The 132537-nt window shown below is 39.9% G+C and overlaps 3 protein-coding genes across 10 annotated transcripts; 2 read left to right on the forward strand and 1 right to left on the reverse strand.

Moving 5' to 3' along the window:
• Window positions 1–2354: 2354 nt before the first annotated feature.
• On the forward strand, window positions 2355–37509 carry METTL14 (methyltransferase 14, N6-adenosine-methyltransferase non-catalytic subunit). Of its 4 annotated transcripts, XM_068682150.1 has the most exons (13): window positions 2355–2602; window positions 12098–12241; window positions 12754–12956; window positions 13151–13239; window positions 14571–14658; window positions 21337–21417; window positions 21738–21825; window positions 24081–24171; window positions 25753–25894; window positions 28316–28408; window positions 29786–29902; window positions 32537–32747; window positions 35919–36801. In XM_068682150.1, the coding sequence occupies exons 3-13, from the start codon at window positions 12891–12893 to the stop codon at window positions 36230–36232; spliced, it is 1380 nt and encodes a 459-aa protein (XP_068538251.1). In that variant the 5' UTR covers window positions 2355–2602; window positions 12098–12241; window positions 12754–12890; the 3' UTR covers window positions 36233–36801. The 4 variants fall into 4 exon arrangements, with proteins under 4 accessions (XP_068538251.1, XP_068538253.1, XP_068538252.1 ...); XM_068682152.1 differs by lacking the exon at window positions 2355–2602 and having other exon boundaries at window positions 35919–37509; XM_068682151.1 differs by lacking the exons at window positions 2355–2602; window positions 12098–12241 and adding an exon at window positions 12345–12546.
• A 4111-nt stretch (window positions 37510–41620) lies between these two features.
• LOC137856557 (protein transport protein Sec24D-like) lies at window positions 41621–92402 on the reverse strand. Of its 4 annotated transcripts, none has more exons than XM_068682135.1 (23): window positions 92243–92402; window positions 88750–88935; window positions 86743–86869; window positions 82034–82182; window positions 79696–79965; window positions 76537–76658; window positions 73064–73175; window positions 71588–71715; window positions 62052–62190; window positions 60260–60375; window positions 58011–58135; window positions 53876–54067; window positions 53154–53247; window positions 50960–51076; window positions 50318–50488; window positions 49428–49524; window positions 48652–48797; window positions 47045–47183; window positions 46503–46621; window positions 45058–45237; window positions 44349–44540; window positions 43744–43833; window positions 41621–43326 (listed from the first exon to the last, which is right to left on the reverse strand). In XM_068682135.1, exons 2-23 carry the CDS (start codon window positions 88889–88891, stop codon window positions 43186–43188), a joined length of 3108 nt encoding a protein of 1035 aa, XP_068538236.1. In that variant the 5' UTR covers window positions 88892–88935; window positions 92243–92402; the 3' UTR covers window positions 41621–43185. The 4 variants fall into 4 exon arrangements, with proteins under 4 accessions (XP_068538236.1, XP_068538235.1, XP_068538238.1 ...); XM_068682134.1 differs by having other exon boundaries at window positions 86743–86902; XM_068682137.1 differs by lacking the exons at window positions 82034–82182; window positions 92243–92402 and having other exon boundaries at window positions 86743–86902; window positions 88750–88889.
• A 13248-nt stretch (window positions 92403–105650) lies between these two features.
• Window positions 105651–125781, forward strand: LOC137856561 (glycerol-3-phosphate acyltransferase 3-like). Of its 2 annotated transcripts, XM_068682154.1 has the most exons (13): window positions 105651–106205; window positions 106324–106378; window positions 114578–114650; window positions 116200–116470; window positions 117013–117087; window positions 117768–117857; window positions 118780–118873; window positions 119161–119276; window positions 122275–122330; window positions 122655–122740; window positions 123206–123334; window positions 124481–124560; window positions 125019–125781. In XM_068682154.1, exons 1-13 carry the CDS (start codon window positions 106177–106179, stop codon window positions 125131–125133), a joined length of 1269 nt encoding a protein of 422 aa, XP_068538255.1. In that variant the 5' UTR covers window positions 105651–106176; the 3' UTR covers window positions 125134–125781. The 2 variants fall into 2 exon arrangements, with proteins under 2 accessions (XP_068538255.1, XP_068538254.1); XM_068682153.1 differs by having other exon boundaries at window positions 105651–106378.
• The last annotated feature ends 6756 nt before the right edge of the window (window positions 125782–132537 follow it).

A 132537-nucleotide genomic window follows, 5' to 3' on the forward strand; every position in this document is an offset into this window, starting at 1 on the left:
TTTTTTGAAATTGTGCTAGTTCTATGCCCTCAGCAACATTGTGAGATTTAAAGATAGTAAACTGTATTTGACAAGACCCACATTTTTATATGGAAAGGCTTGCTTTTTTCATTTTACACTGGTAGAGAAAATAATCCATTAAAATGACATTACACTGGATGAACTGGCTCCATCTGAAACCCATAGCAATTCTGCCCTTTACAAAACATTTCCAGCATTTAAGCTTAGTATTTGGATTGCAGCTCCTATGCATGGAGTTAGTACTTATTGATAGCAGTCCCATGGAAGCCCATCAAACAATGATTAGGACCAAAGTTAACAAATCTGTGCTACATACCTAAAAACTTCCATGAGAGCGATTGTAGGAAATCATCTACTAGAATAGGTCTTAATTTGTGTGCAATGCCACAGGGTTGGCTGCTTTTTGACAGTCCAAATACCAAACTGTTGATAAAACAAGGAATAATAAATAATTCATAGGTATGAACTGTATAATCTGAGTACTTAAAAAAAAAAAAAGCCCCAAACACCTGCTGTATTTCCATGCATAGGTTCATCATATTCATCAGATACCCGAGAAATGCAAATAACAGAAATACTCCCATAATACAGGAGCAGCATGGGTTATTCACATCTGCAAAGCTTAAAAGGAAACTTACAGAAAAGCTTCCTTTTCCCTAATAGAGACTAATTTTCAATAAATTGTTCTTGTGAACAGGTGAAGATATCTGATGTGTGGGTTACACTTGCAAAAATACCATAGTCCTGCATTTGGAAAGCATTTCATACTGAGCGTTTAAAACTCAGCTGGAGAATCAGCCTAATTCTGCTCCCATACAAATCAATAGTAAAATTCATTGATTAGCCTCTTCCTGTGTGCAGTAAAGCTATTTACCTTTATCTTAGAGTGGCTCATACAGTGTGTTTTCAGCATAGATTTTAGAAAAGCTGGGCATTTCCAGCTGTTGGTGGAATTCAGTTAAAATACTACCGAAAAATGAAGTCCTGAGTCAGACCTATTTTACTGCCACGGATTCCCCTAAGCCATGGTATTCCCTCCTGTAGTCCCTCTTAAGCAGATTAGAGTCGAAGAGCAATGTAGATGTGAAAGATCAGAGCAAGGGCTGACCTAAGGCAGTGCAGAGGAAAATTCAGTCCCTATATAGGAGAAGTTCTCCCAGGAAATAATTACAAGTACAAAGCAGAGAATGTAGCCAAACAGCCAGGCATAACACAGAACTGAAATGATTTTCAGAATATCAACCTAGTAATTTCTTGCTGTTGTTTCTTCTCACTTTCAAGAGTGCTGGGGCCAATAGATCAGCTGCTGGAATCAATGGAAAAAATTATGCACTGAGTGAGATCAAACAGCAGCAGACAGGCTCTGAAGTCAGGATTAGGAGAGGAAGCAAGGCTTCACATAAAGATTTCCATGTTGAAAGTGGGCCACAGAATGGGTGCTGTAATGAGTCAACATTTTTAGGGTATAAATCAGCGCTCGTATAGAATATTTTTATTCAGTAATCTCATTCTTTTTAACAAACACAGGCAGCAGAAATTTGAAGTCCTGCCAAGTGTGAGTCAAAAGTAATTTGGGTTCATGCTTATGTGGAAGAGAATAGGCCTTTTGTCTGTAATTGTATATAAGGTCCATAGGGTGACCCCGCATTAGAGAGGATGTAACTGAACAGCCTGTAATTGATGAGGTTTCCATTACCACATAACACAGTGTGCACAGGAATGAGGTCACAGCAAAACCTTTTTTTTAAAGTGTTAAGTATTTTCTTGTACAACAGGATAAATTCATATTATAACGTAGTAAGTACTTCAGTTTCCTGGAACAATTCAATACATAGGTATGAATGTACATGCCTGGGTTATTCAGACATCCATGAAGTGCATTTAAAACTGAAAAGTAAATTGAATCTTGCAAAAGGATGAACACTTTTTGTTTAATAGAGTGAGCGAAAAAAATGCTGAGATAACTGAGATAATTTTGATACATCCAACATAACTGGATGTAATTTTAAAAGTATCATAGTTTTCCACAGGAAAAAAAAGGTTATTTGGGTAGCAATAAAAATATAGAGATATTTGTTTAAATTAAAAATAAAAATACTGCGGTCAGTAGAATAGAGGCTCTAATTCTGCAAATAAGTAACCTCGTTCTTAGTAAGTTAACATCTGCATACTGTAATGTGTCCATGTGCAAAGTAGGCTACACGAGTATGATGTGTAAAACTTTGGATGGCTGAAGAAATAATTCGTCCATGCTGTCGCTCCTATTTCAGTCACACAGAGGAGTATACAAGAGGTCCAACATACAGTCTTGTTTGGGCAGTCGCAGTGTGATGGTGTTTGCAGCAGGAGCAAGCCCCAGGCACACCTTTGTGTTCCTCTCCCCTCTGGGCTGTTTGGCAGACCCCAGGTGTGCTGTGCCATGGAGACACTGCAGCTGAGTGGGGAGCGAGACTCAAGTGCAAGATTCGGTGTACACCAGCACAGCTGTATAAATGCTGCAGAGGTGGTGCTTTATTTCCTGGTGTTTAGAGGAGGAGGTCAATATTACATCGCGTGCTGCAGGCTGTTAACTAGGCGAAAGGTGAGTTTGTGAGGCCGTTCTATAAATAAGCACACGTAAAGAGGAAAGGATATGCTAACAGAGTATTTGGAATGGAAAATGGCATTTGTTAACAGTCTTAAGGATTTGCTAAACAACAGAACTTTAGATGGAACTTTAGTTTCTAATGTGACTACCTTGGATACATATGATTTGGGGCACTTGATTCAGTCAGTCTGTCCTTTAAGGAAGCTCTGTGATACATTCTGTGCTCATACTGGAGAAACAACCCACTTCAAAAGAAAAAAGGATCAGTAGGCAGGCTGCACCTTTGTTAAAATACTTAAAATTTGTTGTTGAAATGTTTAACATCTTGGCTTAGATCTAAGAGAGAGAAGTTGAGAATAAAAAGAGGTTTTTGTTTGTTTGTTTTCATGCTTTCATCATCATACAACATGCATTTCAGATTCTTTTTTCATGTAGAAAGTGGCCTGTATGTTAGTCAACCTACCATGGATGTTGGTCAGCCTACCATGGAACTGGGTGAAGCTTTATGTATGCAAAACACCCCCTGTCAGTGAAGACAACTGTTTCACAGAGCTGAGATACATGACCTTCTACAATTTCCTCTGACATTCGTGCTGTAGAAGGTAGCCTGGTGTAAACAATCATTTATAAATGCAGTTTCTTAAATAAGTTCTTCTCTCATTTGGAATCCAGGTAGTCCTATCACAGTTATTTATGTCTGGAATGGTAGCAGGTACCTTCTCTTTGTTTGGAATGAAAACATTTCCTAGTAATATATCTCAGAATATTGCACTTCATTGTTGTGCAATGAAAAGTGCCTATGAAATGAAAGTCACATAGCACAGAAAGAGAAGTCAACCAGGGCTGGATTGTGCTTTCATCTCTAACCTAACCCTAGTGTCAACTTCCCACTAGCAGCAATGGAACGAGGCATTTCTCGTTTTTCCTGCAAGGATTTCTCTGTTCTGCATGAAATCTTACAGCAATGTGTGTATAATGCATAAACAATTTTTTTTTTCCATCATTTCAAAGGGACGCAAGAATAACTTATGTGCTGAGCTAGAGTTAGATATATGAAATGACCTGTCAAGTATTATTTATCTTAATTAACTTAAGATTCTGTTACTGGGAATGAGAGAGGATAGAGTGAGTCAGAGCCTTATTTTAACAGTTATGCATAAACGTACGTAATGCAAGCATGATACATCCATAATGCAAGTATGGATCTGTAATACATTATCACTAATACACAAATAAAATATAACTAGCTTATTAAAACATATGAAACAAGTATAAAAAGGGGTGGAAAAGATAAATACTTACTGAAGCAGGAATAGTTTTGTCCATGAAGCCATATTTAGCCTATTATAGAGCTTGAATTTCCAAATGTTTTTGATCTTGAAAAGCTGCCAGCACTTCAGATTAGCATAAGCCTTACCATAAGGGCATTTGGTCTACAAATTGAAGTACAAAGCAAGATGTTCCTTTTTGCATCATTCCCGTCCTCTGTATGTATGCAGCTATAATCTGGTCCATATGGTTTATTTATTTATCAGAAAAATATTTTGGGAGGTACCCATTTTTAAAATAAAAATCTGGTTTATACATCCGTAATTTTTATATACACTTCTTCAATGTGATCTTAACTCAACGGATTTGACTTTTAAGACTCTGTAAAATGTCCTGTTAACATAAAAATATTGCTTTTTTTTTTTTTAAAAAAATGAGGTGTTAACATGTTTCAGTACACATTTTCCCGAAGGGACACAGAAGTATCAAACATAATTCCCTAGACATTTACTGTTATATAGGTTTGCTCTCTTGTCCAGCTCCACGTGCTGAAATATAGTTGAAAATGTGAGAAATTTCACATTTGTCCAAAAGTCGTGGTTTTCATCTGTAATTTTTGATCAGAGCACTGAAAGACTTTTTAAAAGATTTCGCTACTGTATATAATTTGAGTTCATTGTATATTAACTTGAAAACAATTAGTCTCACAAAGTTGAAACAAAAAGCAGGATTTTGCCAGTCCTTATTTTCATACACAACTATTTTTTCTATCAAGATTATAAAGACACCTGACCTATCATGGAGGCATTGGTGTCTCTTCTGCTAAGCGTTGCATATTCTTGACTCCCCACTGAAACAGGTGTTTGGTCAATACCGCTCAACTCTAGTCCTTCCTATTTTTAGTGGTTTTGTTTGTTTGGTTTTTAAAGTAACAACTTGATTTTTCTGGATAATGCAATTAAAATTCCATTTCTTGGTTGTTGTTGTTGAGGAAAATTCTGACAGCTGCATTCTCCTATCCTTGGTAGCAGTTCACAACATATGTTCCTGTTTCCCTTATCTAATGAAGGGAAAGCTAAGTAAACCATTTGTACTTACTTGATTCAGGGAGGTTGTGATTTGTAATTAAAAAATTAATCTTGTGCTACCAAGAAGAAATTCTAGAAATTTTAATTCTTCCCTCACACAGGTACTGAAAGCACTTGGAAATAACCAGCACATGTTCATAATACATTTGTTACATATTCTCTTTCGGGTTTGTGTTGGAAACGGTAGGGCTAATTTTAAAATATTTTTTTCTTTCACTTGCGATTTCAATTAGTTGCCAAGTTTCACAGTTAAGAAGTAGAGTGTATTTTATAAGTGTTTATGAACCATGTCCAGTTTGCCATATTAGTTAAGAATTTCTTCAAAATCAGTGAATCTTCTCATGGTAGTGAATAGTTTTTGTATGTTACGAAGACAATCATTAGGTTGCCCACATTCTTTACAATGTTTTAAAATATAAATCTCCATAGCTCCTAGCTTGCTTTCACAAATATACACATATTTTGCTTGAGCAACCATTGCACATTGAACAGTATTTTAAAGTGATACCCAAAGGTGTATTTGCTATTTGTGCCTCCTTTCAACATTTTAGTTGAAATTTTCAAATACAACTACCTAAGTTTTGAAATACATAAGATGAGGATACTGTCTACCAAGTGGGAGGAGATCGTGTATAAAGTGGGACTGACTTTGCACTACTGAACTATGACTTTTGGAGTTGGAACAATGCTGGCATTGTGCAGATCTGTTGTGTGCATTTACGCTTAGATTGTCTTCATTGCTGCAGAATGTGGAAAATGTCTGTCAGGAGCTTTGGGAAGGGCATGGAAGGAAGGTGATGAAGGAAGTGGAAAGAGAAGCCACAATCCACTGCTGATGTTTTGCTGTTGGCAAAACAAACTGCTGTTTTATAGTCCGCATTGTTGACTTTATCATCCCTCATTTTTCCTGAGTTCTGACCGGTGTCCCTTCCTATCTCTCCTGATCCGTCTTGTCCCATCATGATTTCCTCATTGCTATTTTTGATAATGTATTGGCAATGTGGAATTACACATTCCAATTTAATAATTTCATGTTTAGTCATCTTGATTGGGATAATGATTTTTCATTAGGCAAAAAATGAAAATTAAACCCACTGAATTATGAAAACCCAAGGATTTTTGCTATGGATATAGTTATACAAAAGATACGTAGTGACTTCTTAGGTTTTTATGTTGATCTTCTTAGCACACTTTTTTTTTTTTTTTTTGTAAATAAAATAAACACTGTGTACACATTACTTTTTGGATATTAGACTTTTTTTTTCTTTTTTTTTTTTTATATTTTGTCCAATGCATCCTGGTGTGTAACTAAATCCTGCTAGACTAAATACACAGGTTTTATTAAGTAGAAATACTAAGTTTTTAATTGTAAGTTCCCAAAACCTCTTGTTTTTATTATTATTCTTGTCCTGTTTTGGAAACAAGTCTGAGTTTTGCTATTAGTTTCAACAGAATCTTTGTTTGGCCATTAGACATCAAACAAGTAACTCCTGTTCGGAGCTGTAGGAGATGGAGTTGCAGCTCAGATCATGAGTAGTTCATGTTTGCACCTTCTTTTTTCTGTACACGTAGATTTTTCTTCCCGAAGCTTCCTTCCAAATTTCCTAGAACCCAGGAAAAGTAAAAAGCAGCAGAATAACTTACTTCTGTAAGATTTAACTACAAGCCATCTTCTGGAGTAACAGTGTCATTGTTCAGATTTCTTTACTGCCCTCTGTCTGTACATGTGGTTGCACATTTGCTGGGAAAAAAAAAAAGGCACCACTAACAACAACAACAAAAAAAGCTAAGTCAAACAAACATATTGTTTATCCAGATCTTTTTCCTGATCTGGTGCACTGCACAGCCACACAAAAACCAGAACGGGTAGAGAGCTGTCATGAATGTGGAAATAGGGGGCTGTTAGCATGCTGTAAACTTAAATAAGAAAGTATTAACATGTAGATAATGAAAAATGCAGGATTCATAGAAGCAATTAATTGATGATGCTGTAAATGCTCTGAAAAACATGTAAGGAAATGAGAGACTAGAAAAAAAGATAAACAATAAGTTCAGGAATATGTTTGCATATAACCTGTTTATTTTAACTATATTATGCTGATGCAAACTACTCCAGCCTAATTAGCTATGGAGATATGCAGGAAGGCATTAAATAATACTAAAAACAAATGTAAAATGGTAAAGTACTGAGTGTCTGTAACAGATAAGAATGGAATACAAAGACTTCAGACATGAGATTTTCAGTATGCAAAGCTTATACTGTAATGTTCTGTAAATAGCATCATCTGCTCACCTTTATTTTAATTTAGGAACATCAAAACATCTCTGAGACAAAGTAAGGGTAGTATAATCAAATAAAATATGCACCAGTACTTTATTGAAACATAAACTTGTATAGGATTGTTTTATAAGTATTACAGGACACATTTCTGTTTGTAAGATAAAACTGGTAGTATAATTTTAATGTCTTGTGTGAGAAACAAAGGGAAAGAGGAAAAATGATACATAGTATTTTCTCATCTCAGCGCTGATAGATTTAAGTCTGTAAGTTCATATTGACATGTATAGAAAGAAGTTTCTTTGTCATTCAAAGCATAACACTTCTTCACACTTCTTTAACACTTCAAATTATAATAATAAAGACAGCAGATGTCATGTAATTAGATTTATACTGCCCTTGAGGGGAGTGGATCAAATTCTGCTCAGTGTTAGAACGTGTAACATTGCAGTTCTGGCATTTACCAGAGATTTTGCAGCACTGGAGTCCTGCTGCACTCACTGAGGGCTAATTTTTGGGCAGTTTTAAAATGGGAAGGAGGAAATACATATCTAAGTGTAATACAACGTCTATGTGTTTGCAACATAAACCTGCATTCCCTGCGCTCTTCACATTCAATTTTTTTGAGGCATATACACAGACATTTTAGTTAAAAATCCAGTTGTATCTTGACACACTCTCTGAAGGTGTTGGGAAGCCAGTAATGCATGACCTCTCCAAGCAAATTTGGTCTTGGGGGCTCAGGGGACTGATTTGGCTAAAATTCTTTCTAATTTCAAAGGAGGATTGTGATTAGTTTCATGGTTTGTTGAATCTGTGTAGAGACCGTGTTAATCTATTTGATTAAAAACATGGATGTAACTGTATAGTGTGCAAGGTAGCATCTTTGAAATTAGCACCTAAATCCTTACAGTGAAAGGTACCAAGGCACACACCATTATAGCTCCATAAGGAAAACAAACAAACAAAAACACACACACACACAACAACATGCTACAGTGAGGAAGATGAGTTTGGGTCATATTGTGCCAACCTGATTCACATTTAATAGTACTGTATGGTCTATTCTCACTGTATGGTCTATTCTCACTGAAGTCCCAGTGAAACTGGGTGAAACTCAGTGAAACTTCAGTGGAACTCTTAATGGCAGAAGGGATTGTGTGAGCTGCGATGGTGCAGTACAACTGTTTTGTGGCCTCATGAGTGCTGAAATGTCCCAAATGCCCAGATTACACAGGAATTACGGAGCAAATTCACAGTTCTGAGGTCCACGGCTGTATGTGGTTTACCTTAAAGCATATGGACAAGTGGGTACTTAGTTTCTGCAGTAGGTAACCAAAAAAATGAAGTTAGCAAAAGAGAAAAAATGTAAAACAGCTTGCTTTCTCAGCTTTCTCACTTCCCAGCCTCTGCCCTCTCCCTCCCCACCCCCCACCCCCAACTAAATCTTACCTTTTGGTGTAGAAATGAACACAAAGGAAAGAAAGAATGAAGGAGTTTATTTCTGTCACACTAGAAGCTTACAAAAAAAAAAGCTATTGCATGAGCAGAAGCATTTTACAAATGTTAGCATATACAGCTTTGGTGATACAATGGTAAGATTACATATAGTTAACATTAAAAATTCAGTCAGTGGAAGTTCATACGATAGAAGGTATCATAGAACAGCTCAGGTTGGAAGGGGCTCAGGTCTTAAAGCCCATCCAGTTCCCCCCCCCCCTCCCGCCATGGGCAGGGACACCACCCACTAGATCAGGTTGCCCAGAGCCTTGTCCAGCCCAGCCTTGAACACCTCCAGGGATGGGGCATCCACAGCTTCTCTGGGCAACCTGTGCCAGTGCCTCACCACCCTCACAGTGAGGAATTTCCTTCAAGTTGTTAGATGGAAATTTGCTGTACTCCTGTGCAGAGAAGGAACAATATTTGTTCCACTGAGCTGCTTTCAGAGTAGCTGATTTTTCATTTTAATTGTAGCGCTAAAAATGAAACAGGGAGGCTTTTGCTTTTAACTAAAAAATAAAATTAGTAATTTTAAGTGAAACAATTTAATCTTCAAAGTACAATCAAGTAAATAAAAAGCTATACTAATAATCTGAAATGAATTTCTAAATAGGACATCTTGAATTAAAAATATATTCTATGTTTTTCTTAATTTGAAGATTTTGGGGAAAAAATGTTGATTGGAGAAACTTTAAAAAGTGAGGATCATTTTAATTCCCAACAATTTAGCAAATTCAGTGCAAGTTCTTAAAATGTTCTCTTGACCCATCCACATTTTTCAGCAAAAGAAAATTCAGATCAAAAAGCTTCTCCAACTCTACTCCAATGCTGCAGCCCTCCTGGCAATGCTGAACACAGCTTGAAGAAAAGAGAACAATGTTTTGCTCTGAACTTTAAAAAAACTAAATGAGTTTATTCTGTGTATTTTTAAAATATTTCTCTATAAGCTACTCATTCTTGCTGACAAAGTAGGATGAAATATGACACCATGCAAAAGCAAAGAAATGAAATTACCTCTTTCAAACTTCCTTCCTGTAGCCTCTTCCAGCTTTGTAAGAAGGCTGTGATGAGCTGGTCCAGTGGTGCCTGCTCTCATGCAGTGCGCAACATGCAACACCAAGGCTTCATGTTGATTACAAAGGACATATACAATGCTGGATCGAATGGCAATGAAATTTGATCTAGATGAAGTGTGAAATCACAGCACATGTCTGTCAAAATATCCAAACAGCATGGCATAGTGTTTATGAAGGCTCTATTTAGGCTGTGTGTTGCCTTACTGAGGGCAAGTAGTACTGGGCCTAATAAAAACCTCTGTCGGGCTAAGAGATTTTTAAACAAAATGTGAACTACCCTAGGGAGTTTGTCTAGATGCATGGCTGTAGTGCATTTGCAATATGCTCTTAAGGTCAGGTTTGCCATTTTGTAGAGACACAGCTTAAGGCACAGCCACAGTCACAGCTGTTATGGATATACTTGCTTATTCAAAATGGACCCCAAAATTGAAGATGCCAACTTTCAAAGATGTTTTTAAGGAGATAGATCCAGGTACTTGACTAGAAACATGGGAAAAGGGGCATGCGATAGGAAGAGCCTATGATTATTCCATGCTAACAATTTCCTGTTTGTCTGATCTAAGATGGAACATTCTCTTTTATTTAATTTATTTGGACCATTAACTGCTTTTAATTAAGTAATTTATAGCGCATTTAGTTGGGCATTATTTTGAGGTTTGAAATGTGAAGAATTATTAAGGTGAGAATAGTGATAAAATAAGCAACTTGGGCCTACTTCTCTTCAATTTTTATAACCATTTGTACTGGCGCAAAATAAACAAGATTTTTTTTTTTTTTTTGCTAAATTGAATAGATTAGGCTTGAATAGATGTCAATAAAACACAAATCCCAAATTGCTTTGAAATTCTACCATTATTTGGTAGTGTTCTATAAATAATTTATAGTGCTATAAATGGTTAAACAAAGTAGCATAGAAAGTCTGCTAGAAGCTGGAACTAGATACCAGTGTGATGGAAGACAGGATTAGAATTGTATCAACAATAGAAATAATTAAAAACATAGGATACAGTTCAGTAGAGAGAAGTGAAGGATAAGATAATCAGGAATAACCAGATAAACAAAAAGAGGATTAGAAAACAATTGGTTTCTTAAATCTGAAGGAGCAAATCTGGGTAATGGATCAGAGCTGAATGAACTTTAACAAAACCATTTGCTGCAAAAATGAGGAAACCTGCACTGATATTCCTGAACAGGTCTGGAGCCTACAGTGCATACTACACCAGGTCTGTATTTCCTACAGCATTGCAGCTGAATGCCTCATTTTGTAAATAGCCATTTGAGAAAGAGTTGACTCGATCAGATGAGACTGCAGGAGGGAAAGAGATCAGAAGTCTCTGTCCACAAAACAGTAGAGTGACAAGAAATACAGCAGCAGTCTTCCCAGACAGCATAGACTGTTGGAGAAGAGAAACAAATTCTGAATGCTCGTGGTGAGCAGAATGAAGTATATTTCTCTTGTAGTCTGTATAAAAAGTAGCAGTTATAAATTCCAGCAACAAATATTCAGACTGCAGAGGAGGCAAAAAAAAATCTAACTGTAAGTACCATGAAGTCTGGCATGGATTGCCCAGGTATGTTGATGCATCTCTAGCACTGCATGTTTGTAGGTTTGACACAATGTTAGGGATGGCATTAGACAATTTGATTAGTTCTTTTTGATGATTCCATGGTAAGGTTCAAGGCCATAGGAAAAAAAAAAAAAAAAAAAGACCACAGATTGAAGTTCAGAGGCCCAAAAGTGTGGTGTGCACAGAAAATAAAGGCAAGGAACATCCTGCAAAAATATAGGCTTTTAATTTGGAAGCAGTGTATGTATATAGCACAACATTTTCTATAGCTATTAGTGTTTGTAAAGATTAGCTTGTCTTAGCAACCAGTTCTAAAAATGGAATGCAAGCTCACACTACCTTCATCATATCACATCCAGGAGGAAGTGATTTTGTTACTGTGCAGGCACTTCCACTGTATTCATTACAGCCAACTGTATCAAATAAGCGTGCAATAGTATGGGATGGCATTTCCTTTTCCATAACATTTCCATAGATAGGAGAGCGTAGCTAGTAATGTATTCTCTAAGGAGATAATAAATCACCTCTTGGGATTTTTTTAACAGTTAAGATCTCCATCATTTTCCTATGATATGCAATCACTGGGAAACGTGGATGTTAGAAGTGTTGCTTCTGCATTAGTCCGCAGTGTTCTAATTTCCTTTTCCTCATGTATCTGTCTCTGTTTCACGTGCGATCTGCATAATGTCATTGGTGTGGATACTATCCAGGAAGGAGAGTGACCGGCTTGTAGCGTGGAACTGGGATGGCTCCTGGCACCAAGGTACCTGGCGAGGAACACCACGCGCTGTGTAACAGAGCTGAGGGTCACTGTGCAGCCGTGGTGCCCACATCTTTTGGTCCAACAATTCCAGGTAAAAATGGTCCATATCATCGAGGCCCTGGGGCGCGTCCAGAGCCGGGCACCGAAGCTGGTGAGGGGTCTGCAGCACAAGGCCTGTGAGGAGCAGCTGAGGGAGCTGGGGGTGCTCGGGCTGGAGGAGAGGAGGCTCAGGGGCGACCTCATTGCTCTCTGCAACTGCCTGGAAGGAAAGGGTGGGGAGCTGGGGGCGGCCTCTGCTCACAGGGAGCTGTGCCAGGAGCAGAGGGAACGGCCTCGAGCTGTGCCAGGGGAGGGCCAGGCTGGCAATGAGGAGCCATTTCTGCCCAGAAGGAGCAGGCAGGCCTTGGGGCGGATTGCCCAGGGAGGTGGGGGAGTCACCGCCCCTGGGGGTGTTCAGGGAGAGGCTGGACGCGGTGCTTGGGGACACGGTGCTGGGGGACACGGTGCTGGGGGACACGGTGCTGGGGGACACGGTGCTTGGGGCGGCGCTGGTGGCAGGAGGCGGCTTCTCCCGCCCGCCTCGCCCTGCCTCTCTGCTTCCAGGCCCCGCTGCCCTCAACCGACATGGCCGCGGCCGCTCCTCCGCCACGGCGCTGCCCCATTGGCAGAGGGGGTGGAAGTGACGCGCGGTGGGGATCCCGGCGGCGCGGCGCGGCGCGGCACAGGGCGGCCCGGCGGGGATGAACAGCCGCCTGCAGGAGATCCGCGAGCGGCAGAAGCTGCGCCGGCAGCTCCTGGCCCAGCAGGTACCGACGGGCACTGCCCGCCCCGCCCCGCCCCTTCCCTGCCCCGCACTCCCCCCACGCGCAGCGCCAGGTGCGGCCGTGCCGTTAACGGTCGGCGGCGGCCGTTGGCGCTGGGAGCGGGGCGCGGGGCGGCGGGGACCGGCAGGGCCTCGGGGCGGTGACCCGGGAGTCAGCTTGTGCCACCTCTCCTCCAGCTGGGAGCCGAAAGCGCGGACAGCATCGGCGCCGTGCTGAACAGTAAGGATGACCAGCGGGAGATCGCCGAGACCAGGGAGACGTGCCGGTCAGTATGGGCCTGCCCCCGCCGGCAGCAGGCAGCGCGCGGTGCTCTGTAACGCTGGCAAACGGCTGGGGGGGTCGCTCTGCGGGCAGCAAAGTGGGAGCATGCCGCTCACGGATAAACATGGAAGTCGGGGTGAAAGGCAGCGCGTTAATATTTCCTGGGGTGCATCAAGCACGGCATCGCTAGTAGGTCGAGGGAGGTGATTGTCCCGCTCTACTCTGCGCTGGTGCGGCCTCACCTCGAGTACTGTGTGCAGTTCTGGGCACCACAGTATAAAAAGGACATGAAACTGTTGGAGAGTGTCCAGAGGAGGGCTACGAAGATGGTGAAAGGCCTGGAGGGGAAGACGTACGAGGAACGGCTGAGGGCACTGGGCCTGTTCAGCCTGGAGAAGAGGAGGCTGAGGGGAGACCTCATCGCAGTCTACAACTTCCTCGTAAGGGGGTGTCGAGAGGCAGGAGACTTTTCTCCATTAACACCAGCGACAGGACCCGCGGGAACAGGGTTAAGCTGAGGCAGGGGAAGTTTAGGCTTGACATCAGGAGGGGGTTCTTCACAGAGAGGGTGGTTGCACACTGGAACAGGCTCCCCAGGAAAGTGGTCACTGCACCGAGCCTGACTGAATTTAAGAAGAGATTGGACTGTGCACTTAGTCACATGGTCTGAACTTTTGGGTAGACCTGTGCGGTGTCAAGAGTTGGACTTGATGATCCTTAAGGGTCCCTTCCAACTCAGGATATTCTATGATTCTATGATTCTAATCACTCGCATCCGAACTCTTAATGAGATGTGTGTTTGTTTAGTCAAAACCTCTAACATCAGTTCACAAATCAAGGCTCTTCTTGTGTTAGAAAGTTACTGTGAAGCTGAACTGAGGTGTTATTTTAGGCTATGCTGCCTGTGCTGTCCCACAGCTCTCACTAAGAGCAGTTACAGTGCAGTTTAGTTTAAAAGTTCTTACGGTTTGAGAGACGGGTTCAGTTAAAAACCAGGATGGAGTAGCTGGTGCTTATTGATTCTCACATGTAAGTAATGCAGATTTTTGTGTGTGAGCAGGCCCAATTTGTGATAGGTACTGCCTCAGCATAAGCTGTACCTGTTAGAACAGGAGAACAAGGAGACGAGGTAGCTGTTGTCAGGAGTCCTATCACTAGGAAGTTGTACTTGTGTCAAGTATTCTGAGAGGGGAACAACTTCCCCTATGTGAAGTTTCAGAAGCACTTCAAACTAATGGAAGCAGGCAGCTAAGACAGATCTTCAGCGATATCAGAAATGTTCTCTCTGTAGTGTCAGAAGCTATTTTATATGAGGATTTTTATGCATGTTTTTAGGGCTTCTTATGATACCTCTGCTCCAAACGCAAAACGCAAATATCCAGATGAGGGAGAAGCTGATGAAGAAGAGATTGAAGAGTATAAGGTAAGACAAAAAGGAAAAAGTGACTTTTTTTTCTCTGGTGCTCATGCTTCCCTGAGAGGCTCAAGAAAGTGTGTGTATGTGTACACGTATAAATACAAATAAATGGGATATGTATAGGTTCTTTAAATACTCATGAGGGCTGAAGTAGTTGCTAAGCCATTCTCCATCATATTAGAAAAGTCATGGTGGTAGGGTGAAGACCCCAGCAACTGGAGAAAAGGGAATATTACACCAATTTTTAAGAAGGGTTATAAGGAGAACTTGGGAACTACTGAGCAGTCAGCATCACCTCCGTGCCTGGTGAGATCATGGAACAGATCCTCCTGGACGTTACAATAAAACGTGTGGAAGACAGGGAGGTGACCAATCTAGCAGCCTTTTGCAGTGGAGTGACTGCATCAATGGACAAGAGAAGAGGTACTGATGTCATCTACCTGCATTTCTGTAAAGCTTTTGATACAGTTTTCCACAGTATTGTTGCAACTAAATTGGGGTGATGTGGGTTTGATAGATGGGCTGCTAAAGAGTATATGATTGTCTGCATGGCCGTGTCTGGAGAATTATAGTCCAACGGGAAGCCACTAATTAGAGTGGTGCCCCCCAAGGGTCTGTGCTGGGGCCAGCGCTACTGAATACTTTTATCAGTGATGTAGATGGTAGGATTGAATGTACCTGCAGCAGGTTTGTGGGTCATAGCAAGCTGAGTGGCGCAGTTGATACGTGAGAGGGAAGGGATGCCATCCAGAGGGACCTCGTGGACTTCCCGAAGTTCACCGTGGCCAAGTGTAAGGTCCTGCACCCGGGCTAGGGCAATTCCCGATGTCAGTGTAGAGATTGAGAGCAGCCCTGCAGAGAAGGACTTGGGTTACTGGTGGAAGAAAAGTTAGATATGAGCCAGCACTGTGCGCTTGCAGCCCCAAAAGCCAACCATACCAGGGGCTGCACAAAAAGCAGCCTGGCCAGCAGGGCAAGGGAGACAATTCTTATCCTCTGCGCTGTTCTTGTAAAACCCTACCTGGAACAATGCATCCAGTTCAAGATGCATCCACAGTACAAGAAGAACGTGGATGTGCTAAAGTGGGACCAGAGGAATGCCACAAAAGTGATCAGAGGGTTGGAGCACCTCTCTTAAAAAGGGTTGAGAGAATGGGAGTCGTTCAGCATGGACAAGGCCTCTGGGGAGACCTTGTAGCAGCCTTTCAATATATAAAGGTGGCTTTTAAGAAGGTGGGAGAAAAACTTTGTAGCAGAGTATGTGGTGATGGGACAAGGGGCAGCAGTTCTAAACTGAAAGAGGGTAGACGTAGGTTAGTTGTGAGGAAGAAATTTTTTCGTGATGAAGATAGTGAGGCACTGGAACAGGTTCCACAGAGAAGCTGGCAATGCCCTATCCTTGGAAGTGTTCAAAGTCAGGTTGGGTGAGGCTGTGAGCAACCTGGTCTAGCAGGTGTCCCTGTCCATGGCATGGCATTAGACTAGATGATCTTCAAGGTCCCTTTCAACCGAAACCGTTGTATGACTTCTGTGATACGTCCTTCAGTAACATCTTCCTTGGTATTTTCCACTGCAAAGACCTTAGCCAGCATGTTTCTCTCCAGATGTGCTTTAGGTACGTTGCATTGGATGCTCACCAGAACCTGCTGTTTGGAAGTTCATTTAGCACTGCTCCTTGGAGAAGGTGGGTTCAGGTGGTAGTGCCCACAGGGAATGACAGAGTGCCACTGCTGGTTGTCTTGTGTGGGAAGGAGTGGTAAAATGTGCATGGCTACACAAAAAAATCTCGAGCAAAATTTGTGTCAGAAGAAAAGCCTGCACGGGTCATTAGATGAGGTATGGGGAAGCTGAGGGTGTCTTCCAGCCTCCCTGCCAAGTGCAAAATAATGCTGTGTTGTATGAAAGGACGAATGAAGGGATCTTAAGGGAGGGCTAGTATGAGGCTTGGTTCAGGGTATACCTTAAGTGTCAAAAATAACCAGGAAAAGTTCAGTTGGGGTGGAAAAAAAAGCCTCCATGGTCATTGAAAAATGAGTGGTTGTCAAACTCTCATGCCCTTCATTTTTCAAATAATCTTCCAAGTGCTGTTTGATAGCTCTCTTGTTTCATATCTAATGTAGTACTTTGGCTAACATAGCAGAGGAAGGAGGTTAAACAAAAGAACAATTATGATACAGCTGTCTTTCTAATTTGCTTTGTATCTTGTTGCAGCAAGTGTCTTCCCTCTCCTTTTTTTTTTTTTTCTTGTCCTCATAATCTTGCTTCTGTGATTATGTAGAATCAAGCTCAGTTTATTTACGAGATATATAATGTCTGTTGTTCCCCTGGACACCTAAAAATAGATACATTTATTTTTTTAAAGTAAGGTTACATTTGTCTTCAGTTTTATTAAGCTTTCAATAGTACTGTCTTATTAAAACCAGAAGTAGATGTATGACAGGACATTTTGGATGGCTAAGTGTTGAGGTCTATCTGTAAGTAGAAAGACATTTCTTTTTTAATGTGCTAAGTGGTAGTCTGTAGATCATGTTTAGCAAACCAATTAAATCACTGTCTCGAAAGGATTTTCAGAGTGCACGCAATATTTGTGAAGTGCTCATGAGCACATGGTCACATGTGATCGGTTCATATTTCTTTATACCTTATCCATTTTTCACCAAGTATGTGGTTAAACAATTTTTTGTGTGTAGGTGTGATATATGTGGCTAAGTCACTTCAGTTGTGTTTAGCATATGAATCTTGTCATTAACATGGAGAAACTTACCCTGAGGTGGGCTGTAACCACTTACGGGGGGGTCAAGCTCTTGCTATATTGTTGGAATTGGAAAAATAGTAATGCTATCTCAGATCAACTTCAATCTGGCCGATGAATAGATTTATGGAACATGAAATGCACAAGTTGAAAATCTATAATGGAGCCAACAACTGCTTTTTGCAGACACTGTTAATTCCATTTTGGCAAGGAGATAAGAACATGGTAAAATCCTGTGTGTTTATATAACCTTTTTGTTAGTACTTTGAGCAAGTTTAAATCTAGTCTTGTAATATGAACTAGTCTAAAAATCTAAATACTTAGGTTATCAGGCCTGATTGGATTGAACTTAATGAATGTTAGAAGAAGCAATAGTAGCCTTAGCTACCAGCATTACAGACAAATTTTACAAAAGTATCCATTTTGTTAGTAAAATTAGAGGTAAATATTTCTGACGGAAAGTGACTGGTACATCTGTACAACCCTGACTTGCTGAATTGTTGGGTTCTGCATGAGGCAGCCAGTCAGTCCTTTGTAGGCTTTTTGATTATTGGGGGGAAGTCTAAGAGCAGGATTTGTTGTGAAATTTGTTTGTTGAAGAAAATCTGTTTGTTGAAGTGTGTTAATCTCAGCCAGTTAGGAACTTCTGAAGCAAAGAAATGGGTTTTTGTTTGTTTGTGGTAGAATAAATGTTAAGTTATGGTGGTGGTTTTTAATAAGCTTTTGTCTCGTGAAAATAAAGGGCTATGTAGTGAAAAAGCAGATGGGATGTTTTTCTTGGTAAAATGCCAGGATTTCTTTTTATGGATGAAAGAGTCAAAAACTTGTCTACTACAAGTAGAGGGGAAAAAAAGAAAAAGAAAATGACCACGGACCCAGAGACGAGGCTGTGTTGAGTCCTGTCCATAGGTCTGAGACATTTCCATTCTTGATTCTTTTGATTATTTGGAAAAAACAAAACTCAAATGTAAGGAGTTTTTGCTCTTATATCAGTATTTTGTAAATTGTTGCATCTGAAGTATTATGTTTGTTTAATTTAATGTCTCCCGATTAAATGTTAGTCTGCATGAAAAGTTCTTTTTGAAATTTGTTAAAATCCCAAATTTATAATCAACTTTTTATGTCACAAGAATGTTGTGAACTGGAAGGAGATGGAGCAGTTAAATGAGGCGGGATCTTCATTGATTGGTAGTCTGTGGTGTTAAGACAACTCCTTTGCATCTCAGTTTTATCATGTCCTCAATTTGACACTCGTATATTTTTAGCAGTGCTAGCTGTCTGACAGTGTAAAATACAGTATTCTTTTCATAAAGAAGAAAGGGAAGGCAGAAGGGGGTATTCTTCACAAAACTAGAAGAAATCTATTGTAGAGCCTAAAAGAAAACAGATCCTTCTGTCTGATCCACAAAGCTGACTTTACAAGTACCAGAATCACAGTAGGATAGAGAAATAGAGCATGCAAAAAGAATAAAAGTTTAGTGGAGACGAAATCAAAGTAAAAGACTATTTTCTATTAAACCTTTGTAGGTCTTTCAAGCTGCCACAGTAGCATCCAGCTGCATGTGAAGCTCCTCACTGTCTTAGTTGCATGTCATGGAGCAGTCTGCTTGTCCAGCTGCCCGCTGGCAGATTGACTTCTGCCTGGGAGCTGGGCTCTGCACTGCACACCACAGAGACGGGGGATGTGGGACAAATGCTTCACTAGCAAAAACGAATAGTGGAGATTTTAAGGTCAGAGGGTTCAGCTGTGGTTCTGAAGAACTTGTACAGTACTTGTGTTTTTGTCAAACCATAACAGTTGTGCCAGGATTAGTTTGAGCTCCCTAGCCTGTAACTGAAAGTGGTGGGTACTAAGACTAGGCTATCTGCTGCCCCTCCCAGCGTGGCTGCAGGCTTCTGGGAGCTGTGATGCTCCATCTCTCCCCTTCCCCAGATGTAAACTTCATCAGTTTTGCTTGTACCTGTATAAATGTCTGCTGTCAACAGTGTCCTGTGGCAAAGAGGCCCAGAGTTTTACCTTTTTGCTAAGTACAGTATTACACATCCTTCGAATTTGCTGTCTGCAAGCCTGATTTGATACTTTTTTTTTCACTTGGTTTCTGCAAGCAGTGGTCTGTGAGCTTGGAATGCCTCCTTGTCATTGTTCGGGATGCCGAAATAATCTTACTCTGTTGAATCTTCCTAATTGCATAATGTATCTTTAGTCATCTGAAAAAACTGCATTTAAAAATTGTGGTTAGCTTTTGTTTCCCCAACTTAGCAACAATAAAATTTGTAAATCCAGTACAAGAACGTCCTATCTTGGACTGTTGTTAATATCATTCTGTATCTGTTTATATTGTGCTTTGCCATTGGAAAGTTGATATGTTTTTTCTTTGCAGCTGCAAGATTATGTTTTTATTTATTATAAAGGCATAAAGAGGGCTGGCATGACTCAGAAGTAGGTATCTAACAAGTGCTTACCACCAGAAGGCTAAGATTTAGAGGAAAATGGGAGAGGGAAAACAGGTGTTATCTTAGGATCACACAAGCAGAATTTAGTAAAACTTGAGCTTTCTGCTTTTTTTGTTTTTCCCCTGAATAGCACTTGCTGATGTTTGCTGTTCGTTCAATTTACTTGTAAATACTACTGCTATTTCTGATAATAATATTTTTTGGGGGAAGGCATCTGGTTAAGGAAGACAAAAAAAAAAAAGTCTGTCGCCCTAAGTTACTCTTTTTATCTAACAAAGTAACTGGGGAGATGGGGAAGAGAGGGAAAAGTCTCTGACCTGTTAATTTTGTGAGGCGTTTCAGAAGTTGGTTCTAAGCTCCAGCTTGGAAAGAACACAGAACTTACATGTATTTCACAATTTTAACAGCTGGAGGGATCAAAACAGGGAGAACAACTTCTTGTTTTGTTTTTTTTTTTGACAAACAGCTTATTTACTATAGGGTAAATGCAAAGATAGTAAGAGCCTCTTCTATGCATCTTTTGAATTAACGTGTGGTGGTGGGGGGGAGTTGTTTTCTAAGAGAAATCTGTCTTTCTTAAGAAATTAAATGTCTATCTTAAAACGTCTTTTCTTTGTATTTCAGCCTTGACACAGCTTTTCTCATACAAAGCAGTATATTAACTGATTAAGTTTTCTGTTGTAATCAGCAGTGTATGAAAGAGTATGTGAATCCTACTCAAATATGATAGATGATGTTATTCACTGGTTCTCCATTTTTATTTACATATAATGGACTCTTTCAGAATGAACAGAAAAAACAAAGTGACATGGAGAGTCTCTTTTGTTTCTGTACTCTATGAATACTGCATTGGAAGTTCAGAGTGTGTCAGTGTGACAGATCTCCGAACTCAAGAAATCTGTTGAATGGACAATTGGTGACATTAACTAGGGAAGAAATTGTGATAAAATTCCTCCTTCCTGCTCATTGTGAGACTGACAAGTAGGAAGTTGAAAGTTACTTTTCAAAAAAGTCCAAATGAAATGTGATTTTGTACCATGTAGTGTTTCTTCATGGTGTGGACTATAACAGATCTATACACGTATAGCGAGATGGTTTCAGCTGCTAAGGTGAAAAAGATTGTACTAATGAAGAACTTCAAAAAAATCTATACCTCACTTTAGTTCAATGAGTGAAAAAATGTTGGGACAAAAACTGAAGTTCTACACCTTGGTGTCTAGAAATGAGTGGTTTCTTATTTTAGTCACCTGACCCCTTTTCAGTAACCCTGTCATCAGTGGTGAGAGGCAGAGCTTTTTGGCAACAGGTTATTTCCTCCTTCACCCCCGATACAAAACTGTTCTTGAACCATTCATGATGCACTGTTACAAGAGACTTATGTTTGTAAACAGCTCGCTCAATTCATTAAGAAGCAGAATCATAACAAGGAGAGATACAGCATGATCTTATGCACCTCTAAAATCTGCTTTGTTTCCCAGGATGAAGTAGAGCTGCAGCAAGATGAAGAGAACCTGCCCTACGAAGAAGAGATTTACAAAGATTCCAGTACCTTTCTGAAGGTGAGCAGTTTGTGCAATTAGAACTCTAGTCAAAGACGGTGTAGCTGTGTTAGACTGTTTCAGCAATTTATTATATTTGAAACACAGCCTTAAAGGTTGAAGTAATAAACTGAAATTCAGAGTGACAGTGAGCAGTAGTAATGGGGAGTCTGATTTGGGAGGAAGAATGCGACAGTCTCCAATACAGAGACTTTGTCTTGGCTTACAAAGGCATGTTGAAAAAAAAAACACGTTACTTTCTCTTTTATCAGACTAATGCATGCAGTGTCTGTGTTTAGTTATATCACTGTAGTTCTCACTGAAATCCTTTTGTTCTCTAGGGTACTCAGAGCTTAAATCCCCACAATGATTACTGCCAGCATTTTGTGGATACAGGACACAGACCCCAGAACTTCATCAGAGATGTTGGTATGTCATACTAACTGATTGATATTACTTCATTTTCTTCACTAGCACTTTGTTTTTTTTCCTTTCTTGATTTCTCACGGTTACTGGAAAATGTAGATATGCATGTATGTACTTCATTGTTTTGTCCCTCTGTGCATACATATCAATGTATAAATTCATGTGAATGATTTTTTTTTAATCGTTTAGGAGAATATTAACCAGTCTATCTTGGGATTTTATTTGAAAGTATTTAACCAAGAAAATATTCTTAAAACTAAGCTTGATGAGGTAGATGAGTTTAATGAGCAGATTTTGAAGCCTTTGGAAATGTAACTGACTGACTTGTAGTTCAGCTGTTCCTGGGATGTATTGTCTCCAAGAACGCATGTAGAGTACAGATAATACTGAAGTATTCAAAGCAGTAAGCAATATGGATAATATTTACCAGCTAAAGTTTGTAACTTCTGACAACTCATTAGAAGTCCCAATACATTACTGCGTTTAGAGGATGTAATTTTTTAAGTTCATGTTTATCGGACCATTTAAGGACTTGTTCTTGAATTCTTAATTTATTAAGCCCAAATTTAATAGTTCCAAAATCGAGGGTCCTGTTTGGTCCTGTTTCTCAGAATGGGTGCATAGTGGTTACGTGCTTTAAAACAAGGCAGGACACTTCCCTGTTTACAGCTGTATGCAACATTTTATTCAGCCCGTATTTTATCATGATTACAATTGTCAGGGAAAGAATGGTGTGTATATAGGTGCCAGCCTAAAAAGGGGTTGTTTGCCTATCGACGCAGTTGGTATTAGTTTTTCTTCTCTCTATTTTGTGAATGCTTCTGTAAAGCACATCAGGTTATTTAGTATTAAAACTGTTTTGACTCAGTTATTTAAAAAATATCTTAATTTAAAAAATACCTGGGCCTCACAGTTACACACTTGAGGTAGTTGTACATTATTATTGGAACTGAATATGTAAAGAGTGGATACCAGCCCATGTTATTTACTCTAATTTCTGTGCTGCATAAAGAATGGCATATTGGTTAGCGTAAGTCTTCTGCGTGAATGCTGAGACTGCTTGGGTGCTAGTTCAAAATTGGATGCTCTGCCATAAAAAGCTCTAGGGGAGGTAGTGGTCCCGTAATACCGGGGAGAGACACTTAGCATCCTAGAGAATGCTTTTGTTTTGTGTTGTTTTGTTTTAAACAATTAAAGTTATCTTGATTGAAAATTCTTTTTTATCTGTTGCCTAGCTGCTGGTAACCAGCTTCCATTTCCACTGGTCAGGAGTATTTGACTTCCACTGGAAGGAACACAGTAGTGGATGTCAGAACAACATGGTGGTGTTAGGGATTTGAGGGAAGAGATGAAAATAATTTGTGATTTCTTATACATAAGTAACTATGGAGACAGCAGGGATGCATACTAACAAATTCTTTTACCACTGTAATGCCTAGAGTTTGGAGTTCAGAAGTTTGAATTAAAGGAGAGGAGTCTGTTTTTGTTTTTCTCACTCCACTGAAGTAGTAAATGTGAATGATCATGAGACTTTGTAAATAACTCTAAAGCTGCTTGGGGACTGGGATGGTTACCTTTTCAGCTTCTGCTGATACTATTGTTAACAATAACAGAAATATACTCTTTCTGGCCACTTTTTTGGAGGGGAACTGTAGTATACTGATTTATTTTTATTTTTTTTAGAAACATTTACTGCAGAAAACCTAATTAGGCTTCTCCCTTGTGAGTTCAATACATGTAAAAAGTTTGAAAATTAGCAATCATAAAGCTAAGTCTTGAAATCCAATAAATAAATATACCCATGTTCAAGTCTCCACAACTTAGCTAAGTACTAGATCTCTGTATAAGGGGCTGAAGGGAATCAGCTACAACCCAATTGTTTCTGTAGAGATAGTCCTCAAAGATCAACTAAAACAATGGTGGAAATTAGTGTTAATTATATCTTAATATGAATTTATGGATGGGGGAACAACAAAATAACTTTCTCTCATCATTCTTCCACTATTCATTTAAATGAAAGATATTCCTTCTTATAAAAGGAGTTGTGAACTCTTGATCAGTGTGGTGCTTTAGAGAAGACTAGAACATGGACACTGAATTCATTAATATCCAGCTGCATTAACCGTAACTAACTGGGTAAAGGCAGAAAACTTTTAAGTACTGAACAAAAATCTGCTTTGAATGGTGTGGTTTGTTTTAACAAAAAATAAAATAAGGCTAAGTATTAACATGTTGACTTCATGTTTTCTTCTTCTTAGGCTTAGCAGATAGGTTTGAAGAATATCCAAAACTTAGAGAGCTCATCAGATTGAAGGACGAGCTGATATCTAAATCTAACACTCCTCCCATGTAAGTGTTCTTGTGGAAAATACCTTTATTCTCCAGACTGGTTTGAAGTTAGCTGTCTGCTTTGTAAATTTCTATCTTTAGCACCTGTTCAGAATTTACATTTTCTATTTCTGTTTGTGCATACAAATTAATTGAAACTTCAGAAGAATAAAATCAGTTTGTTTTCATTAATCTATGCGTTTAATGCAGTATATAAATGTCCTTCCAACGTGTGATTATTTACAGCATGTGAAGCTTTATTTTTTTAAGACTGAGCTGCCAAGTGATTGAGCTGCAGGTTTTTATTTGGGAACTGAAAGGAATGTAACGTATGATCATTAATCTCTTTGTATTGTGTAGTCTATGCTAACAAGAAAACCTTCTAAAAATTGGCCTCAGTGTAACTTTAATTGTTCTTTTAGAAGTGATTTTATATAATATTCAGCTTAGTGTCTATTCATTCTTAGTGTCTATTAATCAGATGTTACTCTGCAGTTTAAGACCAAAAAAGTTTAGGTTGGCTGGAAATAATTTGTCCTATTAACTTCAAATTACCTCCCAGTTTTTTGCTGAGAGCTAGATGCAGTATAAGCATGCAGCAAGTTACTCCCAGGAGTTTGAACCTATCTGAATGTGAACCTTATGCTTTTAAAATGCAGTCCTAATCTGTACTCAGAAAAACAGCATTATTTCATAAATGATATGAAAAAACTTGAAGGGGTTGTCTAAGCAATTGAGACACAAACTGTGTAACCCAACTTGCTATTTTGAAATTAGATGCATTTTTGCATGCTTAGCCTGAAAACAAAAAAAAGGGAAAACTTGTAATCAAATGCTACATACTGATAGGAGTGAATACATTCACAGAATAATCATCTCTTCCAGATATATTTTTGGGAGGAAGGGTGGTGGTGGTCTGCTAATCAGACGTTTTGAAACTAAAGGTATTGGGGGAACAGGGTATCATTGTTTTGGATAGTGATACAACGGTACCTAGTGGGCCGGTGTAGATGCCAGGCATAAGGGTGAGTTTGAGCTTATTTAAGTAAACAAACTTGTTAGGGAATTATGCTTTTACTACGTGGATAGAGAAATAAATTTATATTATGTGAAAAGTAACCATGTTTCCAGTATTCAGAATCTTTTCAACATAATATAAAACAAATGCCAATTCTAAAAATATGCCACTTTTCTGAAGTGAAGCAAACCAGAAGTCTGTTAGCCTGTTAGTGAGTTGATGTTTAACTCAAATGTTGATGTTTTCTCCTATATCGTCCATGGAATGTACGAAATGTTCGGTGATTCTTTAGAAGATATTGCTGTACAGTCTATCTAGGCATCTGTTTACTGCATGTGAAGTAGAACCCTAAAAATGTTTATTGAGAGAAAGACTACTTTTAAAAAAGTGTAACGTAACAGCATCCAGTCTAGGTTAAGCAAGAATGCTTTATGCATCTTCCTTGTGTTTAGTGTGTTTAAGCTTTCGTGAACTAAATGGGAGTCTCTGCTCTTAACTTGCTATGCAGAAGTGCTATGTGGAGTCTGAGTTTCAAAGCACTGTTGTAACTTCTCCAAGCAATTGATCATCTTTTGTTTAAATAGGTACTTACAAGCAGACTTGGAAGCTTTTGATATTAGGGAACTGAAGTCCAAATTTGATGTGATTCTCTTGGAACCACCACTGGAAGAATACTACAGAGAGACTGGCATTACTGCCAATGAAAAGTGCTGGACCTGGGATGATGTAAGTGTTTTTCTTGCTATGGAAAGGATTTCATACATGTACTTAAGGATTAGTTTGAGGACTTAAGTTGGTAGCAGAATGTTTTAGAGATGTGTTTAAACTAAAATGGGATGTGTTTCAAAACCAAAAGTCTAGATTCTTATAAAAAATAATTTTTATATCATACGTATGCCTACAGTGTTTGTGTTAAAAGACATTTCTTTCCCCGAGGAGTTTAAGGAATTAGAAATACCATTTTATTTTACCTGAGCCTGACGGAAAACTTAAATGTACTAAGTGGATTTTCTGTCTACTCCCAAATTCAGAGTTTCCTTTTCTCTTTGATTTTTGCTGTTGAAATTCACAATATCTCCACTGTAAATAATCCCTTGTTTCTTTAAATTCTTGAAGAGGTTTCTAAAGTATGCTTTTTAACACATTAATCTTTCATCAAAAGAGTAGATGAGTATATGTCACTGACATACCTTCTTTCTCTGAAGTATTGGTTAGGTATGAAATTTTAACAATCCAATTGTAATCTTGAGAAGCCTGACAAAATAGATCAATCGATTATGATTTTTGTCTTGTATTTGCATATTCCTTTACTACTTAGTCACCTCAAAGGCTTTTTGAATAAGGAGAAATCTCAGCGTGTAAGATGTGATCTTTCTCAAGATCAGTGTAGGTATTTTTGTTTTATTGAACTTCAGAGAATTGAGTTGCAGAAAAAATTTAAAAATTGTTCTAGTAGTAACGCATGTGGATGTAAAGAAGAAAACAGTCAAGACTTAGTGATACATAACTGTTTTATATATGTACCTTTTCTATAAAGTCAGCTCTAGAAATGTAGGGTGAGGCCTAGAGGCCTTGAAGTACTGAATCTCATTAAGCACAGCAATTTGATGACACAAAGCATGCTGACAAGCTTAAGTATTCCTTCACTTGGGCATAGAACAAAAAATCTTGTAATGCTAACGTTGAATACCAGTAAAGTGGTCCTAGTCTATATACATGTATATACATTTTACCCATTTATATACAAAGAAACCATAAGAAAACAGAGCATTTCTAGTAGTAGAGCAGAATAGCTGATTAAAAACTGTTCGAGTAACCATGTTAGGAATCCTTAGATTCAGGCACGTTGGTTGGAATATACAGTTAATAAATACATATTATTCAGAGACCCTGTTTGAAACGTATGCAGACTGTGTCTGTGTTAGCAGTTGATTTGTCACAATACAAGTGAATCATTGGATTAAAGCAGCTGTAGTGGAGATTTTTCTCATCTGTCTTCTATGTAGTTTGGAGGGAGGGTTATGTGGGGGACAGCTTCCTTGTAGATTAGATTGAGTTTGTCTCCTAAAGCCAAAACCTGTGAGTATGTAACTTCACAAGTGAATCGGTCAAACTAATCAATCAAGTGAACAAAATAAAACACAGTCCGCCTTAAAGGAATGAATTTGAAAACAAAGGTATTCATACCTGTAATAATAGGTTAGGTGTTAAGGAATGTTAAGGACGTGTTAAGGAACAGGTAGCTTCTGTGTTAGCCATCCCGTTATGTCAGGAAAAAAATGATGCCTGGCAGTGTTGTCTGACGGAAAAAATATTTTGTCCTTACAGAAAATCTAGAAGTTTTCTTTCTTTTTTTTTTTTTTGAGTAAGGAGTCATCCTCTTAGTCATGAGTTGTATCGTCTTAGACTGCCTTCTACTGCATTATTTTTCTTAACAGTGATGCTTAATGAAGCTATGAAGCTTGATCTGATGTGTTGGCAAGTTACAGATGAATCTCTTCAATTTGTACTGAGAAACAGCTGCTTTGCATCTGAAGTTATTTCATCCTGCATGTTTCTCATTTGTTATTGGTGATCCACTGTCCTGATAAATTCTTACTTTTTCTTTTTCTGAAAGTGAAAATGGAGAGAATGTCTTTTCTATATGATAATAGGAATAAGGCTGTGTGTATTTTTTTTTATTATTTTTTATTTTAAACATGTTTTCATAAGCTTCATACAAGTGACTTCAGGGCTCAAAAGAATCAGAGTACCCCTGTTCTGTTACTAAATCTTTTTACTACCAAAGAATGATGCAATTAAGCAGTGGCTTAGGAATAAAGTCACATGGATTGTACTAGTCTTTTAAGAATGGAATTTTATGTGCAGATAAAATTTATGCTAAAAATAACGATCAAGCTGATCATCAACTACACTGAAAATATATGCGTACTGATAAGTTAACTTGAACACCATGCTTTCTGGAAAACTATTTTAAGAAGATGGCCATAAAGATAATGCTATCTGAACTAACATCTTTAATTAAAAGTGCTTTCTGATGGTTTCTGTGATAATGCTTCAACACTTGTTAGCTATTTATCCTGATATAATTAGGGATTATATACCCAAAAAAAGTAAATATTTAATTCAAAAACATTTTATTATTAGATCATGAAATTGGAAATTGAAGAAATTGCTGCCCCAAGGTCATTTGTGTTTCTATGGTGTGGATCAGGAGAGGGTCTGGATCTTGGCCGAGTGGTAAGACAATGTTTTAATTCAATTTATCAGGGACATGCTTAAAAGTTTATTTTTATCTTTGACTTTCTCTGTATAGAATTCTCAGCTGCAAAGGCTCAGAGATATTTTCTTACTCTGGTAGAGGATATGTAATTTTAAGTGGATTAAATACATTTAAGTGGATCTGGCATTAACTGTTTTGATACTAAAATTTTCCAGATGAGTTGCTGTGACTGTGCAGAAGCACAATTCTTTCATGACTAGAAAGCTGTACTGCTGTCTTGGTTTTTGGTGCATGCATGTTGCCACAGGAACAGGTTGCCATGTTTAATGCATTTAAATCAATGGTTTTTAACAAGTCTTAAATTTTCTTATAGAAATGTTCTTTCTAGTAGAAATGTGCTGCTGTTTCATCAAGTGGGACAGAATTGTGTGTGTGGCACTGTTAAGCAGATCTTCTCTGCTGTAGTAAGCTGTGAGGTTTTATTACCCTGGAAGATCTTAGATTACTCTAAAGAGTAATCTTTGTGTATGCCAGGGTAGCACTGCTTCTTGTTGGGGCTGGTGGACTAAGAATTTCTAGTATGCTCTTATGTTGAAACATTCTTTTCTTAGTTTGAGCAGTTTTATTAAAAAACAATACAATGATTGTTAAAAGACAGTGTGGTTAGTAATCTGTTGGCTTTATCACCTATTTTTCATTCTGAGGTTGGTTAAAGTAGCTTTTATACATATGTATGATTTTGGTCATGGACTTGCTTATAGTAGCTGGGCAGTTCTTGACCACAGCCGTATCTGAAGGAGCTTAGATCTCTAATGCTGGTTATAAATAGGTATAAGATTATAAATTATAAATGTAATTATAAATCATTATTATTATAAATTATTATAATGCTAATTATAAATAGGCTTATGATTTCTTTGTTTGTTTTTAAATATAGAAAAAAAGGACACAAAGTAATAGTAAAGAATCTTTATAGAATTTTATTTGGATGTAAAACACTACCTGATTGCAGGTATAGTGGAGACAGGGCCAAGGCAGATGTTGTTTTGACTAGTTCTGATTAAATTTTTAAGCGTCACGAGGTTAACAAAAAAAAATAAAATATGTGTGCCCAGTTCAGTAGGGAGTCTGTGCAGTAGTTAGATATTAAAAAAAAAAAAAAAAAAAAGAAAAAGGTGGTATGCAGACAAATCTGTGTGTGTATAAATTTTTTGTTTTGTTTTGACAGCTTGACAAAGCATAGTACAGTCATGCCAGTGAAGTCGTTCATTCATCTGTGACATATTTCTCTTCCAGATACCTTTTAAGAAAAGTCAAGTATCCGTATTAGATTTCAGTTTAGGTTACTTTAGTTTTTGGTGTACTATGAACTGTTTTGTGTCCGTAACATGTAGTGTCTACGCAAATGGGGTTACAGAAGATGTGAGGACATCTGTTGGATTAAAACAAATAAGAACAATCCTGGAAAGACGAAGACACTAGACCCTAAGGCTGTTTTCCAAAGAACCAAGGTAAAGGTTTGGCTCCATTACTCTGTTCCCATCCTGTCCCTTCATGCTCATCGAACACCTGGTGCTCCACAGCAGTTGGTGACCCGTTTTCAGGGAAGTGGATACCAAGGCTTCTTGGCAAGAGTTCTTTTCCACAAAGTGCATTATGTGAAAATATTCACATACAACATATTCACAGAATGCATGATGAACTTCTTTCCCCTTCTTGACTTCACTCAGCATGAAGTATAGAAGTTAAGTATAGAAGTTTCATCTACGTTTAATAATGCATTGTAGATTTCTGTTAGAATATTCTAAATGTGATAATTTTGATTCTCATTGAAATGCAGATGGCTGAAGACGGTTTGTAGATTGAGGGAACAGGAATGAAATCCTGAGAGTGAGAATGGAAAAATGTATAGAAAATTCTACTGTACATTGTAGTGTTTTTGTCTTCTGGGTCATTTCAGTCATGGGTGAATAGTAAATGAGCACTATTAGTAAAACCTCTTGTATAACACACAAGCTTCTTTCCATACAAGAGGGGAGAAGAACATCTTTTGGCTGGAATTAAACTTGGCAGAAGATCTTGGCTGAATTTGATGTCTGAATCTTTAAAAATGTAGATTATAAATTGATGTAGTCAATTTATGATGAAAAATCACTCTGGAAGATTGGCTAATGGTTCTAAACACATATATTCAGGTATGTGCCCTGAACTTGAACCAGATGGAAGACTGTCAGGGACCATAGTTTAGTCAGCATCTTCCTGAAGATGACTATCATGCACAAGTGACAGAATCAGTCAGCTTGGTTTAAATTAAGGAGTTTCATAGGCATGTGTTGTAGATGATGTGTATTGCAAGAGATGCAGAGGACAAAAAAAAATATTCTGATTTAAAAGACTCAAATGTATATTATTCAAGACCTTAGAAAAAAGTTAATAGGATTAATGAATTATTTTGTGTATGCTGTAATATAACTGTGGCAGTTTTACTGAATGCAGAAAGTTGGCTGATAGTTTAGTGTCTTTAACCTCTGGACTCCTTCTACATTCATTAATCATTCATTAGTGTCAAGCATCCTCTGCCCTGTCTCAGATTTGCAAGCTTTAAGAAGTATAAACTTCCCTTTAAAATCTTTCTTTGACTTGCATTTACATTAATCTGAAGTTTGTTTGAAAGTGTGTTGTATTAGCTATAAATATTTGTAAGTATATATACTGTATGTTTATTGTATACAATATTGCAACTATGTGCAGCTTGCTCATGAGGGAGAGGCTAAAACAGGAGGATTTGGGGGGCACTTCCATGTCTTAATGGAGGAGAATAGTTTCTTGTATTAGGGAATTTCTCTGTTTATTGAACAAGGGTTGGGTTGAGGTCACTACTTATGTACTAAACATGGAAAATTCAGCTAGATTATTTTGACTAAATAGCTCTGTTGTGCAAAATATATTTACCAGTGATTACAGTAGCAAATACTGTCCATCTGTGTTTAGTTCGGGCGTCTCTCCAGATGTAGGCTTTGTGCTGTGCTACCTGTTGTAGAATCTGCAGTGCTAATGAGTGACGTTCCATTTATTATGAAAATAAGGTGTTTTGGATAGTTCTTCTAAAGACTAGAATCATGAAGCTTTGATTGATGGGTAATTTATTTAGCAGTGTTCTAGCTTTTTATTTAGATAAATATTATGTCCAAAAACCATGTAGCTTCCATGCAGTTGATCAACTGCATACATTTGATAGGTCACCTATTCTGCCTTTCGTATTTATTCACTAACTCTTAAAACCCTTGCCAAAAGTCTGGAAATGATTACATACATCTTCTACATCTTCTTTAGAGCTATCTGGTGACGGTTAGTAAATCAGGGTTTTATGGTATCAGGGAAAATAGCTCATTTGAGGTTTAGTATTCCCAGAAACAGAACTCTGAAATTAATATGTAGAGCCTGCATTTCATCCTGTTAGGGTGATTTCCTATTCATAGATCCTACGTACTAGTGAGTTCCAGAGATCTATAATGTTCTAGAGGAAAGGAAAGCAATGCTTGTTACACTTAAAGTACATTTTTAATGCTCACAGAATTGACTGAGATTGTACTGATAGCTTCATAGTGGTTTTACTTTTTGATGCAGCGATATCTTTTGGAAAGGAATCTGAGGATAAAAGCTATTTTCATAACAGATATGATATTAAAAAAAATAGATCTGGCTTTCACAGCTTTGTGACTGAGAACTTTGGGAATTGTTTGTATGAAAAAAAGGTAGGATCAGAATGCTGATACAATAAACTGTTCTCTTGCTCTTACCTTTACCTTGCGCTTTCTTTTCTTTTGGTGATTTCTCAGCTTTTCCAGCTTAAAGCAGTTCTAACTTTGCTGTAATTGAAGAAATTCAAATATCCTACCTCATCCTCTGAGTTCTAGCACTTCATAGAATGTATTTCACCAAGCCAGGTAACTGGTGCTCTCTCAGCTTTATTTTCAAACAGCCTTTTTGGTAGCTTCTGCTCATTCTGTTTTTCTAGTTCATGCTTTGGACACTTTCTGTATGGCAGTGAGATGTACTCTGCCTAGAATTTACTTCCCTTAACCCATGGGTGTCTGTGCTTTGGCAGCATGTGACGGGTGCTCTTCTGTGTTGTGTGTGTGTAGGAGCACTGCCTCATGGGCATTAAAGGAACCGTGCGTCGCAGCACAGACGGTGACTTCATCCATGCTAATGTAGACATTGACCTGATCATCACAGAAGAGCCTGAAATTGGCAACATAGAAAAGCCTGTAGAGATTTTCCACATTATTGAGCATTTCTGCCTCGGACGACGACGTCTTCATCTTTTCGGAAGGGACAGTACAATTCGACCAGGTACCTGTGATGTTTATTTTGTCAACTAGTTAAATTTTAGTTTACTTCAGTAGCCCTCTTCTGTTATCTAAGACCACTTGATAGGTTCTGGTGGAAGCTGAGACAGTAATATTTATTCCTTCTGCACTAGCTGCAACTTCAGACAGTGCAGTATAGATTTCAGTAAACCTTTTGAACAAGTTGTGGCATGAGCTAAAGTGTTTGTCCATCCTGGTGACTTTTCTGTAGGTACAATCATTAGGAAGTGAGAAGCCTGCTAGATGGAGAAATTCCCAGGTTTCCCTACCCTTCTGTTCCCAGACAACTAACCAGCCTGATGTTCTTCAACAGAGAAGGACTGAGGTGTCACTGTGACAGTATCAATGGGACTTTTCCACTAGTGGCAGTAGCATTGTATGGAACTGTACCAAGTGATATTATGGTTATAATTTCTGCTCTTAGTATTATGTTTAGGAACAAGTCCGAGTCACAGATTCGGGTACCACTATTTTCTGTTTTGTTTTATAAATACTCGTTTTTAGAACTAAATACTTACTTAAACAATAAAAACGATCTTCATGCTTTTGTGCTCTCCATATCCTAATTGAAGGTAAATGCTGAAATTGTGCAGTATTCCACTGGAATACCGAAATGTGGGTTTTTTGTCTTTCAAAGTCAGATTCTGTATATGTCATTCCTACTAAACTTCAATTTTTTGGACTTAATAGTGAAGTAAATATCACAGCAGCTGTAAAAATTGAGATGTCTTTATCATGTGCAAGACAGCAACAGAACTCTCTGCTTGTAAAAATCATACCAGTGTCCTACAGAGGTTTCCAGAGGTATGTCATAGGTCAGAGAATAGATTTCAAGGAGGTGTGTGTTAATTTATGTGAAGATCTGTCAGTCATGAATCTGTGTTGTTTGGAAACTGTGACAACTATATTTTTTTCAGAAATAGCTTATTTTTTAACCAATGTTTTTTCACCTGTTCATGTGTTTAATTCATCAGTGAGTATAACAAAATTCAGCTGAGATTTTTTTCCCCACATGGCATGTATTTACACCTCAGGAGTGTGATTTCTTTTTCTAAACTGATTTTTAAATCCCTCTGAGCTTGGTGCTAGACCTGTTGTCGGTATCTCAAGAGCTAGTGTCTTACACTGGGTCCTTCATTTAGTATGACAGATAACGTGGAAATACATGGATTGGATTGAAGTGTACTGCATTTTATTTGTTTAGATGGTCAGGCTTTCCAATTTGTCATGCATGATGAAGTAATTTGCTGCAGGAGAGTACAGGCTACAATAATAAGATATATCTGGACACAGGTTTTGGCTTTTATATCAGTTGTCAGTGCCACTAGTCCAACGTGAAGTAAACACAATGGATCTGGTTCTTTCAGTTATCAGTGGTACTGGAATAGGGTCCCCGGGACAGTGCACACAGCACCAAGGCTGCTGGAGTTCAGACACAGGGATTGATTTTTGGGTGGTACTGTGTGAAGCCAGGAGTTGGACTTGATGATCCCTGAGGGTCCCTTCCAGCTCTGGATATTCTGTGGTTCTGTGGGTGCTTGAGGTGACTTTGTACCTGATGTCATGGTAGTGTAGTCGTGCTTTACACGCTGACAGGTGCTGTGAGCGTTGGTCTCTGAACAATGAATAGTAACAGCATGCCCATTTCAAAAATAAAGGAGATTGGAGGATGGAGAGGTAAAAATGCTGTGGTTTCACTTGATTTAGGTTCTTCTAGCAGTTCTGTATAACAGTGTTTTCTACCAAGTAGAGATGAATGGTTTGGATAGCAGAAGGGAAATGGATACGAGTCCAGCCATGGTCTGTTTTACAGAACGTGAATGTTAATACCTATGATAGAAAAAATACTGCTTTTTCTTTTACTGTGATTGGAAAAAGTGTTGTATCAGTAGAGGAACCGTAGGCAATATTACTTAAGTACATATCACAGTACTGTTTTGGTTTTGCTCACACGTCTGTAGATCAGTGAGAGTAGTGGTTATTGGCTTTTCCTATTCTTTGGCTTGCCTTTGCTTTGAATTTTCATGGTGATGTCTCAATGTGGTTTGTGTCTTTTTTTGTTTTGTTTTTGTTTGGTAGAAATGCATTGTTTAGACATTACTTCAATGCTGTTGTAGGTGAATTCTCATAAGTTAGTGTCACAATGTCCTGTCTGTCTGGTTCAACATTTGTATTTTTAAATTTAGTGGTTATCCTGCTATTAGATTGTGTACTTTAAATCCCTTTATTCTTTGGGAAGTTGGCAGAGCATGGTGTTTTTTTTATTGATTAACACTTTGAGTATAGGACTATTCAATTTTGAATTTGTGAATCTCCATAGTGATCTATGAAGTATGAAAACCTAAGCAAATAGATCTTTTTTCTTTTATTCTTGTTTTCCATCTTAGCATGTTGTGAGATTGCTGAGCCACATTTTTCTTCATTAAAATGATGCAAATGAAAATTAAATTTCCTGTGACATTTTCAAGTAGTCAAGCCTTATTTTAGGTCCAAACCCAATTTCAGTTTATATTCTGAGGAGATAGGCATTTAAATCAAGTATGTTCCTTCCTCCTTGGTTCACTTGGTGAAGCTGAAGTGCTCACTGAACGTTATGTTTGTACATAAACAGGTTGGCTTAACTCTTTAAACTCTGTTTTCATCTCATGGGATTCAGCAGCATTAATATTTTGCTGTGTTTTCAAATGTGTGCTTACTGAATGCTGTGCTCCTGGCTGCAATGTCACAGTTGGTTCTTGGAGACAAAGTTAAACACCTTTTACAAAGGGGGGAAGAAGAAGAAGAGGAGATTATCTTTAAACTAGATGAATTTACTGGTCTGGTTTACAGTGCAGTCCCAGAGGGGCTGGAAAATGTAATGTAAGAACAAGTGAAAAGAACCAGGAAAGTGGTATTGTAAAACCACAGCCTGAATGTTCTCATATCAATATGTAACCAGAGGGGGGAAAAAAAAAAAAGCAACAAACCCAATCCAAAAAGCCTGTATAAATGTCAAAGTAAAATATTAACTTTTCAACAACTGTGGTTTTTCAAGAGGTGACCTCTTCAACCTGTCCAGTACAGATGACATGTAGATAACAGTCTGTCCCCATCACTTGTGGTGGCCTTGAAGCACGAAGTTAGTGCTTTGGTTGATTTTTCTTTTATTCCTTAGGCTGGCTGACTGTCGGACCCACCCTCACAAACAGCAATTTCAACGCAGAAACATATTCTTCATACTTCACTACTCCAAATTCCCACCTGACCGGCTGCACTGAAGAGATTGAGAGACTTCGGCCCAAGTCACCACCACCCAAGTCCAAGTCCGACCGGGGTGGTGGCGCTCCAAGGGGAGGAGGGAGAGGCGGCACCTCAGCAGGCCGAGGAGAGAGGGGCAGAGAGAGGAACAGAACTAACTTTCGGGGTGAGAGGGGAGGCTTCAGAGGGGGTCGTGGAGGTACCCACAGGGGAGGCTTCCCCACACGCTGACGCCTGCTAGGAAATCACTTCTTCCCGCAGTCCCTTGCCTCATCTCCAAACCTTTTTCTTAGTCTTGTTTTTGCTAAAGTGAATTATTTTGAGGACTCAAGCTAGATGACTTTTTAAATTGTTTTTGGTGCAAGCAATTCCGAATACTCTGCCTTTTAGTGACTGGCCTGGCACATCACCTCACTTTGCAGGCAGGATCCTGCACCTGACGGCACTAAGCTCAGCCTCCCAATGGCTTCTGTTGTCAAAGCAGGGAGCACCATCTCTTCAAGCCATGCACAGGACTGAAGCGAAGATACTTGCTGTTCCCTTATGAAACTTGCAAGCTGTGTTTGTTTTTTTTGACTGTCACTTTCTCAAAAACATGGATTCCTTTTCCTTCCTTGTAGGTCCAGGTTGGGGCTGATGTGCATTAATAGGATGGAATGGGCATAAAATGCAGTTCTGAATTGCATGGCAATAGCAGACTTATTCTCTTATTCACGGAAGAAAAAGTACTGTGTCTATACTGTTTTAACTTCTTTTAAACCAAGGAGCAAACTGAATAAATAGAATTCTATTTTTTCTTATTTGGTCTATTTTTCCCAAATTATTCCTGGGAATAGGGAACAAGTTTTAATTTTTCCTTTGTGAAGTACATGCACTCGCTTTTGATGTCAGTTGTGGGGAGAGTGGTGATTCTGTGCAGTCACATGTTGTACTTTGTGAAAGCAAGAAGTTGTGCGTTTATATCCAGTCCAGAACTTGTACAGGTCTGGATCGTTTCTTGAGTAGGGATTTTCACTCAGCCTCTGGCAGTAATGGCCTTGTTCTTTGGTAGGGAAAACCAGTCCCACTGCAGACCAATTGCAATGTTTGTAGTAGAAAGACCTTGTTAGAGGCCATACTGGAAGTTGAGGTGATGTGAGGTGAGTGAGTGCTTCCTGAGCATAAGCAGCTGAACAAAGAAGGTGCAGTCATCAGACTGAGCACTTTGCTTTGGTTGTGGACCCCACCTGCATTGGGAATGGACTGTTGGTGATTAGCACTGGAGAGCAGCATGACAAGAAAGTGCTTCACTGCCATATGTACACTACTTGTTTTCAGCAGAGTTGCAACTCTGAGCTTCCTGGACAGTACTTGGTAGAGTGAATGAACCTGACTGTTGGCATCTCAAAATCTTAGGTATGGATTTTGGAAAATTGGTTCTTAAGTCCCAGTGTTTATCTGTTGAAGCCAAGCTTTTAAGTAACTGTCCTGTAAAGCAGCAAATTATTAAACTTGTTTATCAAAGCCAGTGTTGAAATAATTTTGTAAATATTTTGTGGGTTTACTTTCTTCTTAAGGTTTTTGAATAAGTAAGTTTTATTGTGGTTTCCTACCATTGTGGTTGTCTGCTGTTCAAAAAAGAAAAGGGGGGGGGGGCAGTTACTGAAGTGTTCTTTCAGGGCATGAAATCTTAGAAGGGAGGATCTGGTCAATGTCACTGCCTTGGTGTTGTATGTATTAAGGGGCTGTTAAAGGGTGAATGAAACTCACCTGTAGCTTACATTTTGTTTCTTCCTGTTAGATCCAGAAAGCTGAAGAAGGACTGGAAGGGGGAGGGAGGAAGGGGGCTGGTTAAGCACTGTGTTCACTTGGCTGTCAGCAAGGTCTGCCGAACACTACTGAGAACAGCACTTAGTAGTTGTGTTATGCCACAATAAAAAAACATTTTCTTCTTGATTTTTGCCCTAATCATGTTCTTACTCAAAAAGTAAATACTGGGGACACTTAATCTTAAGAAGGTAGCCTGTGGCATATTATTTTTTTTTTCCTTGGTTAGCAGAAAATATTAATTTTCATTTCCTTCTTTTAATTCTATGTCCTTAGCTGGTAGTTTGGTTCTTAGACTGCACTTAACATAGAAAAGTGGGCTGCACAGAAGATGAGACCTAAAAAAGAACCAAAAGAGCCCTGTGTCTGTATTGGATTTGCAGAAGCAGGGATGTTGCTTGAGACTTGTGGCAAGAAATTAATTACACATGGTCTTGTAAACAATTCTAGGAAATCCCTCTTGAATATGTGAAGTTGAGTTTCTGTGGTTTTCCTTCAAAGCTGAAATAGCTGAAGTAGTGTAAGAGGGGAAAAAAAGAAAAGTCTGCTGTTCCAGAGGGTGTTAGATCCCATTTGGATGGGCCAGCTACACCAAGGAATTGTAATGTTTACATTGGTAACAAGCAACTTGCCTTACTTTTCTAATAGAGGTTAACTGGCAAGGAAATAAAGCTTCCTGCTTGTCACCTGTGAAGGAAAGACGCCTTCTGGTCATATTCTGAAGGTGCTGTTTCAACAGTGGTGGCGTGCCTCTAAAGGTAAGACAGTAATGCATGGATGTAACATACTTGTGGTTGTGGAATGATACTTAGAAAATACAGCACTGTTTTTTACTCCACTCTAAAAAAAAAAAAGATGTTTTTACTGTTTAATCACTGATGATTTGAGCTACATATAAAGTGATGACTAGAGATGAAAAGCTTTGAATTTTATTACCAGTTGTCATTTAACTTCTCAGTTTTAACACTTTAACAGAAGTAGGATAACGCTCATAATTGAAGTGATGAATATTTCACTTACTGTAAGCAACTTAATTTGAGCATGTTTTTCTTGAAGATTAAAAAGTCCAACAAGTTTCGTTTCCAGTTTCAATAAATGCCATTTGCCGAGGCGATCGGCTCCGGGGCAGACGCGTTCTGCAGCGGAGCGGGGGATCGGGCCAGGCAGGGCTAATTTTCCGGCATCGAGCCGACTTCAGGGAGCCGCCAGGAGCCGGCAGCCCTCGTGAGGGAGGCTGACGAGGCGAAGGCGGAGCCAGCAGCGCCCCCTCCCCGGCCGTTCAAAAGCAGCCCCTAGGGAGCGCAGCGACCAGGATGGGCAAACAGGGAGGGGTGCGTCAGAAGGGAGTGGCGTGGCAGTTCGCGCAGGCAGGGCGAGCAGGAAGGGCGGAGCGCTCCCCCCCGCCCACACGAACAACTCTTAACGTTAACGACAGCCGTCAGCTAGGTGACAATGGTCTCCACCAGGCACGGTGCGCTCTCCAGGAAGTCGGTGGAGTCACCATCCCTGGAAGTCTTCAAAAGACGTTTAGATGTAGAGCTTAGGGATATGGTTTAGTGGGGACTGTTAGTGTTAGGTCAGAGGTTGGACTCGATGATCTTGAGGTCTCTTCCAACCTAGAAATTCTGTGATTCTGTGATAATGCCACCAGTCTGATTTGGGATGCCTGTCTGGATCTTGTCATGCCTCTCCATTCTAGAAGAGGCTTGTAGTACTTTGAATATCTTATACACCCTCTGTGAATTAGGTGCAGGCTTTGACAATTGCACTGACAAGATACTCGGGCTGTTTTAGCATTTTTTGTCAAAGGGATTTCGAAACATCAGTCAACTGTAAAGCATTGTGTGTAAATCCAGCCATCAGCCTAAGAATTGTTTCTGCCTTGGATATAGCCAGTTGTGGTATGTTGGTTGAAATGTGAGAGACGCAGTGCTCTTGGGGATTTCTGAGGTTTTTCTCCAATGCAGTATCATGAACATGGGCTCAGTGTTTATGTTCAGTCACTGAACACTTTGTTTAGTGGAGTTTAGGCTGCAAATAATTTTGATCTGAAAATGGGAGTTTAATGGCAGAAAGTCAAAGGATAAGTAGCAGGGGTGGTACAGAAAAGGTACGTGGGTGTACGTAATGGTTCTGCAGTCTCATTACATTCTTACTAGATTTGTGTGTCAAACAGAAGGAGTAAAATGTCACACTGCTTGTGATGGATCTCTTCTTTTGGTTTCTACTCAAATCTTTAGTAGGCCGTAGATGTTTGAAGGCTGTAGATGTTTTCCTATTGTGCAAGGACATAAACCTGAACACAGCTTGTTAAACACCCACCGCTGTGAGAGGACAATTGGAAACAAAAAAATTCCTCCCCTCCTTCATTGTTTATGCTCTGTTACACTGATCTAAGGAAAAAAAAAGATACAAGAAATGAGGATGGAAGTATCTGAATAAGTAGTAACTGCTGTTATTTTTGTTCTTTCAAGTATAATTTTGACAGCTGCTTTTCTTTCCTCGTGCCTGAAACCAAAAAAGCAGGGGGTAGTATAATTACATAGATGCTGTTGTGAGTCCATCAGTTAGCAAAACAAATGGCTCAGTTGTTGCTTCTTCCAAATTCATGGAAGATGTCAGAGGTTTTTTTTTGTGTGTGTGAAGGACAGTGTAAAAATTGGCTTTAATACGTAATACTGACTTGCCAGGCCACTAGTTTTTAGTGTCTATTTGAGCTTATTAAATGAAAAGAGTCTATTAAATACTTTTTAGTAATTTGTCAAATTATGTATCACATCTCATTATTATAGCTGTAAAACAATTGGCTTAGCCAACAATGAAGTCTATAAAAATAGGAACTGATAATCAGTAAGAGCAGTGCAAGGTGGAGCTCAAAGTCCTGGTGCTCGTCCAGAAGAAGGGTGTCTCAGTGCAGTTGGTTGGTAGTCCTGCCTAGCAGAACAGATGCAAAGAAAGGTTTGTCAGATATAGGTGCATGACTTCAGTGTTCAGCGTGGCTGATTGCCTCCCCTTTTGCTGCAGTGATGCTGAGGCTGCACAACACAGTGTGGTTTGGGAATGTCTGTAGTTAGAGGTGGCTCAAACAGGACACCAGCGGTGCCAATGGGTATGGTCACACCGCCTTTCTGCAGCGCTCTCTTTCCATTGTGACCCAGCTGCTGCAAGCAAGTAGAGAAGTGCTGTTGTTGTCTGACTTCTGTGCTACCACAACCAGATGTCCCTTTCCTTAAAGGCATGTTGAGGCAGACTAAGCCTTTACCTTCTAGCCCTGTGACAGGGTGTGTTGGTTTTTTTTGTTTGTTTGTTTTTCTAGAACAGTTTACTTGTCCTGTTTTTCATTTGTTTTTCACCAGGCTATTTTGGCACATTTTGCCCCTTCCAGTGAATGTCTGTATCATAAATAGGGCTTGATGCTAATAGGATCCAAATACGGAAAGTCTGCAATCCCAAATAAGCTTGCCTGTCCTTAAAATTTAAGTAGGAGAAGGTGACCTCCAGTAGCCAAAGCCTCTTTGCTTTTGGACACGTATCAAAAATATTTGTGCTGTATAGGAATTAATTCTTGTTGCTAATTTAACTTTGCCATTTTTCCTGGCCTCTGACGTTTCTTTATGATCTTTTTATGTTGTTTTGCTGTGTGGGAGTTGTGTGAACCCTGAGGCCAGTTTCCATTGCTAGTTCTTTAAAAGAATCCCTGTACAGTGTCCCAGGGTACTAGTTCTAGATGCTGCTGTTTAAGAGGTACTGTGTAGCTTTTGACGAAGGCTAAGAGCATTAAAAAAAAAAAAAAGGCCTTAGTCTATGACAGAATAAATGTACATAGTAATTACATTTAATAATTGCTTATGTCTTTACACTTAGAGTTGCTGGTGTCATTTTTACAAAGTACACTGATGGGGGAAAGGCAACAAATACTTTTTACAAGGTAACATCTTCGGCCACAAAGTACTCGGTTTGACAGTTGAATTCAGTCTGAGTATCCTTTTGTAATACATCCCTTTGTTGTAAGAGTTCTTACTCAATGCACAAGGACACAACTGTTCTGATAAGCTGTCAAACCAAAAATATGCATTGACCTGCTTATCTTATACATGAAAATCATTAATACTACTTAGTGACACTAGCATGGTCAAAGGCACTTCTTTTTTAATTGAGACCCAAGTCTGATTCTTTCTTTTGAGGCAGTTTTCTGTTTGTCTGTGAAACACTGGTATTTTTAACAACAGCTTTTCAAGCTTGCAGAAGTTCAGACTTCACCTGCGGAGGCATTGGTCCTACAGCTACAACCAGCCTGAAGAAATGTCTGAGGTAAACAGCTCATCCTTACACAAGGATTTTGGCTTTCTAAATTCTACCTTAAATATTGATATTTGCAGAAGTTTATTTTTCAAAGCACTGACTGATGAATAAATCAGTTGCTTGAGAGGAGGTCACTGTAATAGGACTGGTATTAAACACAAGGCTTACTTTTTATAGCACCAGAACTAACCTTTGGTTAATATGTCAACTGTCTTATGGTTGACCTGCCACTGTAATTTTGAGGGAAGCAGATGTTTACTATTAGGAGTATTCCAGTTAACATAAAGCTCAATTTTCAAAATTGAGCATAAATAGCATTTTAAAATAACTGCTGCCCTTAAGACTGGGAAATTGTACTATAACAGTGTGGCATTAACTGCGCAACTCAGAATAAGCATTGTTCAATTACCATTTGTCCTGTGGTCCATTGTCAAGTCCAATTTTATACAAACCGAGGCATTTTTGTGTTGTGAGTAACCATGGGTGTAGAAGGTTACCCAGAACTCTTTCTGTAGAAGTTAATAATCCCCCTTTTCCTGGAAAGGACAAGTTATTGTTTAGAAAATTTACATGCAGGACATTGAAGTACTCAAATCAAACTACAGGATTGCCATAAAACTTATTCACCTGTATGCCCTAGAAAAAGCAGCGTCTTATAACTTCTTCCTCTTCTATGTAAAATTTTTTAGCATCTTTCCTGGCTCTTAGAACACTTCATGACTAGCAAAAGGAATAATTAGTTTTCTAAATTGCATTTTGATACTTGAAAATGCATATCATATGCTTTTAAGCATTGACAGTTTGAAATCTGGCAATTCAACTTAGAGAAAAAGTTGAGACTTCTGAAAGATTAATACCTGAGTGCAGAACTTCCTATTCTACAGCTGAGTAAGTAAACTAAATATTCAGTGAGAGTTGTGTGAAATGAAACTGTACAAAAAGAGCACAGAAAAGGTTCAGTAAAGCACAGCAGAATGCCTGGGTACAGTGAGGTTGTGGGCCACCCTTCAGGCACCAATTACTGTCCCTCTTGCAAAATCAAAAAGCAACTGACAAATTATGTACTCAAGGTTTCCTTAATTGAGCAGCTGGCAGATCTCTCTGTGAACGCAGCATAAGAAATCCACATAAGAAGCTCCTCCATAAATACTCTTGTCTTCTACCAGGAACTGTCGGAAAAGGATCTCTGGCTGTTCCCGCTGTTTCACTATCATCAGCTGAAAAGAGGTAAATAAATATATTTAGGATACAGTCACGCTAAATGCTAGTACCACTTTTCTGTATCTATTATGCCCTACCAAGGCCGGGGGGGGGGGGAAAACACATTAATAAATCCCCACAATTCAGTAGCTGTGTTTAAGAACACAGAAGCAAGACTTGCATGCAGTCAACAGCTAGTGCAAAGTAAGGTTTGCACAGTGAAAATGGTGACCTTCAGACTGCCTATCTCTGAAAATTGCCTTGGATGGAGAACTAGGTACATTTGAGGTACTTGGCCCTAGAAAGCATGCTGGAACTCCCTGGCGTACAGGGCCATTCCTGGTATGTAAAGCCTTGTACAGAGAAGTTTCGTCAAAGCTTGTCCTGTTCTGTTCAGCAGCTGTGAGGAACCAGTTGAGGCAGACAAGTCTTACCTTCATGGTGTAGGGCTTTTGGCTCTGGATGTGCTCCATTATTGACTTAACCTTCTTAGAGTATGGATTGTCCAGGTCAGGCAGTAATGTCTGTTAGAAGTGAAGCAGTGCAGGTTGTTATATTCCAGTTGCATCTCTTACAAATTCATACAAGACCAGTTGCTAATATTTATGATGTGACTTACTGTGCATTTCGTTCTAAACTGGGAAGTGCCACCTCTTCCACAAAACCTTGTAGAGTAATTCATCTGTCTATAACGCATTTTTCAGTTTGAAGTAACCACAGTGTTAAAATTCATTATCAGGAGACACTTTAGCTATTACCAAGTGCTTTGTTCCTGTCTGAGCAATACATATCAATAGGATTTTAGTATCTGTCATAGTAAAAGTTTAAGATACTTTGAAAGCTTCTCTTTTGTAATTACTCAAAGGGTAAAAGCTTACTACAGTTTTTTGTATTGCTTTTGGTGTCTTAATACCTTCTGCTGGTCACCTGTTTCTGCTTTTAGCTGAATGATGAATGCTGAAAATCCCTGTCACTGGTCTCTGAGTAGCATAAATCATAAAGTCTGAAAAATTTGACTGGTTTCTCTTCATATACTCACAGCTTCTGTGCTGATGTGTGCAAAGGATGGCACATTGAAAAGCCCCTGTATGAGCTCTGGGGGTGTGCTGACCCCCAGCCACAGGAACATGCTCAGACCATTGGCCAGAATGAAGGCACCTCCTTCTGAGAGACGTTCCTCAGAGCAGCGGACAGCAGCTGGGACAGCATCACTCTTCAGATCTAGGCTGTGCTGTGGGACAAAAGTCAGAGTTGCAAACCTGGTGATTTTAAGGTAACTGATGCTTCAACTAGACACTAAAAAAAAGTAAAGATAAAAAGTTTATCACGCCTTAGTGGTTCCCTTCCAGATGAGAGGAATAGAGTCACACTTTTGTCAGTTTACACATTGCATGCTAAGGAAGACTTCCCCACAGTATAAAGATGCTTGCATACCAGTGCTGAGCTTTAATAAAGCAGGCACCTTTCCTTAAGCCTGGGCAAAAATCTTGTTAAAAGTACAGTGAGAGGATGCTGCTGTCAAGCTGCTTACCCATTTACTTTAAACTAGAGTTTCTGCCCTCCCTCCTCAATTTAGTTCAGCTATTTTTATTCAGCTAGCAACTCCATCACTGTACAAATACAGTCCAGCTTGGTCATATAACACTTGCCTAGCACAAAGAAAATCTGCATCTGTACAATTTAAAACATCACAGCACACTGAAAGCCATCTCACTGAAAATGAACAGATGTGCAGGCAGCACACTTACAATTGGCAGAAGCTGGGGGTAGAAGAAGAGCTGGGTGTCAGCCACTCCCATGGCCATGACCAGCTGCTGATGGTAAGCTCTCTCATCAGTTGGAATTTCTGGTCTGCTAACGAGCACGCAGCTCTTGAGCAGGCAGTTCATGTACACTGGCAGCACCTTCATCGCGTCTGGAAGGATGAGCTGAGGGGCAGGGAAGATGTGTTGTTTAGTGTATCTCATGTGCTGGGGAACAACAGCTGGGCTTTCAAACATACAACTGCTTAATTCTTTTCTTTGATTTTAAAAAAATAGGAGGGGAAATATAGGTCTAGATATCTCACAGGTATTGTTTCTAACATTTGGTCTTCACTGAGACTAAATGATTTATTGCCCAGACTTGGGATTCTTAGAAGCACATTACATGGTATGTAAAAGCCTAATTGGAAAATACAGCTTAGAGAAGACCAAAGGAAAATAATAACCTCTAAACAGAATGCCTCCAAGATTGGTGGGAGTGCTGCAGCCTCGCTATCAACTTCAGCATGTATATAGAAAATAGCCAATCGTTACTCAGAAAAGTAGGAAAAATGCCACCTCTTCCAGCAATCTTTTGAAGTGCCTCAAAAGCTGGAAAATATGTGGTGATATCTTGGGAGTTGTAAGAAAAATTCAGGTTTAAAGGTTTATAGGATTGGAGTTTAGTCCATCCAACTTTGGATCTTTTTTTGAACTGGGAAAGTACTTTTTTTTCCAGAAACAGTTGCTGAAATAATTTGAAAGCACCTTATTCAGTAAACTTCCCGCCCAGTACTCTGTATATATAAAAAGAGGGAACTGATGATTACTACATTTGAAAGAATTTTCAACTAGCATGGAATAAAAGTAACCATGTTTACAGAGCTTCTTACTACTGTTTGGTAACAGTAAAAAAAAAAAGGGGGGGGGCTGGGGGGGGAGTTGTTGAATTGTATTTTAATCACCGTGGATTTTTTTCCCTAGGAGTATGGTCCCATCTAGACATCATGTATTTATCCCTCCAGCAGTCTTTGAGAGCGCTACACATAAATTCAGATTGTTTACTGAGTTACAAAGCTATTTTCAACTTTGACAACAGTCTTAATTGTCAAAAATCAAAATGCCTTTTTTTTTTTTTAAACAGCATAAGAAGAAAAATAAAAACTTTTGTTGTGAACTAGCATATGATTTCAGCAGGAAGAAAACCAGCTGTCTCATCTGTCTGGTATGAGCATGGTAATCAGCTTCCTCACTGGCACTGCCATTTGTCCCAGAACAGCCTCCATATGCTGCAATTGCTACCATTGAATCAAACCTGCCATTAATTAGACTTGAAAGAAGATGCAAAAAGGAGAAGTATGTCCTGAAGTTTCCCTTTCTGGCACTGCTGACATTGCAGGGGTGGTTGTTCCTCTGCTGCAATAGCCTAACTTAGGCAGGGGCATCCTCACCTGGCTTACTGCTGATGGGCTGGCACAGTTCTTGCGGTAACACGCCAGCATGTGAGCTGTCTGATTGACCAGGATCTCTCTGACTGTCTTCAGGGGTTGGCTTAGAATAGCTTTAAAAGCTACAAATACAGAAGAACAAAAGAGTATGTTAATAACAGACACGCTTTTAGAGTATCTACATTTTGCTAGGTTTTAATTAGTTTTTAATATAGTAAAACTTACCTCTATGAGTGCCTTTTCAATCTTCCCTGTATCATTTTAGAGGATGCTTATTAATCTTCACAAAGAAAGGCCTATACACTTTCGTGCATTACCTGTTTCTAGCTACCTTCCCCAGAATTATTTTTATGGCATGTATATCTGAATACATAATGTACTTCTCTTTTCTACTTTGTAACAGAGTTGCAAGTTGCTGAGGCTTGGAATAGCAAGTTACAAAACACAATTTCCCACTAGGCAATCACTTCATCTCTCCTACCTTCCTCTTCTTCCACCCCTAGAGAAAGCAAAAACAAAACAAAACTGATCTGCTATAACTTTACCTGACTTAGCAAAGAAGTTGATCAGTGCGTCAGTCTCGCAAGTCTTGTAGACATCAGCTAACTGGGAGCTACAGTTTAAACCAATATTGTGGATGCGCAGTCTTCTTTGTCCACTTATTGATGTGTAAAGGACAGCACACTGCAACAGATGAGCCAATTACCATTCATTTTAAGTTTAAAACAAAAAGTCAGTCCTCAAAGTGTCCATTGTGTAAGAGCCACCACCTTGTGCATCAAAGGCATGTAATTACTCCCAAGGACAGCCCAGCCTAGTAGTGCTGCTTCAGCATTGATTAACTAGAAAAACACCATACCTGTACATTTTGTGGAAGTAGATTAGACATGTAAATGCATTATAAAAATTATTAGCCTTAAAAGTATGTGTGTCATAAAAGTATACAAATACATGACTGATTGAAAGGCTTATTACTCTCTCATTTGCTACATACTGATGGTATCATCTGAAAATAATAGACCACTGATTGAAAATTTGTAAAGCACGTTATCAGCAACAGCAACACAAAAACTTAGTGATCTTGAAAAGTGAAAGGGGTCTTCTTACATGAATAAATTGCTTGTGAAGTGACATGAAGTCCTTCTAACCCCACCCCTGTATCTCATCCCTTCCATTGACTTAGATATTAAAATTGGAGGGATAATTTATGAATTTGCTTATGACGCCAATTCTGCTTTAATGTAACATTAGCATTTCGGGAAACCCTTTTCCAAGTATGAAAAGTAAAGGAACTGAGCTCAGGCTTTCCTGACTACTAACATTTTGCTGGCACACGCTCATTTCCTAGCACCTCAATCAAAAAAGAATCTCATCATCATCTACAGCTACAAACTGAAGTCTGCAAGGCAAATACCAACTGCAGTTGACTGCAGTCAGACATGCACTGGATCTACTGCATGTCTCTGTCACACAGAAGCCAGGTAAACACAACATCTACATGGCACGCACTCTTCCTGTCAATGCTGCAGCACTGCTTCAGGAAGTGATGACAGACATACCAAAGTGGATGTTCCACGGTACTGTATTTGTGCAAGGATTAACTGCTAGCCTATGAAGGGTATTTATAGGGGCAAGATAAAAGCTAAGCAGAGCAGAAATGAACACTCAGATAATTCCATGGCTTAAGTAAGTTCAAAACCTTGCAAGCTGTAACATTTTCTGCTGTTAATAAAAGAAAAATGTCATGACAAAATACCTAGAACAGTAAGTGGCAATGTTGCATTATCTGCTGATGGTTGGGGCACATCTTTTCTTAGGCACAGGCATATCACAAGTGTTGGCAAGTAAGCAGAGAAATGCCAGTTTTAATTATTGCCTAATCTGCATTTCCAGGAACTATTACTGAGGCATGCCCTATTGCAGAATAAGAAGGGAAGCACGGATCTCTTGAGTTTCGGAACAGCAAGTTATGGCATTGCAAGTTCGCAATCTTTGGCTTACCTTATTAGTGGTACTATGACATCAGAGTCTGTGCAAGCTCTACCTTCCTCCCCTCAGTGCCTCGGCATAACGTCTTTTTTATTATTATGGCTGCAGAAGTTCTTACTCTCAATTTCAAGACATGGTATGTCATTAAGTTTTTTTTTTTTACCTGAATTAAGGCGCCACTGTCTTCATTCAGTTTGTCATCATGTTTGAACTCTACCGTCACTGCCTTGTCACAGTCAACTGCTGCCATTTCTACATCTGTGGTGTTGTTCATGTAAATGGCACCAAAGAAGTCAGTAGCCCTGAAGCCTGTAGCCAGATAAAAACAACAAAAAAATATATTATTTTATTTAAAAATCACAAGTGCCATTATTTTGTGACTTCTTTTTTGGTCATTCAATTTTGCTTACTAACTAAAATGTGAACCATTTCCCCTCATGCATGTGCAACCTCAGTCAACACCTTCTGTGAGGACAAGCAAAACTGTTCACTGTTCTGATGGGCCATGAAGAGGTGCTGTGGCTCAGAGACACCCAGAACCTTTTGCACTGTTCACTTGGCTGTTTTGTGTGTCTGTATTTCTCAAATACTTGCATTTGAGGCAAGAATAATTGGTTGAGAAGTAAGAACATTAATTTGAAGTAACGAAAGAACATGCAAGTGTCCAGCAACAACACCCTCTTTTGTACAACTTATTTGCATTTCAGGATGCATGCATAGTGATCAGAAACCTTAATCGTATTTGCAGATTTAAGTAGGTATATACAGTAAGGGCACGCTCATTTTACCAGTCTATACTGTTCAAAAGGTACATAATGAAGTTAAAACAGGAAGCTTGACGTTACAAGTGATCTGTAGAGCACTTCAGCACTGTGTTATTTACAGTTATATATTCTCACATGCATTCATGTTTATTTTCATTCCCAACGGTACTGTTACCTGTACTTGTCCGAACCCTCATTATTGCATCAAAGCCGGTCTTTTTTTCTATGTCCTTCCTGAGGTCGGTGAGGAACTGGGGGCTATCAGAACTGAGCTGAAAGTGTAAAGCACAAGTTGCAGTTCACCAAGGGGTGGCAGCAAACCAGCAGAAATCCAGCACTCCCTCAGCCTGCTGTGAACTCTGCCCCTGCCCTCCCCCCCCCCTCAAATCTTTTCACAAGTAACATCTCTTCTCTTAAAAATGGCAAGAAATGCCAGTTGCTGTTTTATTAACAGAAACAAAGATGCGCAAGTATCTACCGTTAATTCATCTCTAAGCTTGGTCAAGCAGGATTCCTTTCAATCAGACCTGTTTCCAGTAACATCCATCCTTGCACCTACCCTTGACAGGCTAGCTGGGATTTTGTGGTACAGCTTTAATAATTATTCTTGTTCACTTAGCAAAAACTGGTTTTGCAGATCAGCTGATGACACGGAGAGAATCCCCTATTCCACATGAAAATTCCCATGAAATTTTAAACAAGTGTTGTTTACAATTTTTTTGGCTTTTTTTTTTTTTTTTTTTGGGGGGGGGGGAGTAGTGTCTTTATCATAAGCATTTTGAACTGTAAATGCAGGAGTAATTAACTACCCTGCTCAGATGTCACCATACGTAGGTAAGCAGGTTTAATTTTAAGATACCAACCAACTTATGCAGAAGTAAAATTACAGTCTCAAGATATTTGCGCCTGATCTGCTGTTTCTACATTTTGAATTTTACCCCCTGGGGTCTATAAATAATTTTTCTAGAGTTGCTCTACTTTTACGCTGTCAAAGCATGCTTTGAAATAAAAGCAACCAGTCCCCAGGTGTTACTATCTGATTGGTAGGAAACTCGCATCACTTACCTGGAAATTGTTGTACTTGTACAATGTTCCTCCAGTGTACATTGTGACAAGACCCAGGGAGGCTATGTCCACGTACTGATTTGGGAAGAGGAACAAATTCACGCAGCAGCCGTTAGCCACGCAATCTCTGGCTAAAGTCTCATAATAATTTACTTGAGGCTGGAAGAGTGTCTGCACAGAATTAAAAAAATACAAATGTGATAACATTAGATACTGTTGGTAGCCAATCACAATCCAAATACCCGAACGAAAAATAAAAACGAGACATGGATTTGATTGTAATGATGTTGCCCCTGCTCATACATTCTATCACCACATATATGCATTGAAAACTCAGACTGTTCTTGTAGAACTAAATCACACCTTGCAGGTAGCAAAGGCTCTTGGAAGGTGGAATTATTTGCAGCTGGTTGATTTCCTTTACTGATGGGTGTTGCTGCCTGGCCCATACTTTAGCCTCATAGTTCTTGTAGGGCCAATCCCTTATGTTTATACCTAAATCATCAGGGCACAGTGTAATATGGGAATATTATGTATTTAAACAACAATTCTTTGTAAAAGAAAAGAAGTGAAAAAGACCAAGGCTCTACTAGAGGAATTTAGTGTAATAGCAGTCCCCTGTGAACTCCAAGTAGAAAATACCTTTTCTTTATCTGTATTGAGTAGTTTTTTGTCATCTCTGTTTCTCAGCTTCCCTGGTGCTTCCGCAGTTGGCAATGAAGAATGGAAGATAAACAATTTTCCAGCACATTCTGCAGCCTGTTGCAAAGACACCATATTGACATTTATTCTATTACTCAGATAAACAAGCCTAATTTTCATTCATATGCTGTGGTATCTCTAAGAACAGTGCAAACTGTCTGCAAAAGTTCTTCAGAGCCAAACCATTCATTTAGTCTTTACACTTGATGGAAGTGAAATCCCAAAACAAATTGGGAATTTTGTGTCAGTAAATAACTTAGTCTAACACAGATCCTTTGGATGATGCACCGGTACAGGAATTCCTACATGGGACACTAAAATCTTGGTGGGCAAAACTAGAAGTACCTAGAGACATTTTAGTTAGATACAAGCATTATGCAGCAAGCAACAAGGATAAAAGGTTAAAAAAATACTGCTTCTTCAGTTTGGGTGCACTGTTATCCACTGTATTTTTAGAGAAGAACAACAATTACATTCCTGGACTAGATTCCACATTTAAACTACACTAAAATGTAGAGCAACAAAACTTGTGATTAACTCTTCTCACTAAGAAATAAAGTAAAAGCTGGTTTTACTCAAGTTTTCAATTGTTATCTAGAACTCTAATGAGGCCATAGGATTTGCAAACTGGGACGGCAAACTGCTGACAAAAACCCTTCAATTCCAAAGAAGGGAATAGCAACGGTAGCCATACCACAAGCATCTTTGTACTGCTAACAAGCTCTTCCACCAAAATTTACAAAATCCAGTTTTTCACTTGATATTGAGACAGTTAATAGGAATGAAAACTGGTTAGTCTTCAGAATTCTAAATCCTTAAGCACTGAAGAAGTTGGGTGAAGGTGAAAGGAAGGAAGGAGGCATTTACCCTTTTCCTGCTCCAGGCTTAACCACACATCTAGTTTAAAAATGTAATACCCGAGAGTACTGACACAAATGGGCTTTGGTACTCTTTCCCCTCCAGATCTTAATATATCCACAAGATACTCCACATTTCAAAATAAGCCATGGCATTCTTCTGGGAAAACTAGGAATTTGCTAACTATGGCAGAAATGCAATCAAAGACAGTATCTTGCTTTTAACAGCTGAATCTCACCCGTAATAGCACGGTTACCTTTAATCATGAATGCCAATTTCAGTTACTCTTAAAAAGTAGTCTCTAAAGAATGCAAGATTGAGTTACCACCATACGCATCAAGAATTACTAACACTACTTTTGACAATGTGTCTAAAATGCATATACGATTTCTAAAGATTTATGTATCTCAAAGAATATATTTTATTCTTCTCAGATTAGTTATTTTCTTGAACACATGTATACGCATATTAATGATTCCCAGGGAGCATCCTTGCAACTTATAACTTTAAAATACTAGTTAAATAAGAAGTTTATTTGAGAAGTGTTTTTATAGGAACAACATCAAAAGGAAATTTACATTTATGGGTGTTAAGTTTGTTTTGTAGAAGTCAAATACTGGGAAAGAACATTTTGATAGAAGTGGTAACCAAATGTATAAGTATTTTGCACACATACATTCTACTACGAGTAAGAAGAAAACGAGTATCAGTTACATATTTAAGAAATGGGATTTGAGAGATGCTGTACAATTTTGGCTCAATATATCTACTCAGAGTTTGAGCTCACAGATAAATCAATCTGTGCCATTCTTTTAATTGGCAACGCTCCACAGAAATGCCAGCATTTCAAGGGATATCCCTGACACACAGCAAGTTACTTAGATGCATCTAGAAGTCTGTACAAACATCCCGAGTTATCTATTAGTTATATTGATTATACTGTAGTGACTAAACACCTTATCTCTTAAATGCTGAATAAGAAACCAAACTGGTCTTTTCCAACTTAAGTGACTCTATGACTGGTTTCCCTCAATAAGGAGAATCTGGAAATAGATGTTACACTTGTCAGTTCTTTCTAAACAAAAGGAATTCAAAGGTGCTGTTACAATAATGGGACATCAGTGCTGGAAACGATCAGTGATTATTATTATTTTTTTTTTTTTCTAATTTCCCATTATGATTTGTAGAAGGATTTGGCACTGGTCTTTAGCAAGCTATAGGTTATCATGCCTTGTTCTAATTAAAGAACTACTTTGACAGAGAGGAACATTGTAACCTTTAGTGCCTCCATGCCAGCCTGGATAACAGGAGCAAAGATGGTCTCACTCTCATTAGTGTCTGCAAACATCTCTGGAATCTGGTCCAACAAGCTATGAAAGAAGAAAGGTTCAGTGTCTGAACTGGTTAGCATATTTGGGATAATCCCCAAAAATGTGACATACCAAGTCTTCATAGAGGAATTTCTTTTCCATGCAAGTTTATACTTAAAAATCTTGATTTCTTAGGATTCCAGCCGGAATAAAATTAAACATGAATTTTAGAATTCTATTGAAATGCATTATTTCAAAGCTGGTAACATAAAGGAACATGCATTAAATCAAAAATAGCTAAAAATAAAGGGGTTCAGGTATGGATAAAGACTTAATAGTCTTTAGATCATACCTAGGCATGCATCATATATATAGAAGGAAAACCAGGAAAAACATTCAACATGGCACAAAGCTACAACTTGCCCTCCCACTTCAGACAAAGCAGAACTGAAGATGCCTGGCTCACAGCTCGTCTAAACAGGCTTTCAAATTCAGCACTGCAAGTTGCTACTACCACTTTTGTTTCCCCTCAAATGCGGAAATGCAGGACTTGGTGCATCTGCTGAATTGTAAAGCATTTCAACAAATTCATGCATCCTCCAAAGCCCTGTAACACACCTGACTAAAAGGGAAAACGTCTATTCTAAGCATTCAGCTCTTATTCAGATATGGAATTGTTGTACTTTACTTGTTAACAACAGATCGTGATTCCTGAAAGTCAACAAGGAAACCATCCAGCAAAGGAACAAAAACTTCTCCGACATCCGAGACCACCATCATCTGAGGCTGAGCTAAGTTGCTTTTTACATTAAAGAAGTGGAGGACCTTGTTATAAGTGACAAAACCAACTCGAATTGCTGAGGATTCTTCTTGCTCTTCTCTGTGAGAAAAACAAAAAAAAAAGTGGTTAAAATTCTGAAACTCTGGCCTTGCAATAAGAGCATTACTTTGAAATGCGGGGCTGCTTTCAGATCATTATCTGTACTGGGAGCAACAAAGCAAACAACCAACCAGATGTAATTGCCCCAGTCTTCGCCTCCAGTCAAATTAAAACAACCTGATTAAATAAACTCTTGTAATTTTATTTTATTTTTTAATATATATCTTAAAGTCACCCCTATCAACTGTGCATCCCATTCAAGCAGGCTAGAGTATGTAAGATAAAGAATAGACTATATCTGCAAAACATGGAAAAGAGGTAACAGGACAATCCTTTACAAAACACAATCAGAAAATCAGCTTTATTTAGAATACACTGTAATTCAGTGACACTAATGATTAGTGCCTGGAGAGAGCAGTTACCAGGCTTGAATAATGTCTGAGGCACTGAAGCCTGAAAGTCACCAATCTTCTGCTTTGGCAGGACTGCTTTTAAGCAGCAACAGGTCTTGGATCCCTCATAACTGTGCATCATACAGGAAGTGTACTGTGGAAATTTTTTGTTATTCGTGCTGTGTTCCCAGGCTAGCTAAAGCTCACAAACTGCTGCTGCGAGCTACACCTCACAAGAACACTGTGAGCAGTGAGCTCAGGAGCTCTTTTGCAGGAGGTAACTCCCCTAAGCACTAGCTACTGTGTCATTAGTAGCAGCATCATTAATAAAACTAGTGAGACCAGGTTTGCAGCCCTAAGTTTATTAAGTCAAATTCCAAAAATCAGTCTTAATTACTTCTAAAATAGCACATTCTTTTGGTTTTACAAGCTTCACCTAAAACCTTGAGCTTGGGAGGGAAATGATTTTTCACGTCTACGATCTTTAACACGCATGTCAATAAAGAACGCTAAGCCACCATTCCTGTTTTGTGGAAACCGCTGGATGAGAAAGGAGCTACTTTTGATTTAAAACAAACCAATATTCTATATGAACACATTCTGTAAAGAAGCATTTTAAATAATCTCTCTGAGATCCTCTAACTCACATAGATGCATCCTTTCTGAATGCAAGTCTCTAATCACTCCTAGCAATCAGACACTACTATTTTCTAAGTAACGTGATTAACAGGGAGCATTCAGGACAAGTTATTCCCAACTTCAGGCACATACAGCACTTTCCTACTTCAATATTTCCTACTACAATAGCCGCATCATCCTACTGGTTCCAACGCTTTTACACAGCAGGTTACACAGCAGGTATGTGGGACAATTTCATCAGACACTGCTCCTTACAGTGTGGCAGTGTACACTATACAATGTGATTTCTTCTATCATTGTTTCAAAGGTCACTTGTCAAACACAGCAGCTGACTGCCTGTGTGGCTAACACACTTAGTTCTTTTTAGTGCCTCAGAATGAGATGTCTGAATCAAATGCACTCAAATGTTTTTAAGTTATATGTCTAAAAAATCATACTGGTACAAATGAGGTCAAGAGCAGAATTTCTGTAAACACATTTCTCTATTTATCTAAACAGAGAATTAGTGTTCTGGTTTAGAACATCTAAATTTGAAAATGCCTGCCCTAAAACTTCTAGCAAGCAAATAATATGTTTGCTGCTGTGCTGCAAATCTGCAGAAGCATAAAGCCCTTTTAACACAAAGTCGCTAGACACCTAACTTAATCTATTATTTGCTAGCTTTAATTTCTCAGCCATTCTCACAGGCTTACCTGCCACAAGCCGCTACACCAGTGGCCTTTTTGTTACACACATTGCTCTGTTAACCAGAAGTCTTTCCTCTTAAAGAATTTGGGCTCCCGGAAATCTGAGCACAGGGTTTTCACCTCATGTGATAACAGCAGAATATTTTTGCAGGTGTCTTTCTTCAGCAACAGAAAATGAACACACAGTGAAGTTCACGTCTTAGCACCAAAATAGAAGTTTCACCACAAATGCTGGTGGAGTGAGTGCCTGATTATTATTATTTTTCAATTCATATTGTTTAAAGGCAACATATCACTCTGAAGAAACCAATGGGCCTGCCCTTTATTTATCTATCTTGCTTTTTTCAGTGGACGTGAAAACTTTGTCCATGCAAACAGGGTATTTAGCAGTAGATATCTACAGAGTGTTTCTGAGGAAGCGTATGTTACTTCTTGTGATGTAGATACGCTTGCTTTCATTTTTCCTTTACTTTCTCTATTCAAGACCAGGTGTTCCTAAACTGCCAATTGTTTTTTGCTACTATACCCATGGCCTTTTATTATCTTCAGAGTCATGACCAATCCTGATAGAAAGCTCTGAGATACATGTATGTGCAGGACAGTATCAAACACTCGTGTCTCCAGTGTAATCTTCAACGACAAAGTGCTCAAGGGATGGTCTTACACGGGCATCTGACAAACTCCCCACCCTGAACTGGAATCTCTTTCATGCACAGAGATCACATATGTGAAATGTGACAAGCACATATGATAAAAAGATTAACATATCCCTGTTCATCTCAAGGGTCTTGTCTCCCACTCTTCCTCACTTTGCTCCCTCTGTTTCTTAAGCATGTTCTCCCTCTATAAACACTGTTATTCAGAATGCATTTTCTTTCTGTATGCTCTTCAATCCTTTTGTACGCCTCAACTAAGAAACACCTCGTCTACTTAATTTTTTCAGTCTGACTGCCACTGCTTTCATTTAACTGTCAGCATTATTCATTAATGAAAACTACACTAAACATATACTGAAAACTACATGAAACTATACTAAAGCAATATACTGTGATTAATACAGATCAGTAGTAATAGTACTACTACACGTTTAATGCTGTGTCATGGTTTAACCTGTCCGGCAGCTAAACACCACGCAGCCGTTCACTCACCCTCCCCCTCCGGGACGGGGGAGAGAAATGGAAAGTGAAGCCCGTGAGTTGAGATAAAGACAGTTTAATAAGACAGGAAAATAATAATAATAATACAATGATAATAATAGTACTACTAATAATAATGTGTACAAACAAGTGATGCACAATGCAATTGCTCACCACCCGCTGACCGATGCCCAGCCTAACCCCGAGCAGTCCGGCCCCCTCCCCCCGGCTAGCCACCCCTATATATTGTTCAGCATGACCCCAGATGGTATGGAATACCCCTTTGGCCAGTTTGGGTCACCTGTCCTGGGTCTGTCCCCTCCCAGCTCTTACTGCACCCCCAGCCTGCCTGTTGGCAGGACAGAGCAAGAAGCTGAGATGTCCTTGGCTTGGTATAAGCACTGCTCTGCAACAATTAAAACATCGGGGTGTTATCAGTGCTCTTCTCATCCCAAGCCAAAACACAGCATTCCACCAGCAACTAGGAAGAAAATCAACTCTGTTCTAATTGAAACCAGGACATGCTGACATAGCAAACATGCCATACGTAACAGAATGTCAGTTGCCTACAAGATTTGCTCACCTCTCAGATACATACCAGGGCAGAAAAATCTCACAACAAAGCAAACTAAGTTCTGCTGATTAAAAAAAAAGAAAAGAGCTAAAGATACAACCTACCAACACTGGCTTTAGAGAGACTTTACTTTCTTGAGATTCTGGTTTGTGGTATTTCTCTGCTTAATCTAACGAGAACAGCAGCACTGCAGTAAACAGAACCACAGCACATAAAGTCAAAACTACAAGCTGGGACTTAGCTGATAATACCACTAGAGTTCAGTACAGGAAAAGAAAAGAAAGTGCTACATGTTCAGTCAGTACAACGTTCATATCGTAAATCCAGATATCAATCTTAATTTTTCAAAAACTGCCAGCAATTTTTAAATTACCATTTAGTCAGTACCACCTCAAAAATACCTGTATTGTAAGTTCTGTCATTTTTTGTACTTTCTTGGTTTTACTTCTCAACATGCAGAGCTTCTTGTAAACTGCGGTATGGTATATTAAGCAAAACACATGTATGTTTCTTTACCTTGGAAGCTTATCTAGCAGTGTCTTCAGTTCCTCACATATGAGTTTAACTAGACCACTGTTTATATTTCGGTATGATACATCAATCATGAAGATATAAGCTGGTGGATTTGGAGGCTTGTTATTCTATGGAAAAAATATTCACAGAGAAAATTAGACAGTGTCCTGTTATGTCAAAAAGATTTACAAAAAGGTACCATAGGGCAATCTAAATACTGTGTTTAGTCATTTGAAAAATGCTATGAATTAGAAAGAGTAATTATTACAGAAAGATGGCATGTCCTGGGTAAGCACCATCCTTGGAATAAACTGTACTACTGGAAAATAGATCCTAATAGAATAAAATACGTAAAGGATAAAAGTTTATTAGATAAGACGAAATACTAGCATTTTCTATTGGAATTCAAGTGTTTAAACAAATTTGTTTCTGTATTCCATATATGCTTACACAATACCATTTTGTTTACAGAAATGCTTAAATTCAGTTTTTGTTAACATTTGCCTCTAAAAACTGTTAAGCAATTTCTAACCAATCTGGAAACAGAAAATGTGACTTAGGTACTGAACCAGAATTAAAATACTGCAATCTCTATCACCACTAAGTGTTCATCTGCATCCTCTCTGTCTTGCTTTCTCATGCCCCAGTACACTCTGGACAGATAAGAAAACTGTACTTTCAGGAATAAGCTGATTTTCTGTAAGATAATTAAAGCACTAGAGTGCAATGCTCGATGTATGCAACTGCTACATACAGAGCAGTGACTCAGACTGGTACAGATTCCTTTTGGCACAGCTTCTTAGCCACAGTCGTACATAAGAGACATTTAAGTAGCATACATATTGTCATATACACTACTGACCAAGCTTCTGTAACTAACAAGATGATGATTGTTTTATTTTTGTTTATAAACAAAGCAATGTAATGCTTACTGATGTGCCCAGGAAGATCATATAGAGTGCACATAGCAACAGTAATCATCATGGGCCTAGCCGTATGCCTAAATTCAGTTTTTCTAATTCTCATTAAGATGAGTAGTGGTCATTACCTGGTGTCAAGTTCAGGACAACTTTTGCATTATAGTTACATATGCTACTTCACTGCCTTCATATAAAGACTTCTGACCACTTACCAAATTTTACTCATTACAAATAATCTGCAGAAAACTCCATATAACAAAAAAATCATCTAATCCTTGAAATATGACTTATCCATAGTCATATCCTCAGAACACATAAAATTGAACATTATACCCTTGATCTCACTTCATCTGAATCACGTAAATCAAGATTAACTCTCGTCAACTAAAACCAGACAGTAATTTTAAAACCTGTTCTGTTTTTTGCATTTGGATTCTAGTTTCAAAAAACATATCAAACGCTACTTTCTGAACTCTCGTAGCACATCGCTATTTATAAAGAATTCCTACATAATTTCTGACAAATATATGGCAGAAATGAGAATTTGTGCTCTTGCCACATCCACTGAGCAGGAGCACAATAAGGCAAAACAGCTGTTATTAACTTTTTTTAGCCATTCATCCTTGTCATTTGATAAGCACAAAAGGAAATGGCTTTTCAGTTTTGGTCTTAAACTGATTTATAAAAGAACTAAACTTTTCTAACTTGGAGCAAAATGAGAAAATAACGTTAACTTCTCTAAAATTTAATGACTTAACATTGCCAGTGTGAGTGCTGATTTTATCAGATTTATTTTTTGTAACATTCTGCTGAGTCTATGGAACAAGAAGACAAACCATGCTGGATGGCTTATCACAGAAGCTCCCTCATTTAAACTATATGGCACATTCGCTGCACTGAAAGCAAGACTGTGATGATGAACATCGGTTACTCAATAGGGAAAACTGAAAATCGCATGGAGCTATTCAGGTGCATGTTGGTCTGCAAAATTAGTAAGTCATGCAGCTAAAATGCAACACTGCATCAGAATTTGAACCATAGCCTCTGAACATCCTCTAAATGCTTCCAAGGACCAAACCAGCATCTCAGTTGAAGACTTGTGACCCACGACTTTGAGACACGATTTATTACTGTTAGTTGCTAGTCTCCATCCAGCACAAAAGAGCAAAACATTATTGTAAGCTTAAATCCTCCACATCTGTACATTTTCTAAAATGTTCTTGGACTCTGATATTCAGCTTGTAAGTGCATTTACTCCAACACAGGTACTTAAAGGATTTTCTTTGTGTTGACATCAAATCATAAATAATTTCGCGTATTGGAAATACTCACTCGGCAATAATCCAAAGTAGCAACATATTCATATGATCCCAGAGATAGCTCAGGTCTTTCATAATGGTCTACCCGTCGGCCAATGTGGTCCAGATGTTGAAAGAAGAACGGCGGGACTAAAAACCAATACAAGAGCAGGAAAAAAAAACGTTTACAGTGTGGAGAGGAACAACCCAACAACTCTTTTCAATAGTTATCATGTAGTAACATAGGCTCCTCTGTTATTGATCAAAGAGGTGTGTAAACTTTTAGCCAGGTTATGTTTTTTTCTTCAAACTGATTTAAGAAAACAAACAAACCTCACAACATCCTGGTAATGTGAGCTTCTCTTGTATTAGGAGAATACAGCATATTCCCCTGTGAATGTCAATTTTCTCTTATCTCTACCCTGTCAAGCTTGAGTAGGTAAAACTGACCCAGGTTATTTCCACAGGTCTGCTATCCTCAGGCTACAGGCTAAATGATGGCTATTTTGTTAGAAAGATACCATCTACTCAAAGCTCAATTCAGAGTTAAAAACAGCACTTTTCCTAAAGACTGTGGTGCTTTATGCAACATTACCATGCACTGGAAATAACTCTGCAACATTCACAAACCTGGCCTACTGTACAGCAAGCTGCCTTCAGTCCATCAAATTGTGAACATTCTGTGGCTTCACATAAAGGATGTAGAACTCCAAAGCAAGCATTAAGAAACCATGTTGTTTTGCTACCACCAATTTACAGGCAGCTAGTCTAATGGCTAGCCACACTGGGAAGAGTCACGTCTGGATTTTAGCTCTTTTTTCCTCAATCAATCCACATTTAGAGTATTATTTTTTACATTTTTGCCTGTTAAAAGCAGGAGATGCAGAATATCTACCTAGTTTTGGGGGCATTTCTAGGTCTCATTCATGTTTTTAAATGCTTTCCAGTTTGGATAAAAGACACTACCAATACAAAGCATGATTGAAAATTATACTGCAACTGAAATGTCTTTATTAAAATGTTCATAATGCATTCAAATTTCTCTTTATGAGAGTTTAAACTGCTAACAAACTAGGAAATTTGCTATCTGCCGTGATTGCACAAACATCTGAGCCTCAGGCAGAAAAGAAGTTGGAATGAGCCTGTCAAGGTTCACATTTCAGAGATGAAAAGATTACTGTATTAGGGAAAGCACTATACCACTGTGATCCAGCTGAGGAAATCCAACTTGATACAAATGTCTATAAAGGCTACTTCTGGCAAAGATCTGGGATATATCCAAGAGCACAAGAACAGTTATAAGTCACATGCAGCACACTTGAACAAATATGGCATGGTATCTTCTGTGAAAACCAACACTTGTCACAGGAAGATTAATAGGCTATTTAACCACTGCATCCACAGCCATGGCTAAGACTAGTCTAACATGGACCTAAATAATTCTTTGCTGAACATTTAGATTTCTTTAAGAAATTAATTTCTCTACACAAAAGTTGCTCTTGGTTAGCAATACAAGCAGCTTTTTATCCTATGTTGACATAATATTTTAAAATAAACTTTTGATCATAACAGACTGGACTTGGACTTCATGGTTTAGCATTACTTTTTCTTACATTTATTTTTAAATACCGGACTGAAGAAGTGTTTTAAGTATTTTTAGTAGGTAGTATTTTTTGTTGTTGTTTTAATTTGTGAATTAGCCCTTGCTACTTCATCTCACTAAACGATTTTCAAGTCAGCTAGTCAAGAAAATCATTTCAGGGATACAATTCCTTTTTAGTTTTATGGAATTTGTACGAATCACTGATCAGAGAAATATCACTTACCATCATTTATACAATTGCAAAATCCACACTGATACCTTCTTCCACCTTCAATAAACTGCATGAAGGGACACATGTAAGCTTTGCACCTGTTACATCGGATTGGTCCAGTCTCACCATGGTTTACAACATAAAGAGGTGTCTAAATGAAGAGGTACATGAAGTTATAAAAAGCACTGCAAATTTGAAACCAAATAAAGTGAGCTAGAAAGCTGCTACTCAGCCTTAACACTTGTTAGATTTCACCTGACCAAGAAATTATTGTTCAGCATTTATCTAAATTCTCCAGTACAGCTGGCTCAACCTTGTAGGTCCCCTAAAGAACTTAATTTTCAAGCTCACAAGCTCCCTATTTTGGTATTTATCAGAAAGAAATAAAGGATCCACACAAAGAGCCTACAACACTTTGAAAGCATCGGAAGTTCAGGGCTCTAGGCTGACTTTCTCCAGCAAAGGATTTTTATAGCTCACAAGGGAGAAATCTGCTGGGATCAGGTATTTCGCCTTCTCTATCAGATTGAGCTTTTCTCAAAGAAATTTGATACTCATTGACTGCATGCAGCTATCCCAAACAGGTAGTTACTAAGAAAGCTTCTAATATTTTCAGTTAAGTGCCCTTCCCCCTAATGCTGCTGTTACATGCTATAGTAAGGTTTAATGCTGCCAGGGTCACCAGCTAGAGTAGAAGATTTAGAAGAAATACTAATACTTACTGAAGGAAAGAATATACAGTAAATAAATACAGTATAACAAACACTTGCCAGCTTAATTACACTGACCATGCTTGCTTATAGCCTCTGCCAAAAAACACAGTTCATGGAAGACATTTTCCAGATGCCTCTTACAGTAATAACTGTGCAGCAATTGAAAGATTCCTGTAATTGTAATTTATGTTAGAAAAGTCACACTTGAAACCACTGCACAAATGGAAGTTTGTTCAATTATTTGTGAAAATCTATAGAGCACAAACAAATGTGGTTTTTCTTTTTTTTTTTTTCTTACTCCCTTCAACCCTAACTAAAAATCTCTGACTGTAAAAGTAAGAAAATAAATCCAGAGTTGAGTCCCATGATAGATCTCCACAAGAGGAAGAATGTTGACAACTCTTGAATGCTAAAACTTTTCCACTAGCATATTCACTTATTTAAAATTACTGTCTCTTATAGAATGGACACATTTAATCTATTATACATTTTTATCTTTTATTGGAGAATAAGAGTCTTTGTATACCTAGAGAATCATACATGTCTTTCTAGCATTCACTGCTTACATATATTTTATTGTTTGTTTATATTTTACAGAGACAATTATTTTACTTATTTATTTCTCCAAAGGATTTGATGCTTTTTGCCAAGATCTTTGTAGAAACAAGTAGATTTTACTATATAGGTTTTAAGTGATCTGTCCCGCTTCATTGAGATAACACATTGCTTCGTGTTCTTTCTTCAACAAAAATTGAGTTTAACACAAATTAGCACAATGTCAGCTGGAAAACGATCAGGGTCATTTTTCAGACACAAGAGCCTTGGCTATAAAACCCAATCACTACCCACAATAACTTAAAGTTTTAGAACTTCTGGGTTTTGTTCATTACTTGACAATTTTCTGATTATCATTCTGCTGTATTAATTTAATGAGGCCTGGATCTGGTTTGCCATTAATAATATAGTATCTGAACAGGTAGGGAAAAAAGACCTTACACAACACCCAATGCACTTATATACATTCTTAGTGATTTTAAACCCTATTCTAATACATTTAATGTTATTCAAGAGCAAAGAAAAATTACTCTCAAATGATCATATTTTGAAATACCTTATTAAAATTAAGATCTTTACCTATAAAGCATAAATAAGAAAAATCATAAAAATAAATGCCATAAAGTTCAGAGCCTAGGTATCAACATTCTTATACTTAATAAATTACCTTTTTAATGACAGCAGAAATAAAAAATAGTATTTTTTTCCTTGTCTTTCTATTTCTGGAGTGGAAATGTTTATCTTTCATCTCCCTCTAGCTTCATTAAAAAATTTACTTATTATAAAGTCGTTTTGTAATGTGGTTTTAAAGCCCTAGTAGCTTAAGTGTTACTAAGATCTGCATGTATCTTATGTAACTTTCTGCATCAAATGGTCTTCTTGAAGTCACTGAGACTATGGGTAGTGCATGAAGTTAAAATGTGCTGTCATGTTTTACAAAAATGTTATTCCAATCTTATGTAGAGAAATAAAACATAAAATAACAATGAAATCATACTGCAGAGGCAGGCTATATTTAGTTTCTAATAAACTTGCAAAAACTTTAAAACAAAACAAAAAACCCCAAATCAATAAAGTTAAGCCTAACCAAGAAATGCATGCAATAGATTTTGTGTAACAGAAAAATCTTGAAAAAAGGCCTGTTTTTTGATTTCTTAACATGAAATGTTCATTTACCATTCAGTATTTCCTTAAAATAATTTAATCCATTACAACACTAATGAATATATCTAATAATAAAGCAATTTATATGGTAATTTATATGGTAATTTCTGAATAAAGACTCAGACTGAAATAATCCAAACCCACTTCTTCACAACACAGTTGTTACAACAAACTCATTTCTGTTTGGTTGTGAAAACTGCTATTACATTTCCAACTGTCAAAATAATTTCCATTGGAGTCCAAAAAACTTTTTTTCTTTTTAATACCTAGATCTTACAAGAATTTACAAAGATAAATAATATACAAGCATTTTAAAATCATTTTAAAAGAATAAAAATTCTACTTAAAAAGTCTATTTAGTAATACATAAAACAAAAACTGTTGCCATCCATAGTCCAAAAGAAATGGTGCCAAATGGGAAAGCCCTGCTTTCTACGCTCCACACCTGTACTTCACTCTCTGTAGATGTCACTGTACAACAGAAGATAAAGAGATCTGTTTACAGTCCCATGGAAGTCAGTGGCAAACTTTCAGGGAAGGAGGGGATTAAAATAAAAAAAAAATCTCAGATTTTTTTTTTTGAAATCAATGCAGTACTCCTTTTTCTTTTGCTTCTCCAACTATAACTGTCAGCATTTTCCTTCTCTTCTCCTGTAATTTTCTACAAATAATAAATGAATCAATTTAGGTATCTACAATAACTATTTGAACATTTGCTGTATTTGTGTGTTTTGTTCTTGCACCTCTCCTACTCCTGTATCTCCTCAAAATCCTTCCCCCAGTTTACCCATTTGGATCACCTGACTGAGAACAGAGACAGCCCTCACAAAACTGGACATGTAGGCATCGATTGTCAGTTTGCCAGCACTATCAAATTGTAAATATTTATCAAAACCAATGACTAAAACTACTACTCAGTAGCATAAATCTGACCTCGTAAAATAGATTCCTTTTATGTAAGCTGAAGGACTGGAGAGGCAGAAAGAATCAGCTGCACTGGGAGGGCTTTATGTTAAAGGGAATTGGGCAGAAGAGATAGGAAATGCTGTGGAAGACCTGCATAAACATTCCCTTCTCTGAAGCCTCAGGGCCCCGCCACAGTGCAAGCCCTAAAAGCTAATCTGATAAACTATGACTTATTTCACTATTAGTCCAAATATAGTTGGGATAGCAAGAGGTATTTTGGAAATATTTCAGCCAGAATATTGCTCTGTAATACAGTTCCGACTCCAGAGAGGAGGCATTGGTGGCACCGCTCCAAGATGAAATACATCCATAAAAATTTCCAGACGGACTATAACTTGTGCTTTAAAGTCTCAGAGAGCTGAATTACTATTGCTTGCTATAAAAATGGAGACCTGATCCACTCCTGAGGGTTCCCTGTGATGCCTGCAGAGTATCACTGTATTCATATTGCAGGATCAGGGCCACAGCCGGAAATTATAAATGTAGGAAAAAGGACTGCAGTGAAGCTCAAGTTCATCACGGCACATCTCTGAAAAAGCATTCTGAAGAGAAAATCAGTCTGGAGAATGAAAAAGAAGCATATGCAGATGGTGAACAGAACTAGCTATTTATCACACAACAAACTGAAAAATGCACATCATCTGTTTTCATTGCCAGACTCATATACATAGACTGGGCTACAAGAAAACCTTTTGTAGCTGTACTGCAAGTTGAATCTCCACATGCAATGTAAGGCAAAACACCTTTGCCTCACAGCCAACGTGGACTCCTAGCCCCCCACAACATACACCCTATTAGCACCTGATGAATCTGCATTAGGAGCAATATTTTTGCCCAGAGTTTGACTCCATCATCATTCGAATGCATTTAACACCCCAGCACTAAAATGACAGTGTATTGAAATGAGACCCACACAACTTGCAAATCTGGCTACATCCAAGAGGAACACGAAAACTCGTACCAGGAGTGCAATTTTCAATTACATCAGTATCTCCATCACAATCCCTTCCCCCTCTTCCCTGCAAGATGAGTAATTTGCCACCAGTTTCTCCATATACTTTTGGATAACTTTACCAGCTTATACAGAGAGCTGCTCTATGCAATGTTACACTGTACACTATATATGACAAATTGCCTGTTCAACTGCAAAATCAACAGAAAGCTGGTCATTGATAACAGTGAATCATAAGTCAGACTATCCACAAAAAAATTATTCAGTCAGCATTCCCTTTTTAAGGGGAACGTTGCAACTTACTGAATAGAGCTAGCAACATGAAGAGTGCAAATGTAGGCTGCTCTCACCAAAATTAGGAGGATTTAATAGAAGTTTGAGCATGGGGAAAACAAGAAACACTGATAAAATTTTGACACCAAGAAACCCCAGGAGTAGGTAGCTTACTTCTTTAGAACTTCCATATCATAGAGGTGGCAGAAGAAGGTGAAAAAAAAGTTTAATATCCAGGCTTAATAGAAACACATTTTTTTCTGGTCATGATGCCAGGTTGGGAATACCAACTGTTAACAAGTCAGCTCTCTCCAGCACTTCTCAGCTTTGTCTCAGCTTTGAAGTAGTGACTGTTATTTGGATGTACTGACATGCTGCATCTCAAGTGAAGGTCAGCAGCCAGGATTAACTGATGATATAAGCAGGAGTGTGAAATTGGATAATCAAGAAACTGTGCTGAACAACAGACTTTAAAAATGTTAACACTTCATAGAAGCAGATCTCAAGCAGGAGGTCTCTCAATCTAGAGAGATATACCCATACTCATCAGCAAAAGCGCAAGCTGGTGCAGAGGCATGCATACAAAGTGAGAATGGAAGGCGTAGAATACAAAGCTACCCTAGGGCAGCTTAGCCCCCTCTTGGGGCTGCTGAGGGTGACACACACGTGTTAGATCAGATGAAATGATACTGGTTCATGCCTGGACTAATCCACAGCTCCATTTCCAACGCATCAATATCACAGATGGTCCAGCACTGCAGTCCTTGTCTGAGATTTTATTTTGTCATTGTCACATTAGTTGTAAAACCATAGAAAAAATAAGTTTAAGGTACCTTTTCTACAGAAATGTTAATAGTTACAGAAGAGTTAATCTAGCTTTATTGATCACAGAAGTTTCACAATAAAATCAGGAGTTTGATTTTCCATGAGAAGGCATTCTGAATTAAGATGTCTGGCTTGACATTCATTCAGCACAAAATGAAATAAAAGATAGTGACATATTTTAGAGAAGCAAATGGAATTAGCAAAGCATTTTGTTTTTTGTTTTTGTTTTTCCAGATCTCTTTAATATCTTCATCAGTGATCTGGACGAGGGCATTGAGTGCACCCTCAGTAAGTTTGCAGATGACACCAAGTTAGGTGCGTGTGTCAATCTGCTCGAGGGTAGGAAGGCTCTGCAGGAGGGTCTGGATAGGCTGCACCGATGGGCTGAGGCCAACTGCATGAAGTTCAACAAGGCCAAGTGCCGGGTCCTGCACCTGGGATGCAATAACCCCAAGCAGAGCTACAGGCTGGGAGATGAGTGGTTGGAGAGCTGCCAGGCAGAGAAGGACCTGGGAGTGATGGTTGATAGTCAGCTGAATATGAGCCAGCAGTGTGCTCAGGTGGCCAAGAAGGCCAGCAGCATCCTGGCTTGTATCAGAAACAGTGTGGCCAGCAGGGCTAGGGAGGTGATCGTCCCCCTGTACTCGGCTCTGGTGAGGCCGCACCTCGAGTACTGTGTTCAGTTTTGGGCCCCTCGCTACAAGAAGGACATGGAGGTGCTTGAGCGGGTCCAGAGAAGGGCAACGAAGCTGGTGAGGGGCCTGGAGAACAAGTCCTACGAGGAGCGGCTGAAGGAGCTGGGCTTGTTCAGCCTGGAGAAAAGGAGGCTCAGGGGCGACCTTATTGCTCTCTACAGGTACCTTAAAGGAGGCTGTAGCGAGGTGGGGGTTGGTCTGTTCTCCCACGTGCCTGGTGACAGGACGAGGGGGAATGGGCTTAAGTTGCGCCAGGGGAGTTTTAGGTTGGATCCTAGGAAGAACTTCTTTACTGAAAGGGTTGTTAGACATTGGAACGGGCTGCCCAGGGAGGTGGTGGAGTCACCATCCCTGGAAGTCTTTAAAAGACGTTTAGATGTAGAGCTTAGGGATATGGTTTAGTGGGGACTGTTAGCGTTAGGTCAGAGGTTGGACTCGATGATCTTGAGGTCTCTTCCAACCTAGAAATTCTGTGATTCTGTGATTTCCTCCCTTGATCTGAGGACTGATATCGCAGCCTACTGGTATGTTTTTATGCCTTTCTTTGTATTCACTTATGTTGGTCTTGTGTCCTCTCTACTCAGAATTTCCGAATTTCTAGGTATTATGGAACTTCTCAGACACACCACCATTCCACAGAGCCTCAATTGCATGGGGCTTTTTTAGCAGTATATAAAGCCACATTTGCCTTCTCATTGCATTACATTTCTGTAATTTTTCAAGGTTCCTTCTCTTTTAAGGAAGAAATCCTGTATTTTTTTTTCCTGAAACACTGCACTGATTCAAAGGCATGCATGGGTTGTTTTCACTTAACAACCTTACCTAGCACTGTGTTGATTTTACTTTGTGTTCTTATTATAGAATATATATAGAATATATAGAATATATAGAATAGAATATATAGAATATAATATATAGAATGGGATACAAGCTAACGCTTGTATCCCATTCTTTACTGGACATACGGATATTTTTTGCACAAAAAATACCTGCATCTTCCAAAAATGCCCCTGTTCAAGTTTGTGCATTTCTTGTCTCCTATTTCTTTCCTCAGACCCTATTTTTTTTCCTTCCCAAAATCTTATTCCCTTATTCCCATTTGTACATGTGTGCTAGCATTCCCAAATGACTTTTGGAGACAGAACACCAGTCTGTATGTGTAGACACTCCACTTTCATCAAAAGAACCCATGGTGACTGAAAAAAATTAAATCTACCTTTCAGATATGCTCAAACACTGAATTATTCTTGTCCAGGCCGGGCCTCCAGACTGGAAGGAATATTTCTGAGAAATACTACTGAACTTCCAAATAAAAAGTTTAATAAAAAAGATCCCTGGATCTTTTACCTCCACCACTTGTGTCAAAGGAAACAAATCTTCAAAGATCAAATTCCAGTTGACTCAAAGTGATGACTTGACTACACTTGCACCTCTAGGACCCCAATTACCTTTTCCTACACCCTCATGTTCATTTCCCATAGGTGAAGAATCTCTCAGGCATTCCCTCCTACTGCCTGCACAGGCAAGAACAGTTCAACAAATTGCTCTGTTGGTTAAAATGTAAAGCCAGCAGGAGAGTCTAAGCCAAGTGCACAACCCACCAACATGTACCAACACATAACACCACTGCTTACAAGTCATCCACCAAAACGGTGAATGTGTTAGTTTTAGAAAGAAAATAAGTAAACGAGCTAACAACAGCCCTCAGTAAATCAAAACCCACAATCAAGAACGGAGAAAGGAAGAACAAGACAGCTGAAGACCATGCTGTATACTCAAATTATCTGGAAGCACGGTAAGTTTTTCCTATTGTTTCTAACTGACCTAGTACACTAATGGCATAGAAAGAGAGTCACATACATTCTATGGCAACAAACCACTGAACATGCAAATATACCTATGAACTATTTCAAATTCATATTCAACTATAAGCAGTGATGAGAGCAAAATGCCAGTCAAGTAAGTCTTATGAGTATTCCATAAATATAATTCTATCAGTCACTTGAATGATCGTGGAAGCCCGTGGCTTTTCAAATACAGCTTTACTAGTGCAGAAAGACATGCATCATAATAGATTTTGTATAGTGTGTGGGTTTGCTAAAGTCCTTACAGTTCACTTGAGATGTGTCTGTTTCTCAGCTGTTCCTAATCATATTACCAGCTGCACAAAGCATTTGCGGGCATTTCACAGCCATGTAGTTATCTTCCCTGCTAAAATAAAAATCTTAGTTCAAACTACAAAAGTCCGTTGGATCAGAAGTTATCCATCCAGATAAACAATATCTGCTTTTTTCCAACTTATTTTTCAAAAAAAAAAAAAAAAAAAGAATTTACAAGCAATAAAACAAAGTTAAAGAAAATCAAAGACTGCAAAAAAAACAAACAAAAAAAAACACTGAAAATCTGTGCAATTTTAATTAGGCTTTTCTGTGCATGTTTTATGATGGAGTTTCTGAATACACAATCACAACCAGGACAATAACTTACAAGAGATCCCCACTGTTTTTTTGCAGCAAACAATGCTCTGAAAGTAAATTAGCATTGCATGTGAAAAGGTGATCTGAAAGTAAATTAGCATTGCATGTGAAAAGGAAATGCTGCCTACAGCCCTTTGTTGCAGAATTTAGAAGCTGCACAATGAAGATGGCAGGAAGTTACGGACAAGAAAGGACAGCCCTACAGATGACGCAGTTACAAGCTGCACTTGCAAACTGGTTTTATCCCTACTACTGATGCAACCCACTGGGGATGCCAGGAAACTGCATACCTGTGTAACAACTACCCTGAGATCATAGGACACTGCCAATCTGCAGAATTATTTTGCACATGAATTAGAGCTATGCTTGGAATAGGAGGGGCTGTCATAGATGGTAATGTGAGGAAAAAAAATGATTAGGTTAGTGTCTCCAAATAACTGCCAAAAATGGATAGTTACATTTGTCTGCTTTCTATGACTCAGTTCATCCCGCTAGAAAATACCCTAATCTTCTTATTTATTTTGTAAAGAATAGAAAAAGAGATTTTTTGAATGTAACTACTCATGTAGTAAAATGAATTTGGTCTCTGTTGATACTGTTCAGGGCTATCCTCTTTTAATGTCTTTGCCTATAGCTATGTAATTCTGGCAGCTGCCAGTCATGGCATAAAGCAGAGATAGTTGGGGCAACACCAGGAACCTGCTGGCTCAAATTACATAGTTACCACTCTTGTACCTTTTCAAAGATTTTTATCCCTTGAAGTTGCATTATGACCCAAGTGCAACTCATAGCCTTCTGCAGCTACCTCTCTACTGTAGCTCTTTCACAATCCCAGATAAGACACCCTCCCACCCCACCCAACCAGAGAAAAAGTTATTAGCATTTAGGAGACAAAACCACATGGGACTAATATTCCGTTAGTCCTCACCTCATTTTGTGGAACAATAGCAAAAGGCTGGATGACAGCTGCCAGTGGGATGTGAGTCTGTTTGGCCATATCTGAAGATGTTGGGAAGCAGTAGGTAGTACATCGGATATAACGAGGGCTGGCATGGCCTAGAACACCCAACAAAGCATGCATAGTTAAAGACTGATAAAAGGAATCCGCCTGTCCTAAACACATACAAGAAAAACAACAACAAAACAACAAGAGCATATGCTAAGTTAAATGCATGCTTTTTGTTCTCCCATGGAAGCTTCTGCCCATCTCATATATCAACCCACTGCCTCCCCCTGTAGGCAAACCTTTTCTTGCTGTTCAAGTTTAATGCAGAGATTTAAAAGTATAAAGAAAAAAAAAGCACAATTATTTGCAATGAGAATCTCAATAGAGATTTATTTGAAAATATCCATATCTGAGGTGTTAAAAGGAAATGATATGGATGAAATCCCCAGTGAGAATGTCAACATTGTACATAACAAAATGCAGCAAACTGATACTTACTGCCAAGACCATGCTAATGAGCTAGCTCTAATTCAGAAGGTAGGATACCAGTGGTAACATGACCAGGCTCATATATCCTGCAAGATACAGTGTGCTACAATCACTACCCCATTTCTTGTAGCACACTTAGCTCAGTTCCCTCAATGAGGGACTGCGTTCTGCAAGGCAGACAAGTGCACTGGAAGTCCAAGGCAGTTCAGAAACTGCCTTCTTCTGTTCTTTTTTTTTTTTTTTTTAAGCAAACAAACTCAGTTTCTTGAGAGGAATTTCTTTGTTCATTAGAACTGCATAACTGCATTATCCCATTCTCAGATAATGTCCAAAAATCTTGATGTGTTTGTATGTTTTGTATAGCTTATCCAAGCACTGATCAATTAATGCTGGACTAAATGATACCGTCAGTTTTATCTATATTAAAGTATCAAGTCTGCTGTCAAGAGCACGGAATATGGTACTTACAGGGTCTAGGCTGAAGCAATTGGAGGTCCACTAGTCAAATGAAAACACTAAGCCAACTAGACAGGCCCATACTATGTCCCTATGGTTTGAATAGCATTTTCCAAAATTCTTATCTTAAAACACAACAATGATAGAGTCGGTGCTTTTTATAGTGTCCATCTTTTAAAATTTCAGAAGAATCTGAAGAGGGCCTTTTAGTTGAAAATGTTGAAAAAAATTACGTTAAGAGAAGTTCTGTCAATTATGCATATCACTTTAAATTTCAGCAAGGATAAGAAAGATAAGGGCAAAGTGATCTCACGACTTCCATTGGAATTAACCAAAAGTTTAAGAATTCAGTTCTCCCCCCGATGCTCCCCCTCTCACACACACCTGGAAGCAATTTTCCCATTTTATGTCCAATTTAGAGTAAGCAACACCATTTTTAGGTGATAAATGTGAGAATTTAGTCATACATACACATTATTTCATTTCCCCCAAAGCAGTAACAAGGACAGTTACCTTGATCTTGGATTATGCAGTCTGTAGTGACGAGAGGAGGAACCTGTCCTCTTGTGTTTGTAGCATATATCTGTCCTCCCCTAGAAGCTTTGTCATTTTCAATTACTTGAATCTGATGAATAAGAAGCAAGAACAGTGTAAGAAAGATTGGCCATGCACTCAGTTACATCCACAAAGAGTTATACCTTATATAGAGGTGCCATAAACCCATCACATACAAACTTCTAGGATAGTTAAGAACTTTAAAACTATTCAGACACAGCTGAGCAGTGTAACTCACAGCTACAGTTGCCTGTTGGATCTCTACAGAGGTAACACTACACATAGGGGTTGACCAGACCTATGTAGAGTGAACAAGGGAGTTCTTCAAAGCATGTTGACTGCTGGAGACAGACATTTTCAGGAGAGTCTAGCCAGCAAACTGAATAGAGCAGTTGTGTAAATAAGCCTTGTTACTGAATCTGACCTTCCAAGCTCTGAGATCAAACTTAAGTGCAAACAGGTTGCATCACTTTACTCTGATGTCACATATACCAGGTTATCTTTTGTATGGCCATAATTGTGCCAGATGCTGTTCTTCATAAATGAATGTGTGGGTAATTTATCTGATTGCAATAGTGGGAAGGGTTGGCCCTCAATTCCCCCTCACTAGGCTCTGTGCACAGGATGGTTAAAAAGTGAATGACAACCTACGGAGAGTACCACCTTCCTAGCTGAGCTACATTTCAGCACTGCAATTTAGAAGGTAGCAATTTCAATCCTCAAGAAAAGCCTATCTGGCCATGAGGTAGTATGCCAACCCTGGAACTCAGTGTTTTAATTCCCTGAGTCATACTACCATGTTGTGAGCTTCCTCCTAGGAAAAAAAAAGTGAAGGAGAACAATCACAGAAAACTTCTGGTGTAGCAGCTCTAATCATGTGCAGGTTTATTCTGGTTGAAGACTAGTGAATTATTTTCATGAAATGCTCATGAAGCTGGCTTTACTACTTAATAAATTACCTTTGTGTACACTGTCTATACTGTCGCTTCTACAGTCCCTCATGCTTAAGTTTGATACTTTTCAGGGTGCAACTGAAGTTATATAAAAGGGTATACTGGTCCACAGCATAAACTGGATCACTGAGATGATACCACTATTCCTTCTCATCCTCAAAGGAGTTATATTTTCAGTGTGTAGTCTAACAGCTGTGAGGAAGAGGAAGGAGGCAGGGATTTTTTGAAACTGCCTTTGCCACTGCTGCTGGTATCCCATGCAACTGTATCTTTACACTGCACGTGAATTTCTAATAATAGCTGTGGAACTTCAGAAGCCTCTGCTGAAAAGCAAACAGAAGAAAACCAAAATTAGTCAGCATGGAGTCTATTGATCATTGTCCAAGACGTATTTCCTAACACACTGGAATTCATCTATGGCCTGTAACACCTTCATTCTCCTTCAAGTTTTTTTATTGCAATTTAAAAACAGAATACATTCCTCGGAGTTTGTTATACCTTCTGCTTGATTACTTTTCCCTGCCTACTTGGCTTGTATACTTATCACTAACTCTTGGATTAGAAGGGAAAAAGGCTTTGTTCTACAAAGGTTTGCTGGCTGAAGGAAGCAAACCACTTTTAAGACTTAGCTCTGCAAAGGATCAATACACCGTGGTATTCCACAGTTCACTGACCTAAATATATCATTGTTCTTGGAAATAATTGTTGACAAAGCCCAGATGCTAGTTTTTATAGATGTTGTCAACCTCTAACATATGTAAGAAAATATATATCAACAATGGCTACAGATAAATTTACTTCTTATCTGGCAACACTACTGTAATTGTATAGTGTCAATATAACAAGAGAAATACACATGATCATACTTACTCCTCATTCTGAGTTAGCTTTTTGCCCTCTGCAGACATTGACCAGATCATGTTTCTTTTAAACATGTTGTTTTGATCCTCTCTGTACTGCTAAAACAAACCTTTTAACTTATTTTAACATCACTGTCATAGTCAAGGCTGTTTATTCTACATATGTAATTTAAACAAGACGTCAGTCCATGCTTTTGTGCCAGTCCTCCCGCTCCCCTGATGCCTTTTTTTTCCCCCCTAAGTGTATTATACAAGATGATTTTGTACTTCCTACATAAAAAGCACCATACTGAGACACTAAGAATGGTCAGCCTATTCAGGGCACTATTACCTACATTTGCTAATTATACAGAAATTCACTTCAGGTGTTTTTTTTGTGTGTGTGTTGTGTTGTTTTTTTTTTTTTTTTTTTAAACCACAATGGTGGCAATTGCAGTTGTTACATTAACTTCTAAATGGTTACCAAAAAAGCATTTTTCCAATATATTTTCAGTAAAAACATCACTGGATAAAACAAAGGAAAATCCCAATATAAGGAAGTAAAGCTACACCCAACTGAACAGGATCAGGATTTTACACAAGTGATTTTCTTCCCTCCCAGTAAAACACACTTTCCTGCACAGTAGTACTGCTTCAGCAGAGGAATTGGAGATTCCTTCCTCCAGACAAGCTTACAGTGTGGTAGTTAATGCATGTAAGTAGAGAGTCCTGTGTCAAAGCTACAACATAGCCTGCTTCAACAATCCTGACTCTGCAAAGACCTTTTCATGTGTTTGGCTGATCGCCAAAACCTGCATCAGTGTGCTTTCCCCATGAGCACATTTCCCCCCCCCCCTTCATTGATCAGCTGTTTCCAATAAAAAAACACAAGTTAAATAGTGCCTGCATCTGACAAGGAATTCCTTTGGGTAATAATTAGACTACTTCATTCACGAAAGACTGACAATCCATATCTTGTTTTATTTTTCCTCTAACACAACTCTAAGAAGAATAGGCTTTTTCTACCAGTGCACATTCAGGCAGGCTTTAACAACTGAGCCTTCTGAATCTGTAGGAAGCTTAAGCATTACGTATACCCTGAGCTACTGAAATCCTTACAAGGATGGAAAGATGCTCAAGCAAATAGTTCTGGTTGCCTGAGGAACTCCTGCAAACAGTGACATGGCTTTTGAGCATGGGTCTTCTCAGCTTTTCCGTGTTTGCAATTTTAGAGTTCACATACCTGTGCTCTGCACCAGTCCTACTTTTTTAACAGTCTGTTACTAAGTTTAAGCCTTGGATCTTTCTGGAGTGGAAAGGAAAGGTGACCAGCTGCACAGAATGCAAGTAATCCCTCAGTACTCCTTACTGTCATAATGAGAACCATGTTGAGAATTCCTATTAATGTACTCTGAGTCATGCGTACGTCCCATGTCAGCTAACATTATAAAGCCTCTTCAGTTCTAAACCCAGTACTGTACTCAGTTATTCCAAACTGACAACACAAAGTAAAAAGCCCATGTAGTTAAAAGACCATAAGAAAATTGCAACATAACCTGTAAAACAAGCCATGTAAATGCAATGGCATTAAATAGAGCAGAAATTTACTTTCATAAAACATTAGTGCCATGTTACTTACTGGACTTGGAATAGAGTCAGGATCAAGTTTCTTCTGTTGTAGGCCAGAGAACTGTGCTGGACCTCCAGGAAAGGCACCAGGATAAGACAGCTGAGATCCTGCCATCTGAGGTCCATAGTTTGCTGTACAGTTACAAATGACCATTGATATAAAGTATTTAAGCTCTGTTATCAATTTTAACATCAGTTTTTGCCATACAAATCATTCTTCTCCTAAATGCAACTTCTCCTTCCTTTCTGTTTTCAGCAAGTACAAGAAATGGGTTATTTTAGCTCATGCAGTCTGTATTTTAAAGGTAAACTTAAAACTAGGCATGACAACTCCAGTTCCAAAACTTTTCCATTATATTTTTTGAGCATAATTAAAGTTTTTGCTATTATATAGCATAGTAGGATTGCTGGTAAAGGTTATTACAGCTACTCAAACCAGGCCTTTCACAGAATGGCTGTTGGAATGGACCTTAAAGTTCCAACCCCTCTGCCATAGGCAGGGACTCCACCCACTAGATCAGGGTGCCCAGGTCCTCATCCAGCCTAGCCTTAGACACCTCCAGGGAAGGAGCATCCACAGATTCTCTGGGTAATCTGTTCCAGTGCCTCACCACCTACAGAGTGAAGAATTTCCTTTTAATCTATATCTTAGCTCTTTTAGTTCAAAATCATTCCTCTTTGTCCTATCACTATCTTCCTTTATAAGAAGTTGCTCCCCATCTTTTTGTAAGCCCCCCTTTAAATACTGAAAGGCCACAACGTGGTCTCCCTGGAGCCTTCTCCAGGCTCCAGACCCAGCTCTCTCAGCCTTTCTTCACAGCAGAGGTGCTGCTCCAGCCCTCTGATCATCCTCACGGCCCTCCTCTGGACCAGCTGTAACAGATCCACATTAATCCACTCTTGTGCTGGGGGCCCAGACCTGGATGCAGCACCCAAGCTGCATGAGGGCAGAGCAGAGGGGGACAATTCCTTCCCTTAATCTGCTTGCCTCACCTCTGTTGATGTGGCCCAGGATGCAGTTGCCATTCTGGGCTGCAAGTGCATACTGAAGGTTCATGTTGAGCTTTTCATCCACCAGAAACCCCAAGCCCTCCACAGGGCTGCTCTCAGTTAGTTCTTACCCCAGTCTGTGCTCATGTCTGAAATTGCCCCAACCCAGGTGCAGCACCTTGCACTTAGACTTGTTGAACCTCATTAGGTTTATGTGGGCCAACTTCTCAAGTTTGTCTAGGTCCTTTTGGATTGCATCCCTTCCTTCTGGTGTATCAACTGCACCACTCAGGTTGGTGTCATCTGCAAACTTGCTGTGGGTGCACTGAATCCCATTATGTCACTGATAAAGACAATAAATAGCACCGGTCCCAAGATGGACCCCTGAGGGACGCCACTTGTCAACGACCTCCATCTGGACCATGTAGCCACTGACTGCCACTCTCTGGGTGTGACTTCCAAGCCAACTCCTTATCCACTGAATGGTTCACCCTTCAAATGCATCTCTCGCCAATTCAGAGATCAGGATGTCATGTGAGACTGTGTCAAAGGCCTTACAGAAGTCCAGTTAAATGACATTGGTCAGTCTTCCCTTGTCAGCTCATGAAATCACACCATCACAGAAGGCCATCAGATTGGTCAGGCAGGATTTGCCCTTGGTGAAGCTGTGCTGGCTGTCTCAGACAGCTCCTTGTCTTGCATGTGCCTCGACACTGCTTCCAGGAGGATCTGTTCCATAAACTTTGTCCCAAATACAGAGTCGAGGCTCCGTAAGTGAGGCATGTAATTCCCTGAGTCCTCCTTTCTGTCCTTTTTTTACAAAGGAGAGTGATGGTTCCCTTTCTCCAGTCACCAGGAACTTCACCTGACTGCCAGGACTTTTCACACATGACAGGACTTTTCACACATGGCTTGGCAATGACATCAGCCAGTTCCCTCAGGACCCTGGGATGCACAGCACCGGGCCCCATAGACTCGTACCTGTTCAGTTCCATCAGGTGGTCTTGAACCTGCTCTTTGCTTACAGTGGAAGGGACTCTGCTCCCCCAGCCTCTGCCTAGAGGTTCAGGAATTCAAGAGATGCATGTGGGAAACCTGACTAGCAGTGAAAACTGAAGCAAAATTTTTGTTGAATACCTCAGCCTTCTCCATGTCCCTTGTTATCAGTTCTCCCTTCTCATTTATCAGGGTGTTACGCTCTTCTTGGCCTTTCTTTTCTGGCCAGTGTACCTTCAGAATCCCTTAGTATCTACGTTAATTTATTAATAATCCCTTTAACATCTTTAATAGGTTCATCTGCAGTGGTGAGCACCATGCCCAGTAACACTTCTCAGGTTGGGTTGCCTAATACCTGGACAAGTAAGTTATCCTCAGTCTCCTGGATCACTTACAGCCTGCTGTGTGGCTTTTCCAGCAGAATTCTGGGTGGTTGAAGCAGCCACCCATCAGGACAGGTGCCTGTGTGCATGATGCAGCTGAAGCAGGAAGGCCTCATCAACAGGCTCTCCTTGATCAGCAGCCTGTGGGAGACCCCAACCACAAGGTGTCCTTTATGGATCTGGTCCTTCACCTTTACCCACATGCTTTCAGCCTGTCTGTGGCTGTTTCTCAGAGCTAGCTCTGTGCAATCTATCCATTTCTCAACATCCTTTCCCCTCCTTCCCTGCCTGTCTCTTCGGTAAAACTTGTAGCTCTTGATTCCAGTGTTCCAGTTGCATCAGTGAGAACCTCCTTACTAACAACAGTCGCTGCAAACCAGCCTAGTTAGTTTGACAATTAAAAAGCCAGCTAACTGTTTTACTTACTTGTAACAGGTAAGAAAGCACATTCTTTGTATTCAATTACAAATCTTTATTGCTATAGTAAAGAGGAGTATCTAAAAAGGAGTACCACTCCTTTCTATAATGTTATGCCTTTACCCAATACTAAACAAATATTGTTTCTGACATAAATTAATCTCCTTTTTCTTGTTAAGTTCTCAATAGAACAATGAACTTTTGAGCAAAACGATATCCTGCCTTGAATGTACTGACAGGCAATAACAACTTCCATTCTACAAAAAGGCAATTAAATTTTCATTTTTCCAAGGCAACAGAACATCACCCGTGAGTGGTCACAGTTCCACCAGTGATTCTCAATATATTTGTTTTTCAATTAGATACCAAACATCATTCTTTACCTTGCTGAGGATGATATCCAGGCCCTGGAGGCTGTCCTGGAAGCTGTTGCAGGTTAGGATTCAGAGGGCCACATCCAGGGATCCCATCTTGCCTGGCCATAGTTGGCAACGAAGGTTGAGCACAAAGGCCACTGAAATTATTTGCTGGTGGAGGAACCCGTGATCCAGGTGGCAAAGCCGTTTGCTGCTGTGTCGGAGGTGTTGGCTGTGGAAGCTGAAAAGATGCTGGATGCCCAGAAGATGTGTGAGAGCTCGGAGTAGCGCCAGGACCTGAGCAAGAAGTTATTTATCAAATGAGTCAAAAATGACAACCTACTATGAAAGACATTCTATTTTTACTTCATATATTTGTAACATACAGGGAATATTGAGTTACATAACGACATGCTTCATAAAGCAGATTCTAAATGTCTGTTCATAAAACAAGTCAGACCTCACAGTTTAAGTATGAACTGGTTCAGATGTTCAATTTTATTTCTTTCAGCTCTATTTTCAATAAAACCCTACAGCTGGGGTGGGTGGGGAAAGGGAGAAGGAGGCCAGCCTTCAGCAATTCTTGATTAGAGTTCACATATCAAAAGCTAATAGTGATTTATAATATTTAAATTCTTAATGTGAAACAACATTCCTTTTGGCTTAATAATCAATTTCTCTTATGTATTTTTTTTTTTGTTAGTTAGATCTTCCCATTTTACTATGACAAACTAAACGGAAGTTAAACCCACTCACTTCAAAACCAGAAGATGGTTGTAAAACAGATGATGTTGAAAGATGAAATGTGGAGTTATTTAGCACACACTGGTGAGGGATAGTTTGTTCCGTGTAAAATCCAGATTCCAATTAAAATTCAGAGGACCCTGAAAGTGGTTTTCTTTTTGAGACTTAAAATCTGCAAATGCTCTTTACTTTACAAAACCTGAATTTTTAGTCAATCATCCCCCAGTAGACCTACGGAAAATTAATTTTCAAGAATGCTAAAAAAAATAGCAAATTGGGTTTGGAGCAAAAGGACTAATGCTAATAAACAAATACTAAAATATATCTTCTGTCAGACTTGTGAACTAAAAGAAGTGTTACATGCAAAATCATGCTCAGGTTCTCTACTGGTACACACTAACATTGCTCCAGCAGAATAATAAGCCATGAATTTGAGGGCTCGGTCAAGTTACACCAACTTTGCCTTACCTCTAAGCAAAAATCAGAAGAATAAAACCCAACACAGGGGCATAACTGTAAAGACACCCTTCAGACCACTGAAGACATGGTATCTCAACATTCCCGCATGTAACAAGATAAGCAAGAACATTATATAATTGTTGCTGGAGGCAATATAATGAAGGCAGGAAGAAAAGCAATACTTTTTGCTCTAAATAATATGAGTTGCTGCATATGAAGTGCTGAAATTGCTGAATATGAAGGGCTGCCATAGAGGTGCTGGGCCACAGTTCATCCCGTAAAGAACTATCTGACTTAATTGTGTACTTGCAGTTCAGTACACCAAGGCTGAATTCAAGTCAAAATTATTTTTTCTAAGGTGAAGAAGCAAGTTTCACAAGCCGTTGTGCAAATGGAAGGTCAGACCCCTGGCAGTTACACAACTTTCATTAAACTCAAGTTAGTAACTTGTCAAGTCAGAGAAGGAACAATGATACAACATCAGTGCAGCCTGAACTGAAACGTTCATCTTTTCACATATCTTATGATGATATCAGCCACTAAAGTGATCTTAGTTTAGCAAACTTGTCCTCATAAAAGCCCTGCCACAGAGAAACAAGGTGCTAACTAAATTCTACTGCTTTCCAGTCAAATGGTAAATTTGACCAAGAAATACTCAGAAAAAGCAGATATAGCCAGACAGAAAATTACTCATGTGAAGCAATTTGTGTGGAAGAATCACATGATCACATCTTTGCCTCATGTTTCAGTTTTAATCCCAAATTAAATGCAAATAAAATTTAGATGAAAAACTAAACTATAAGTTCTGGGCAAAAAAAGAATAAGATAAGAGAGAAACTATAAAAATGCTAAGAAAAACAAGACAATGTCTGTATATTACTGATCATGTCTTGGCTGTCACTGGCAGCATGAACAAACAATGAGGAATGACAGATAAGATAACCAACACATATGGAAGGCTCAGCAAATTTTGATTCAGAACTAGCTCTAGAACACTGATGTAAAAAACTGGATGAGAATAAAAATGTAAGAACTTGAGCAAATGATAGCACGCAAGAATTTATCTGCTTATATACAAGTTCAGTAAGTTTCTAATTACTATAGTCTTAATAGCTTTAAATCAGGAAAAAGTCAAACAGACAAACCAGATAAAAATGATTACCATAGCTATTTATTTGCATGCTGTTGAGCTGGTTAGCAAGTTGTGTTGTAGATGAAGTGGATGCAGTATTTGGGTAGGCTGGCTGTGACTGATGACTGTAGGGAGGATAGGAAGGTCCTGTATTGTTTGGAGGTGGAGGGCCTTGAAACCTGAAGGGAAAAATGAGTGCAGTTATGCAAGGAACTACATCAACCAGTCATAATCCCAGAAGGTCCAATACCTTCTCAAGGGTGGTGCTGAAACAAGTAGGTCGATCAAACTTTCCAGAGAATTCTCATGTTCTGCTCAGAAGTATATTTTTGTTAAAATAGTCATGAAGCACAAAGAGAGATCACATTTTTTCAAACGTGTTTGTTTGTATACTTACTAGAAACAAAGAAGCTGGAGTATTCCATGGAGGAGACAGAATAACTATATGAAAGCTCAAAGATTAAGAAAGTGAAGCTTCTGAATTTAGCAAATCCCTCCACCCCCTTTACATGCTAATGAAGGAAGCTCCCCTATCAGGGATGAATGAGAAGTATTCAGAGAATATCTGCAAAGAGAGGGCAATGGACAGAGAAACTGTTAAGAAGTTCTCAGTTATAGAGCGAAGAGGAGGATGAAGGTGGGGAAAAACTGCTGCATGGTTACCAGACAGAGGAAAGCATAAAGGCAAGAGAAAGAACTGAAGTAAAGGAAGAGGTAACACGCGGCACTATTTCATTCTGATCAAATGAGATGTCAGGCTATCTACATCTCTCCCAGCTGTCTACATTGTTTTATCACAGAATCACAGAATTTCTAGGTTGGAAGAGACCTCAAGATCATCGAGTCCAACCTCTGACCTAACACTAACAGTCCCCACTAAACCATATCCCTAAGCTCTACATCTAAACGTCTTTTAAAAGACTTCCAGGGATGGTGACTCCACCACTTCCCTGGGCAGCCTGTTCCAGTGCCTAACAACCCTTTCGGTAAAGAAGTTCTTCCTAACATCCAACCTAAACCTCCCCTGGTGCAACTTAAGCCCATTCCCCCTCCTCCTGTCACCAGGCACGTGGGAGAACAGGCCAGCCCCCACCTCACTACAGCCTCCTTTAAGGTACCTGTAGAGAGCAATAAGGTCGTCCCTGAGCCTCCTTTTCTCCAGGCTGAACAAGCCCAGCTCCCTCAGCCACTCCTCGTAGGACTTGTTCTCCAGGCCCCTCACCAGCTTCGTCGCCCTTCTCTGGACCCGCTCAAGCACCTCGATGTCCTTCTTGTAGCGAGGGGCCCAAAACTGAACACAGTACTCGAGGTGCAGCCTTACCAGAGCCGAGTACAGGGGGATGATCACCTCCCTAGCCCTGCTGGTCACACTGTTTCTGATACAAGCCAGGATGCTGCTGGCCTTCTTGGCCACCTGAGCACACTGCTGGCTCATATTCAGCCGACTATCCACCATCACTCCCAGGTCCTTCCCTGCCTGGCGGCTCTCCAACCACTCATCTCCCAGCCTTTAGCTCTGCTTGGGGTTATTGCATCCCAGGTGCAGGACCCGGCAGTTGGCCTTGTTGAACTTCATGCAGTTGACCTCAGCCCATCGGTGCAGCCTATCCAGATCCTCCTGCAGAGCCTTCCTACCCTCGAGCAGATCGACACACGCACCTAGCTTGGTGTCATCTGCAAACTTACTGAGGGTGCACTCAATGCCCTCGTCCGGATCATTGATGAAGATATTAAAGAGGACCGGCCCCAGCACCGAGCCCTGGGGGACGCCACTAGTGACTGGCCTCCAACTGGACTTGACTCCATTCACCACGACTCTTTGGGCCCGGCTATCCAGCCAGTTTCTAACCCAACGAAGCGTGCGCCAGTCCAAGCCAAGAGCAGCCAGTTTCTTGAGGAGAATGCTGTGGGAGACGGTGTCAAAAGCCTTGCTGACGTCAAGGTAGACCACATCCACAGCCTTTCCCTCGTCCACCCAGCGCGTCACTTTGTCATAGAAGGAGATCAGGTTCGTCAAGCAGGACCTGCCTTTCATAAACCCATGCTGACTGGGCCCAATCGCCTGCTTGCCCTGCAAGTGCCGCATGATGATTCTCAAGAGGATCTGCTCCATGAGCTTCCCTGGTACTGAGGTCAAACTGACAGGCCTGTAGTTTCCCGGGTCTGCCCTCCGGCCCTTCTTGTAGATGGGTGTCACATTTGCTAGCCGCCAGTCAACTGGTACCTCCCCCGATAGCCAGGACTGTTGATAAATGATGGATAGGGGCTTGGCCAGCTCCTCTGCCAGTTCTCTCAGTACCCTTGGGTGGATCCCATCCGGCCCCATCGATTTGTGCAAATCCAAGTGCCACAGTAGGTCGCCAACCAATTCCTCATGGATAGTGAGGGCCACATCCTGCTCCCCATCCCCTTCCACCAGCTCAGGGTACTGGGTGTCCAGAGAACAACCGGTATTGCCGCTAAAGACTGAGGCAAAGAAGGCATTAAGCACCTCCGCCTTTTCCTCATCTCTTGTAACTAAGTTTCCCCCCGCATCCAGTAAAGGATGGAGATTCTCCCTAGTCCTCCTTTTTGTGTTGATGTATTTATAAAAACTTTTTTTTTTTTTTTTATCTTTAACAGCAGTAGCCGGATTGAGCTCCAGATGAGCTTTGGCCTTTCTAATTTTGTCCCTGCACAGCCTTGCTACATCCTTATAGTCCTGCCTCGTGGCCTGCCCACTTTTCCAAAGATTATAAACCCTCTTTTTTCTCCTAAGCTCAAGCCACAGTTCTCTGTTGAGCCAGGCTGGTCTTCTTCCCCGCTGGCTCGTCTTTGGCCACATGAGGACAGACCGCTCCTGCACCATTAAGATTTCCCTCTTGAAGAGTGCCCAGCCTTCCTGGACCCCTCTGCCCTTCAGAACCGCCTCCCAAGCGACTCTACCAACAGTGTCCTGAGCATCTCAAAGTCAGCCCTCCAAAAGTCCAATACAGCGGTTTTACTGGTCCCCTTCCTGGCCTCGCCAAGAATAGTGAACTCCACCATTTCGTGGTCACTCTGCCCAAGACTGCTCCCGACAATCACATCCTCCACCAGTCCTTCTCTGTTTGTGAAGAGAAGGTCTAGCGGGGCACCACCCCTGGTAGGTTCACTAACCAGCTGCGTCAGGAAGCTATCTTCCACGCTCTCCAGAAACCTCCTAGACTGCTTTCTCTGGGCTGTGTTGTGCTTCCAGGATATGTCAGGGAAGTTGAAGTCCCCCACGAGTACAAGCACTGAAGATTTCGCAACTTCTGTCAGCTGCCTGTAGAACTCCTCATCCGTCTCCTCATCCTGGTTCGGCGGTCTATAGCAGACCCCGACCAGGACACATCTACAACCACCATTTTTAAAACTGGGGACAGTCCTAGGTATATCAAGAGAAGAATTCACTTTCCTTGAAATTTTGATATGGAGATTTCATTTCCTGGAACAGCAGCTCGGGAATAAAACAAGATCAGGTAAAAACAATAGGTGTGTAGCTGTCAGGACAGTGACCAAAACCTAGGGAAGAGAATCAGTATTTTGCTGTGCTGGTCATGTCACTTAGACTTTCATTTTCCTTGTTTTCAGGTCTCCAGGACAACCCCTACTTCTCCCCGTCCATTTGTACACCTTTTTTTTTTTCCCCCCCTCAACAGATGACCAGGGTGTGGGTCCTCTTTACATAGTTGTAACACACAGGCAACAGGCTTTCCTATTCTGATGCCTCATAAAACATACGCATGGCTTTACTTGAACACAAATAACTTCACCACAACCAAACAATTACAGAAGCAGAGCAAGGCTTTAATCAACTGAAACAATAATGTTGTTACATGAAATTAAGCTCGCTAAAGCTAAAATAACTATAGGTATACAAACTCTGATTCTGTCACTCATGGGAGGTCAGCAAAATAATAATTGACAGAATTAAGAGTTAAGTGCATTTACCCACTTACAACCCAGCCTGCAATACAACCACTCTGTAATCAAGCTTGTCCACCATATCCTTTTACCCCCTCATACCGTAATTTTTCCAAGATTCATTTTTACAGCTTCAACCTGTCCCTAGTTTTCTCCCTTCCCCACTCCCATCTCCTTCACTTCTTCCTGTAAGTTCTGGAGGCAGGATAACACCACTTAAATTCTTTACAATTACTCTCAGCTAACTGACTGAGCAAAAGAGCAGCAGCCATCCATCTGAAAAATTATATCAAACCTATATTATAAAAATGTCTTTAAAGTACCCTAAAGATCCTTGGCTGTGATCCCACAGCAACAAAGCAAAGATGAGAGGGGGGGAAAAAAGCTACAGCTATATAGACACATACCAGCTTCTAGTCAAAACTCACCAACAACTATTAATTTTTAAATAACTTCTTGGTACCTCACAACAAAGTAGAATTAAGACATCAGAAAATAACTTTAAAAAAAAAAGCAACTTATAAGTGCTCTCTGAAGAGAGCATATATAAAACACCTTACTGCTGCTTTTAAGCAAGGAGTCTAAGGTTCAAGCAGAAATAATACTATAATTATCTGGTTCAAACAGAAATATACTGTATGATCTAGCAGCTTAACATCACAGAGAAATTAACTAGAAGATCTAGTTCAGAATTGGAGTAAGTCAGAACTGCTGAAAATAAAAGGGAAGCCATACTTATTGCCAGTGAAACAGCCAAAGAGATGAAAGAGGTCAAATAACTTAGATCTCATGTATTAATTCTTGAAAGTCACCTGTGCATTGGCTGTCCTGCTGCACTGGGCCCATTCTGGAAGTTGGTCTGGCTCAACTGATGTGTACCAGGTGGTGGAGGCCCAACAGGAGCTGAAGATCCAAGAGGCAAAGTTGATTTTGACATACCTGCCAAACAGGAAGTACTTTTATGTAAGAATCCTTAAAAAAAAAAACAAAAAAAACGCACAAGATCATAAAAAATCACAAGGATACAGCCCTGCTTTATGATGACCCCCAAAGGTCTCTTCTAACCTCAGCCTTTCTGTAAGAAAGGAAAGATTCTTGGTCAGCTATAGAAGCATATATGAAAAAGACAGCAAAAAAGGAACCAACCAGTAGTTGTTAACCTTCCAGCAAAAGAACCCAAGAGGGACATAAAGAAAGAATCAAGAATGGAGAAACAGACCCTCCAAACCAATTTGGGATACTGGAAGTTCCCTATCATCTGGCTACTTTTGTAGTGAGAAGCATGAGATCCCTTTGCTTTCAGAGACCTTGTCAGAAAGAAAATTTGGAACAATATTAAAAAAAAAAAAAGCCACAAAAACCCCCACCAATGCTGCTTCCATATGTAGGCCCAATAAATCTATGCTAAGAAGGGTTAATTCAGATTTAGAACATCATAGAACATCAACTATAAAGGGATTATAATTTATGTAAGAACCACTGTTGAATAAACAGTTTTTTCAATTTTTATTTCTTGAATTATATCAATTTAAATTACTCTAACATCAAAAATTTGTTTGGCACCTAAACTGGTATTTTTTCTAGCACTGTAATATGCCAATTACCAGAAGTAATTCTGACTACATTTAGCATTGGGTTAAAGTAACAGAACTCCTGATGTTTTTACAAAGAATATTTTATATATAAAACAAGCAAACAGTTGAATATTTGGTTCTGTTATTACCCTACCAAATGACAAACACTGAGTTTAATGTAAATTACCATAATCTGACTGGTATTAAAAAAATAATTCAGTCATCTTTATTATTTTAACTGTCATTTTCCTCTGTGAAATCATATTGAGATGATCCCTCTCTTTCCTCCCTACTTTGCCTAGGTGTGTTAATAGATTTAATGAAGGAAGGGGGGATTCTTACTTTTGGGATATTCCCCACAGTCCCAATTCACAAGTTTAGTATGCCTAGCGTTAGCTGAAATCAGACCACTATGACTTACAGCAAAACGGGCTTAAGTTCTGTACTCTCAAATTTCTTTTGTTGATGTTTTGTTTTTAAGACCTCAGCCACTATATTCTCACTTATTAAACTTGTTGAAAAATCTGAAGCCGCATACCAAGTTAAAATGAATGAAATGGAAAGGAGAGACGGTAACAGTCAGGTTTATCTTTTGGATGTCAAATTACATTATCTGTAGCATGATTTCATTTGTAAACAGCAAACAAGCCATCTGCATGTAAAAGCTACCCAATTTCCCTTTTCTCATGGAAAGTAACTGTCTCCTAAGCATTCAGAAAGCAGATGGGCTCCAATTACCGAGCATTATCCAAACACATCACCCAGCAAGCAAGCTTAAGTAGTAAAACATCAACCTGTATTTATAGGCACATTTGTGCTCAGGAACCTGGTTGGACACAGGTCCCACTGCAAAGAATACAACACATTTCTGAGATCCTCCTTGCCATTAACACATAGGAGTTGAGAAACATTTCTTTATTCCCAGAATTTTGTTGTTGTATTAACACCTGTATTAGGCTAATCACAGCACAGCATTGAGCACTGGTGCCTACTGCTTCCCTGACAATAGTATTCACACACAGAGGTCAGAATCCCACTACCAGGCATCCTACATCAACACCTGAGCACAAACAGTAATGCAAGCAAAGCCAGGGCAGGATCCCATTGCATCAGCAGTGGGATGCAATCAGCAGCTTTAGCTGACCACTGTATGTTGACTCAAGTACCATGAAGAGATGCAAAACACCAAGAGAGATACAAAACAAAACCGGCAGACTGAAAATACATTTTAAGTCAATTTTATACCTTGTTGAGGTGCTGCATATGAGGAGTTGGGATCACCATAATGAAGTGAAGAATTAGGTGGTCCAAAATTTGTAGAAAAGCCTCCGGTTCTTGGCTGGGATTGGGAATACGGAGGAGCTGCAACATAACTTTGTTGACTCATGATGGCAATATTCTTACTCGAAGTATGGGGTCCTCCTTAACGATCTGCAAAAGAGAACATGATACCTGCTACTACTCTTCACTCTTTAGACATTTTAAAAGGCTGAGAATTACACTTCCAAAAAGACCTAAGACATACCTGGAAGCGAAAATGGATTTGGAGGTCAGGGGAAAACAATGCTTTTGTTTGACTGCAACTGGTTGGTTGCTTTCCTTACCACTGTGTGAATTCAAACAATTAACTGAATTTATCTGAACAGGATTCATCTCTCCCAGGCAAGAGAAAAACTGTAACTGAAGAATGTATAGGTGGAAGAAAACATCTCAAATTGTTCTCTTCACAGGGAAAAACTAGACTTCTGCTACACCTGCAAAACAGACAGTGAGGCCCACACACCAGATACCACGTACTTGGAAAAAATCAGGAAAAGCAGAGTGACTAGAGAACAGAACTCCTAGCAAATCCTTCTCCAGTGCTGGCAGATTTGTTTTAGATGGGGTATGGAACAGAGTAGTAGCTCTTCATCAAACCTTCTACATCGTCCCTAATCCCAGCAAGTAAGTAAAAGCTTGCTTTCAATGCTGCTGAAACTGTGAATAAATTACAGGATGGACAGAGATCCAACTTCCAGCTGTCTTCCACATTACTGGCCCAGACCTGAGCAGGCTTTTTTACTAAGGGACTCTGTAGTGTGATGAAACGGAGCACAAGGCATTCCACAAGTGAGAGCCTGTTCTCTGAGGGCAGTATGGCCTCAACAGTACCATACACTGTCCAAACTGTTACCAAGGCATCTTTTACCTGAGCTTTCACATCTTGATTCTGTTGTTTTCAGAGAAAAAAAGAAAAATAAATAAAACAAAACAGCAGAATTTGATTAAAAGCAATCAAAATAAGTTTTCTGATGATGAGACATTCGCAAGACATTTTATCTCTTTCCTGCAGTATACTTCTAGGAAACTTTAATGAACCAGAAAAATCTGATGAATGCTACTAAACCAAACTAACTATGCTACTAAACCAGATGACTGTATTTTACATGACCAGTTCGCAAATACAGAGCACTTTCCACCAAGGGATCTGAAAAGTTACAGATGTACACTGCAGCCTTGATTGCCAACTTTCACTTTTGTAAGATTCTTCACTTTTGATTTCATGTTGAATTTAACAATGTCGTGGTTTAACCCGGCCGGCAGCTAAACACCACGCAGCCGTTCGCTCACCCTCCCCCCTCCCTCTCTGGGACGGGGGAGAGAAATGGAAAGTGAAGCCCGTGAGTTGAGATAAAGACAGTTTAATAAGACAGGAAAATAATAATAACAAAATAATAATAAAATAATAACAATAATAATACAATGGTGATAATAGGAAAGTAATAATAGTATGTACAAACAAGTGATGCACAATGCAATTGCTCACCACTCGCTGACCGATGCCCAGCCTAACCCCGAGCAGTCCGGCCCCCCCTCCCCCCGGCTAGCCACCCCTATATATTGTTTAGCATGACGTCAGATGGTATGGAATACCCCTTTGGCTAGTTTGGGTCACCTGTCCTGGGTCTGTCCCCTCCCAGCTCTTACTGCACCCCCAGCCTGCCCGCTGGCAGGACAGAGCAAAAGGCTGAGATGTCCTTGGCTTAGTATAAGCACTGCTCTGCAACAATTAAAGCATCGGGGTGTTATCAGCACTCTTCTCATCCCAAGCCAAAACACAGCATTCCACCAGCTACTAGGAAGAACATTAATTCTGTGCTAACTGAAACCAGGACAAACAAAAATAGAACACCACTAACTGTCTTTAAACCCAAATTAAAAGTGTTTTGAGAAACGATGAGGATCTGAACGAGCATTTAGTGTTTCTGTGAAGCCCCAACTAGGGCATCCCCAAAGAACTAGAGATCCATTACCTAAACCAGCATTTCATATGCTAAATGTTCCTTTAAAATAGCTTTACCAGCCACCTATATTTCGCATTCTTTGGACTGTAGCATGAGGTGATCTTTGAGTATGCAGACTGGATCAGGAATTGCGATCCATAAGCACGCATGAAGGCATCATCTAAATCAAACACCCACAAAACCATGAAATAGACAAATTCATACTGCACTGACACATCAGTAGAGAAAAGCTACACTCATCACAAAACCCACCTCTTGGCTTCTCTTATTAAACACACATTTCTGCAGAGTTTTACTGATCTATCATGTCAGACAAGAAGCCACTTGGAGCTGGGTGCGGGGCCCTCTTCTCTTCACACACTGCTTGTGGCACAAAGCCACATTCCTCATAAAGGCATAAGATTTCTTGACTGAAGCATTAAACTGCTTTGGGTGGGCAAGCTTAGGGGGTTCTCTCCTATTTCCTAGTTAAGAAGGTAAGCACAGGAAAAGGGGAAAAATACTTACACAGAGGGGCTTCTTGCTGCCAGCCATACTTTCTTCCCCCCTACCCCTATCAGAAGGGACATGACCCTTCTGATAGGGGTAGGGGGAGTTTTTTTACTCCAAAACAGTAAGTCAGCACCAAATTACCTACACGCTGGTATAAACGTATAAATACTTTAAATATATAAAAAGGAAGAAATTTGCACTTTGAGGCTGCTGCAGCTGCCTCATCCTTGAACTGTGACAGTGTCCATGGGAAGCTACTTCCCCCACAGCTTCCTCACACACAGCCACACAAAATCTTGCCACGTCAAACTTCCCACAGGCGCTACAAACATGCGGAGGTTGTGCTGGAGAGAGACAGGAACTCTCAGCCACACACAGGGAGGGCAACGCAAGCTTATCCAACATAATTGCAGATTCTGTTCAACACTGAGAATATTTAATCCCTTCTCAGACACGTACATATAGAAACTGGTTTGGAGACAACATCCAAGGTACCAACAGACACAGATCCCCTAAGATTTTAGTGATCAGATTCTGATGAGAGACACATGGATTCATTCTGGAAATGGCATGAGAAAGATCACAGGGTCAGCTAACCTGACGGCTTTCCCCGGGTCTGTTTATTACAACGTAATTAAATGAAAGGACAAAATAAGGTTTTGACTCCCCCCTTTAGCACCAGGTGACCTGATGCCCCTTGGCCTGAAGAACACCGCTGACACAAGCGCCTCTCCACGCCTTACTGCTGCCCCAGCACCAGCTGGCAGCACTCACCTGGAGGCAGCTCGGGAAACACCGCCTTAAGCTCCCCGAGCCCCGCTCGGGACCCGCCCGGCACCTGCCCGCCGCGGCCGCCGCTCCCCTCCGGTCCCGGTACCTGTGCCAGGACTCCCCACAGCCCTCGTCCTCTCTCCCCCCCCTCCCCCCCATGTTAGGGCCGTTAGGACCGTTAGTGCCGTTACCTGGGCGCCTCATGCAGCCGCCGCACGAGGCCGCCGCTCAGCCGACTGCCACGTCTGAACCCGGGAGCGCGCCCGGCCCCGCTGCCTGCGCCTGCGCAGTGAGCACGGCAGAGCCCGGCCCGGCTCGCCGCGGCCGGCAGCGAGCAGCTGAGCGCGGGCGGGGCCGCTGTGAGGGACGCGCCGCGGCGGGGGTGCGGCTCTGAGGCGGCTGAGCCCCGCCGTACGGGGACACGGCTCCTCTTTAAACACAGAAAGCACGAAGAACGCAAGCACTTGTCCTCGCGCGTGCCTGCGGCGATATATTGTATTTACATGTGTTTACAGACGCAAAATTGCGCCTCCTGAATACCCAGAGTGAAACACGACCCAGGGGCCTCACCTGCTTGCCTGCCCTGGTTTGAGTTACTGCCCGAGCACAATTAAAAATTTTACAGGACAGACTTGGAAGAAGCCTCTTTAGGCAACGCGAAGAGGCAAGAACGCGTCTCGATGAGGCTTTGTGCTTGCTCTCCAGGGCCGGACTCACCACTGAATAACATAAGCTGATTTTCTAGATGTTATTGGAACTAATGCTGTTGGACATTCTGCTCAAACTTTTCCAATCTCTCACTCTTGCCTAACCAGAATGGAAATCTTAGTCCAGGAGGTGACAAGCATCAGTTAAACGGCATGTGGTTTTGGCTGTGGAGCATCAGTGACTCTTTCATAAGCAAGATGCAAAATGATGCCTTTCATCATTGCCGCGCTGCCATTTCACCCGTTGTCCCTCACTCTTTTGCTGGTTATATGGATGCATACAATTACCTTCAGTTACACAGAACTGTATTGAAATACCATTCCACTGAGAGGAAAATAACGATGCTAAGTTTGGACATCCCCTATTTTTCTGTGAAGACAGGCAAGTCACTTGTCCCGCCAACTCTGTTGTGTCTAGCTTGCAGCTTTTAACAGTAAGAAGCTGTGATAATTCAGCACAGAAGGGCCTTGCACTTACTTGGCCACTGAATACTTACTATCAGATTTTTCCTCCCTGAAATCAGCTCCAGTGAAGCTGAAAGCAGAGATCAGCAAGAGATTGCGTAGAGAAGGCCACATTTCAGGCCAGTTCTGGAAATGCATCAAACACCTCTTTTTCGGAGGCCACAGCTTGACTGCCACCTGCCATTAGTGTGGAATGTTGAGAAAAATGTACCCAGCATGTCATGATCCAGATGTTTTGAAGCTACAAGTAATATTTATCTGCAGTTTCCACCTGTAAACATTAAAAGTAATTTAAGGTCTTCGATTTCAGAAGTGTGCAAACATCGTTAGAGATTTAAGTGCATTACTGATCTGGAAAATAATTTCATAAAAATGACATTGCAGTATCACTAAACTGTTGTCACTTCATTTTAGTTAAATTGTTTAAATTAAACTTTACCATAAAATCTATGAATCAGACTGATTTCTTCTCTGTCATCATGAGTAATGAAGAACTTGTAGGTTAAAAATTCAGTTCATCCTGAAGTTGTACCTATACAATGCTACTGAGAAATAACGTGATTTACTTAAGACCTAATTTGGAGTTAGTATTGGTGAAGTCAGTAGAGGAACTTGTCTAAATCTACATGCTTTTCTTCATCCCAATTTAAAAAAATAGCAATTCCTCTGCCACCAAAATCTCTAATTTAAAGTTTTCAATTTTTTTTTTATTAGCTCTGAAAAAAAAGAAAATAGTCTTCCATCACTTTGGAAGATACTGGTTACAGAACCCAAACAAACTAACTCAGAATCCAAAGAGGAGTAACTCAAATCTTTCAGAGACTTCTTTTTTTTTTTTTGGTGGGGTGGGGAGGGGGAAGTGGATTAATTACTTTAATTCATAGAACCATAGAACAGCTCAGGTTGGAAGGGACCTCAAAGACCATCTAGTTCCAACTCCTCTGAAATGGGCAGGGACACCACCCACTAGATCTGGTTGCCAAAGGCCTGGCCTTGAACACCTCCAGGGATGGGGCATCCACAGATTCTCTGGGTAATCTGTTCCAGTGCCTCACGACCTACAGAGTGAAGAATTTCCTCCTAACATCTAATCTCAATCTTCTCTCTTTTAGTTCAAAACTATTCCCCCTTGCCCTCTCATTATCTGACTGAGCAAAAAGTTGCTCTCCATCTTTTTTATAAACCCCCTGTAAGTACTGAAAAGTTGCCATAAAGTCACACTGGAGCATTCTCCTTTTTAGGCTGAACAGCCCCGGCTCTCTCAGCCTTTCTTCATAGGAGAATTATTTAGGATTAATAATTATTTGTGATTGATCTGTTCCCTGAAATAACTACCAGTGGCCTACAGAAGCCCCTCACAGACAAACTGTGCAGAACTCCAGATCTCTATGTCACAGCACACTGCATTAAGACAATGCATGTTTCAGGGAAAACTAAATCCCTACCTAACCTTTTCATTTAAAGAACATCTTTAAAATACACCCTTAGCACAAGCTGCCAGGAAGAATAAGAACAGCACTGTGATGCATGAGATACGGACATGTTATATCTCCTGGTGATATCTATACTACAACTTTTGCAACCTTTAACATTGATGGTGTTAACATATAGCTGTGACAAGACAAGCATCTGCAGTTCAGTATTATGTGAAATATTATCTGTCAAATATATTCTGAACTATTCTGTAAAGGAAGATGTAGACAGTATTGGGTATGCTCTTTAAAGAAAAGACTATTTCATCACAAGGTTCATATAAAACAGTTCATAAAAATCCAAAGGTCTTACATGCTAGAAGACTTTTTTGTCGTTTTTGATACTGTTTTTTTTTTTCTCCACTTAATTTCATTTGTATGTCCTGTAGACATAACAACAGGTTTGGTCTTGATAACATCAGAAGGGTCTTTTACATATAAAGTTGCCTTTCTTTTTCCTGTGTTGCTTACCTATACTCACAATAATCTTCTCTAATGTTTTGTCTTCTGTATAGTTAAGATCTATGGAGAACAATTTATGGTTCGCTGTAAAGCACTTCACAAGCAAAATGAAAATGCATATTTACAAAGGTTGCATTTTTGTTTAAAACAAAAGAAAACTTTACAAAAAAAAAAATCAAATATGTTTTTCTTTTTATTTTTTTTTAATTTTTTTTTTTCTATAAAGAAAATGTGATGATGAGGTCAGACTAAAAAAAATGTGAGAAAAAGGAAAGATGTAATATTTCAGGAAACAGCACCCTACTGAAAGAAGAAATGGATCAGTGTTGTGACTCAGTTGCATTTCTAATATAAAAAAATAAGAACTCTAAAAATATGTATATGTAAAAACATATACAACAGAAGTGAATACTGATCTCTTTGTTAAATAATCTCAGTGGCAGTTAGAAAATATTATAGGAGTAAACCCTCTAAACACTGCCCTATATAAAATAAAAACAAACAGCAAAGGGTTTTTAGAATATTACACTGATCTAGCTGCTGTTATATAGGGAAAATAATTCAGTAATGTTAAAATCCTGGGCATGCATTCATTGCTTCATAATTTTCTCCTAAATAACTGGTGTTAGTTAGGTACTTCCTACAGTGACTATCCACTGTCCATTAGTCCTATTTCATGGGACCACAGTAAAGGAAGAAATAATTCCTTACCCCTTTTTTTGCAGTATCAGACACTAAAGAAGCAGCTGGTCAGAGTACCCAAAAACAGAATCAGAGGGGCCACTGATACACAGTTAAGAATTGCTGAGCACATGGATTGTACCAGCAATTCTCCCTTTTCCTTCCTGCTAAGTATGGACCTACTGCTCTGCAGTGGTCAAGGCTGTTCTGCCTCAGGCTGCTTTCAGAATAAGAGGTCCTGACACTCATTATAGTTTCCCAAATATTTTAGATGAAGAAAAGTGTAAATCCCAGATTTACACTTTTTTTAGATGAATAAAAGTGTAAATCCCAGCACCCTGCTGAAATTCCAACTGATAAAATTATAGTCTGTCTTTTTGAATTCTGCAAATTCATTTAAACTTGATATTACTCTCTGTTCCCTACTACAAACTGTGCAATTTTGTTGCACTTGTACAGTTGCTGGTTGCCTTCCAGCAGCTGCATTGTTCCACCCTAGAAATGGCTGCATTTTTGTTATACTCTGCATTGGCAGAGGAGAGGAAAGACTGGGAGTGTGTCATTCCCTCCCAGTCCCAACCCTCTTTAAATGTCACTGGCAACCGTCAATCCCCAGTGACAGACCCTTTTGTCTTCATGGTCCTTGGCTCCCCCCAGCAGAGGACAAAAACCAGCCATTACAGAGGACAACCCAATTCTTGCCTACCTCAAAGAGTGTTGATGAAGTTTACTGGCATATTTGCAAAACATAAAATTATGCTTACAGGCAAAACATGATACACAAGTATTTAATGCTGTTATTTACCTAGGAGACTCTCTCTGGGTCTTGTGAATAGGGTACTTGCCTTAAAGCCAAGTTTGTGATTTCTTGTTAGCTTGGTCTTTATGATCTAAAACCACTTTCTCTGAAACTCAGTAAGGCAGAAAAGCTCTAAGGTCCACCAGTTCTGTTCAAGTCAAACATTACAAAAGTACATGTGCTTTAGAAAACTCACTATGGCTGCTTCTTTAAGAAGGATTTTCTGGCTAGTTTAGGCCTCTTGATTTTTTTGGTATCTGAAACCTGCAAGGCTCCTCTCCTTCCTCTCCCTGGCAGTTTATGATTTGGTTTTCTAATGAGATCAGCATTCTTGCAACTTGATCTGGAACATTTACAGGAGATAGACTCAGTGTTCTGAGAAAACTTCTGTGATGTTTCAGTTGGGGAATTTCAGTTATCATTTTTAATTAATTTAGTACTGTCTAAGATGCATGAGAGTGGAAGATCGCAGTACTAGATCTTAAAGAAAAGAACTCAAGACTTGATTACCCTGCTGTAATTGCTACATAACAAACTGGAACATAAAAACAGAGAACTTCTCATTAAAATCTGATTAATAATGTATGGTATATAAAGCACTGTGAATAAACATTAAGCCATCAGTAACAGTCTGAGAAAGGACAGCAGAAAGTTATGTGATCCTCTCCCTGCTTGCCTGATGAATGTATGGAATTTCTCAAACAGATACGTTTCACTTCTACATTCAAAAGCATCTGAAGTAGCTTTACTTTCAGTATCTTTCATTTTGTTTCCTGCTCATGTATAAAATTTCTGATGTTAGCGGAGTCTTGCTAGAAAGAATACTCTAATAAGTGTACTGTCATTAAAAGGAAACCAAGTATATTTATATACTTTATTATGTTATTAGTAAGTCATATTTGTTACATATAATTGATTGCCTACAGAAACTTAGGTAATTTCCTTTCTCTGCTCAGTCACCTCTAATCACCAACAGTGTTAATTTCATTTGTTAGTACTCTCAAATGTTCATAACTGCTGAATGAATATATTGTATAAGAAAGACAGCGTTTCAAAATCACTAGGAAAACACTTAAGATGCCAATGCTTTTGGGTTTATTCTCACTCACATTCACTGTCTTTCTGCTTTACACCACTGTTAATATGGGAGCAAAAAAACTTCTACCTGAGCACTGGAAAATAATATGGGTACTAGACAGCGGTAAAGGAAATTGATCTGTCATTTGTAACAAATATCCGTATTTCTTACAAGAGTATTTATTTTTCAGAATACTGTTTGGGGGACATTTAGATACCTCTCATATCAACTATTTGATTCTTTTCCCATCACCAAAAATAAACCAACAAACCCATAGGGATAGGAGATGCAACTGGCATAAAATAAGAAAGGACAGGACCACTATTCTACATTACACTAGGTCTCGCAGCATGCATACCAGATTTGCTCTGTGGGTACACAAAAAACAGTTGTCCAGGATTTGCAGATGTTGGCAGTTGTCTGGAAAGCCAGCAAATCCATGCCAATACCAGTTCAGCAGTAGGTTAGCACCAAAAGCAGAAGCCTTTGTAAAGACAGAAGGAGCTGAGAAGTCTGCAAACTGGTTTCTGGCAAGAAGATGCAGCACAACAGGACACGATCAGCCGGGGTTAAACATCAAGGTATTTTTGGAGAACAGACTTTTCTAATGTGCTCCATTTGCAAGGAGTTAGTTATCAAAGCAGAGAGCTGGAATTCTTGTTCCTATAGCCAGGAATGAAGGATTGCTTTTTATCTATTGCAGTTATTTTCACGGGGGTAAGATTTCATGTGTGAGGGTCCTTGTTGTATCCTCTTTGTTGTTATTGTTTCTCTGGTACAAATCTAACCAGAACTATCCAGAGACAGAGAAAGAAACGCTGGTAAACCACAGATAGTTTTCTTTTTAATTTAGAATCTTTTATCAGGGTTTTCCCACCTACTCTAGCTAAAATGTGGTCATCCCATCTCCTGAGAGTCAAAATGAAATAAAGATAGGCACTTAAGAGTATCCCCAAATCCCAGGAGAAAAAGAGTTCTTCCTTACTAAAACATAGTCATAACTAAAAACAGTGGAATGATACGTAGAAACACAAATTCTAGCCCAAACCCTTACTTCAACATTAACTAAAATGTTACTCCAGTGTTGCAGAAATTTTGTCCATGTTCACAAGTCTTGCAGTGAATGTGTTTTACTTTTTCCTCACAACAAAATCTTGAGGGGCCTTTGTAGCTATTTTGCTTGATGATTCTTCTGTATATTCAGAAATCCTTGTCTTTCTGTATATTTCTAAATAGCTCCTTTCCCAAAGCCCTTTGGGTACCTCAAGACCACCTGTACTTCCAAATTGCCTAGCCAATACAAATGAGTGGGAGAAAATAGGGCAGGAAATCTGGCTCCTACTGTAGCATGCCGCTGGGACATGATGAGGCCCCAGGCACACACCTGGAGGCTCAAAAACCTTCTCAACATACTTTAGTAGGCCAGGAAAAACAAAAACAAGAAATGTCTGCTTTTCTTCCGTCAGCATTTCAGGAATATACTTCCTGAGTATCTGGAAGTGGCTTGTGGTAGGAACAGGTAGGACAAAGACCAAAGATCAATACATGGGTCTGTGACATATTGCTACCTACACATAAACTTAGAAAGTAGATCTTCACTGATCTGCATCCTGGCATGGTGAATTTCAGAGTTACAAGGGAGCTTTCTCTGTATGAATTTTTATTCACTGTGTTATTAATCAGTAATACTCAAGGACATTAACTTAGTTTCTATTTTGGAGGAGGACTGCTTTTTTCTTTTTTCTTTTTCACAATTGCTCCTAAAACTGTAATAATAATACTATTGCTAACAACAATGACTCCCATTAACATAATTGCTTAGAGAAAAACCTCCTGATAGTTGCATGGACAACTTCCTATCTGCAGCTGAGCTCTGTTGACTTATATTGTCTTCTTAGTGAACCATATATAAATGCTACGAGTATGATCTAACACACTTCTCAACAATGTCTGGCATTAACTGTGTATGCAATCAGTTCACAGTTTTACAGTAATTTAATAATAAAAGGCATGATTATGACTACGGTGAAGTCTACCACCAAGAGGAACAGAGTTCTTACTCTTCTGCATGGGCTACCTGCTATCTTGTGGCTAGAGTTACTATTACTCATTCCACTAAGAACAAGACAGGGGACAAAGAGGTACTGGAAAGATAAACAGGCAAAGGTTTGACCCTACCTCAGCAACTAAAACTTCATTAACCTTAGCTGAGCTGCTGTTGAGTTAATTTGTTCCCAGCACAGAACAATAACAAATTACTTTTCCGCCCTTGAGGGAAGCACGGCTGAGAACTGTTAAGCATTGCCGTGTAACGTACACTTGGCAGATTGAAGATTTACAGCTTTTCAGAAAGTGACAGTGCAATGCCGTGTACTTCAGTTTAGAAGAAGATTTATCTCAGGTTTTAAATCATCATCACATTTACTTAATGTTTGTAAGAAAGTGTTTTTTCACACCAGAGTCAGATTCAGGACATTTCTCTGCTTCTTCCACTGTACTTCATTTGCCATTCTTCAAATTGGGGAAACAACAACAACAACAACAAAATGAATAGTTGTGAAATTCCAACCACTACACAGTATCTAGCCTAATAATCCACATTAGGGATTAAAATTTGAAGCCTTTACCTTTACCAATGAGAAAATCCTCAGGCCTCTTATGAGCATGGGCAGGGCTTTCCAGTCTGGCCTTAAGGTTACCTAATAAATACGTTACTGTTTTATCTTTTATTTCTTTTCTCTACACTAAGAGCTTGGTATTGCTGTTTGTTGTTTTCTTGTTTTGTTTTGTTTTTGTTTTTGTTTGATGTTTGTTGTTGTTGTTGTTTTCCCCTGTGTAATTAAGAGACAAAACAAAAAGCACTGACAATGTTTCTCTTCTCTTCTCCTCTTTTTTTCTCCTCCCCTTCCCTCCCCTCCCCTCCCCTTTTTTCCTTTTCCTTTTCCTTTTCCTTTTCCTTTTCCTTTTCCTTTTCCTTTTCCTTTTCCTTTTCCTTTTCCTTTTCCTTTTCCTTTTCCCTGCTGATTCTCTCATTTGGCTAAAACCACATACTACAATAAATTGCGTAGTTTATTAAATTGTTTACAGACGATACAGCTAGAATCTACTCAAAAGTTGTTAAAATGGACATTTTTAGGGAACTAGCCTATGTTGATTTTATGTGGAAAAAAAAAAAAAACAGATAGGAAAATAACGAAATGTCAAAAAGGAGAAATCTTTACCATTCAAGTATTTACAGCACTAAAATGCTGCCTCTAAATTAGAGGTCATGATATCCTCTTTCCCTCTCTCTATTTCTCATTACTAAGGAATGGGTGAAAAGGTTTGCATTTTTAAAGAATCCACAGACCTAGGGTACTTTTGTAGGAACCTGTAGCTGAAATGACCACTTTTCTTTTATTGTGGAATGAAACATAACATACGTCTTATTTCTTTTTATGTTGCTGGAATGTCTTCTGAATCCAGAAGACAGAGCTGGTTGATATACATTAGATTTTAGGTAAATCCACTGACAGTAAAACTATTCAGAATCATAAATGATTATTATCATAAGAATCTATATGGACAAGTGTCTGTAGGTGATTGTAGGCAAACAAAATGAAATAGGCACTAAGATCAATCACACAGAGTTTTAAAGGAATTTGAAGCTGCAACAGATTACTCTTACTTAAGAGTGCCCTGTTACCTGAGACTACAGAGTGGCATTTTTTAACAAAAATGTTCCAAGAGAGTTTCAGAAAACAAGCCTGTCAGTCCAATATTTACATAAAACAAATAGGTGGAAACTATAATATAGAACAGTGGACATCTGGATAAATATGACTTATCTGGGAAGAGTTAAAACTGTTTTCCTAAAAGGAAGTCCTGCCTCACAAACATAAGGCTATCCTTGGAGGGTATCAAAAAACATGTGGATAAGGGTGATCTGATTGATCTTGGATTTACAGAAGCCTTTCAACAAATTCCTTCAACAAAGGCTTGTAAGAAAACTAAGCAGCCATACTATAACATGGCTTGTAAGTATAAGGTGATGCATGTTGGAGAAAAAGAAAAAACATTAGTTCACATACAAAACAATGAGTTTTGAACTGACTAGTCTCAGACAAGATTTTAAGATTTGAAAAGATAGTTCATGAAAGCATCAACTCATTGGCAGCTGAAAAAGCAGATCAGGTGTTAACAATGTCAGGGTTAGAAATTAGAAAACAAAACAGATAATGTCATCATGTTATTGTATAAATCCCAACTTTTTTTGCAGTCAGATGACTTGTATGATTTTCCAGGTCCTGCCTCAAGAAGGGTATAGAGAAAGGCAGCAAGGATAATGAAAGGTATGAGACAGCTTCTGTATAAAGAATGACTAATTATCCTATTTGTCTTCCCGTGAAAGTAGATGACTGAGGTGGATATGACAGATATCTATAAAATACATGGAAAACATTACAAATACACTTGGTAAGTGTAGCTGGGGATTGCTTGTTCAGTCTCTGACACAAGAAGCAGGGGATGTCAGATAAATCTGCAGGATCCAGATTCAAACAAAAAGAGGTGATTTTTTTAAAAGTCACAATATAATCAGGGATGACTTCCTACAATCAGCTATGAATACTAAAAGCTATGTGGGTTTGAGAGGAGACTGGAAAAGTTCATAGAAAATAAATTTATAACTGTTACTAAATACAAAGCAACTGCATCTGGCTGAGGAATTTCTTGAGCGGTAGTCACTGCAGGCTTCCTGAAAACTAGTGCACATTTTCCATGTTTTTATTCTTTTTCCTAAGTAATCATTTTTCACCCCATATCAGAGACAACATTTCAGGATATATAGCCTCACTGAAGTCTAAGTACTATTACTTAGCTACTTTAAGCTTAACAAAGCTTATCAGTGCTAACATGCTAGAATTTTGTACAAGCAGTTCTTAAAAGCAGATGGGCAGCTGGGTGTGGGAAAAGAATTTGCAGGTGGCTTCGTGCTGTTTCACACATCCCTGAATTAGAGATAACGAGGAAACAAGCAGTAGAAACAAAAACTTGAGCAAAGTTGAGATAATGTAAATTGGCTACAGTGTTAAAGATGAGCTTTGGGCAGTGGCCAATTGCTGGTTGGCTCGAAGTTTGTCTGAGGGTCTCTAACCAATTGTATGACAGTTTCAGGCACGGACAGCACGTGGGACTATGGGGAAAGTATATGTAGTAGTGAAAAAGGGCAATAAACTTCTGTTCAATAGCCATCAGGAGTCTGTGTCTTGCATCCCTTCAGCTGGGGGTTTGACCTAGAATTTTTTCATAAAGATCTTATCATCTTTTTTTTTTTTTTCATAACAATCATATCATAGATCAGATTCAAGCCGAAGCTTTGCCTGTATTTTGGCACAGATGAATGTTGGCATTTGTAATTTTCTGAGTTGATAAAGTTGAGTGGTAAAGTTGAGGTTTTTTGATAAAGTTGAGTTTTGTCACACATTATTTTTATCAGTTGTTGCCTACACTCGGATCTTTTGGTTTTAGAGAAAATGATGGAGATGAGGGCAATGTATGTATCTCTTTCTCAAGAAATACAAATATCAATGTCTCCCATTTTTCTCAGGCAGCCAAAAGTCATTTGTATGGATTAAGAGCAGCAAATAAGCATTAGAGTCAGGTTTGACTGATCTGATGCCAGCAAGATGAAGCTTCAGAATAATTTCTTTCTGTCATAAGTAACCTCTTTAAGACTGGTAAGTCAGTATAAAGATATATGTTCCATGGCCACAAAAAGGATTCATTTGCCTGTGTGGTTGGCCAAAAGCTTGAAATTATGTTCTGCTGTGTGGCAAATGTGACATGTTGGCTGAAAAGCAATAGATTGCCAAAACGCCCTGTTTTATTTCTTCCCTCTCCCATCCCAGTGGTGCATCTCAGCAAGCATAACTTTGCTACCTGTTCTGCTTTTTGGGGATATGCCCATGATAGCTGTCAGAGGTATCAGAGCTATCCCAGGAGGACTCAAAGGTCTTTGACTGAACGGTTTCCCAGGGAAAATTATAGGAAAAATTATAGCTGGCAAAGGGTTGCAATCCCATTATTCAAGAGGGGTGGAAGGGTGAGCAGGGGAGGGTTGCTTGCTCTCTGTTTTTCTAGAAGGTAGAAGGGAAGAATTCAAGTGTCATGCTGCTGCTGTGGTTTGAGGGGAATATGACTTGGTAAAGGTTAGAGAGGCAGTGCAGAAGGTAAGTTCTGACAGGATGGAAAACAGTTGTCCCTATCACTCTCTGTGATTCTGTGATTCTATGTTATGATCCCTCATTCAGGAGGGGAAACTTGAGGTTAGAGAAATATGTCTTTCTCCCTCTCCTTTCAAGAAGTGATCTCTCTTTCCCATGCCCGGGCTGATTGCCAAGGCATCCAATTAAGATTGTTGCTACACCTTCCTGTTATGTCTTGATGGGCTATCAATATTTCATTTGGCCCACCTTTCCTGCCTTACATTAGGTCCCAGAAACTACCTCCACCCTCCCGCCCACAAAATTTTTAACATCCAGACGCTGTGCATGCCAATGCCCTGTGCTGAAGCTGAAAGCTATTCAGATGAGCTGTGTTGTGCCAGAGAATTGATATCCCTTTATCCACAACCCTCTACCCTGTGCTGCCTTAGGGAACGCATGACAAGCTCATGTGGGAAGAGGCCATAAATGAGAATGTAAAGAATGGTAGCTAAAGAGGAACAAGCGACCAAAGCTTTTTATTTTTGACAAAGAAATATTGTTCCTCAAGAAGCCCAGATGAGCCTATACCTTTTGGTGAGAGGGGTGAGGAACAGTGGGTAATGGTTCATGTGGCAGCACCAGCCTGACGGCAGAGTAAGGGGTTTGAGGTAAACATTGAGAGAAAGCCATGGGAAGGTAGAAAACGTTAAAAAAAATCAAACAGCAATGTCTTATAGAAGACACAAAGGCTCAGAAACAGGTTAGCAAAGGCAGGTAGAAAATTAAGAGGCAAAAGGAAAGTCAGATTGCTGAAGAAGGTGCAGTGGAATTATGAAGATCAGAAGACTGACATTCAGCAGCAAATCTGAAGATACAAAAGGTACTTCACCCCATGGTATGGCACAAGAAGGATATCATGGTATTGTGAGCTTGTAAAATGTGAGGAGACTGCTTGTGTGTCCCTGAGTGCAAGGTGTGAACAGAAGGAGTTAGTGGTATGCAGTGCACTCTGACTCTTGTGCTTCTGTTAATGACTGGAGCATATTGTGCTCATTTTCTGGCATGTGTCTTTGGGTCTGCTTTCATTCCTGAAGAACCCTGCTTGCATGCAGCGAGGCTGCTTCACCACACAAACCAGATTGTGGTACCCGTGGATGAAGGCATTTTGAACAGACAGCGCCTGCTCCAGACAAACATGCAAATGTAACTGCGTGCAAAGGAATGGTCTTGCGTGGACCAGCATATAACTGCTTTGGAAGTTATGCCCAGAGTGTTCATTCCACAATTTTGTTTGCTTATTCTGCGATCAGGTTGTAAATGAGCAGCTGATGGGCTCCCCTTAGGTTCTAGGGATACAGCTATTAACTTTTTAGTTTCTTCTCTGATGCATGTGAAAGGAGAGGAGAGGGGTCAGGATAAGGGGCTGAACTGGGTCTTTCTCAAAATACTGAATTAAATTATTGGCATCTCATAGGATAGAAGGAGAAACCTGCTTATCAAGCATATTTAAATTGTGCATTTGGATAGATGCAAAGATAGGTGACTTGTTACTTCACCACAGTACATTTTGTAACCCTGTAATATAATTTGGATATAATTTGGCTAATTTCTTGTAGAGCAACAGAGGGAGCAGGTTTTATTCCCTTCTATTGTTGATTCCTGCCTGCTGCAATTTACATTTACATCTCAGAGGTATTACAAAAAAACACACACACACACAAAAAAAAAAAAAAAAAAGAGTAGTTGACAAACCCAATAAAGCTTCAGTTTGGTTTTTGTGGTGAGATAGTGAAACAAGACAGTCGTTCCATTGTGAAGAAGAAAGTTTGCCCAAAGAAGCTAATAATTTGATCAAGCTTAATTTGTGGAAATGCTCCATGTACATTACTTTTTAGAATAGAACATTTGACAAGGCTTGAAAACCACACCTATTTGGAATTGTTCTGTAATTTATTGGCAGGACGTCTTGTAGAAACTAGTTGACACATTGTCAAGTTTCCATATTGGCAGCACCTTATTACCTGACATATATTATTACTTGGTTGTTTTATCTTTCTTCTACCCTATATTATATCTGATGAGTAAATGCTTATCAATTATATGGCAGTGGGTGGAGTTAGGGCGGAATAAAAGCTAAAAATTATGCTATCATTGAGAGCATCTCTGGTGGCAGGTTTAGAGGGCAGCTGCTCTCTCCTAGGGATAGCTTTGGCTTTTAGAATGTGTAATTTTTATTTGCCTCTGACTTTTGAAGCTCGCTGGATTCTCCACTGCAGATGAACAAATATTCTCAGAAAGCCAGCAGGTTGGCATTTTGAAGGAGCAAGCATGGAAGAAAACAGACAGGCCCTTACAGAGGGCAAAATTTTGTTAGTCTGGCTGATTTTGTTTGTGGTGTTAGTTCTGTTGCCTTCCATGTTTAGAGTGTCATTGGGGATTTCTCACATCTATGTGAAAATTTTAATAAAAACATTAGAGGTAAGTTGAGAATTGTGTTAAAAAGTTACATCTTTACTACAGGACATATTTAATAATAATAAAAAAAATCTGTTTATTTGATACAGATGCCATAAAACTCATGAAGGAGGTTTCCATTTACGTTGAGATGTTTACATAAGTGTTTTGTTTTGTTTTTTTTTGTGTTTTGTTTTGTTTTGTTTTTTTCCTGCTCTTAAGTTACACAAATGTTGTCTTTAATGATATCTAGTTAAATGCTGTGTTATAGTCTAGAATCAGTTTGAGGTTTTCTTATGTTAGAGATTCCATGTTATATTGCTTCTAATTCAGTCTGGTTAGAATACCTCATGCTATACTTCAGGAAAGTAAAGTATCAATAAAATGATGCTTTAGTTTACGAGAGTTTTTAAGTAACACAAAAATGTATTGCAGATGTAAGCTTAATGGTTTTGTTTTGGTAGTTACAGTTATATACCATGAATGAGTATTCTTCTAGGTAAAAATACAGACTGTGTTTGTTTTTCTTCCATTTATAAATTTGTGTGATGGAGCAGTCACGAATTCTGCTGTACAAAACTTGAGGAACACATGCCACCTTCCGAAAGTGCAATTTTTCTAGAGATGAACAGGTCATGGCTAAGATCCTCATTCTGCTGATAACAGTGAAAGCTTTTGGGGCATGTTGATAAGCCAGGATTGCATGTCATTTTTCAAGTCTGACTTTTTATGCCCATCAGTGGCCAAGAAGTAGGTGCTGTCAATTTATCTTTTTAAACACTAAAGCATTTCAGCTTTCCAATATATAACCTTTGTCTTTTCTGATAGAAAACTGTTTTTTGTGAGTATACTTCTACATATGGCAGAAAAATTATTGCTATTAGACTGCTGGAGCATCTGTGCAGCAGAATGTGTTCAGGGCAATGTGATATGATTAATATTACATACATCTTATCTTACCATTTTTTTTTTCTGTCTTATTAAAATAGCTTTGTCTCTTTTTTAGTACTGATTAAGAGCTCTATGGCAGGAGCTGGCTTCAGCTGTTTGAATTTAGCATAGCAGACATGATTGTGAACTTTAGATGTTGATACTTGATTCAGATGTTGATATCAATGGGAAATGGCTGGCTGCAGGGGGTGTATGTAATATAGTCTATTGTGCTTTTTTTTTTTTTTTATCAGCCGTTGCTATGCTGATTTTAACTCTTATTAGTACCCTGAAAAAAAGGCTTGTGTCACTTGTATGTAGAATTGAATTCACCAGGCACAAACCTGAGGAGCTCATTGGACAGCTCTGCTGCTGCAGTTGGCAGATACTGAAATAATTTGTGCTGGTTTTTTTTGTTTGTTTGCTTTGTTTCCTTCCCCTACCCCGTGCTTTTACCAGTTACAAAGGAAATTTGCCACATCGTGGCAGGCATTCATTGTAGGAAGACTTCTCTTTGGAAAGGGCATTAAATGTTTTTGTCATAATCCGTAGTTTTTCTAACAGGTTGCAAGCATGATAGTCTTGCTTAAACAATGCTGAGGATTGATTTATCAAAGAGAGAGAAAGAGAGAAAAAAAAAAGTAATTAATCACTCTGCAGTCAAATACATCCTCTTATGTATAGTTCCCAATTCTGCAACAGCTGATAACAGGCAGAGTACAACTCAGTGTGCTGCGGTTCAGGCTGGTTCCTTGTAGGCATTTTTTGGTTTTGTTCTTTGCTTGAAAGTTGTTTCCCTGCTGTCCTGAAGGCAAAGAAGGGAAATTTCCTGTGCTTTTATATTCTGATTCATTTTAGCTGTTTTTTGCTGAGGAATTGTGCAAAGAGCTTCTCATGCTACCAGAGTAGCTGAGATATATCTTGGTGGGAAGTAGGGGAGAGAACAGAGGGAAGGTTAGGTTCCTTCTGCTCGTACTGCGGCTCACGCTGCTCTGGGATGTGCTGGGTTCAAGCCTGTGCGTGTAGGCGCTGGGCCTCTTCTGGAAGTCCTGGGGCTCCTTCCAGAGAGCTTGACTGATAGCCTTGTGAAATGTCAGCCTGTGTCTAGCCATGCCATTACCTGCTTGCCTGAGATCTTACTCAGAGAGTGATGCACAAAAACTATCCTCAGGAATTGTTGCTAGCCCTAGTGGTGAAGTATGATGCCTTGCTGAATAGCTGCTCCAAAAGTCCTTAGCCCAGGCACCTAGGAATGTATCGGCACAGTAATGACTGTATCCCAGGAATATCAGGGCTCTAGGGAGTACCTAACAACTGATTAGTAGTTTACCAAGGAATCCAAACTTGGACACTGTGACTGGATTCTCCACTGTCATGCATTTGATTCAGTCTGTTATATAGTGTAGTGAAGTGAACGGAAAACTTCTCATCTGAGAACACTGTATTTGCTTCGTATAGATATAAATAACTACACAAGCTGGGAGACAGAAGGAAAACATGATTTGTTTTCCTCCAGGTTTTGGCAGTTTGAGAAAAGTAGAAGAGCAGACAAGGAAACCGAGGATTTGAATATCAAATAATATTTCTTCCAAAGTTGCATTTTCAAAGACAAGATATCTGTAGCCCTTAGTGAATTTGCTGAGAGCTCAAGTTTGCAGATCTGTTTGTAAGCTATGGGTAATGTTGACATATGATGAGGTACCTCTTTTTCCTTTTCCAACTTCACTGAAGTGCTTTAGAAATGAAAACAATGACTGAAACAGAAGAGCATGCTAGAATCTATGTATTTTGTATCTTTGCTCTGTATTCTGTCTGGAGAGACTTGAATTTTTACCCTTTGCTTCTTCTCCAGCAAGGAATCTAGATATTTGTTTCTTTGAAACAAAACAAACCTTTTTCCAAAACAAGACCTGATTTTATTTTCTTTCTGCTTTCCCAAGCATATTGATAGTATAACAGAAAAAGAACTCCAGAACAGTAATATTTCAGTTGTTTAACTGGTAGCCCATAATCGCTGCTATTACCATTCATTTGTCTTTAAGATATTTCTGAAAACATTAAAAATGGATTTGAAATGGTTAGTGTTATCCTTTCCAATAGGGTCATTCTCTACCATAGGCACATAAGCTTTTCTTTGTGAAATAACACATTTTTTCCAAACTTCATATTTACTTGTCTGTAATGATGATTGCAGCAAAGCTATGCTGAAAATGTAGTTCAGGTTCTTTACTGCTGCAGCTGCAAAAAATCTATTTGTTAGAATGAAATAAACACACTGAGATCCCAGTCGTGTGGAAAGTGCAATAGCATGTTAGACAGCTGTAGCTCCATTTCCCTAGGATCTTCTGGAGTGTTTTTGAGACCTGAGGTTCTGTATGAAACAGGAGAATTGCAGTTCTTTGAGAAGCAGTCATTTGTAGGAAAGGCATTATACAGCTCATATGGTGGATACTTCTTTGAGCAGCTACGCAGAGTATTACTTGAGTATTGGGCTCACCCATGCTTTGAGGATGCTAATACAGTGTAAACTCCAACTGGAGCACAAGCAGATATTGCCAACCCTTAGGTTAATAGAAGAACCTCCCTTCTGTGCTTTCAAATTCATGTTTATCCCAGGCTAGCCACTGCATCACATAACAAAGAAATGATAGTTTTGTTTTTACTCCAGACAACTGCTTGAGCCTTTTCTCAACCTATTTCATTGGCCTTTTGAAGGGCAGCCAGAAGAGTTGTGAGTGCTTTTCCACACCTGAACGTGGAGAATCCCTGTCTGCACATCTTCATCAGCCCTGCCATGTAGCGCACAGATCACCCGATCATCTGGGTTCTTGTTCTCAGCTAGAACATGAACACATGTACAGTGAAAGGAGACTAGACTGGGAAGCTAGATGAAAAAATCTTAAGTGCTTGATCACAGCTGGTGATTTTATCTGGCACTGGAAACTCACTGACTTTCTCTTGGGAATCATATCAGAATGTGGAGTAATCACCCCAAGTTAAACACTGTGCCTTTGTCACCCATGAGAACACAGCTAAGAAGAGAACTGAAAGACCCTGTGTGGTGAGTTATTAGAAAAAGCTTTTGAGAGGACACAGGAGAAGAGGTAGTAAAACATGGGAATGGAAAGAAAAAGAGGCAGAAATGAATTATTACGCAATACAGAAAAAGTGAGTACAGAACAACACACCAAGCTGTACTTAAAAAGAAAAAAAGAGAGAGGAAAAAAAAAAAAGAAGAAATGAAAACTTTAAAAATTATCATTCCATATTGTGTAACTTACGATGTTATGTACCATGAAGGGAGTAATTAATATAATGTACTATTATTCATGCCCATTTTGTTCAGAAGGTAATGACAGAGCCTCCCACGGACTGTTGGAGTCTTCAGAATTCCAGCTGGGATCACCTGCAAGGATGTTTGGGCTTCTTGGGTCCTCATCAGCTGAGAAGTGGGAGGAAAGAAAGCCTGCTTCCTGGGTTGTCTTTCAGTCAGCAAACTTAGGAATGAGGTTGCTCCATTCAGCTCTTAAGGTCTGTGTTAGTTGCAACACCCATGGTTTTGTAAGATATTTGAAACAGCCTTTCATTACAGTTTTGCAACAAAGGCCAGCCAGACAGTTCTGTCTCAATACTGTACAAAACAAGGGCAATCAAAAAGCTTTATTTCATATTCAAAAACAAGTGAAGCATACAGATGTCACAAAAAATAATACGGGAACTACACTGCTGGACCAGTCCAAAGTTTGATCTAGAATTTTTGATCTAAGTTTGATCTAGCCTTGCTTTGGCAGGAGACAGCTCCTGTGCTCGATGAAAAGCCTAAGAGCTGGGTGAGTGTACAGCTGTATTGCCAGGATCACTCTCCCTACTGCTCGTTGCTTCAGCCTCTTGTTCTGATTCATGAGTTAGTAGAGGTGACTAACTGTGTTTTATGTCCCATGATGGTTTTAGTCCGTGTCTTCCTGTAAATTGAACCCTTACTTACTGCTCCTTGAACCCTTTTCAGTAGATCTCTGGCAATATGTTCTGGGCAATGAACTCCACAGCTTTGCTGTGTGTTTTGTGGAAATGTACTACATTGTTGCTGTTCATATCCCCTGCCCTGTACTTTCATATGATACTCCTCCATTCTTGTAGTAGAGGAAAAATGTGTTACTGCATCTTAAGTGCCAGCTCTGCACTGATCTAGGTTTTGTAGACCTGTTGTATGCTATCTCAGACAGCTGCTTTCCAAGCATTCCTCTACTGGAAAGCTCTTCCTTGTCTACCTTGTCCTCTCCCTTTGTGGCCTTAGTTGCCTGCTTAATTTCAGAGTGCCACTTTTATCCCGCTGTCTCTGCTGTGAGGTACTAGGTAATAGTAGTAGGATTTTTTACTTTTCTAGCCGATGTTTCCAATTTTTGTTCATTTTTTACTTATCTTGTTCATTTGACTTTGTTAATATGATTTTGTGAGTCACTTTGGTCAGTGATTATCACCCCTCTTCTACTTGGGAATCAAAAGGCAGATGCCCTGAGGTATTCAGAATCCCTTAAGACAGTACGAGCAAGCTGATTTCTGGAAATGCTTACCAACTGACAGGTGCCTGTTCATGTAGGAGCATTGTGGGCAAGGTGAGGAAAACAAAAGACAGAAAGTGAGGCAAGGGGCTTTATTTGCAAAGCTTAGGTGACTTATTTTTATTTTGTCTCTCATGCCTTAGAGCTATCCTTCAGGATATCAGGTAGGGGGTGAGGACCAGCAACAGAGTATCGTAGAATCATATCACAGAATGGCTTGGGTTGGAAGGACCTTAAAGACCACCCAGTTCCAGCCTCCTGTCATGGGCAAGGATGTGCCATGCACTAGAGTAGGTTGTCTAGGGCCATGTCCACCTGGTCTTGAACACCTCCAGGGATGGAGCATCCACAGCTTGTCTGGGAAGCCTGTGCCACTGTCTCACACCTTTACAGTGAAGAATTTCCTCCTAACCTCTAATCTAAATCTCCCCTTTTTTAGTTTAAAACCATTCTCCCTTAACAAAAGTTGTTCTTCATCTTTTTTGTAAGCCCCCTTTAAGTATTGAAAAGCTGCAATGAGGTCTCTCCGAAGCTTTCTCTTCTTTAGGCTGACCACCCCCAGCTCTCTCAGCCTTTCTTCACAGGAGAGGTGCTCCAGCCCCTTAATCATCTTTGCAGCCCTCCTCTGGACCCGCTGTATCAGCCCCACATCCTTCCTATGCTGGGGGCCCTAGACCTGGATGCAGTACTCCAGGTGAGGCCTCAGAGGGGCAGATGCAGCCCAGGATGCAGCTAGCCTTCTGGGCTGCAAGTGTGCACTGCTGCCTCATGTCCAGCTTTTTGTCCACCAGAATCCCCCAGTCCTTCTCTGCAGGGCTGCTCTCCATGAGTTCTTCTCCCAGTCTGTACTCATGTCTGGGATTACCCCAAACCAAGTGCTTGTACTTGGACTTGTTGAACCTCATTAGGTTCATGCGGGCCCACTTTTCTTGCTTGCCCAGGTCCCTTTGGATGGCATCCCTTCCTTCTGGGGTATAAACTGAACCACTCAGCTTGGTGTCATCTGCAGACTTGCTGAGGGTGCACTCGATCTCACTGTCTATGTCACTGATAAAGATATTAAACAGTACCAGTTTGAATTTAATGAATGGCTTAAGTTTGCCACATGCCTATCTTCACTTTTATCACAACTTTCTTGTTGCTGTGCACTATCTTCTTTCAAATCTTCTTTCATGTCTCAGTATGTGGGCTGCAGGCTTTTTTGACACCCCCCCAGGTCCCCACTCCTGAGTGACTCACCATGCATTGTGACAGGTTGAGACAGTTAATGTACCAGTTCAGCTTTCCCAGGGATAAACTGGTCTTCTGCTTTCTGGAACAGCTGCTGTGTTTTAAATTTATGCTGTGTTTTAATAAAATGTTCCAGTATAGATAAGCCAAATGTCTTTATTTTATTTTAAATTAAAATAAATGATTTTATTTTATTTATTTTAATTTATTTTAATTTATTTTATCTTCTGTAGTGTTATATCAGATGGATTTTATGCAGTTGCAAATATCACACCACTGTGCCTATTTGGCTTCCTTGCTTTGTTTTTTTTTTTTGGTTTGTTTGTTTGTTTTTAAGATGGCCAGTAACAAATGTCAACTGAAGGAACTACAATATCTTGTTTACACCATCATAAACTATCCTTTTTATTATTATTATTATTTTGTTTAACTTTGATAGCTACAGAAGGAGCTGATAGGGACCATGCAAAACTTAAGGGTAGCAAGAAGGTAGTTGAAGTTAAAAGCATGTGCAAGTTAGTAGTGTGCCAGGTGATGAAAATTTTGTGATCAAGCTGTGTGGTGAGGTAAATGGTTATGCATGCCAGTAAGATGGGAAATAAACTGTTCAGCAAGAGCCTACTGCAAAGTAGAAGGCTGGACTCTTCTGCTGATGGAAGAGTTCATACCAGGTGAGGACATGTGCTGAGTGGATCATTGATGCCTTAAAGATGATCACAGCCTATACACGAGAACCTTAAGTTCTTTGTTTGGTCAAATATATTGAGTTAAATAGAGGAGGATCTAGTACTGATGAAAGCTACTATTTGTATGTCTATATAAGTATTATGAAATCATTATGTGCCAATGTAAAGCTTTAAGAAGTAAGCATATTGGTATATTTGATCTTGCTAATTGAGTTTAGTGCCAGTCTGCACAGGGAGGAGAAATTTGTTTTTTCTCAAAAAGGTAAAGTGAGAGAAGGGTAAAAGCTGATTACCAGAACTAATGCTTCAGAAGTGCTGTGGATAAGAAATGATCCATCTACTGCCTTCTGTTAACACAAATGACACAGATGTCCTCAGGATAAGATAATGTCTTTTATTCTTTAAAATCTTTTTTCAGGTCTTTTATTCCAGAATGTCTCTAATGTCAGTGATATTATTGTGCATTATTATTCAAGCAACTGTGTTGCCTGAAGTTGACTAGGGAAGAGAGAGTTTGGGACTCGTGGACTTCACAGAGTCTCGTAGATAGCTCAGTAATTTGGCTGAAGAAAAAATAAAATTATCAGTCTCTTGAAAATGAGTTTGAACCAAATGATCTTTCACGACAATGGCTACAGGTAATCAGTGTAACAAATGAAAAAGGAGGTGTTCAAGACAGCCTTTGGGCTGAATTTTGAAATACATGAGACCTAGCTTCAATAAAGGAAGCTTAGACAATTCACATAGGGACATTACAGACTACCTGGAAATAACAAAATGAAAACCATCAACATCTACTTTTCTTGTTTTGGGAACAGTGGGCCACCCTGCAGATTGAGAAGGGAGTAAAAATGCAGAAGGCGCTGGCACTTGAAAATTTAATCTCCAATGGTAAGAATGAAGGTGACACAGCACTATTCATCTTGTATAAGGGCAGATGCTTTAATATCTTACCCAGGAAAAAGTGAGCAGGTATATAAATTGCATCTGGTATTAAGAAAAAAAAAAAAGTTGATAAAGTTCAATGAGCAAGTAATTGCTGATTTTGTAAACCAACAAAAGAGACCTTAAGTACATTATAGGCAAGATAGCTATGAATGATTGAGCCTTCTGAATAAAAGGCATTCAAGAGACCAGTGTAAGTAGAGAAAGGTATTGCTGATAAGCTTTTGGGAAGCTGGCCCATGTGTATTTTATACTTTCTGACTCCGTCAGTTCAGTCTGCACAAGATCAGGAGTGAGAATTTTTTGCACGCGATGTTGCTCTTTATGGGTTTTCTCTTGCTTCTTGTACCTCCCAGCATGCAAAAGATCAAGTCTCAAGTAAAACAGCTACACCATCTCATGGATCACAGACAGTTTGCACTCTTCTTTAGGCACAGGGATAGAATTTGAGACAGTAATTTATTTTTTTTTCTCTTCCCTCCTTTTATTTCTTCTTTAGTCACACAGACTATTTGGTTTCTGAACTGGTGACTTTCAGGACTGATGATTTCCTGTGCATTGAAGGTTTGACTGAAGAGTAACTAGAGGAATTTTTGAGATTCCGATCTATTAGTAGCATGCTGATTAAGGCACTTTAAATTAATTTTCAATAATGCATATTTAATGCTCCCCCTTTAAAATCAAAAGCTGAAACCAACCAAAGAAAAAAAAAAAGTACCAAGTATTAGCTGACATGAAACAATGCAATTTAGTAATTTTAACCAGGCAGGTAGGAATCTGATCTCTGACCTCAGCAATCATCACTGAGGCTTTGCTGTGTGGCTGTCCTTTGAGGTGTTAATTTTACAGATATGAAACATGAATTTTTCCTTCTTCTTCTGCAGTGTTTTCATGTCACTCTGTGTATAACTCTGTAAAAAATCTAGATGCTTTCATGTTTCTTGGTAGTGAGGCAACCCTTAAAGGAGAGGGGATGGGGAGGAGATGTCTCTGAGAAAAAATACCAGAGGAAGATGTTTGTTACAGCTGGGAAGATAGTATGGAAAAAGTGAAACTATACACCATCAGCAAGAAAAGTAACAATATTAACACTGTCTGGCTTTGGGTCAAGACAAGAGGAGGGATCTGTAATCTTGGCAGTTGACATTCATTCAACAAATCTATTGACATTTTGAACTGTGTGTACTTCAGTTGTTTGATAAATGACAGTGAAGTAGATGTTGTGCTCAGGCTTTTATTTGCAGCTCACTCTGAACACTTGTCTCCTTTCTTCAACATCTTAGTGGTTCAGTGTGATATGGCATAGGATTAGAGAAGTAACTTGTAAATGCCAGTACATAAGCAAAGCCTACCAATGCAATTATGATGCTCAGAGTGGTAGGAGAGTCAGGTCTAAAAATCATGATCATTTCAGTTTTTTTACTAAGGGGAAGGAACACTCATTTCCTCATGTAGTTGCCTTGTTGTTTTTCTTTCTTTGTTTCTTGCTACAAAGGGATCATCCAGAGAGAGGAAACATCCATGGAAAAGGAGATGGCTGGCCACCACAGGGAATACTTCCACCTTGGGGACGTTATGTACTTTGCCAAGAAGGCATGTGAGGCAGTGGCAGAAGATGAAGTCACACGGCGCTTCTCCTCAGAGGAGCTGCTGTCCTGGAATCTCCTCAGCAGAACCAATGCCAACTTTCACTGTGTCAGCTGGCAACTGACTGTTGTGTGGATCATTGGGATCCTGATTCGGTACTGTCTCCTGATGCCTTTTCGGTGAGCCAGATGTAATTTCCTGGGATTTTTTTTAAAATGCCACTTTTTATGGATGTTGTAACATTATGTACTATTGACTAGTGCAGAAATGAAAATGTAGCAAGACTTTTTTTTCCAGGATGCCATCAAAACCTCCCAGAGGAAAACAAAAAAAGTGCTGAAGATGTATGTTTCTTATGTTCTGTATTTTTTATTAGCATGCAAATGTCTATATTCATCGACTTTACCTGTCTGAATAAGAGAGGAAGATTGTACGCTGAACTCCTGTGATGGGTTCTTTACCACCAGATGGCTTGAGATCAAGGCTTAGTTCTTTTTGGAAGGTTGGCACTGGGCAGTACAAGATCTTGTACTCAGTGGAGGAGTAACTGAATGAAAAGTTGTGCTCATATCCCATTGGCCTTAACTGCTTTCTATTGCTAATTTATTGCTATGTATGGTGGAGAGAAACATCCTATAAAGGAATCACAGAGTTAAAAGGTTTTCTGGTTAAGATTACATTTACCATTTTGCTTCTTATCAATGATTATTTTGTTTTGTAGCATCTGCTTGGCTTTCCTCAGCATCCTCTTGCTGATCTCTGCAAACACAGTAGTAGGACAGTTTCCAAATGGCAGGTAGGTGTTTGCTGAGGGCTCTTTCCATTTCTCCAAGGAGCTGAATTTTAGGGCATTGGAACATAAGTGTACTTGAATTTGGAAGATTAATATGTACAATTGTGGGGTGATTTTAGTCTACTGTTAAGCCATGGAGCATTCTGTGCGAGAAGTACAGCAATGGCATCTGAAAGCAGACATGTAATGTAACCCAGGAAAGTACTGCTGAGAGTCCGTTTAGAACAGTGAATAAAGGGATGTTTTACTTGAGTCAGAACAGGGCGAGTTAATTATCTACCATGAGCAATTCTGCGTAGAGACTCTGATAAAGTTATGTCCTGTCAGTGCAAGCAACTTAAATGGGACTCAATAGCTAAAGGTTTTTATATTTAATTAATGTTAATACATGAATCAATAGAAGTAGCTTTCAGAGAAAATCTATAAAACAAAACCCCATCTATAATCTCATAATGTCTTCTCCTCTGAATCTGGTCCTTTTAGAACAGATCTGAGTAGAAGAATGGACTGACAACTCTTCTGATAACTAGTAATCTCCTATGTGGTGATGTTAGTGCAATAAATCCTCTTAGCGTGGTCTTTGTAATAATGGCAATTGAGAGCAAGTTGGAAAGTTTGCATTATAATGCTCTATGAGTGACTACACAGAACTAGAAATGTACGTACAACTTCCTTTCTTCTAGGGTTAAGTGCTGGCTGAGCAACCAGGTTCAGATGACGTGTGCTGCGTTAGGTATCCGATGTCTGAGTGGTCTTGTTCAGTTCCACAACAGGTGAGTGGTTCAACTCTGCTCTTGCTTGTTAGGCATTTTGTACAGTACTGGATGTCTCCAGTGTCAGAGAAAGATTTTTATTCCATTATTACACTGCTACTTGGATCATAGAGCTTCTGTAGGTCATCTAGGCTCTGTCTGTCTTGATTTCAGTGAAGAAGTCTGTGTGCTCTGCCGTGCTTTCTGTTGTGTATTGGCAGGGTACACAAAGGTGGACTAGTACTCTATTCTTCACTGTAGAAATAGGTGTTTTTCTCTATTTCTTATTAACATGTAATTGCATAGAAAAACATCACTGTAAAATGTTCAGTCGTTCTACTAGCTGATCTGTTTGGAGACTAAGTCTTCACACTCATCTGTAGTAACTTATGGATGGTAATTTAGTAATATTTTTTTTTCTAATATGTTTGCTGAGTTGTTGAGATTTATGCAATGGAGCCTTCTGAAATATTTTTTGTTGGTATTTCAGAGAGGAACCAAAGCCATTCTTTTTTTTTTTTTTTTTTTTTTTGACTTGAAAATTTTAGTGTCCAAGAAGTCTTCGATTCGTTCCTCTGTGAATGTTCATGTATCCATTTAAAATGCCTTTTATGCCTTTTCCAGTGATGTTGCATATTCTTGGATATAAGGAAACTGATTTTGATGAAAACTAGTAAAATTCGAAGGGACTCTCAGAAGTATGGGGGAAGATGACTTAGCTGTTGTAAAGATAGACAGAGGTTTTAACACACCTCAGAGTAATATTAGTATTTTAAATCATCTTGTTCTTCCACTTGCTATGAATGTACAGGTAGGGTATGTGCATGACATTTTATTGTCACTGAGGGTCTCTTTTGTGGATGTACATTCCTTGGATAGATTACCTGATGGGGCTTGCAGTCTGGAGAATAAACATGAAATAAGACTTTCCCTGTTGTTGCAGGGAAAACAGACCACGGAAAGGAGGCATCTGTGTAGCTAACCACACATCTCCAGTAGATGTTCTAATCCTGGCTAGTGATGGATGCTATTCGTTGGTATGAACAAGAGAGCTTGTAAATACCGGTAATGTTGAGATGCTCGTAGATGCAGTGTTGGACAAGAGGATGAGCTTACTGGCAGAGAGAGTGGGATTTTATAGCATTCGAAATCTCCCATTTAGGACTGTGATGTAATAGACACAGGTAGGTGTGTGCACACTTCTGACCAAGAGAATTGGTATCATTTGTGTGCAAGCTCAGAAATTGGTTCATCTTTAGTTAGATTTTTTTCAACAAAATAATCTGTGTGTTTTTGCTAGTGACTTTTATTTTTTGGCTTGCAGGTTGGCCAGGTACATGGAGGGCTTCTGGGACTTATTCAGAAATCTTGCATGCAAACCACTCAGCATGTTTTGTTTGAACGTTCAGAAATGAAAGATCGTCATCTGGTGAGAAAAAAGTAAGGTAGTGAGATGTTTGCTTAACTGTCCTGTCAGGTCTAGTACTTAATTTTGAGGCCCCATCATGAGCTGAGAGTGTTCTGACCTTGCATCTCTTTGTGGCAGGCAGCTGTAGATTGTTGCCTGTGTAAGGTTTTAAACTACTCCATCAACGAAAGTACAGTGTGTAGCGTTCCTCTTCTGAATTTCCAATCGTTTGCCCTGTAACCTCTGGGAATTTTCATGTTGGTACAATCTGTCTTCCTGCCCCAGGCAGGACCCTGCTCATTCAGTTTCAAGGGTGATGATTCTGGATGTCAGGACCAAAATTGCAGTTCTGACAGAACATCTTTCCAGAACATGCCTTGCCCTGATATATTTTTTCATCAGCTCTGAGTATCAGAAAGCTGGTTTTGTCTGGTATGAGTATGGGATAAAGGGATAGTTGCCAACAATATGAAACTTTAACCTTAGGCTTACCTGTTTGCTTGTGGAGATCAACAGGCTATTTGAGGGAGCCAGCGACAGCCCTTTAGCAACTTCCTCCGTCCTCTTCAGTCTTACATATGGAAATTTGAAGAAGGAATTAAGCAAAGAAAAAAAGATCCAGGTACCACCTAGCTCGTAGAAGCTGGAAGAGCATCCTGGAGAAGTGTTCATGTGTGTTTGTTGCCTGTACTGCTCTAAAGGCCTGCAGTGCTGATTTCTGGCAGAGACAGTGTATTGGACTTGAAGGCCATGAGAAGGATAAGACTCAGTATAGCAGTTGTTAACCTTTTAGGTGTTCACAGAGAATCTTCTTAGTCACACAAAATTATCATGACATACGGTGCAATGCAGCTAACATGAAGCAAGTATCTATGGCAGCTAGTCCTTAAAAGGGAGTTGGTCCCCCTATACTGGATTGATGTCTGATTATTTTTTTTGGAAGCTGATGTTTTGTTTATGCGTTTTAACATAGAGTGGACAGGAAATGTATGCTCTTGATTCATAGGAAATGCACATAGATATCTTGAAAACCAGCAGATTAATCTGCATCATTAATCTACTTAGTGAATTATTTTTTTTAACAAAAGTGGTTCTTAAGTGATGCAGAAAATGCAGTAAAACAGTGGCCTTTCTCTTTTCTAGATGTGGAGAAACATTATATATATGTAAATCTGATGCTAGGAACCTGGAAAGAATTAAACATTAATATATTCCATGTGTTTTAGTCAAAAAAAAAAAAAGGGGGGGGGGAATAAAAAGGTTTGATTGTGCTCATTGCTAGAACCTAAGATTTTAACGTGCCATAAGAAGCCATTCTTGGGCTTCCTTTTAATTGGGTCAATATGGTGATACATAAGTAGAGGGTACAGTTTTATAAAAAAACTACATATGTATTTAGCAAGAGAAAAACACTAAGATCAAGGCCTGAAACTAGTATAAATCCTTGCTGAGACCATTGACTGGCAAAGAGTTGTTGGACAAGAGCTTCACCTGTAAGAGATCACAGAATCATCTAGGTTGGAAGAGACCTCCAAGATTACCTAGCCCAACCTTTCACCTAACACTAACAAGTCCTCCACTAAACCATATCACATATCTAAAGGACCTTTCTTTTAAAGACCTCCAGGGATGGTGACTCAACCACCTCCCTGGGCAGCCCATTCCAATGCCTAACAACTCTTTCGGTAAAGAAGTTTTTCCTAATATCCAACCTAAGCCTCCTCTGGCACAACTTTCACCCATTACCCCTCATCCTATCGCTGGGTATGTGGGAGAATAGACCAATCCACAACTCACTACAGCCTCTTTTGAGGTACCTGTAGAGAGCGATAAGGTTGCCCTGAGACTCCTCCAGGCTAAACAAGCCCAGCTCCCTCAGCTGCTCCTCGTAAGACATGTTCTCCAGACCCCTCACCAGCTTTGTTGCCCTTCTCTGGACATAATCCATCACCTCGATGTCCTTCCTGTAATGAGGGGCCCAAAAAGGAACACAGTACTCGAGGTGCGGCCTCACCAGAGCCGAGTACAGGTGGACAATCACCTCCCTAGCCCTGCTGGTCACACTGTTTCTTACGCAAGCCAGGATGCCGTTGGCCTTCTTGGCCACCTGAGCACACTGCTGGCTCATATTCAGCCGACTGTCCACCATCACTCCCAGGTTCTTCTCTGCCAGGCAGCTCTCCAACCACTCATCTTCCAGCCTGTAGCTCTGCTTGGGGTTATTGCGCCCCAGGTGCAGGTCATGGCACTTGGCCTTGTTGAACTTCATGCAGTTGACCTCAGCCCATCGGTGCAGCCTATCCAGATCCTCCTGCAGAGCCTTCCTACCCTGGAGCAGATTGACACACGCACCTAGCTTGGTGTCATCTGTAAACTTACTGAGGGTGCACTCAATGCCCTCATCCAGATCATCGATAAAGATATTAAAAGAACTGGCCCCAGTACTGAGCCCTGGGGGACACCGCTAGTGACCGGCCTCTGACTGGATTTAACTCCATTTACCACGACTCTTTGGGCCTGGCTACCCAGCCAGTTCATAACCCAATGAAGCGTACATCAGTCCAAGCCATGAACAGCCAGTTTCTTCAGAAGAATTCTGTGGGAAATGGTGTCAAAAGCCTTACTGAAGTCAAGGTAGACCACATCCACAGCCTTTCCTTCATCCACTGTGATAGAAGGAGATCAGGTTCATCAAGCAGGACCTGCCTTTCATAAACCCATGCTGACTGGCTCTGATCGCCTGGTTGCCATGCAAGTGCCACATGATAACACTCAAGATAATCTGCTCCATGAGCTTCCTGGGTACTGAAGTCAAACTAACAGGCCTATAGTTTCCTGGGTCCACCCTCTGGCCCTTCTTGTAGATGGGTGTCACATTTGCTAGCCACCAGTCGACTGGGACCTCCCCTGAGAGCCAGGACTGCTGATAAATGAAAGAAAGATGGCAAATGTTTAGATTCTTAACAAAATTCAAATGCAAGTCTTCTATGAAAACGAAGTATACACTAAAATTTTATTTTGTCTTCACAGAATTAGAGAACACATTGAAGATAAGGCCAAATTACCCATTTTAATTTTTCCAGAAGGTAGGAAACAACTGCATAGATTTTTTTGCCCTGCTCACTTTACACTGAATGCAGTTTGTCATATCCAGTCTTTATAACTGAGATGTCTATTTTTAGTGTGTAGAATTAATTAGCTCTTATGAGATATGAGAAGTCAGATTCAAATATTTTACAATAGTTCTATGGCAGTCTATTTGTCATTATGTGTAGCATAATGAAAGAGACAATGGGCTCTGGGATTATGGTACTGAACAAAAGCGTGCTTTCTCTCTATCAACTTAGGTCTCCTTTAGGCAGTGTAGGATTCGTTTGCTGATATCTTCTCTATGTTTCCATTCTGGCTAGGCACCTGCGTAAACAACACATCAGTTATGATGTTTAAGAAGGGAAGTTTTGAGGTGGGAGGGACCATCCATCCAGTAGCAATCAAGGTAACGTATTTGCAATTGCACAAACATGGAAGGACTTTTTGCAGATGGCTCTCAAGTCAGAGAGGCTGTTTGTGTGCAAACCTTAAAAGGGGTTTTGTTTTATGGGAATAAGGCACTTAAGCAAGTCCTGAGACAACTGAATCTTTTCATGATGCAAAATGTCTTGCAGCCCAGTGCAGTATGGAAAACAGCTTGCTGAACATCTTTAGCAACCTGAAAAGTACATTTGGAAATGCTGTGCTGCTTGTGCAGTTCTGTCTGGCCTTTTGTCCTAGGCCTACTGGCTTTTGAGGGATAAAGGCACGATACTAGTAATTGCACTATTCTCTTGATGCTTGCAAGGCTTTCAGAATAGCTTTAGCCCAGTCACTCTACCTCTTCCCCTAACATTCTTTCTGCGCATACGCCTTAAATCTCTTCATACCAGTTAGAAGGCAGAACATGCTTGTTCTTCTTGTCTTCCAGTATGACCCCCGCTTTGGAGACGCATTCTGGAATAGCACAAAGTATTCCATGATGACCTATACTTTTAATGTGATGACCAGCTGGGCTATTGTCTGTAATGTGTGGTACCTGCCACCAATGGTCAAAGAGGTACTTAAGCTTTTGTGTATGTTTTGGAAATGCTCATCATAGGTTTCTGAGAGGAAACCCGCATTGTTTTTCACATTATGTTAGCAAATCATTATTGAAAATCTAATGGAAAAAGGCCAGGTAGTGACACTGTAGTCCTAAAATTAAACCAAGGTTGGGAATCAGAGCACCCATTAGCACAATGAAAGCCATCCTAATACAGATCTGCATTTCCTTCTCTAGGATTCATGGTGTGCTTTTGGAGTAAATTAAGCTTATATCTGTGAAGGCTGTAAGCTTCCTAGAGCATAGTAATTTATCTGTGCAACAGATATCTCAGAGTTCATGTAGCTGGACAACTGAATTACAGTCATCGTTCATACCTGATGGCTGCAAAAAAAAAAGCTTATCTTTGTGCAGCTAACACTACAAAGCTTGCAAAACTTTAAAAGAAGGATTTGCACCCTCTCTCTAGCTTGCTTCTTCTTTACAGTCATTTCTGTTCCCTGTTTGTTTTTTTTTGTGTTTTTTTTTTTTCATAATGAGATCCTGTGGGACACCTGAAACAGCAGAGCAAGCCATATAACAGGGGTATATCAGCTCTGGGCACCAACCTGAAGCTGACGGCTAAGACCTTTGCTGCAGCAGTGTGCATTCTGCTACTGCCTACCCCACCCCTTGCCCTGCCCTCATCCTGGCAGGGAGGCTGCTGTAATGCATCTTCAGAGTCCTCTGCAGTTCAGGCAAACAGACCCTTGCAGAAACATGATAATACACTGGCACTAAATGCACCCGGCCCCAGCTCTATTGAAGGCACCCCGTCTCCTCTGAGGTGATTTTGTCAATGTGTTAGCAGCTTCTTGGGTTTAGACCGATGTTGTGGTCCTGGGTGCAGATACATCCCCTGCTCTGGCCAGACCTGTGACCTCACTCTGTGTGTTACTTTGGATTGCCACGGAAACCACAGAGCCTCACACTTGGTTCTTCTTGGCACTGAACATGACAGACTCAGTGTGCCGACTTGCCAGGTGGCATTCCTCAGGATCAGCTGGAATATTACTGCAGCACCTGTTTGTCTTGTGGCATAAACAAAAGTGTCAGCTCTCTGACAAAAGGTGCCTACTTAAGTGAGAAAGTTGCACAGCAAATCATTGATGTCTTTTTTAGGAAGAAGAAGACGCCATTCACTTCGCCAACAGAGTCAAGGCTGTCATCGCTGCTCGAGGAGGAATGTCTATACTTCCTTGGTATGAGGAAACTTTGAACACCTTTGAAGTGGAGTTAAAAACATATCTAGGTGTTTTTTAATCTAAAACTTAAACCTTTCAAAATTTCTTCCTTTTTTTTTTTTTTTTTCTTTGACTGTAGTCCATTACTAAGTCTCAGTCTAAGATAATAGTACCTTATTCTGTTAACAGCTCTACTAGAATAAGTGGATTTAGTATAGAAAGAGAAACAGAGCTGACAGGTGGGTCCAGCCAGCAGGCATAATTTGGTGAAAATAAATATTTTGCCCGTTATGCCCTGGATTAAAGGAAGGCTGTTGTTGTATTGTGTGATAGATTTTGGCAGTACTGATCATTTGTGTTGCATTGCAAAAGCCAGCATTTAGAGTAAAAGTTGCTGTGACTATGCCATATAAATATTATAACATTTTTCTGCCTCTGAAGTGAACTCAGGACAATTTCTTATCTGTATCTTTCAGGGATGGAGGACTGAAAAGAAAAAAGGTCAAAGAGTCTTTCAAGGAAGAGCAACAGAAAAAATATTGCCAGATAGTAACAGAAAATGGATCTGTGGGAAATGGAAGTGTTTATTAAATGGTATTTATTTTATCTCATTTTTTTTTGACAAGACTTAACTACACAGAAAATGGGCTTTTTTTTTTTCTTTTTTTTTTTTTTTTAAATATTAAAACCCACATCCTTTCCTGCTGTCCCTATAAGTTATTTTGCATATAATGCAGCAGGGAAGCCATGAAGAGAGAGTATTTTTTTTTTTTAAACAAAGACGTCAATTTAAAAATAGGAACATTTATGACATACTTGAGAAATTCTGTGCAATGATGAGTGAGAAGAATTGGTAATAAAATTACTTAGGTTAATTAAAATGCCATTTTAAGAAATCTTTGAGTTACCCTGAAGACTTACCTGTTAATTTCTTAACTTTTAATAAAACATATCTGTCTTCCCAGACTGTATGGGTGAGCTGTTTTAACTGTTTTCCTGTGAGCTGTATACACTGTGTTGCTGTAGAGATACACCTTTTATATGAGGAGGCACAGAGAAATTCAAGAAAACATTTTGAGAATTGCAAGTTGGAGGTGAAGAGTTGGATGTCTGAGGGAAAGAGGCAGTTGCTGACCTTACTCTCGATGTCCCAAGACAAGGCATTGCCAGGCAGGAAGATTTCCAGGGTCCCACTGATCAGCAGCAGAACAGCAGCAATTAGCAACATGTCCCAGTGTCGTGGTTCCGCTCGAGTGGGCAGCCGAGCTCCACCACAGCCGCTCTCTCACTCCCCCTCCTCAAAGAGGAATGGGGAGAAAATACGTGAAAGGGGCTCAAGGACTGAGATAAGGACGAGAAAATCACGCAATAATTAGTGTAACGGGCAAACCAGACTCAGCATAAGAAGACAGATAGTAAGATTTATTGCTCATTACTAACAAGCTAGAGAAGTGAGAAACAAAGGAAAGAAACCAAAAGCACCTTCCCCCCCATCCACCCTCTTCCACCTCCTCCCCCCGAGCGGCGCAGGGGAACGGGGGAATGGGGGTTATGGTCAGTCTACAGCACTTCTTCTCTGCCGCTCCTTCTCGGTCACTCTCGTCCCCTGTGCTGTGGGGTCCCACCCACGGGATGCAGTCCTTGACGAACTGATCCTGCGTGGGCTTCCCACAGGCAGCAGCTCTTCCAGAGCTGCTCCAGATATGGGTCCGTACCACGGGGTCCATCCCTCAGGAGAAAACTGCTCCAACCTGGCTCCCCTACGGGCAGCAGCTCCTGCCAGATCACCTGCTCCTGCGTGGTCTCCTCTCCACGGGCTACAGGTCCGGCCCGGAATCTGCTCCGGCAGGGGTCTTCCACAGGCGGCAGCCTCCGTCGGTGCAGGGCCACCTGCTCCACCGTGGTCTCCTCCACGGGCTGCAGCGTGAAACCCTGCTCCACCGTGGTACTCCATGGGCTGCAGGGGGACATCCTGCTTCACCATGGTCCTCACCACAGGCCGCAGGGGACTTCTGCTCCGGCGCCTGGAGCACCTCTCCCCCTCCTTCTACACTGACCTTGGCACCTGCAAGGCTGTTTCTCACTCCCTTGACTCTCCCGGCTGCTGTGTGGCGCAGCGTTTTTTTCCCTGTCTTAAATATGCTCTCACAGAGGCGCAAAACAACATCGCTTATTGGCTCAGATCTGGAAAACAACGGGGCCCTTCCCAAACATGGGGCGGCTTCTAGATCTTTCTCACAGAAACCACCCCTATGGCCCCCTGCTACCAAACCTTGCCACGTAAACCCACTACACCCAGATGCCTGGTTGTGTGACAAAGGGATAAATTAGTGAAAGTCAAAGAGAATGACCTAGGAAAATATATCATAATTTTAAATATATATTTAGTGACTTTGCTATATCCCTTTTTGTGTCCGTTTGCATGCATTGTGCAAATTAAAGAAAACCCATGTCATGGCTTCTGTTATGCTCTGTTGTAATTATTGCTGGACAGCCACTGGCTTGTGTTACCACTTGATGTGACTGCTGGTTGCTGTCACAAGCCTACCATCCAGAAATAAACACTTAGTATACTTTAAGAATCAGAGATGTATATATTCCTGTGATCTGAATGTCACTTAGAAAGCACACACAAATAGGTGTTACTTTGCTGAAGCTGTTGTAAGACACGAGCCAGTAAGGATAGTAAATAAGGTTTACATTACAGCAGCCTATTGAGTGAGGTCTCAGCAGAGACAGAGGATCACAAATACACATATTTAGTACTGCCCAGCCATGGAGAGCTTAGGGCTTAGGTGTTAAAAACTAATATGTATGTTTGGGGACTGGTGAAGGAGGTGGTAACTCTCCTATGGCTGCATGATACAGGAAGTAGAAGAGAACTTCTGCTCTTATGTGGCCTGGTCTGACGTATCATCCCAGGCTTTAGTTTCTATAAGTACATGAATACTCTCTATGAGTCAGTTGGTTCCAGCTTCAATATTGTGTATAAACAGCAGGAGAAAAAGCCTGTTTAAAAAGGTATTAGCCAACCAGGTAGGAAGAGTGCTAGCAGAATGTCTGCAGAAGAAAATTGTGTCAGGCTTTCCTACCAGGAAAGAGGTCTGCTCCTTCCTGTCTGTAGGAAGCTGTGCTTCCATTATCCATTAAGCTTTTTATCTTAGTTTCCTGGCATAAAACTCCTAAATGCTGTAATGAACTATCCATGTAACTACTTCTTCAGTGTGTCAGAGATTACAGCTGGAAATACTTCCATATGAATGGTGCCTAACGGAGATACAAGTTGTATGTAAGGGTTTAAGACAACTGTTGGGAGCATCTTTTCCACACTACCATGTTCCTTCATCCTGCTCAGTGATGGAAGATGAAAGACTACAGATGAAAAGTGGGGAGAGATGGGGAAACCAGGGAGAACTGCTGGAAAAGGAATTTCTCAGTTGGGCTTGGCTTTGCAAGATGTTAGGAGCTGATGACATGTCTCTCTTCCTGTCCTGCAATGTTTCCCCAGTTTACCAAGAGAAGAGTTTTTGGATGTGTGATCCTTGTTATCATTATTACTTGTCTTAGACTTCTGAACCTGCAAGTACTACGTGTCTCTTGTTCCGCTGTGGGAGGAGTAGGCTCAGTTGGGGTGTGTGTCTGTTTTCTCTGCCACCTTTTGGCTGTCTTGACAAAAGAAGCTAAGAACTGTGACAAGTAGGTACTTTTATACAAAAAGGTGACATTTCAAGCAAATGATGAACCCAATGACTTGTCAATGAAATGTGCTTGTTTACCTGCTGGTAAAAATACCAGCCTGATTTCAAGTAGAGATTGCTTTGTCTCACCCTGCTTTGCAGAAATGTTTGGTCTTTCAGTGGTGTTTTTTTAACCTACCCTTTATCTACCCCTTTCTTTCCTCTTGATACTCTGTGCATGATCTGTATTTCACTTGTATTTATCAGCAGTGGCCTTTGGCAAATGCTTTTAGCTGAGGTTGTATACTGCCCTCAGAGTGCTGACATTGTGGAGGAGCTGGTCGTTTTCCCAATGACCAAGGATAAGTATGTTCTCCTTCTCCAGCAGGAGGACAAGCTAGCAGTAAAAGATCATGTTCTCATGATAATTTGTGAGTGGGAAGTTGGTGAACTGCAGTTTATTCCCTAAGAAATGCTGACCTTTCACTGAAAGAACTCACGTTTGTGTTACTTCCTTTTCATCTGCCAGTCTCCCAGGAACCAGGCTTGAAATTGTTTGAGGTCCTTGTTTATTCCATATTTATGCACAAGCAGATAGAGCAGGGCCTTGTGGTTAACTGTGCAAAATGATAGGTCTAGATGGAAGAGAGAATTTTTTTCAGTGGATCAGGCATTCAAAAAATGTCATTGTAAGTTATCTTGTACAAGTTAGGAAAAAAAATAAAAAAAAGATACTTAGACAAGATGTATCATCACCTTGGAGAAGTCTACAGCTGTCTTCCTCAGAAGAACAAAATAGCAGCAGTAGAATTTAATGTATTTGCCCTTCACCTCCTTAACCAATCAACTTTACATTGGGTGGCCTCTTTTCAAATAAAATCTGATGTCTGTCTGATACAGTTAGTCAGTGTGGGCAAGTCTTGCATTCTAAAACATAGCTTTGTTTTAAAAATTGGTGCTGCTAATCAGTATCTATGTTTGAGTTAAATAAGTGATGCCAACTGTTGCTGTGGCACGAATATACCATATTAATGACACTGAAACACATCAATATGGTAATAGGTGTGTTCATCCCATACTTCTGAAATGCCTAAGATAGTGGACTGTGTTGAAAATCAACTTATGGTGGAATGCAGAGTCTTAGAGAACAAAAGTGGGTCCTGGAGAGGTCTGCAGCCTTAAACCGCATTGGGGCTGTCCTGCTTCTACCCTGGGTGGAAGGCTGGAGCTGCCTCCCCTCTATTTCACAGAATTTCTAGGTTGGAAGAGACCTCAAGATCATCGAGTCCAACCTCTAACCTAACACTAACAGTCCCCACTAAACCATATCCCTAAGCTCTACATCTAAACGTCTTTTGAAGACTTCCAGGGATGGTGACTCCACCACCTCCATGGGCAGCCTGTTCCAGTGCCTAACAACCCTTTCAGTAAAGAAGTTCTTCCTAACATCTAACCAAAGCTCCCCTGGCGCAACTTTAGCCCATTCCCCCTCGTCCTGTCACCAGGCACGTGGGAGAACAGACCAACCCCCACCTCGCTACAGCCTCCTTTAAGGTATCTCTAGAGAGTGATAAGGTCGCCCCTGAGCCTCCTCTTCTCCAGGCTGAACAAGCCCAGCTCCCTCAGCCACTCCTCGTAGGACTTGTTCTCCAGGCCCCTCACCAGCTTTGTCGCCCTTCTCTGGACCCGCTCAAGCACCTCGATGGCCTTCTTGTAGCGAGGGGCCCAAAACTGAACACAGTACTCGAGGTGCGGCCTCACCAGAGCCGAGTACAGGGGGACGATCACCTCCCTAGCCCTGCTGGCCACACTGTTTCTTACGCAAGCCAGGATGCCGTTGGCCTTCTTGGCCACCTGAGCACACTGCAGGCTCATATTCAGCCGACTATCAACCATCACTCCCAGGTCCTTCTCTGCCTGGCAGCTCTCCAACCACTCATCCCCCAGCCTGTAGCTCTGCTTGGGGTTATTGCGCCCCAGGTGCAGGACCCGGCACTTGGCCTTGTTAGACTTCATGCAGTTGGCCTCAGCCCATCGGTGCAGCCTATCCAGATCCTCCTGCAGAGCCTTCCTACCCTCGAGCAGATCGACACACGCACCTAACTTGGTGTCATCTGCAAACTTACTGAGGGTGCACTCAATGCCCTCGTCCAGATCATTGATGAAGATATTAAAGAGGACCGGCCCCAGCACCGAGCCCTGGGGGACGCCACTAGTGACTGGCCTCCAACTGGACTTGACTCCATTTACCACGACTCTTTGGGCCTGGCTACCCAGCCAGTTTCTAACCCAATGAAGCGTGCGCCAGTCCAAGCCAAGAGCAGCCAGAAAGCCAGGAGCAGCCAGCATTTAGTCTTGTGGTTCTGAATAAATAAGGGCAACTCACAGAACCCCAGAAAGGGTTATGAGGTCTTTATTGTCTTTCCTTCCCTAGGCAAGCTTTTGACACCAAAGCTTGCGAAGTGAAAGAGTTTTTAGGATGTTTGCATTACTATTGCCTAAGTCTTCCTTGGTGGGAAGTAGAACTTGTAAAAATGATTAATGTTTTCCTCCTGTTATATGAAATGTGGAGACTGAAACAGCTTGAGCATCTTGTGCATATTTCTGGGTTTTCACTTCTGGACTAAGATGAGGTTAGTTGGACATGACCATTTATCACATTTAAAGTCTATTGTGCCGCTCTTCTAAAAGGGTAAAAGTAACCTGAAACTTTCCAGTGTGAATGCAGTGTAACATAAGTTTACATCCAATTCACTGCCACTGCCTTAACTTCTCTGAGCTGGTGTTTTAGGCAGCTTCTCTAAATTTCCTGGGCTTCCAAGAATTTATGTGAATCAAATATCAAAATAGATCAACAGTTTTGCAGTATAATTTTATAATTAGGAGATATTTATAATTTATATATACGTATTTTTTCAGTAACATTTAAGGGATATCTGAGTACCTGTTGTTTACTAGGAGTACAGCTCAGATTTAGTATCATAAATTAATTGTAACAATTGTAATGTTACAGATACGTGTCCCTATGTTGTCTAATCAGCTTAGTGACCTCTTGGACTCTGTGAGAATTAAGTCACAGTTGGTTAAAACACCTAATAGTCTTTCATTGTAATGTATCTCCGTGTGAGTTCTTGGTCTCATTTTCTCCAGAAGTCTTTCTACAGCTGTGTTGCAAACCTTTGGGAACATCTGCAGCACTCTTCTCTCTGGTTTAAGCTGACATGCTCCACGTTAAGGGGAGATGCCTCCTTGCTCCTAATTACCTGAGCCAGTCTGTGTTGCATCTGTTTGATGGACTTGATGTTATTTTAGGAATTTGTTTTGGTAATTGTATATCTGCCTTTTATAAGACTTGCTTTAAAGCATTTAAAGGTAATTCGAAGACTGCCATCTAGTGGCGTCTACTTAGCGCTAGAAAACTCTCCCTTGTATAACTTCCTTAATGTTTCGTTTGCTGTGGAGATGCCTTAAAATGTGATGGATAACCCTGTTTATTTTCCTACATTTCTGGGTAACAGTGAAAACATAGAAATAACTTCCATGCCCCAAACACCAGACCTTTGACCATCAGTTGCGCTATAGTACAAAAGCAGATTATACTTGTCCCAAGTTAAGTTTGCCAGTGTTGCATGGGGTTTCCCCAGACCATCTCTTTCCTGTGACAAACCAAACCCAGAAATACTTCTGTCCTTGAGATGCTTCAAAATCAGGTGTGGGCCTAACGCCTGTGCTTTGATATGTACTTGGAAATTGAGTGCTGCAAGCCTAGGAAGTTGGCAAAGGCAGTGTAAGCACGATGTTCTGAACTTGTTCCTGCCAGTATGATTTCCTTGAGCAGCAGTGAAAACAGTCATCGGATCACTCCAGATTTGGCTCTGCAGTGTTTTATCTCTCTTCCCCTTGAAGGGGCCTACCCTGAATGAAAACCTGGGGAGCAGCCTGTGCACCTTTACAGGAGGTGTTTGTTTCTAGCTTCAGGGAGTCTAGAGAATATATCCTGCATATGTGCACAGTTAAGAGTCTTGATTTCAAGTAGACCAGTCTACTTGACTGGTCACAGATTGATCACAGGCAGAACATCTGGGTTTTCTAGTTTCTGTGGATGATTTGCTTTTGGCAATGTTTATCCTGCAGGGAAAATCCTGTTTGTTCACCTGCTTTCAAACATAATTCCCAGTTTTGAAACAAATTATGGAGATAATCTGTGAGGGTTTCAATGTTTCATCTGGTTTTGGAAATGCAGGATTAGGATTTAGTGGAGCTTGTACAAAGACAGAGGCCTCCTTGGCTCTCCTATTTTTGTTGTTGCTGTACAGAT

Source organism: Anas acuta, chromosome 4 (assembly GCF_963932015.1).
Source record: "Anas acuta chromosome 4, bAnaAcu1.1, whole genome shotgun sequence".
Classification (NCBI taxonomy): domain Eukaryota; kingdom Metazoa; phylum Chordata; class Aves; order Anseriformes; family Anatidae; genus Anas; species Anas acuta.

What these genes read in the sequence shown, in the direction of transcription:
- METTL14 (XM_068682150.1), top strand. Translation starts at nt 12,891, where the DNA reads ATGAACAGCCGCCTGCAGGAGATCCGCGAGCGGCAGAAGCTGCGCCGG. An exon ending in GGCAGCTCCTGGCCCAGCAG is followed by an intron (nt 12,957 to 13,150) that starts GTACCGACGGGC and finishes CCTCTCCTCCAG; the next exon opens with CTGGGAGCCGAAAGCGCGGA. An exon ending in ATTCCAGTACCTTTCTGAAG is followed by an intron (nt 21,418 to 21,737) that starts GTGAGCAGTTTG and finishes TTTGTTCTCTAG; the next exon opens with GGTACTCAGAGCTTAAATCC.
- LOC137856561 (XM_068682153.1), top strand. Translation starts at nt 106,229, where the DNA reads ATGGAAGAAAACAGACAGGCCCTTACAGAGGGCAAAATTTTGTTAGTC. An exon ending in CTTGTTCAGTTCCACAACAG is followed by an intron (nt 117,858 to 118,779) that starts GTGAGTGGTTCA and finishes CTGTTGTTGCAG; the next exon opens with GGAAAACAGACCACGGAAAG. An exon ending in GTGATGGATGCTATTCGTTG is followed by an intron (nt 118,874 to 119,160) that starts GTATGAACAAGA and finishes TTTGGCTTGCAG; the next exon opens with GTTGGCCAGGTACATGGAGG.
- LOC137856557 (XM_068682134.1), bottom strand. Translation starts at nt 88,891, where the DNA reads ATGAGTCAACAAAGTTATGTTGCAGCTCCTCCGTATTCCCAATCCCAG. An exon ending in TCACGATCTGTTGTTAACAA is followed by an intron (nt 53,248 to 53,875) that starts GTAAAGTACAAC and finishes CTTCTTTCATAG; the next exon opens with CTTGTTGGACCAGATTCCAG. An exon ending in CAACTTCTTTGCTAAGTCAG is followed by an intron (nt 46,622 to 47,044) that starts GTAAAGTTATAG and finishes CTGTATTTGTAG; the next exon opens with CTTTTAAAGCTATTCTAAGC.